At 36.4% G+C, this 144179-nt stretch overlaps 1 protein-coding gene across 1 annotated transcript; it reads right to left on the reverse strand.

Annotated features, from left to right (window-relative positions):
- Positions 1 to 4029: 4029 nt before the first annotated feature.
- On the reverse strand, positions 4030 to 111399 carry SLCO6A1 (solute carrier organic anion transporter family member 6A1). The gene is made up of 13 exons (XM_067730222.1): positions 111072 to 111399; positions 99202 to 99462; positions 94775 to 94960; positions 92784 to 92880; positions 86137 to 86258; positions 85168 to 85280; positions 66783 to 66927; positions 52656 to 52851; positions 34753 to 34906; positions 28377 to 28564; positions 9890 to 9954; positions 7454 to 7591; positions 4030 to 4229 (listed from the first exon to the last, which is right to left on the reverse strand). The coding sequence occupies exons 1-13, from the start codon at positions 111397 to 111399 to the stop codon at positions 4030 to 4032; spliced, it is 2193 nt and encodes a 730-aa protein (XP_067586323.1).
- Positions 111400 to 144179: the final 32780 nt, after the last annotated feature.

Below are 144179 nucleotides of genomic sequence, written 5' to 3' on the forward strand. Positions count from 1 at the left end.
TGGAGAAAAGCAGAAAAGCAGGAAGTTTTCCTCTAAAATCAGGAATAAGACAAGGAAGCTCATTCTCACCACCTCTATTTAACATCATACTGGAAATCCTAGTCACAGCAATCAGACAAGAAAAAGAAATAAAAGGCATCCAAATTGGAAGGGAAAAAGTAAAACTGTCACTACTTGCATATGACATGATGTTATATATAGAAAACCCTAAAGTCTGCATGAGGAAACTATTAGAACTAATAAATGTATTCAGTAAAGTTGCAGGATACAAGATTAATATACAGAAATCTGTTGCTTTACTATACACTAATTATGAACTATCAGAAAGAGAAAGCAAGAAAACAATCCCACTTAAAATGGCATCAAAAAGACTAAAATGCCTAGGAATAAACTTAACCAAAGAGGTGGAAGACCCATACTCTGAAAACTATAAAACACTGATAAGGTAAATTGAAGATAATACAAAGAAATAGAAAAATATCCTGTGTTTCTGGATTGGGAGAATTAATACTGTTAAAATGCCCATACTACCCAAAGGAATCTACAAATTTAATGCAATCCCTAACAAAATATTCATCACATCTTTCACAGAACTAGAACAAATTATCCTAAAATTTATGTGGAACCACGATAGATACAGAATAGCCAAAACAATTTTGAAAAAAAATAACAAAGCTGGAGGTATCATGCTCCCTGACTTCAGGTTAAACCACAGAGATACAGTAGCCAAAACCCCATGGTACTGGTACAAAACAGACACACAGAACAATGGAACAGAATACAGAGCCCAGAAATAAACCCAAACACTTATGATCAATTAATCTATTACAAAGGAGGCATGTATATACAATGGATAAAAGATAGTCTCTTCAATAGATGGTGCTGGGAAAACTTGACAGCTACACATAAAACAATGAAATTAGAACATTTTCTCACACCATATACAAAAGTAAATTCAAATGGGTTGAAGACCTAAAAGTAAGCCTTAAAATCTTAAAACTCCTAGAAGAAAACAGGCAGAACACTCTTTGACATAAATCGTAGCAATATTTTTTTGGATCTGTCTCCTGCGACAAAATAAACAAAAGTAAATAATAAGCTATTCGGTCTTCCCTGGTGGCGCTGTGGTTAAGAATCCACCTGCCAGTGCAGGGGACACGGGTTCTACCCCTGGTCCAGGAAGATCCCACATGCCGTGGAGCAACTAAGCCCGTGCGCCACAACTACTGAAGCCCACACGCTCTAGGGCCTTTGTGCAGCAACTACAGAAGCCTGCGTGCCTAGAGCCTATGTTCCGCAACAAGAGAAGCCACCACAATGAAAAGCCTGTGCACCACAACGAAGAGCAGCCCCCGCTCGCCACAACTAGAGAAAGCCCACGCAGCAAAGAAGACCCAATGTAGCCAAAATAAAAAATAAAAGAGATAAGCTATTCAGACCTAATTAAACATAAAAGGTTTTACACAGCAAAGAAAACCACTGACAACTTACTGAATGGGAAGAAATATTTGCAAATGATATGGCTAATAAGGGGTTAATATCCAAAATATATAATCAGTTCATACAACGCAATATCAAAAAACCAAACAACCTGATTAAAAATTGGGCAGAAGACCTGAATATACATTTTTTCTACAGAAGACATACAGATGGCCAACAGGCACATGAAAAGATGCTCAATATCACTAATCACCAGAGAAATGCAAATCAAAACCACAATGAACTATCACCTCACACCTGTCAGAATGGCTATCATCAAAAAGTCTACAAATAACAAGTATTGGTGAGGATGTGAATAAATGGGAAAACAGTATGGAGGTTTCTCAAAAAAAACTAAAAATAGAACTACCATATAATCCAGTAATTCCACTTCTTGGTATATATCCAAAGAAAACAAAAACATCTTAATAAATCTTAGCACAACTAAATCTCCATAGCATTTTCACCCAGCATCACAGTCACTCAGTCCTTTGTAGGTTTAAATGCTGTACACCTCCTTTGAGATGTAGTTCCTTGAGGGCATGAATTCTCAATAGAGAACAGTTTCATCAAAAATTTAAAATCTGATACTTAAAAGTGTCTTTGCAGATTCTTCATCTGCACTTGCAGCTTCACTAGATACATTAACGTAGAAAGTGTAATGATCCTTGTTAGCATTAAAACATTCAAAACTGACTCCAAAGGAAGGTATTTCAATAGGATTTTTAGCTGTTGTTTTTTTTTTTAAGACTTCTTCTTAAGGTCTTCTCATTAGTAGTGAGAAAGCTTCCTCTGATTGTTTCAAAAGCTGCTAAATTGGTGTTAACCAGTGACTTTGGGTTGTATTTTCTCTATTTATCAATCCTCTATGAACTATAATAGTTTGTGACATAGAAACACATGGTCTATTGTAGCAGAAAGTTATACGCAAATTTAAGTCTTAACACTACTCTCCAAATTATTATAATCTTTATTATACCTTTGCTGGTTTGTTTTCCAAAAAAAACCAAAAAGAAGTATGTAGATATTTACACATACACAGAAATATATTATAAGCACCTTCAAATTGGATCGGAATATTATTGTTTTATCTTATTTCCTAGTTGCATAAATTTTCAAATATTTTTAGATAATAGAATATTAAGGAAGAATATAAATAACCTAAAATTATTAATCTTTAATTCTAGATAAACCTGTATGGAACATTGATGTTTAAAATCCTACATACATTAAAAACATATGAGAAATGCTTTATAAGAATGTATTTTATTATGAAAATACAAATCACCACAGATACATTTCTACTACTTTGGTAAACGTCACATGTGATTCCCCTTTTCTGAAAGTAGGACACAGCAACAGATCTTGTAGAATCTTTTAAAGATTCTGTTTTCACACTCTGATCCTCAGATATTCTGCCATCCTGCTGGTTCAAACAGAGAAGAGTCAAACTGTCAAGTAGAGTTTCACATAAAGACTGGTTTATAGATTTTCATAAATGCATGTTAAAGTTAGGTAAGAAAAACATATAGTAAGATATGAATATTCCCTGCTTCTCACTTCCCTCTGCCAGCCAAGATGAATAGGGCAATGTCTGCCCTTACACATAGGGTCATTGACTAATGTGAATAACAAAGAAGAAATTTTGTCAGTTATGCATTCTCCCAAGAGAACAAAAGAAACACTGCAGAGAAGTTTTTGTTTCAGAACAATTTGATTTTAATTTCAATATTTGGAAGATTGCTATATAATTTGGATAGATGTAGAATCATGTATGAAATAATTATATCAAAATTGTTCTATAGAAACACATTTAAGCTTAAGAAAAATTCCACAAATGGTTGACACATTTTCTGCATTCGAATTTGAACATTTCTTTAAGTGAAATAATTACGATTAATCATGAAATTAAATACAAAAACACAAAAATGGATATCAACTTAGGTACCAGTAGTCTTTATCAATAAAATTCAAGTCAAGGTAAAAATAGAGAGGTATATGATCAAATTGAATTTTATGTCTACAAAAATTAAAGAAGCATGAAAATATGTATTGCAAACTGGCCAATTGACCAGAGAAATTTTCTGAGGAAACCTCTCCATTAACAGAGATAAATGTTAATTTTAAAATGTCTCCTTTTGGAGAATAAATATGACCTTCATATAAATTTTTATTATATGAACTAGACTGGCACATCTAATATTACTTTGAAAAATTATTGAGAAATAAATACCCACAGCCCAAATGAAAAGTAATAAGAATAAACTATATGAAACCTAAGTAAGCCTACATAACCAAAGACCAATAACTAATATATACGATATCATTGCAGTCAGAATTAACTTATGTGTATTTTCCCATTTCCACTTCATGCTTTTCTTTCAAAGTATTACCTTTCTATTGAAAGTATTAAATATGTATCTTATAATATCCTTTAAAAGTGCAAAACACAGAGACTATATTATTATATTTATACTCAAAATATAATAAAGCTTATAAGATCACACGAATCACATTCACTTATTAAACATATAGTTATATTAAATCATTTTAAATTTTATTAATAATATCCCATTGATAGATTGACAATGTGTAATTCTTACATAATGATGATCCAGTTCTTTCCTTTTTTTTAACTTTTAGATTCTTCACAACTGTAGGCCGGATGTCACTGTTTTCCTGTGGTAAATATTTATATAGGCCAAATGCAATAGCAGTGAAGAAGATAGTAACTACTTTGCAAATAAAACCTGAATTCGAAAAAAATACAGCCATCAGATGTGTCAATTTATTTAGAGCAAAAATGTTTGTGGAAAGAGCCATCTACCAAAGAAAAGGTAAGTATATTTCATCTATAAATGTACCAATTTTCAAATTGTAGAATGCAATTAATGTCATAAACTTACGTCAAATTACTTAAAGGAAATTTTAAAAATATGTTTACAAAATCTTTTAGCCGTCTTAAACAAATAGCCCAAGACAAATGCAAAGTGTGTTACTATTTCACAGAATGTATTAATTCTAAAACATAAAAATATATTTCTACTTTCAGAACTTAATTATCAGCAGAAACTGGAAACTTTTTAAACAACTTCATGCAGCTTTACTCCTTGAAATATTCATCATTTTCCAAAGGCCATCAGAAATATTTCAGAAAAATTAATTGACTATGTAAGTTTTTAAATTCATTTTCATTTTTCAAGTTTTGGAAAGTTAATATATTACAGGAATTATATAAAAGTACTTGAACTTTGGGTGCAAATAACCCTGGTCATTAAAGTAAAAAATATTTTACAGCAACAATATCAGTTATCTGACACTATCAATTACAGTGGTTTCAAAGATAAAATAGGAAACATTAATGAGCTATTTGTAATGATACAATACTTCAAACATTTATTTATAACAGCTGAACACTGCAAACAACCCAAATGTCCATTAATAAGAGCATGAATAAGCTATAGCATATTCATAAAGTGAAACAATACTCAGAAATTTTTTAAAAGCACAAACTACTGCTATAGAATAGCATGGATGAATCTCCCAAAAGCATAACATTAAGCAAGACAGGTGAAAAACCCCACCAGCATGTATTATATTCCATTTGCATAATTTGTAGAACAGGCAAAACCAACATATTTTAATAGAAACATGAAAGGGGTTTATCTGTGGGGGAGGGAAATTGACTAGCCAGGGGCATAGGAGAAATTTCTATAGCTTCTTTTGAGTGCTGGTTCCACAGGTGATTGATAGACTGATAAATTTTTTATTAACTTTTTTGAGTTGATAAAACTTTTGAGAATCTGGTGAATGTCACAGCCTTCCTTTATAGAAGACATACAATTGTACAAACAGAATTTTAGGATTCCAAAAATACACTAAAATTTAATGTGGGCTCCTAGGGCTCATGCATCCCTCTTGAATAAGCCTTGCTCTAGAGTAGTGGTATGCATAGAACTTTCTGTGACAATGGCAGTGTTCTACATCTGCACTGTCCCATAGAATAGTCAAATGTGACCATTAAGCAAGTGAAATTTGGCTGTTGATACTGAAGAACTGAATGTTTAATTGCATTAAATTAAATTTAAATAGATATGTGCAGGTAATGTCTACCATATTGGACACTGCAGCTCCAGGATCTCTCACATAGCTCTCTTCAAAGTTTACTGTGATAAAAATCACCTGAGGTGCTTTATTAAAAATATACATTCCTACCACTAATTCTTGGTATTCTAAATAAAGACCTCAGAACTTACATTTTAGCAAACACTCCAAGTGATTCTGATTCAAGTGACTCATGGAATAAAATTTAAATACTGGTTTACACTAAATTGCTGCAAATGTATATTCCTATTTCAGTTTCCTGTATTTGCCCTTTCTGACTGTAATTCCCTATGTTCTGTATTATCATTATCCCTTTTAGTAGCTCCCTAGTAGGATTTCTAATAGTTCATCTATTTTCTCAATTATATGCCACGTTTGAAAATAGCTAAGCACATTACAGTTATATCTAAAATGAAAACTAAAAGGTTCAGCAGACTTTCTTAAGAATAATGCCTAGTTTTGTTGAATTACCTCTGAGAAATTAATTTTGACTTCTTAAATGCCATTTTTGACTTTTTAAAATTTTTAAAAATTTATTTAGTGTTCAGTATTGACTAATAAGCTCACTGGACAATTGACTTCTGATTTAGAAGGCATTGCTGAATACTGTTTATCAAACAGATATTTGTTACTGTTAAATATTAGAGTCTATCATTATGTGGTTCTTTGAATTACTGAACCCACTCAGTAAAATCACAAAACATATAAACACTTTTAAATGTTTAGCACACCAGAAGTATCTATACAATAAAACCACTGAAAGTTAATGCTGATTAAGGCTTCAGAAATTATGTAGTTCAACATCTTCATTTCACAAGAAGATCTAGTGAATTTCCCGAAGTAATACAAGCATATCGAGGCTTTCCCCAACAATTTGACCATATCACTATAGCATCCCAATTTTCTATATCTCTTATTTATTCAACAATACTGAATGTTTGCTATATGTCGGCCCTGTTTTATCACTGAGCAAAAGAGACGATGTGAAATTTACATTGAAGTGGGATAAGAGTATTTTGATACTTTTCAGTGGTGTAAAATTTCTTTTTTAAATTATCCAATCTCTTTTACTGCAGAAATGGAAAGGGCCATAAGGTCAAGCAACTTAGTTGTATATGTATACAGGCAAAATTTTTTCCCAAATTGAAATTCTTCTAATCATCACCCTTTATTCAGGAATAACATAAAACAATTGTGTAGTTAATGCAATGTCTCAAATATTTACATCAGTTCTATAGTAATTAGTTTCTAAAATATTTTGTATATAATAATATATGCTTCTTTAATAATCAAAGTATCCATTTGTTCTTAGTTTATTATGACTATAACTTACTCTAAACCATACGTTTTTAAAAACAATTTGTACCTAGAGTCTGTCATACAGAGTGAAGTACGTCAGAAAGAGAAAAACAAACACCATATGCTAACACATATATATGGAATCTAAAATAAAAGGGTATGAAGAACCTAGGGGCAGGACTGGAATAAAGATGCAGACCTACCAGAGAATGGACTTGAGGACAGGGGAGGGGGAAGGGTAAGCTGGGACAAAGTGAGAGGGTGGCATGGACATAGATAGATACACTACCAAATGTAAAACTGATAGCTAGTGGGAAGCAGCCACACAGCACAGGGAGATCAGCTCCGTGCTTTGTGACCATCTAGAGGTGTGGGATAGGGAGGGTGGGAGGGAGGGAGACGCAAGAGGGAAGAGATATCGGGATATATGTATATGTATAGCTGATTCACTTTGTTATAAAGCAGAAACTAACACACCATTGTAAAGCAATTATACTCCAATAAAGATGTTAAAAAAATTTTAAATAAAAACAATTTTACTTCTCAATATTCTTCAATAGATATCACTTACATACTCCTGTCAACAGGTAGGCCATTTTTGTCTTGTTATAGATCCAACAACTTCCAATGCTTCCACAGCGCTCAGTATCCCGAAGGATGCAAGAAGTTTCTCCTACTATTTTAAAAATTACTGGTCCAGGTATAGTCCCTATGAAAAAAGCAATGATTGTAAATTCACCATGAAAACACTGTAGGTTGGGATCAGAATGATTTTAATCCTAAATGTAAACTTATATATTTAGTCATCATCACTGTAAACATATCATTTAAAGTTATCTAAGAAGTTGCTTATCAATAGGATTGTTAAAAACTGAAAACGTAATTGAGTGTTTTCAAAAATCCCTATCCCTGTAGATATAAAAAAAGCTAGCAGATTTTCATCTTCTTAGAATGATATGCATGTTGTTATTTAGTTGACATCTCAACATTTTGTTAATTTCTAAATGAAAAACTTAGGAGAAAGTATTTAAAACAGAGATACTAAATATTGATTTTGTGAACTCCATATATCTCCTAAGATTTCAAATTGTGAAATTTTCAATGACTGAAAATTTAGTTTTGAAATGCAGTGTATGCCTGTTATGTATCAAGATATTGCAAAAATAACTGAAAATGTAAATGCTTTGGCATGTTTGTAGCAGCCCTAGCTTCAGAAGACCTCATATGCAGAGGAATAGTTGTGTGCTGCCTGAGGGAAATCTCTATATACTCACAGAGACACTTCCTCAGCAACAGTATTGCTTTCAGGTAAAAGTGAATGCAGTCTTAAAAATAAAAATAAATAAATAAATAAATAAATGCCACTCCAAAGGCATTAGAACTGGGTTTTCAGAACTAACATATCTAACGATTGACCATCTTCCTTAAGAAATTATCGGAGTGCTCATGCCTCATGACTTTTTGATTCCTGTCAAAGACCACTGCCCATCACCAGATTTCCCAGTCTCAGTGAGTGCTGGTACTCTGTTTATAATTGTTCAAAGTGAAAAACCTAGGCCTACTACTCATCTTTTTCTATTTCCCACCATATTTTTTCTAATCCATGATAAACCAGTGTAACACTAACTCCAAATACACCTTGGATAAGTTGATTTCTCTTTTTCATTACAACCCCCAGAATCCAATTTAATATAACTCTGACTTAGACTTCAGCAAAAGCCTCCTTTTTCTTTTCCTCCACATTTATCTTTGATAAACATTTCTCACTCCAGCAGCAGAGTTATCTTTTAAATGTAAATCAGATAATATCTACCCTCTGCTTAAATTCTCTGATGGCAAAACCCTGAAAGATGTAGAGACAGTTGTATCTAAAATATCATCACCTTATTCCACCCTCTCCCATTCAAAACTGCCTCAGCCTCACTGGCTTCCTTTCTGAGGTAAGAAACTGTGCACTTGCTGTTTCTTATGCTCCCTCCTCCACTAAGAATCCATCCTTATCCACTGGATCACTTTTGACCGTAAAAATATGCTCTAATTTTTCTCAGTTAAAAAAGCTAATTTAAACCCTGCATATTGATCTAGCTATAGAACAATTTCTCTGATCCCCATTAGAGCCACACTTAAATTTTTCTACTTTCTTGACTCCATTTATCATATGGCTTTCAGTCTTCAATCCAGTCTAATCTTGTTTCCTTACCCCACCAATAATTTTAATCAACTTCTTGAATCAGAGCTCCTAATATAGTCATAATGTGGATTTGAAAGCTATTTTTTGCATAAGAAAGCCTGAAGTACACAGTGCATCACCCTCAGCAAAACCAATTTGTTCTTTGGATATAAATCTTTTAAAACATCAGATTTAGTGTCTTTGGTAATGAGAAATTTTTAAAGCACTAGTCTAGGTTAATGACTTCTCAAACATGCAAGCAATGGAAAATATAGTTTCTATGCTTATATGTGCTTTGTTTCAGCTTACCAAACCACTTGTGCAAGCTTGAAGAATATACTTCTGATCAAAAAGATTCTCTTCTAACTGAATATAATATTAATGCATATTTTATATGACAGGATAGGCTTTACAGTATTATCTTTTTTTTTTTTTTTTTTTTTTTTTTTTTTTTTTTGCGGTACGCGGGCCTCTCACTGTTTTGGCCTCGCCCGTTGCGGAGCACAGGCTCCGGACGCGCAGGCTCAGCGGCCATGGCTTACGGGCTTAGCCGCTCCGCGGCATGTGGGATGTTCCCAGACCGGGGCACGAACCCGTGTCCCCTGCATCGGCAGGTGGACTCTCAACCACTGTGCCACCAGGGAAGCCCCAAGTATTATCTTTTTTACACTAAGTATTGTCTCCTAAATTCTGTAAAGCAGCTCCCCCATTCACTTGTTTTGTGTCAGTTTATCATAATTATTCATTTGAAATTCTAAATATACATGTTGACACATGTATAAATCAAAAAAGAAACCATTCAATTCAATGTAATAATAGATTGCCAAAAGTCCATACCAAATATTCTCAAAATCACAAAGGTCACACCCATGGCCAGAGAACGTTGTTTGTCAGATACAATCCTGCAAGCAAATAGCAATGATATCATGAAAAATCATTATTATTAGCTGTAAAGAATGTTTGCTAGGCTCAGGGGTAATTTTTTTCCCTGTGCATCCATTAGACTAAGGATCTTTGGCCAGTTGACAGAGTTCAATCTGGGTGAATTAACTGCAACTCTTCCCATGTTTCCATATTCTGCCCACTGCCAACCAATTCTAAAGCTACTTGTGCTTCACTAGGAGGAAGCATTTATGGCCCAAACTCTCTGCCCCAGCCTTGGCTGAAAAAAATTTAGCACTACCTTTCATACTTCTCATTCTTCATTCTGTGGTGCACATCCATTGTTTCAGATTTCTTCCTTTTGTCCCTGTGAAACTTACTCTCTACCTTTCTCTACCTTGCTCTCCATTTAGGTAATGCACTACATCAATGGGGTTCTCTTGCCTCTTGCTACTGATTGGGTTATGCCAATAGGGTGCTCCAGAGTGAGAAAGGAAGGTGAAGTTCAGGTCTTCATTCCCAGGCTCCCTCTCTGCAGTTACCCAAGTTGACTGGGTCACTAGGCAAAGCAGTACCCTCTACAGGTCTCTCTTCTTCCTACCCTTGTTTCCCTTTGGGTGTTGGGTGGTAACAGACCTGAAGTACTGCACTATACTTTGGGATTCCTTATACCCTGCCCGCATTTTAAATAGCCACATCATTCAACCTTACTTGAAATGTCCTAATTTGAGGGTGCCATCTCTTTTCGGTTGGACCTCTGACTTTTACCCTCACTATTCAAAAGTTAAAATAAATAAGAAATAACTTTCTCAAATATGAAGAATGAAGATCTCTGTATTTTGTATTCGTCAAGTATTTGTTTTAAAAAGAAAAATAATGTATAAAAATCACATATTAGTATTTTGGAAAATAAACTAAAATACAACAAAAAATAATCAACCCTTGAACATTTTAAAAAGTAAAGAAATAAAAGCTACATTTTAAATGGATATTTTAAATAAATCCTGTGCTTACCCTTTATTTCCTTGTTCTGGAACTTGAATAATAAACAAGTATGACCAATATTGTCATCCAAAATGACTCAATTTATTAAAATGTAGCATATTCAGTACTTTATGACTATTTTGTAAAAAGTGAGATAATTCCACCTGTATCAACCTGGTAAAAATATATGTTCTTTCCTCAAATATTTACTACATATTTACCAATTCTTAAAAGATAGTGATGTTTCTAAATGAAACATAATTTAACTTTTATTATGAGCAGATTCATTAAAGACATATAAAGGAAGTAAAGTGTCACATTTTAGAACCACACTTTAGGATAAAGTTTTTGGTATAAAATAGAAATGTGGGTCATATGCCTAACTAAAATTTAGTATTCTGCTTCATTTAGCATAAGCAGTTTTTTTATATGTAGTATAATAATGGTGTTCTCTGAAGTATATAAAGAGCTAACAATAACTCATAATTATTAACAAATATTTATGTATCTTCAGTTTGATTATAACTTTATTTCTGATATACAAAAAAAGATGAAAAGATGAATGATTTCCCTAATTTTCCAAAATCAGTTAAATGAACAGCAAAACAAGAAATAATATTCATAAAACACAATTTTTTAGTGAAAAACATTACTATGTTTTAAGAATAAAGTGATTTTTTTTGGTATTTTGTCTAAGGAGTAAGGCTATGATGGTATGGTTTAAGAATTTCATGGAATAAACAAACTATTGGTTAGTACTCTTCCAAGATGTAAAAGACAGCTTCCAATTATCTCTTATGACTTCTAAATATATATTTTCAGTCCATATCTTTCTTGAGTTCTAGACTTAAGTTCCTGTCACACACAAAAGTTGCTCTTCCCCTGGTGCTTCCTGTCACAAGAAATGGAATCATCACCCATGCAGTTTTCAAGCCCAAAACCTGGAAAGAGGCATGCTTGAAGGAGTATTCTTTTCCTCATTCACCACAGACAATCAATAATAAAATACTGTGATTTTTATAAATAACTTTTTTTATATCTCTCTCTGATTTTCTTCATTTCTAATTCTACTGGCCTATTCCAAGCGTGTATTTTCTGCCTGAAGAAAATAAAACAATTTCCTAACTTATCTTCCAACAACCATTTTTATCCCTGCAGTCCACTCTCCACATAGAGCCACAAGTGATTTTTTTAAGGTAAAATTCTGATTATTTCACTAACCCACTAGGAACCTTCAATGGCTCATCAGTCTCATTGCATGCCACCTCACAACTTTTGCCTTTACCACCTTCTTTGTTTACGACATTCTGTCATACAACACTCTTATATAGCTATTTCTTGCACTCAGAGTCAGAGTCTTTGCATACATTGTTCCCACTGTGTGAAATTCTCATCCCCCATCTTTTAGGGCTTAGCTTAAATATGATTTCCTTAAGGACACCCTCTCTGAATCCCCAGAGAGGAGATTTAGTTTAGATTGTCCCATAATTCTCTCTTGGCATTCTTCTACATTTTTTTTGCAGTACGTTTTAATATTACAATTGAAAACTTATTAGTGAAACTACTTTTTTTTTTTTTTCTATTGTGCCACCCTCCAAAGTCCATCAGAGAAGCAGGAATCTGGTCACTTCTGTTCCTCTTTTATTTCACCTTTTTCCCTTAAAGTGCTCATCCACCTTCTTGTTTAAATCCATGGTAACTATCACAGGTGAGAATACATACACATATTAAAATAATGATGGATGGGGACTTCCCTGGTGGCGCAGTGGTTAAGAATCTGCCTGCCAATGCAGGGGGCACTGTTTGATCCCTGGTCCGGGAGAATCCCACATGCTGCAGAGCGGCTGGGCCTGTGCGCCACAACTACTGAGCCTGCACTCTAGAGCCCATGTGCCACAAGAAATAAAATAATAATAATAATAATAATTAATTAATTAAATAATGAGGGATGGAAGGGAAAGAAATGAAGAACTAATTTTTCTTAATGATCACCTTGATGGAGTGAGAACTGACAAATCATGATATTGATACTTTTCTGTTTAGACTTAAGCCTCACACAGCTTCGGATTTCATCATAATTCTCCAGAGGAAAAAGAATGGTGTCATTCCTGGCCCCATTTGGTCACCAGAAACTATGTCAGTTTGCTTGCCCCCTAGTGCGACACTCTACCTAGACCTAGTCCATGTTGTCAGCATCTACCCCTCATCAAGAATTGACAAGAATGTCAGGGACAGCTTTAGATCCCTATTTCATCTCTAAAAGCTTCTGCTCTCTCTGGAATTTTAATCCCTCTAGTCCTCTGCCACTTTGTGCCTTTAAATATATGATTGTTAATTTAACCCAGCTTTTCTAGTTATCCTTTGTAGGAGCATTGGCCTGCAATGCTATTCCATCCCACACCACTTCCATGACATTAGCACTTGATAATGATTTCACAATTGATGTATTTGGTTTTGATTTTTATTGTACTTTTTAAAAAATTAAACTCTGTTGAATTTGAAGTTTGATTATATTTTGGAAAGCTATACAAACAGCACATGCTGGAGAGACATGCTTACTTATACCCCTGCTCTCATCTACTCTCATTTCTATCCCATCCCTTTAGGTTATCATTTTCATCACTTTCTTGTTTATACCTTCACAGTATTTCTTTATGAAAATACAAATGATTATAAATGCATACCTCTATACTCTCATTTCTTCAGAGGAAGTAGCAAACTATTGGGTTGGCCAGAAAGTTTGTTCAGGTTTTCTGTAACATCTCATGGAAAAACCTGAATGAACTTTTTGGTGAACCCCATATATTGACTGTTCTGTACCTGATTTTTTCATGTTACAATATATTCTTAAGATCTCCTCCTATATGAACATAGAGCCCCTCCCTATTTGTTTTCACTTTCATTATATTACATTGTGCAAAAATGAAATCATCTACTCAACCTGTCTGTTGCTCTTTCACACTTAGTTTTTTTCCAGTGTTTGTTGTTTCATGTATATAGTACATACACAATATGTGGTTCTATGTAATATAGATAGCCTTATGGATGTAAATCTATTTTTTTGCTGGATATCTGCAAAAAGGATTTCAAGTACAAGTGCTAGTATAAAGGGTAAACATATCTGCAATTTTTTGAAGTATTAAAGATACTCTTTTCATCAGAGTTGCACCATTTTGTGCTCTTTCAAGCAATATATGAAAGTACTTTTTTCTATACAGCCACATAAACAGATCTATTATCAATGTTTTATTCCTGTCAACTAGGTACATAAGAAATACTATCACATAAAATTTTTAAATTCTATGACCTTTACTGTAGATATGGCTGAACATCCTTTCATATTTGTATTTGTATTTTGTTTTCTTTGATGCTTTTCCACTTTTCTATTGGGATGTTAATCTTAGGAGAGCTTTACTTATTAGAGGAATTAATCTTTTATAGAATATGAGTTGCATAAATTCATTGTTCCTTGGCTTTTGACTTTGCTTATTATTTTTAATTTTATGGACTAAAATTTATCAGTCTTTCCCTTATGACTTCCAGATTTTTAGTCATAGTAACAAATACCTTCACCTTTTAAAAATAATAATGAGGGCTTCCCTGGTGGTGCAGTAGTTGAGAATCTGCCTGCTAATGCAGGGGTCACGGGTTCGAGCCCTGGTCTGGGAGGATCCCACATGCCACGGAGCAACTAGGCCCATGAGCCACAACTACTGAGCCTGCACATCTGGAGCCTGTGTTCCGCAACAAGAGAGGCCGCAATAGTCAGAGGCCCGTGCACCACGATGAAGAGTGGCCCCTGCTTGCCACAACTAGAGAAAACCCTCGCACAGAAACGAAGACCCAACACAGCAAAAATAAATAAATAAATTACTAAACTCCTACCCCCAACATCTAAAATAATAATAATAATGAAATTAGCTGATTTTTTTTACCACTTGTATTATTTAATTTTTTTTACATTTAAATCTTTGTCCCATTTGAGTTTTTCTTGTTGTATCATATGGGCTCTGGATATAATTTTTTCCCCAAAGTCTATCCCCATTATACCCAAACCACTTTCTTAAAAGTCCATTTTTGATGCACTTATTTAGAATTTTACTTTCATTATATTAAATTCCTATATGAGTTGAGATCTATTTCTAGACTTAATGTCAGTCTATTCGTAAGTCAATATTATATTGCTTCAGTGTTGAGACTTTATGGTGCATTTTAGCTTATGAGGCTAAGCCTCTGTTACTGTGCTTCTTTGTTTCAGATTCCCAAGCTACTCTTGCTTATTTTTCCATAAAAACTTTAGAATCAGGTTTTATAGTTCAATAATTCCACTAGTATTTTCATTATCACATTAAAATTATGAATTAACTTAAGGAGAACTGATCCATTGGTGGTGTTAGGTCTTCCTATTCAATAATATGAGATATATCTTTTCAAATTGTTCAAGTCAGTTTTTGTGACATTCAAGTGTGTTTCATTTTATTTTGAAACTATTTTTATTTTGAAATTATTATTTATTTTGAAACTCACAGGTAGTTGTAGAAATAGTACAAAGCATCATCGGTACCCTCACCCAGCATCCCTAAATGGTGAAATCTTATAGAACTGTAATATAATATTAAAACAAGGAAACTGACATTGGCTTGCTGCTGTTAACTAGACTACAGACCTTATTTTGTTTTCATTTTTCAGTTAATATACGTTAAATTTTTTTAACTGAATTTGTTTGTGTGTGAGTGTGTGTGTGTATAGCTCAATATATCTGCTATTTTTTATATGCTGTTACCTTACCAAATAGTTAGCTAAATGTACTGGCTATTAGTTCTTTTTTTATAAATTTATTTATTTTTGGCTGCATTTGGTCTTCGTTGCTGTGTGTGGGCTTTCTCTAGCTGCAGAGAGTGGGGGCTACTCTTTGTTGCAGTGCACGGGCTTCTCATTGTGGTGGCTTCTCTTGTTGCGAAACACGGGTTCTAGGCATATGGGCTTCAGTAGTTGTGGCACGGGGCCTCAGTAGTTGTGGCTCATGGGCTTAGTTGCTCTGCGGCATGCGGGATCTTCCCAGATCAGGGCTCAAACCCGTGTCCCCTGCATTGGCAGGCGGATTCTTAACCACTCCACCACCAGGGAAGTCCTATTATTTCTAATGCAATGTAAAAAGAACTGATAATATTGCTCTAGGAAGTTTTACTGTGACTGGGTAGACAAATACTGGAGTTCAAATGTCACCAAAAGTGAAGGATCCTATGTTCAACATACCTTTCAATCAGGACCTCTTGAAAGATGATACTCTAGGATAAAGGACAATCTGAAAATTGATAAGGTCTTTAAAAAACTTAAACCTATCCTTAAATCAGCTAAATTCCTGCTTGGTTTACAGAGAACTGTTCCTATTCTACTTTCCTTAATAAAGCTATTGTAAAATATTTTTGGAGTTATTAATGTTCAGAGTCTCTATTATTTTTGGTACACAAAATCTCACATGATTAAAAATAATTATAGGAGTTATAAGAGACAGAGTCAAGAGAAAAAAATGAAATTTAACTGGTACTACAGAATATTCAGATACTAGATATCTGACAGACATTTTAAATTTAGAGGATTAATATGTCCAAGAAAACAGATGACAAGAAAGAGAATATTATCAGAGAACTAGAATCTATTAAAAAGAAATAAAATTCTATAACAGAAAAGTACACTAATTATAATGAACTCATAGGTGAATTTAACAACTAATTAGACACAGGGGATGGTAGAATTAGTAAACTAGAGTACAGGTAACTGGAAAAGCAGGTGGAAATATTATTAATACATTAGAGATCAGTGAAAAAACTTTAGTCTGAAGCACAGAGCATAAAAACAAATGAAAACAGAAAGTAAAAAAGAATAAAAGATACATGGATATAGTGAAAGGTTTACAATATGTGTAACTGATATCCAAAAGGTGAGTAGATAAGGAATAGAGCAGAAGCAATATTTGAAGAAAGAATAGTTAAATATTTTCCAAAACCAATGAAAGATACTGTGATAGATAATCACTCAACATGGCTATCATTGATTCCTCTTTTCCCCCAATACATGCTTGTTGCTCCTGACATCAAGAGATGGAATCTAATCACCCTCTTTTGAAACATGACTTTTTTGACAAATAGAATGCAGAAGAGTGACATTCTTGGACTTTCAGCCTAGGTCTAATGAAGCCTTGCAGTTTATGCCTTGTACCTTATGCCTGGGTCTCTTAGAACACTAAAACCTGGGATGTTCCCTTTTGGAATTCTTGCACTTTGTTAGCAGACGTTTAAGTTACACAAAGAAGCCTCTATGACCAATCAACAGCTCCACCTAAGCTCCTAGGAAAATTTAGCCTAAATTGTCAGCCATCTAGGAAATCTAACCCAGTCATGCTATCAGGTAACTCAAATGTTATGTGCCATCTGACCACAAGCTCAAGAGAAACCTTAAGCAAGAACTACCCTGTTGAGCCCAGTCAACTCGCAGAACCATGAAAGATAAGGATAAATTGTTGTTGTTAAGTGATTAAACCTGGGATGGTTTGTTACTGTTATGGACTGATTTCTGTTCCCTCCAAAATTAATATGCCAAAAATCCTAACTCCCAGTACTTTGGAATGCCATCATATTGGATACAGGGTTTTACAGAGGTAATTAAGTTAAAATGAGGTCAGTTGGGTAGGCCCTAATCCAATATAACTGGTGTCATTATAAGAAGAGAAAATATGGACATAGACATTCACAGAGTGAAGATAATGTGAAGACTCAGGAAAAGATAGCCATCTACAAGCCATGGATATCTGGAACAGACCCTGCCTTCATAGCCATCAGAAGGAACCAACCTTGCACCAACTGTACACTTCTAAATAACACATGGTTTAAATGAAAAATACATTGAAAGGCATATTTGAATTGAAAGTATGAGTAAAAATATATATCAAGACTTCTGGGATGCAGCTAAATTTATACTTGGATAGAAAAGGCATATATACCAATAGACAGAAGATATAGGTGAATAAAATAAAAATACTAAAAACATAGAAGTAAAATGATAGAAATTATAAAGATAAAAGCAGAAAGATTTGTTAGTCACACACACACACACACACACACACACACAGACATTCAATTTTTAATTTAAAACATTCTCACAAAGAAATTCTAGGCCAGGTACATGACAACTGAGTTCTTCCAAAGATTTAATTAAAAAATAATACCAGGGCTTCCCTGGTGGCACAGTGGCTGAGGGTCCGCCTGCCGATGCAGGGGACGTGGGTTCGTGCCCTGGTCCGGGAAGATCCCACATGCCGCGGAGCGGCTAGGCCCGTGAGCCATGGCCACTGAGCCTGTGCGTCTGGAGCCTGTACTCCGCAACGGGAGAGGCCACAACAGTGAGAGGCCCGCGTACTGCAAAAAAAAAAAAAAAAAAAAAAAGAGAACATATTGCTAAGAGAGCTCTTTAAAATGGAGCTGGAAGGCCATTAAGGAAGCAGGGCTTACGCACATCCTCACCAGCTGGAACCATGAACTTTTGAATTGGGCCAAACCACAAATATTCCAAGGACTCTACAAGAAAACCTGCAACCTGTCACAGTAATGAACTTTTCCCTCCCTCTAGTGGTAGCCTTTTGCTACCAATCACATAAAGATAAGAATAGCTTTGGCTTGCCAGTACCAATTATAATTCTTTTGAAACAACTTTTGCAACCTTGTTGGGTTTTTTGCCTTTATAAACCCCTGTCTTTTATCTCCTCCTTGGAACACATTTTCAACTCTTGCTCAGATCAGTGTCTCCTGAATTGGAATTCTCAGACGCCAAATAAAGCCTTTATTTCTTTGCAGCTTTGATGTGGTGAATTTTGTTCATTATTTTTTTTTTTTTAAACATCTTTATTGGAGTATAATTGCTTTACAATGGTATGTTAGTTTCTGCTTTATAACAAAGTGAATCAGCTATACATATACATATATCCCCATATCTCCTCCCTCTTACGTCTCCCTCCTACCCTCCCTATCCCACCCCTCTAGGTGGTCACAAAGCACCGAGCTGATCTCCCTGTGCTATGCGGCTGCTTCCCACTAGCTATCTATTTTACATTTAGTAGTGTATATATGTCCATGCCACTCTCTCACTTTGTCCCAGCTTACCCTTCCCCCTCCCCATGCCCTCAAGTCCATTCTCTATGTCTGCATCTTTTTTTTTTTTTTAAATTTACGAATATTTCATTGTTGTAAAGTTAAAGCCATAAAAATAATCAAATGGCCTACTATCATACCGTTAGAAGAAAAAAAAAAAGGTGTTCATGAGAGTTCCATATTAGAATACAAGTTTTCCTTAGGCACCTGTTTATGTATGCTATTCTGCTCTTTACAATAAATAATTAAATTTAAAAGACTTAATTCCTCACTTTTAAGACCTTATTAGTTTACAAATTACATATTGACCTATGCTAAATTTTATACCGACCCATGCTAATGAATTCAGTACAGAAAACAAAAAACACTGCACTCAAGCAAACTACATATATATATATATATATATATATATATAACTTATATGAGAATTGCTACTCCAGCTTTCTTTTGGTTTCCATTTGCATGAAATACCTTTTTCCATCCCCTTACTTTCAGTCTGTATGTGTCTCTAGGTCTGAAGTGGGTCTCTTGTAGACAGCAAATATATGGGTCTTGTTTTTGTATCCATTCAGCCAATCTGTGTCTTTTGGTGGGAGCATTTAGTCCATTTACATTTAAGGTAATTATCGATATGTGTGTTCCCATTCCCATTTTCTTAATTGTTTTGGGTTTGTTATTGTAGGTCTTTTCCTTCTTTTGTGTTTCTTGCCTAGAGAAGTTCCTTTAGCAGTTGTTGTAGAGCTGGTTTGGTGGTGCTGAACTCTCTCAGCTTTTGCTTGTCTGTAAAGGTTTTAATTTCTCCATCAAATCTGAATGAGATCCTTGCTGGGTAGAGTAATCTTGGTTGCAGGTTTTTCTCCTTCAACACTTTAAATATGTCCTGCCACTCCCTTCTGGCTTGCAGAGTTTCTGCTGAAAGATCAGCTGTTAACCTTATGGGGATTCCCTTGTGTGTTATTTGTTGTTTTTCCCTTGCTGCTTTTAATATGTTTTCTTTGTATTTAATTTTTGACAGTTTGATTAATATGTGTCTTGGCGTATTTCTCCTTGGATTTATCCTGTATGGGACTCTCTGTGCTTCCTGGACCTGATTAACTATTTCCTTTCCCATATTAGGGAAGTTTTCAACTATAATCTCTTCAAATATTTTCTCAGTCCCTTTCTTTTTCTCTTCTTCTTCTGGAACCCCTATAATTCGAATGTTGGTGCGTTTAATGTTGTCCCAGAGGTCTCTGAGACTGTCCTCAGTTCTTTTCATTCTTTTTTCTTTATTCTGCTCTGCAGTAGTTATTTCCACTATTTTATCTTCCAGGTCACTTATCCGTTCTTCTGCCTCAGTTATTCTGCTATTGATCCCATCTAGAGTACTTTTAATTTCATTTATTGTGTTGTTCATCGTTGCTTGTTTCATCTTTAGTTCTTCTAGGTCCTTGTTAACTGATTCTTGCATTTTGTCCATTCTATTGTCCATTCTATCTCCAAGATTTCGGATCAACCTTACTATCATTATTCTGAATTCTTTTTCCGGTAGACTGCCTATTTCCTCTTCATTTGTTACGTCTGGTGGGTTTTTATCTTGCTCCTTCATCTGCTGTGTGTTTTTCTGTCTTTTCATTTTGCTTATCTTACTGTGTTTGTGGTCTCCTTTTTTGCAGGCTGAAGGTTCGTAGTTCCTGTTGTTTTTTGTGTCTGTCCCCAGTGGCTAAGGTTGGTTCAGTGGGTTGTGTCGGCTTCCTGGTGGAGGGTACTAGTGCCTGTGTTCTGGTGGATGAGGCTGGATCTTGTCTTTCTGGTGGGCAGGTCCACGTCTGGTGGTGTGTTTTGGGGTGTCTGTAGACTTATTATGATTTTGGGCAGCCTCTCTGCTAATGGGTGGGGTTGTGTTCCTGTCTTGCTAGTTGTTTGGCATAGGATGTCCAGCACTGTAGCTTGCTGGTCGTTGAGTGAAGCTGGGTGCTGGCGTTGAGATGGAGATCTCTCGGAGATTTTTGCTGTTTGATATTATGTGCAGCTGGGAGGCCTCTTGTGGACCAGTGTCCTGAAGTTGGCTCTCCCACCTCAGAGGCACAGCACTGACTCCTGGCTGCAGCACCAAGAGCCTTTCATCCACAGGGCTCCTTAATTTGGGATGATTCCTTGACTATTCAGGTATTCCACAGATGCAGGGTATATCAAGTTGATTGTGGAGCTTTAATCCGCTGCTTCTGAGGCTGCTGGGAGAGATTTCCCTTTCTCTTCTTTGTTCTCACAGCTCCCAGGGGCTCAGCTTTGGATTTGGCCCCGCCTGTGCGTGTAGGTCGCCGGAGGGCGTCTGTTCTTTGCTCAGACAGGACGGGGTTAAAGGAGCCGCTGATTCGGAGGCTCTGGCTCACTCAGGCCGGGGGGTAGGGAGGGTCACGGAGTGTGGGGCGGGCCTGCAGCGGCAGAGGCCGGGGTGACGTTGCAGCCTGAGGCGCGCCGTGCGTTCTCCCGGGGGAGTTGTCCCTGGATCCCGGGACCCTGGCAGTGGCGGGCTGCACAGGCTCCCCGGAAGGGCGTGTGGCTAGTGACCTGTGTTCGCACACAGGCCTCCTGGTGGCGGCAGCAGCGGCCTTAGCGTCTCATGTCTGTCTCTGGGCTCCGCACTTTTAGCCGCGGCTCGCGCCTGCCCCTGGAGCTCTCTCAAGCAGCGTTCTTAATCCCCTCTCCTCGTGCACCAGGAAACAAAGAGGGACGTAAAAGTCTCTTGCCTCTTCGGCAGGTCCAGACTTCTCCCCGGACTCTCTCCCGGCTAGCCGCGGTGCACTAACGCCCTGCAGGCCGTGTTCACGCCGCCAACCTCAGTCCTCTCCCGGCGCTCCGACAAAAGCCGGAGCCTCAGCTCCCAGTCCCGCCCGCCCCGGCGGGCGAGCAGACAAGCCTCTCGGCTGGTGAGTTCCGGTCGGCCCGATCCTCTGCGCTGGAATCTGTCCGCTTTGCCCTCCGCACCCCTGTTGCTGTGCTCTCCTCCGCGGCTCCCAAGCTCCCCCACTCCGCCTCCCGAAGTCTCCACCCGCGAAGGGGCTTCCTAGTGTGTGGACACTTTTCCTCCTTCACAGCTCTCTCCTGCTGGTGCAGGACCCGTCCCTATCCTTTTGTCTCTGTTTAGTTTTTTCTTTTGCCCTACCCAGGTACGTGGGGGGTTCCTTGCCTTTTGGGAGGTCTGAGGTCTTCTGCCAGCGTTCAGTAGGTGCTCTCTGTTCATTATTACATAGAAAATCTGAAGTAATCTACCAACTAACTATTAGAAATTAATATGAACACAGTCACAAAATACAAGGTCAAAGCAATAAGAATGAATTGCATTTCCTTCATACCAGTAATAAACAACTATTTTATACTATGCTATACTAAATATCAAAAACATCAGTTACCTAGGAATGAATCTAATGAAGGAGGTTTAAGACCTCAACTCTGAAAAAGAAAATTATGAAACGTTATTGGAGAAATAAATGAAGATTTAAATAACTGAAGGAATCATACTTCATTGATTGATCAAGAGACTCAGTGTGGTAAGTATAGCAATGCTCCCAAATTGATTCAAAGACATTCCAATCCAAATCTCAGCATGTTTTTTATGGACATTAACTAGGTGATTTTAATCACCTAGAAATACAAAGCGCCGAGAATTGCCAAGATAATCTCAAAGATGGACTTACAACAAAGACTGATGTAAATATTCACAAAAAATACACAGCAATTAAGACAGTGTAATGTTGGTACCAGGATGCTCAAATACACCAATGGAACAGAACAGAGTGCAGAAATAGAACCACATATATAGAGTCTGCTGGTGCATGTCTGTGGGGAAAAGACAGCCTTTGAATAAACGGTGGTGAGTCAATTAGTATCCATCCAAAAATGATGAACCTGGGTCCCAACTTTATACAAAAAATATCATTCCCAGTTGAATTACTGATTTTATAATCTCTTATTAAAATAACATAAGAAATGTCCACATGACTTTGATCAGGCAAAGATTTCTTAAACAGGACATTAAAATTAAAAATTTATTTCACTCAAAAGATGCCATTATCAGAGTGAAAAGGCAAGTCATAGAGTTGAAGATATTTGTCATGAATATATATGTCAAATGACTCCCACATTTGGAGTATATAAAGAAATTCTGCAAATCAATAATAAAAAAGACAGACAACCCAATGTAAAAATAGACAAAAGAACAGAAAAGACATTTGACAAAATTGCACATTCCTATGGCTAATGAATAAAGGAAAACATGCTCAATAATATTAATCCTCTGAATAGGGAAATTAAAATTACAATGAAATATCAACACTTATACACCTATCAAAATTGCTTGAGTTTAAGAACAATTAACAATAGACTGCTAGAAGAATGAACTAGTGCAAATACTTTAAAAATTTATTAAAAAGCTTAACATACATATGACTCAGCAATTCTGCTGTTTATATGTGTACTCAATAGAAATATATTCATATGTTTTCCAAAAAACAAGTAAAAGAATGTTCATAGAAACAGCATATTAGCCCTAAAGTGGAAACAACATTAACTACAGAATGAATATATTTTAGTATATTCACACAATGGACTACTATAAAACTATGTTGTACAATATGGTTAACTATTACCCATGTGTGCTTACTTAAATTTATGTCAATTAAAATTAAATAAAATTAAGAGTTCAGTGCCTCATTCCACTGACCACATTTCAAATGCACAATAGGCACATGTGGCTAGAGGCTATATTGGATATCAGAGATACAGAACATTTCCATCATTTTACAAAATCTGATTGGATAGTACTGCTATAGAGCAATGAAAATGAATTTCTGTTATATACAACCATATGAATGACTCTTAAAAGCACGTTGTTGAGTAACGAAATGCAGACACAAATGACTATGTGCTGTATTCTCCTGTGTATGCATAAAGTTCAAACACAGAACAAATTAGCCTATTCACTGCAGAAGTCAGGAGAGTGGTAATCTTTAGGCATTAAGGGTTTAGACAAGAAGGGAGGTGGAGGAGGGGCTTTGGGAATACTTGTATTATCCGTTTCTTGGGCTGGACTCTGGTTACATAGGTGTCTTTGCTGTGTTAAAATCCATCAATTTACATTTGCAATTTGTGCACTCTTCTGAAAACATATTATGCTTCAATAAAATGTCTATAAAAATAATATCCCTTGACTCTCCATTTATTATCTATTAGGCAGCCATCAAGCTTATCCTTCTTTTGATCTCTACCCTGTTTACTTCTCCCATTTTTCTTAGTTGTACAATTTCTACTTTATCAAAGCATATTACATTTCATTCTATTTTGCCACCCTTATGCTTAGCTTAGTATTTGCCTCAGTTCTAGCATAAATTAATTGCACTTAGTTAAATATATTAGCTAAATATAGGTAGTTAAATCTAAGTAGTTTAACATACTTGATGCTTGCCACCCGACCTTCTTTTTTGAAAATATTTAGTTATTTATTTATTTGGCTGCGTTGGGTCTTCGTTGCAGCACGCGGGGTCTTAGTTGCAGCACACGGGATCTTCGTTGAGGCACACAGGATCTTTTGTTGTGGCGTGTGGGCTCTTCGTTGCAGTGTGCAGGCTTCTCTCTATGTGGCGCACAGGCTCGGTAGTTGCGGCACGTGGGATTAGTTGCTCCATGGCATGTGGGATCTTAGTTCCCCAACCAGGGATCAAACCCACGTCCCCTGCATTGCAAGGCAGATTCTTAACCACTGTACCACCAGGGAAGTCCCTCACCAGACCTTTTATCAAAATTTCCCCAATCATATCTTGGTTGGTTACAACTTGCCTTGTTGTCAGTTCTTAAGGAGTATCTGATATCAGCATATCCCGGGTACTTCCATATCCAAACTGTTTATAACTGTAGGGCAGTTTGTTGATGACGAAATAATGAGCTCATGTTTTCCTTCCTTGAGGATCTTTTAAGTGTTTCTCCAGTCTTCTGGAGGTGAATGCTGCTGTTTAGAAACCTGATGCCAAACTTTTGTTTTTCCTTTTTTCTTTTAGATGACAAAAGGATTATTTCTGCATCTTTACATCCAATAATTTTACCACAGTACATCTCAGTGTTGATTGCTCTGGATCAATTTCCCTAGACACTTGATGTGCCATTACAATATGTAGGTTCAAATATTATTTTATTTAATTTTTCATTAATTATCATTATTTATTATTTCAGTAAACTTTAGCTACAGATTTAAATATTTATTTTTTTGGTTTTCTTCTTTGGGGACTGCAGTTATGTGCATTTTGGATCTCCTTTTCCTATCTTCTATATTTGCCTATTTTCTCTAATACTTTTTCTTACTTTTATTTTATATTCTCCATTCTCCCTCTTCTATGCCACATACATGCTTTCTATGTTGTCTTTTCTTCCTTGTGTGCTTTATAATTTAGTCTTCATCTATAAATTTTTTCCCATTTCTTTCTTTCCTGAGTTCTGTCAGTTTTCATTCCATAGCCTCCTCCATCTAGCTATTTTTCTCTTGTTTTGTGGCCAAGATTGTTTAATTTTTTTAACTTAAACTTACATATAGTTACATTTATACTTTTATCTGATTCATGGTAACATTGTTCTAGTGAGTTTTCACTGTCCTTTGTAAAGTAATGCTTAATAATTTTCATTTCTCTCACTATAATTATTTGGTATGTAGGCAGAAGCTTTTCCTTTTCTACTTAATCATTTTGAATGAGATGGGTTTTCTTAAACTAGAGGCAGAAAGTTATGGGAATGGAACATGCACCCAGCTTTCCAAGCTTCAAAACTGAAGAGTTATCTTCTCTGTTTACATAGAGGAGTTAAATATAGTCCCTATGTGTGGTTATACCTTCTCTGCTTCTGCAAACCTGGCCTGCTTCAAAAGAACTTGTACTGCCAGATCTGGGCTTTCGAGATCTCTTCATATTTATTGTTTTCCAAAGTTATGTATTCACTTGTAGATGGTATTTTGCTGGCACTTTTTTAGATCTGCTATGTCTGGACCCCCTTGGCATTTTGCAAAACTTTTTTCCCATTCTTTCCAAAAATACTCTGCTTTGACTTATCTACCTCGGTCCTACTCCCAGAACTTCCATCTTAAGGTACCATCCTCTCTTCTTGAGCAGAAATATATGCTGGAGATATTTGAGATCTGTCAATCCTGAGACCCTCTCCACATTCCCTGTTATTCTTTGTAACATCTTTATGAATCTACAAGCTGGTTCCTTGTTCTACTTCAATTTTGGCAATATTTATATGCAATTACAACTCTGTCATTTTTTGTTGATCTCATAATTGTACTGAAACAGTATATGTGTGCATGTGTGTTTATGTGTGTGTGCATGCATGTTATATTTTATTCTACTTATTGCTCTCTACAGTTACCAGGAGACATGAGAAGATTCAGAACTAGACTTCTGGAGTATTACTATCATCTTTCTCATCTCACTGCTGAGAATATTTGCTCAGAAGTTTCATACAATGTTAAGGCATGCTCAACATTGTACAGATTATGTTCAATCTGAGCTTTCTCTTCTCTTTGAATTTATCTCAGTTAATATATTATAATTCATTTAGTTCCCCAGACTGGACAACTGGACATAATTCTAGATTTTTCCACATTTTATACCAGGAACATCAAATTAATAACCTTGCCCTTTTATCCAAACTAAATATTTCTCTATTATGTTCTATTCTCTCTATCTCTAAATAGAGATAAATTCTAAACTGGTCTCCTATGTACCTTCCTTTGTTTCTTGTTTTCTTCTATCAGCTTCATCATCCACACTATCTTCAAACTAATCTATCTAAAACACATATTTGATAACTTTTACTTCTGAGGTTTACTCTTTTCAATGGCTTCTAGATGCATATAGGATAACATCATTCACGTTAACATGGCAAAGAAAGCCTCCCATGACCAGGCCCTTACCAAGCTCAAATCTCCCTGTCCAATTTACAATCATGCTACTCTTGTCATAACAAACTCCTTGCCAAGATATTTCACACATTTTTGCCTCTACTTTTCCTACTAATTTTTCCTGTTAAGAACTTGCCCCCAGTTTGCTTGCATTGTGAGAAATCACTTATCTTCACAACTCAAGTTCAAGTGCCACACTGTCTATAAGCATTTCCAAATCATCCTAGATAAAAATGACCATTTTCTCCACTTTGTTCCCAGGTCAATCTGTACAAGTCTTAATCATGGCATTTCTAAGAACTCCCTGCACTCTTTTTTTTTTTTTTTACGCTGGCCTCTCACTGTTGTGGCCTCTCCCGTTGCGGAGCACAGGCTCCGGACGCGCAGGCTCAGTGGCCATGGCTCACGGGCCTAGCCGCTCCACGGCATGTGGGATTTTCCCGGACCGGGGCACGAACCCGTGTCCCCTGCATCGGCAGGCGGACTCCCCAACCACTGCGCCACAAGGGAAGCCCTCCCTGCACTCCTTTTTATGTGTTTTTCTCCCCCTAGTAAACTCTAAGCAGCTTAGGCAAGGTCCATATTTTATTAGTTTTTGTAGTTTCAGTGCCAGATCTAGGTGAATAAGTAAAAACCTGCTTCACTGTATTGATATGTTAAAGTTTTGTCTCCCATCTAAACTGCAAGTTCATTGAAGTCAGAGACCATGTGTGCCCAACTCAGATTTCTTTTGCATATATTTATTCATGTTTTTTAGTCTGTTTTCCTAGGGTACAACAAATTGCTCCTCATGACCTAAAGGTTTATGTTAGTCTTTTGAAAAAAATAATCTGAAAATAATGACCAATTATTCTGCTACTATGGTAAAAACAAATATTAAATATATTTCATATATTCACGAAGAACAAATGAATAACAAATGTTGGTTTAATTTAGAATAATAATAAACTTATGTATTGAAATTCCAAAATTCTAGAAGTTATTATGTTCCTTTGTTGATGACACATGTCTTCTCATAGTCAAACTGGCTAATATAGAAGTAAATAGTCAATAAATATCTATAACCAATGAATCAACATTGTAATCACATGTGTTATAATTAAGATTTTTCCTATATTTATGAATTTTCCAGGTATGTTAAATTAAGTAAATAAATTTAGTTTTAAGTTAAACTAAATGTGTTATCTATATACATACTTTATGCAAATAAATTAGTTAAAATAGAGAATTAAGCATATACATGAATTTTGAAAATATAACAATTTTCCCCTCTAGCAGTTGCTACCTTGAAACAAAAGCATAAATCATTTACTACAATATTCTAAAACCTTCCTAAACTTGTCTTTCATATGTATTAAATGAATAATGATTATGAATAACATATACACACCGAAGGATGGTCAGGATGTTTGGTACACCAGCAAAAGCAGAAAATACAATTGTAGAAAAGATAAAAGCAATGAACAAAGGTAATTTATAGCACTTTGGATCACATGTCCCATGTCTAGCGTCAATAAAGTCACCTTGATTATCTGAGGTTGTTAATCCTTCTTTAATGCAAGAACAATTGTAATATGTCTATGAAAATGAAGACAGGAAACAATCTTTTAGAAATATAGTCACAAGACAAAAACTCTTATAATTGTAAAATAAAAATTAAATCAATAACTACAGGGAGACTAGGCAGTTTTATTAGTAAATATCCTTATATTAAATCTGCCATTCATAACTTACAAATGAACCACTAATGATAAATAAGATCAAGGTATTTTACCTAACAAAGAATTGTGTACATGTATATATAATTATAGTTACTTAGGAAAAATTCTATTAATTTAAGAAATTTCACTAAAAATATTTACATTTAATTGTACAAATAATTGTTGGAGAGAGATATAGATTAAGGACAAATAAGGAAAATGTAATGAATAAAGTGGAATTTTAGCTGGAATTTGAAATATGGAGAGTTACCCAATCGTAGACAGTTTTAGAACTATGCTGCAAAGGCAAGACTTTATTTTGTATGTGATGATGACAGGGCTGTTATCTATTAGGCAGAGTAGGCACAGTGTACCTAGGACCCACAATACTTTCAGAACCAAAAAAAAAAGGTTTTAATTTTAGTGTCTTTTAAAATCAGAGAAAAAATAAATATCATAATAATGAATATATTATAATGCATCCAGCCTGGATCATATTTGTCTTTATGCCAAAGTAGTTGTACATTAAATCTCTCTCTCTCTCTCTCTCTCTCTTTCTTTCTTTTTTTAAGTGAAGGAAGGGGTTTAAAAAGGCAAAAGTGCCTAAAGCCAACATAAGTCATAATGTAGTCCCTAATGGGAACGAAGGAAAACTTGGGGCTGTTATATTATTATTGATAACTCAAGGAAGATGAATAGGTGGTATTTTCTAAGAAGAGATAAACAGAGTTGGAGATACAGAGACCAGTTAGCAATTTGTTAATCTGTTGAAAAGATTCTAAATTAAATAATAATAATAATTTTTAAAATTCAGTAGAAATATTAAACTAAGTTACCAGTGAAGGAATAAGAGGAAATAAAGATGGCTTGAACCTGTGTGATTCAGAAAATGATGGTACAAAAACCATGTCCGTTGTTTAGGGAAGCTGCTAAGTGGTTACTGGATATATTAAAGAAAAATAGAAATATCTAAATAGCAAATCATTCATTCTACCATATTTTTTTTATAATGCCTATGTGCCAAACATCATTCTAGGTATTGTGAAAACATAGTAAACAATACAATAGAAATCCCTGCCCTCATGTAGGAAATTTTTTACTAGCATGAGATAGGCAATTTTTTAAAAAAAAGAACCTTTAATGGAGCACATGGTGACGAATACTATGGAGGAAAAAATAAAGTAAGGAAAAAACACAGGGATTATAGGGGTGAGTTTAACATGAACAGGTAATGCTACAATGATACAGTGATATTTGAGCAGAGATTTGAAGAAGGTAAGGGAGTGAGCCATGTGGTTACCTGAAAGAAGTATATTCCAGGTGGGAAAAACAAAACAGAAATTGAAAAGCCTTGGGACTGGAGCTTGCTTGAAAAATTCAAAGAAAAGCAAGGAGAAAAATTTGTTTGAATCAGAGTGAACATGAGGGAAACTAAGAGAAAATGAAATTGGAGTAATGAGGGAAGGATTTATATAGAAACTGGTAGGTAATTGCAAGAGCAATTTAAGAACTTCAGTCTTTATTCTTAGTAATGTGAAACCATTAGAGGGATAGATGTATAAATGACATTTTTTAAAAGATCACTCTAGCTGATATATTGAGGCTACTGAACTGTGAAAGCAAGGGTAAAAGCAGAGAAAACAGTTAAAAAGCTCTTAAAGTAAGATGCAAGTCATTGGTGACTGGGGCCCGGGTATCAGAGAAAATGATGAAGATAGTCAGATCTAGCATGTATTTTGAAAGTAGATTTGAAGGGTCCTAGGGTAAGAATGGTTACCAGAAAGAGAAGGTCATATGGAGAAGGCCTCCCTGAAAGAAGTTAAGACTTGCAGGCAAGGGAGGCAGTCAGTCCATGGCTCAGAGAGGGAACCAAGAAAATAAACACAACGACTTCACTTTTTCCCCCCATCTTTCTGCCTTTCTATCAAGACTCCTTATTATCATAGTCTATATGATAATAGATTATATATGATAATAGAACTCTCATCCTATAGTTTGGTCTCTTGGAACAGTGAGAGGGTAGAGAAGGTGAAAAGTGGATCTGGAGGTCAGAAAAAAGATATCTAGTACAACAAATAATTGCAGACCATAGAACCTAAGATGACTAAGGGGAAAAGTGAAAATGTGAAGAAACTTTAGTGAACAGATGGTAGAATCAAAAGATATTAGGCTCTGGAAGGGCTGAAGAGCTGTAGAGTTATATCCAAAGAGATACAACCAAAATAGGAAAAATTATATTAAAATGAAATAGTAAAATATATTCAATTCAAATAATAAAAGAAGAAGATAGATCTAAGTCTACCATATCAATAATTATAATAAATGTCAGTTGTCTAAAAACTCCAATTGAAAGACAGACATTAACAGAATTGAGGAAAAAGCAAAAGCATATTATACCTTGGCTACAGGAGACATTTTAAACATAAAGACATGAACAGCTGGAAAATAAAATGATAGAAGTAAGATAAACCATGAAAACAGCAAGTAAGCTTACAGTGACTGTTTAATATATAAAACAAACTTCAAGACAAAGAGTATTACCCGAGATAGAAAGGGACATTTTGTAAAGATAAAAGGATCAAGAAGCTGTGACAATTATTAATGTGTATGCACACAATTAGAGGGTCTAAAATACATGAAGTCAAAATAAAGAGAGAAATAGACAACTGTATAATTATATTAAGATACATTTTTCATATATAATGTTCAGAATTTCATATATTATTACAAGGTATGCAAAATGACAAGAATAATTGGCTTAAAATTAGGACAAATATAAGTAGACTACTACAGATAGTAGACTAAATAGCAAGAACTTTAAATAGTTATGATTAATATTTTCCAGAAAATAGAGGGTAAATGGATAAAATATCTTAAATGATGTGGAATTTCACCAGGGACTTGGATTCTACAGAAACATAAATGTTAGAATGGAACAGATAAAAGGAGATGGAAAATAGAGAAAAGAGCAAAAGAGTATGGGATACAGTAGAAAGGTCTATTTGTAGTCTGCTGTTAGGCAGAATACTAAGATGGCACCTAAGATTCCCATCCTGCTATTTTATAAACCTGCATAATCCCTAGATTGATGTGAATTGGTGGATTTTAATCCCTTTACTAAGTTATGTTACATGGCATAGCTGACTTTAAGAGACAGAGGTAAACTTCACCTAATTAGATAATATATAAAAGGAACTGAGCTTTTCCTGAAGTCAGAGATTCAAAACATGTGTCACAAGGGAGATTCTGTTGCTGGCTTTGAAAATGGAAGGAGTCATGTGGCAAAGAATGGGGGTGGCCTCTAAGAGCTAAAATTGGCCCTCAGCAGACAGCTACCAAGGAAATAGGGACTTCATTTTTTACAGCCCAATGGAACTGAATTTGGCCCAAAATCTGAATGACCTTGGAAGTAGATTTTTTGCCAGAGCCTCCAGAAAGGAATGTATTTCAGCCAACACCCTGATTTCAGTTTGTGAGACTCTGAGCAGAGGAACCAGCAATGCCATATCTGGACTTATGACCTGTGAGATAATAAATGGGTATTATTTAAAGACACTAAGGCTGTAGTAATTTGTTATGCAGCAATATTAAATTAATATATGGTGCCTCCTCCACAACCAATAAAAGAGGAGAAAGTGAGGGAGAAATAATAGCTGAGAATTTTCCAACTGATAGACATAAATCCACGGACTAAAGATATTCTGTGAAACCCTAGCAAAATAAATATAATGAAAACCACATCCAGGCATATCAAAGTAAAATTGCTAAAAGTCAAAAACAAAGAGAAAATCTTAAAAGCAGCTAAGCAGCCAGAGACATAAAGACAATATAATGACATCTTTCAAACGCCGGGCCACAGTCAGGGGGTGGGGTGGCAGGTGGGCATCACTGCCAATACAGAATTCCATACCAAGTGAAGACAGTTTTTCTTTTCAGAAATGGGAGTGAAATATGGTTCTTAAGGAAAAAAAAAAAATCTCATATGAAAACATGGAAATGCAAGGAAGTGGGTAAATATAAGTGCATACTGACTGTACAAAAAAATAACAGTATGTGTCCTTTAAAATATATGGAGAAATAAAATATATGACAAAAATAGCACAAAGGTGGGAAATCAGTAAATGAAGTTAAAATATTCTAGGGATGTTTCAACTGGAAGAGATCCTGAAGACTGGCTTCTTGTAATCCTTAATGCTTTGGAGGAGACTGACTTCCCTTCTCTATAGATATGTAGAATGAGGCTCCTGTTGGACTACAGCAGTCTCTGGAAGAAGATCCCTGATACTGCTATTTTATACTGAAAGCCATAACAGCTGCTGAAAAGAGCTAGTCCCAGTGAGAAGATCAGGAAGGAAATCCCAAGATTTCTTTCGTATCTATATAAGGAAATTTGAAGATCTTGATAGCATGGATAAGAATATGTGGGTCTCAATGAGGCAAAACACTTGGAATATTATCAACATGAAGAGCAGATATCTATTTTCAGTTTTGGTAAAGCTGTGATTTTCTATAGAAACTTAGAAATCTTCAAAGGTGTAGTATTTCCTACCACTCCTCTTGTAAACTTTTGCATAAGTGTAATTGAAGAGCACTCAATTCTAATACATTTGACCCTTATATTTTGAATACGAACATTTAATCAGAATTATTTCAAAGTTGACATAGTTTCACTGAAAAAAATTTTCCAGAGGGAATTCCATTAACACAATTTAGACACAATAATTTTTTGTATATGGTATTTCTCTAATTTTCATTTTGTTAAAATTATTTTTACTGGCATCAGTTCTTTCCCATTTGAAATTAATGTATATTTTATCTGTTAATTGGTTTCATCTGTATCAAATTGTACTAATCATAACTTCTGCTATTGTGAGTTTTCCTTCAGAGCCATTATTTCTTTCAAGGCTAATTGTCCTGGGTAATTCGTAACAGATCTAATTTTTCTTAAATATATTTTATTCTTTCAATTTTTATTCAGCATCAAATGTTATCACACAGTTTGAGTCACTATTTTGTGAATTATTTCATTATTCATTATTAATTATTCCTTAGAGAAATGAAAGGAAATTATAAAGATTTTTATGAAATAGAAACAAATCCCTAAAAGGGATTCCCCAGTAAAAGAAAGATGGGTGGAAGCTATATAGTGGCTGGCATTTTTAGCTCTTGAATATCCCACGGATCAAAACACCAAGGTCAAGCAGTTCTGCTTTATTCTGTGGTGACAACATGAGATTTAAAAAATCATTTACTTGTCAAAATAAAATGGAGGAGAGGAAGTAAACAGGAGTGTAAATTAAGATTTTCCATAAGTTAATAAATTGTTGAGGATGGGTAACTAACATATGGGAGTTCATTTTGGTTTTCTATTACATTTAAAGCTTCCCACAGTAATATATTTTAAAGATTTTAAATATCATTTTAAATATATTTTAAAATATATAAATCATTTAAAACATGTAATAGTTTTTAAAATACATAATACATATAAATAACCATTTTAAATTTAAAAATTTTAAAGACTCATTTTAAACATTTAAGAAGAAAGAATTTTTAAAAGGTATATAATCTTTTTAATATTCAATTAAAAACTGAAGATATATTGTTAAATAGTAGGTCAGTGAAAATATGACAACGAGGAACTAAGGTTGGTCAGGCATGCTAATATACTGTGATAAAATGATCTGTGTAACAGGAAAAAGAATATTGTTATGTACATACTAATAAATAAAGTACTAATAAAGTACTTTATTGCCTGCTAAGGAAGATGATATAATGCCCATGGGTCAGGAAATATCCTCTTTGTTGCTCTCTTCCCGTCACACAGACTAGACAAAGAGAGGGGAGAGAGAAACGCAGAATTTTTAAAACCTGGGTCCCTACTTCACTCCCAATTTTCACAAGTCCTATGTATTGTTATCACATGAAGCCATAATTTAAGAAAAACTTAAGAAACGGAAAATAAGAGGGGGAAAGGATTTTATAGACAGCAGGAGTAAAATATAAACATCATCTATAAGTTGCACTTCTTAATGGAGAGGACGAAGCAGAGAAAAAGATAATTACCTTGTGATTCTTTAATGTTTTAGAATATGTACAACCTGCAAAGCAGGGAGAAAAATATCGAATATCATTTCTTCCACATGTAGCAGAATAAAATGAAGATGAGCATTTACAATGAGAATTGCAAGGAGCTGTCAGGTTTCCCAACTGCCCTGTTCTGTAAAAGAAGAGATTGAATGTAATTATAATACAACTGTATTATCCTTATTAATGTATACACAAAGATATCAATGAGATCAATGAAATATGATTATTTAAATAATTTTAACAGATTTAGGTACAACAGATATACAATAAACTGTACATTTTTAAAGCATACAATCTGCATACACTTGTGAAACCATCATTGCAATCATGTTAACAAACATAATCATCACCCCCAATAGTTCCCTCATGCTCCTTTGTAATTCCTCCACCTCCTGGCATCTGCTGATCTACTTTCTGAAACTGTTCATTAGTTGGAATTTCATAGTGCACTAGGTGCACTTTCTTTTTCTGGCTTCTTTCATGCAGCTGGTCTTTACATGGTCTTTGTATGGTCATATGCTTCCATGTCTCTTGGATAAATATTAAGGAGTAGAATGTTTGGATCATATGGTAGGTGTTCATTTAACTTTTTAAGAAACTGTCAAACAGTTTTCCAAAGTGATTGTGCTATTTTGCATTCTCACAAGCAGTGTGTAAGATTTCAATTGCTTCCTATATTCCTTGTCAACACTGGGAATAGTCAGTCTTTTTAATTTTAGACATTCTAACAAGGATACAGTAACTTCATATTGTGGTTTTTAATACGTATTTCCCTAATGACTGATGCTGGACATCTTTCCATGTGCTTATTTTCCATCTGTTTCTATTATTTGGTTAAATATCTGTTTAAATCTTTTGCCCATTTTTGTGGATATTACTAAGCATTCAAAGTTCTTTATATGTTCTAGAAACCAAGTTCTTTGTTAGATATATGATTTTCAAATATCTTCTCAGTCTATGGCTTGTTTCTGCATTACCTTAATTGGATCTTTCAAAGAGCAGATGCTTTTTATTTTAATGAAGACCAATTCATCAATATATTTCTTTATGTATCACATATTTGGTGTCATAACCAAGAAATCTTTGCTGAACCCAAGTTCACATAAATTTTCCTCATATTCCTGGAATTTTATATTTCACAATTACATCTACAATCCATTTTGAATTAATTATTTACATGGTATAAGATATGGATCAAAGTTTGTTTAAATACAGATATCTAATTGTTCCAGCATCATTTGTTAAAATGACTGTATGTTCTCTGCTAAATTGCATATGCACCCTATCAAAAATTAATTATCTATATATGTGTGTCCTTACTTTTGGACTCTCCATTCTGTTCCACTGACTTATTGGTCTATATTTACACCAGTACTACTTTCTTGATTATTGTAGCTTTATAATAAGTCTTGAAATCAAATAGCATTAGTCCTCCACCTTTGTTCTTTAGAATTGTTTGTGGTTTTTCTACATCCTTTGCATAACTATATGAATTTAAAAGTCATTTTTCCAATATCTAAAAAAGAAAGCTTGCTGGGATTTTGATTGTGATTACATCAAATACATACATCAATTTGGGGAGGATTAACATTCTAAAGATCCTGAGTTTTGTAACCCACAAATATGGGATATCTCTTCATTTAAAAATGTAGGTTTTAATTACTGTCAGCAATGTTTTACAGTAATCAGTGCAAAGGGATTTTACATCTTTATCATATTTATCCTTAAGAATTTTTTTTCTTGATACTATTGTTAATGGTATTGTTGTTTAATATCAATTTCAACTTGTTTGTAGGTAGTATATAAAATGCCATAGAATCTTATATATTAATCTTTTCTTCTACAGTATTTCTTTTTGTTTGATAGTATTGTTAACATCATTTTTTAAAGTTTTTTCCAGAATTTATTGAGATATAATTGACACAGCACTGTATAAGTTTAAGATGTACAGTATAATTATTAGACTTACATACATCATGAAATGATTATCACAATAAGTTTAGTGAACCTCCATCATCTCATATCAATACAAAACTAAAGAGAAAAAAATTCTCCCTTGTAATGAAACTCTTAGAGTTTACCCTCTTAACAACTTTCATATATGACATACAGCAGTATTAATTATATTTGTCATGTTGTACATCACTTCCCTAGTACTTATTTACTTTATAACTGGTAGTTTGTGCATTTCAACTGCCTTCATTTAATTCCCGATCCCTTAACCCTTTGCCTTTGTTAACCATAAATCTGATCTCTTTCTCTATGAGTTAGTTAGTTGGTTGGTTGGTTGGTTTTAACATCTTTACTGGTGTATAATTGCTTTACAATGGTGTGTTAGTTTCTGCTTTATAACAAAGTCAACCAGCTATACATATACATATAACCCCGTATCTCCTCACTTTTGTGTCTCCCTCCCAACCTCCCTATCCCACCCCTCTTGGTGGTCACAAAGCACTGAGATAATCTCCCTGTGCTATGTGCCTGCTTCCCATTAGCTATCTATTTTACATTTGGTAGTGTATATATGTCCATGCCACTCTCTCACTTCATCCCAGTTTACCCTTCTCCCTCCCCATGTCCTCAAGTCCACTCTCTACGTCTGTGTCTTTATTCCTGTCCTTCCCCTAGGTTTGTCAGAACCATTTTTATTTTTTAGACTCCATATATATGTGTTAGCATACAGTATTTGTTTTTCTCTTTCTGACTTACTTCACTGTGTATGACAGATTCTAGGTCCGTCCACGTCACGACAAATTACTCAGTTTCATTTCTTTTTATGGCTGAGTAATAATCCATTGCTTATATGTGCCACATCTTCTTTATCCATTCATCTGTCAATGGACACTTAGGTTGCTTCCATGTCCTGGCTATTGTAAATAGTGCTGCAGTGAACATTGCGGTGCATAACTTTTTGAATTATGGATTTCTCAGGGTATATGTCCGAAGTGGGATTGCTGGGTCGTATGGTAGTTCTGTATTTAGTTTTTTAAGGAACCTCCATACTGTTCTCCATAGTGGCTTTATCAATTTACATTTCCACCAACAGTGCAAGAGGGTCCCTTTTCTCCACACCCTCTCCACCATTTATTGTTTGTAGATTTTTTGATGATGCCCATTCTAACTGGTGTGAGGTGATACCTCATTGTAGTTTTGATTTGCATTTCTCTAATGATTAGTGATGTTGAGCATCCTTTCATGTGTTTGTTGGCGATCTGTATGTCTTCTTTGGAGAAATGTCTATTTAGGTCTTTTGCCCATTTTTGGATTGGGTTGTTTGCTTTTCTGATATTGAGCTTCATGAGCTGCTTGTAAATTTTGGAGATTAATCCTTTGTCAGTTGCTTCATTTGCATATATTTACTCCCATTCTGAGGGTTGTCTTTTTGTCTTGTTTATGATTTCCTTTGCTGTGCAAAAGCTTTTAAGTTTCATTATGTCCCATTTGTTTTTGTTTTTATTTCCATTTCTCTAGGAGCTGGGTCAAAAAGGATCTTCCTGTGATTTATGTCATAGAGTGTTCTGCCTATGTTTTCCTCTAAGAGTTTGATAGTGTCTGGCCTTACATTTAGGTCTTTAATCCATTTTGAGTTTATCTTTGTGTATGGTGTTCTAATTTCATACTTTTACATGTACCTGTCCAGTTTTCCCAGCACCACTTATTGAAGAGACTGTCTTTTCTCCAATGTATATTCTTGCCCCCTTTATCAAAAACAAGGTGACCATATGTGTGTGGGTTTACCTCTGGGTTTTCTATCCTGTTCCATTGATCTATATTTCTGTTTTCATGCCAGTACCATACTATCTTGATTACTGTAGCTTTGTAGTGTATTATGAGGTCTGGGAGCCTGATTCTTCCATCTCCGTTTTTCTTTCTCAAGGTTGCTTTGGCTAGTCAGGGTCTTTTGTGTTTCCTTACAAATTGTGAAATTTTTTATTCTAGTTCTGTGAAAAATGCCACTGGTAGTTTGATAGGGATTGCAATGAATCTGTAGATTGGGTAGTATAGATATTTTCACAGTGTTGATTCTTCCAGTCAAGAACTTGGTATATCTCTCCATCTGTTTGTATCATCTTTAATTGGTTTGTTTGTTTTTGAAGTATAATTGACCTACAAGACTGTTAGTTCCTGTTACATAGCATAGTGATTTGGTGTTTCTGTACATTTCAAACTTATCACCACAGTAAGTCTAGTTACAATATATCACCACACAAAGATATTACATAGTTATTTTTATACTCCCCACACTGCACATTTCATATCCATGACTCACTTATTTTGCAACTGAAAGTTTGTATCTCTTAAACTCCCTCACCTATTTAATTCCTCCCCACAACTCCCTCCTTTCCAGCAAGCCCTTGTTTGTTCTCTGTATCTACAGCTCTGTTTCTGTTTTTTTTTTTTTGTGTGTGTGTATTTTTTTTTTTTTTGCGGTACGCGGGCCTCTCACTGTTGTGGCCTCTCCCGTTGCGGAGCAACAGGCTCCGGACGCGCAGGCTCAGCGGCCATGGCTCACTGGCCCAGCCGCTCCGCGGCATGTGGGATCTTCCCGGACCGGGGCACGAACCCGTGTCCCCTGCATCGGCAGGCGGACTCTCAACCACTGCGCCACCAGGGAAGCCCTGTTTCTGTTTTTTATACTTATTCACTTGTTTTTTAGATTCCACATATAAGTGAAATCATACAGTATTTGTCTTTCTCTGTCTGACATATTTAACTTAGCATGATACTCTCTAGTTCCAACCTTGTTGCAAATTGCAAGATTTCATTATTATTTGTGACTGAGTAATATTCCATTGTATGTATATTACATCTTTTTTATCCATTCATCTATTGATGGGCACTTGGGTTATATCTTGGCTATTGTAAATAATGCTGCAATAATTACAGGGGTGCATATATCTTTTCTAATTAGTGCTTTTCTTCTCTTCGGGTAAATACCCAGGAGTGGAATTTGTATGTATTCTTTGTATGTTTTGGATATTAACCCCTTATCAGACATATCCTTTGCAAATATCTTCTCCCATTCAGTAGGCCTTTTTGTTTTGTTGATGCTTTCCTTTACTGAACAAAACCTGTTTAGTCTGATGTAGTCCCATTTATTTTTGTTTTTGTTTCCTTTGCCTGAGGAGACATCTAAAAATATTACTAAAACTGATGTCAAAGAGTGGACTGCCTATGTTTTCTTCCAGTAGTTTTATGGTTTCAGGTCTTACATTTGTCTTTAATACATTTTGAATTTATTTTTCTGCACAGTGTGAGAAAGTAGTCCAGCTTGATTCTTTTGCATGTAGCAGCCCAGTTTTCCCAACACCATTTGTTGAAGAAGCTGTTTTTTGCCCCATTGTATATGTCTCTTTTATTGTAGCTTAATTGCCCATATAAGAGTGGTTTCATTTCCATTGATCTATGTGTCTGTTTTTGTGCCTGTACTATACTGTTTTGATGACTGTAGCTTGGTAGTTTAGTTTGAAATCAGGGGAGCATGATTTCTTCTTTCATAAGATTGTTTGGCTGTTAGGGGTCTTTTCTGTTTCCATACAAATTTTAGCATTAGTTATTCTAGTTCTGTGAAAAATGCCATTGGTATTTTTAGGGATTGCATTGACTCTGAAGCTTGCCTTGGGTAGTATGATCATTTTAACAATATTAATTCTTCCATCCATGAACATGGTTTATCTTTCCATCTGCATGTGTTGTCTTCTATTTCTTTCATCAGTGTCTTATAGTCTTCTGAGTACAAGTCCTTTACCTTCTTACATTTATTTCTAGGTATTTTGTTTTTTGTAATGCATTTGTAAATAGGACTGTTTTCTTAATTACTCTTTCTGATACTATGGTGTTATTGTACTGAAATGCAACAGAGTTCTGTGTATTAATTTTGCATCCTGGAACATTACTGAATTCATTGATAAACTCTAGTAGTTTTTGTATTCTTTCAGTCACTCTATATCTTTTGATTGGAGTATTTAGTGTATTTACATTTAAAGTAATTATTGATAGGTATGTACTTTTTGCCGTTTTGTTACGTTTGGTTTTTTCTTTTTTTTAAACATTTTTATTGGAGTATAATTGCTTTACAATGGTGTTTCAGTTTCTGGTTTATAACAAAGTGAATCAGTTATACATATACATATATCCCCATACCTCCTCCCACTTTCACCTCCCTCCCAACCTACCTATCCCAAATTTCTACCTGGTCACTAAGCCTCGAGTTAATCACCCTGTGCTATGCTACTGCTTCCCACTAGCTATCTATTTTACACTTCGTAGTGTATATATATCCATATATACACTACCACTCACTCACTTTGTCCCAGCTCACCTCTACCTCTACCCATGACCTCAAGTCAATTCTCTAGTTCTGTGTCTTTATTCCCGGCTTGCCTCTAGGTTCATAATGACTTTTTTTTTTTTTATTTTTAGAATCCATATATATGTGTTAGCATATGGCATTTGTTTTTCTCTTTCTGACTTACTTCACTCTGTTATGATAGACTCTAGGTCCATCCACCTCACTACAGATAACTCAATTTCGTTTCTTTTTATGGCTGAGTAATATGCCATTGTATATATGTGCAACATCTCCTTTATCCATTCACCTGTTGATGGACACTTAGGTTGTTTGCATGTCCTGGCTATTGTAAATAGAGCTGCAATGAACATTGTGGTACATGACTTTTTGAATTATGGTTTTCTCAGGGTATATGCCCAGTAATGGGATTGCTGGGTCGTATGGTAGTTCTATTTTTAGTTTTTTAAGGACCCTCCATACTGTTCTCCATAGTGGCTTTATCAATTTACATTCCCACCAACAGTGCAAGAGGGTTCCCTTTTCTCCACACCATCTCCACAATTTAGTGTTTGTAGATTTTTTGATGATGCCCATTCTGACTGGTGTGAGATGATACTGCATTGTAGTTTTGTTCTGCATTTCTCTAATGAATAATGATGTTGAGCATTCTTTCATGTGTTTGTTGGCAGTCTGTATATCTTCTTTGGAGAAATGTCTATTTAGGTCTTCTGCCCATTTTTGTATTGGGTTGTTTGTTTTTTTGTTATTGAGCTGCTTATAAATTTTGGAGATTTATCCTTTGTCAGTTGCTTCATTTGCAAATATTTTCTCCCATTCTGAGGGTTGTCTTTTGGTCTTGTTTATGGTTTCCTTTGCTGTGCAAAAGTTTGAAATTTCATTAGGTCCCATTTGTTTTCTTTTCATTTCCATTTCTCTAGGAGGTGGATCAAAAAGGATCTTGCTGTGATTTATGTCATAGAGTGTTCTGCCTATGTTTTCCTCTAAGAGTTTGATAGTTTCCGGACTTACCTTTAGGTCTTTAATCTATTTTGATTTTATTTTTGTGTATGGTGTTAGGGAGTGTTCTAATTTCATTCTTTTACATGTAGTATCCAGTTTTCCCAGAATTACTTACTGAAGAGGCTGTCTTTCCTCCATTGTATATTCTCGCCTCCTTCATCAAAGATAAGGTGACCATACATGTGTGGGTTTAACTCTGGGCTTTCTATCCTATTCCATTGATCTATATTTCTGTTTTTGTGCCAGTACCATACTGTCTTGATTACTGTAGCTTTGTAGTATAGTCTGAAGTCAGGGAGCCTGATTCCTCCACCTCTGTTTTTCTTTCTCAAGATTGCTTTGGCTATTCGGGGTCTTTTGTGTTTCTATACAAATTGTGAAATGTTTTGTTTTCGTTCTGTGAAAAATGCCAGTGGTAGCTTGATAGGGATTGCATTGAATCTGTAGATTGCTTTGGGTAGTAGAGTCATTTTCACAATGTTGATTCTTCCAATCCAAGAACATGGTATATCTCTCCATCTATTTGTAACACCTTTAATTTCTTTCATCAGAGTCTTATAATTTTCTGCATACAGGTCTATTGTCTCCTTAGGTAGGTTAACCCCTAGATATTTTATTCTATTAATTGCAATGGTAAATGCGAGAGTTTTTTTGATTTCACTTTCAAATTTTTCATCATTAGTGTATAGGAATGCCAGAGATTTCTGTGCATTAATTTTGTACCCTGCAACTTTACCAAATTCACTTGATTAGCTCGAGTAGTTCTCTGGTAGCATCTTTAGGATTCTCTATGTATAGGATCATGTCATCTGCAAACAGTGACAGCTTTACTTCTTCTTTTCCGATTTGGATTCCTTTTATTTCCTTTTTTTCTCCAATTGCTGTGGCTAAAACTTCCAAAAGTATGTTGAATAAGAGTGGTGAGAGTGGGCAACCTTGTCTTGTTCCAGATCTTAGCGGAAATGCTTTCAGTTTTTCACCATTGAGGACGATGTTGGCTGTGGGTTTGTCATATATGGCCTTTATTATGTTGAGGAAAGTTCCCTCTATGCCTACTTTCTGGAGGGTTTTTTATCATAAACGGCTGTTGAATTTTGTCGAAAGATTTCTCTGCACCTATTGAGATGATCATATGGGTTTTCTTCTTTAATTTGTTAATATGGTGTATCACGTTGATTGATTTCCGTATATTGAAGAATCCTTGCATTCCTGGAATAAACCCCACTTGATCATGGTGTATGATCCTTTTAATGTGCTGTTGGATTCTGTTTGCTAGTATTTTGTTGAGGATTTTTGCATCTATGTTCATCAGTGATATTGGCCTGTAGTTTTCTTTCTTTGTGACATCCTTGTCTGGTTTTGGTATCAGGGTGATGGTGGCCTCATAGAATGAGTTTGGGAGTGTTCCTCCCTGTGCTGTATTTTGGAGGAGTTTGAGAAGGATAGGTGTTAGCTCTTCTCTAAATGTTTGATAGAATTCGCCTGTGAAGCCATGTGGTCCTGGGCTTTTCTTTGTTGGAAGATTTTTAATCACAGTTTCAATTTCAGTGCTTGTGATTGGTCTGTTCATATTTTCTATTTCTTCCTGATTCAGTCTTGGCAGGTTGTGCATTTCTAAGAATTTGTCCATTTCTTCCAGATTGTCCATTTTATTGGCATAGAGTTGCTTGTAGTAATCTCTCATGATCTCTTTTATTTCTGCAGTGTCAGTTGTTACCTCTCCTTTTTCATTTCTAATTCTATTGATTTGAGTGTTCTCCCTTTTTTTCTTGATGAGTCTGGCTAATGGTTTATCAATTTTGTTTATCTTTTCAAAGAACCAGCTTTTAGTTTTATTGATCTTTGCCATCGTTTCCTTCATTTCTTTTTCATTTATTTCTGATCTGATTTTTATGATTTCTTTCCTTCTGCTAACTTTGGGGTTTCTTTGTTCTTCTTTCTCTAATTGCTTTAGGTGCAAGGTTAGGTTGTTTATTCGAGATGTTTCCTGTTTCTTAAGGTAGGATTGTATTGCTATAAACTTCCCTCTTAGAACTGCTTTTGCTGCATCACATGGGTTTTCAGTCATCGTCTTTTCATTGTCATTTGTTTCAAGGTATTTTTTGATTTCCTCTTTGATTTCTTCAGTGGTCTCTTGGTTATTAATAGTGTATTGTTTAGCCTCCAGGTGTTCGTATTTTTTTACAGATTTTTTTCCTGTAATTTATATCTAGTCTCACAGCGCTGTGGTCAGAAAAGACACTTGATACAATTTCAATTTTCTCAAATTTACCAAGGCTTGATTTGTGACCCAAGTATTGATCTCTCCTGGAGAATGTTCCATGAGCACTTGAGAAGAAAGTGTATTCTGTTGTTTTTGGATAGAATGTCCTATAAATATCACTTCAGTCCATTTTGTTTAATGTATCATTTAAAGCTTGTGTTTCCTTATTCATTTTCATTTTGGATGATCTGTCCATTGGTGAAAGTGGGGTGTTAAAGTCCCCTATGATTGTGTTACTGTTGATTTCTCCTTTCATGGCTGTTAGAATCTGCCTTATGTATTGAGGTGCTCCTATGTTGGGTGCATAAATGTTTACAGTTGCTCTATCTTCTTCTTGGATTGATCCCTTGATCATTATGTAGTGTCCTTCTTTGTCTCTTGTAATAGTCTTTGTTTTAAACTCCATTTTGTGTGACATGAGAATTGCTACTCCAGCTTTCTTTTGATTTCCATTTGTATGGAATATCTTTTTTCATCCCCTCACTTTCAGTCTGTATGTGTCCCTAGGTCTGAAGTGAGTCTCTTGTAGACAGCATATATACGGGTCTTGTTTTTGTATCCATTCAGCCAGTCTATGTCTTTTGCTTGGAGCATTTCATCCATTTACATTTAAGGTAATTATCGATATGTATGTTCCTATTACCATTTTCTTAATTGTTTTGGGTTTGTTATTGTAGGTCTTTTCCTTCTCTTGTGTTTCCTACCTAGATTAGTTCCTTTACATGTGTTGTAAAGCTGGTGTGGTTGTGCTGAATTCCCTTAGTCTTGTTTGTCTGTAAAAGTTTTAACTTCTCCATTGAATCTTAATGAGATCCCTGCTGGGTAATGTTGGTTGTAGATTTTTCTCCTTCACCACTTTAAATATGTCCTGCCACTCCCTTCTGGCTTGCAGAGTTTCTGCTGAAAGATCAGCTGTTAACCTTATGGGGATTCCCTTGTATGTTATTCGTTGTTTTTCCCTTGCTGCTTTTAATATTTTCTCTTTGTATTTAACTTCTGATAGCTTGATTAGTATGTGTCTTGGTGTGTTTCTCCTTGGATTTATCCTGTATGGGACTCTCTGTGATTCCTGAACTTAACTATTTCCTTTCCCATATTAGGGAAGTTTTCAACTATAATCTCTTCAAATATTTTCACAGTCCCTTTCTTTTTCTCTTCCTCTGGGACCCCTATAATTCGAATGTTGGTGCATTTAATATTGTCCCCGAGGTCTCTGAGACTGTCCTCAATTCTTTTCATTCTTTTTTCTTTATTCTGATCTGCAGTATTTATTTCCACTATTTTATCTTCCATGTCACTTATGCATTCTTTTGCCTCAGTTATTCTGCTGTTGATTCCTTCTAGAGAATTTTTAATATAATTTATTGTGTTGTTCATGATTGTTTGCTCTTTAGTTCTTCTAAGTCCTTGTTAAACGTTTCTTGTGTTTATTCTATTTCCAGAATTGTGAATAATCTTTACTATCATTATTCTGAATCCATTGTTTTTTGTGGCTTTCCCCAGTGGCTAAGGTTGGTTCAGTGGGTTGTGTAGGCTTCCTCGTTGACAGGACTAGTGTGTGTGTTCTGGTGGATGAGGCTAGATCTTGTCTTTCTTGTGGGTAGGTCCACGTTTGGTGGTGTGTTTTGGGGTATCTGTGACCTTATTATGATTTCAGGCAGCCTCTGTGCTAATGGATGGGGTTGCGTTCCTCTCTTGCTAGTTGTTTGACATAGGGTGTCCAGCAGTGAAGCTTGCTGGTCATTGATTAGAGCTGGGCCTTGGCGTTGAGATGGAGATATCTTGGAGATTTTCGCCGTTTGATATTATGTGGAGCTGGGAGGTCTCAGGTCAACCAATGTTTGAACTTGGGTCTCCCACCTCAGAGGCAAAGCCCTGACACCTGGCTGGAGCACCAAGAGTGTGTCATCCACACACAGAATAAAAAGGAGAAGAAAAAGAAAGGAAGAAGATTAAAAAAATTTAAAAGTTATTAAAATAGAAAACAAAAAATAATTATTAAAAAAATTTTTAAGTAAAGTTAAAAAAAGGAAAGAAAGAACATCCAAACCAAAACACAAATCCACCAATGATAACAAGCACTGAAAGCTATACTAAAAAAAATAAAATAAAAGGACAGACAGAACCCTAGGACAAATGGTAAAAGCAAAGCTATACAGGCAAAATCTCACACAGAAGCATATGCATACACCCTCACGAAAAGAGAACAAGGGAAAAAAATCTATCTATCTATCTATCTATCTATATATCGTTGCTCCCAAAGTCCGCCTCCTCAATTTGGGATGCTTCGTTGTCTATTCAGGTATTCCACAGATGCAGGGTAAATCAAGTTGACTGTGGAGATTAAATCCGCTGCTCCCGAGGCTGCTGGGAGAGATTTCCCTTTCTCTTCTTTGTTCGCATAGCTCCTGGGATTCAGCTTTGGGTTTGGCCCTGCCTCTGCGTGTAGGTCGCCTGAAGGCATCTGTTCTTTGCTCAGACAGGACAGGGTTAAAGGAGAAGCTGATTAGGGGACTCTGGCTCACTCAGGCTGGGGTGAGGGATGTGTAGGGAATGCAGGGCGAGCCTGCGGTGGCAGAGGCCAGCATGACCTTGCACCAGCCTGAGGCGCGCCGTCTGTTCACCCGGGGAAGTTGTCCCTGGAGCACAGGACCCTGGCAGTGGCAGGCTGCACAGACTCCCAGGATGGGAAGTGTGGATAGTGACCTGTGCTTGCACACAGGCTTCTTGGTGGCTGCAGCAGCAGCCTTAGTGTCTCATGCCCGTCTCTGGGGTCCGTGCTGATACCCACAGCTCACGCCCGTCTCTGGAGCTCCTTTTATCAGCACTCTTAATGTCCTCTCCTCACACACCAGGAAACAAAGAGGCAAGAAAAAGTCTCTTGCCTCTTCGCCAGTTCCAGACCTTTTCCTGGACTCCCTCCTGGGTAGCTGGGGTGCACTAGCCCCCTTCAGGCCGTGTTCACGCAGCCAAGCCCAATCCTCTCCCTGCGATCCGACTGAAGCCCGAGCCTCAGCTCCCAGTCCCGGCCCGCACCAGCGGGTGAGCAGACAAACCTCTCAGGCTGGTGAATGCTGGTTGGCACTGATCCTCTGTGCTGGAATCTCTCTGCTTTGCCCTCCGCACCCCTGCTGCTGCTCTCTCCTCTGCGGCTCTGAAGCTTCCCCCCTCCACCAACCGCAGTCTCCGCCCGTGAAGGGGCTTCCTAGTGTGTGGAAACCTTTCCTCCTTCACAGCTCCCTTCCACTGGTGCAGGTCCCGTCCGTATTCTTTTGTCTCTGTTTTTTCTTTTTTCTTTTGTCCTACCCAGGTACATGGGGAGTTTCTTGCCTTTTGGGAGGTCTGAGATCTTCTCCCAGCATTCAGTAGGTGTTCTGTAGGAGTTGTTCCACATGTAGATGTATTTCTGATGTTTTTGTGGGGAGGAAGGTGATCTCCACATCTTCTTCTTCTGCCATCTTGAAGCTCCTCCCTGGGGGTTGTTTTTATAGGTGTTTTCTTTTTCCTTTCTCTTCCTTTGTTCTCTTCCCTTATGATTTGATGACTATCTTTAATGTTATGTCTCGATTCCTTTTTTTACTCAGTGTGTAATAGATTTTTTATTTGTAGTTACCGTGATGTAGGTACACACACACACACACACATCATTTTAAGTTAGTTATCTAAGTTCAAACACATTTTAACAATCCTGCATTTTTGCTCCACCCACGTCTCCTGTTTTTGACCTAGTTTACATCTTTTTGTGTGTCCTTTAACTACTTATTGTAGATAGATATAATTTTACTACTTCTGTCTTTTAGTCCTCATACTAACTTTATATGTGGTTGATTTACTGTCTTTCCTTCATATTGCTGTTACCAATGAGCTTTTTCCTTCTATAATTTTCATGTTTGTAGTAATGGCCTTTTCTTTTTCAGTCAGAGAAGTCCTTTTAATATTTCTTGTAAAGCTGGTTTGGTTGTGCTGAAGAATTTTAGCTTTTGCTTATCTTTTTTTGCGGTATGCGGGCCTCTCACTGTTGTGGCCTCTCTCGTTGCAGAGCACAGGCTCCGGACGTGCAGGTTCAGCAGCCATGGCTCACGGGCCCAGCCACTCCGCGGCATGTGGGATCTTTCCCGGACTGGGGCACGAACCCGCGTCCCCTGCATTGGCAGGCGGACTCTCAACCACTGCGCCACCAGGGAAGCCCTTATCTAACTTTTTATCTCTCCATCAAATCTGAATAAAAGGCTTGCTTGGTAGAGTATTCTTGTTTATAAGTTTTTTCCCTTTCATCACTTTAAATACATTATGACACTCCCTTCTGGACTACAGAGTTTCTGCTGAAAAGTCAGTTGATAGCCTTATGGGAATTAACAATATTATTTTTAATATTGATTTCTGCATTTGTAGTTAGCATATAGAAATACCATAGATTATTGTAGGTTGATTTGATCTTACAAACTTGCTAAACTCATTTTATTAGTTAGAGTGTTTTTTGGATTTTCTATATAGACAATGGTGTTTACTTCAAATAAACACAGTTTTGCTTCTACTTTTGCTATTGTAATGTCTTTTGTTTATTTTTCTTACATTATTGGATGGCTAGAACCTTTAGAACAATGTTAATATAGAAATAGTAAAAACAGATATCCTTGTATTCCTGGTTAGTCAATGTTTCATCGTCTTAGTCTGCTCAAGCCACTATAATAAAATATCATAGATTGTGTGGCTTAAACAACAGACATTTATCTCTCACTGTTCTGGAAGCTATGTCCAGGTCAAGGTGCAGGCAGCTTTGGTGTCTGGTGTGGGCTGTCTTCCTGGATTGCAGAACATCACCTTCCTCATTGTTATCCTCACACAGTCAATAGAGGGAAAGCTTTGGCCTCTTCCTCTTCTTAGAAGGACATTAATCCCATCATGGGGTGTCCACCCTCATGATCTTACCTAACCCTAATTATCTCTTAAAGGTTCCATCTCATAATACTATCATATTGGGGATTAGGGCTTCAACATATGAATCTGGAAGGAGGGGGAAACACAAACATTCAGTCTATAATCATCACTAAGTATGATGTTAGCTGTACATTTTCATAGAATCCCTTCCATTATTAGTTTTGTACTTGATCAGGAATAGATGTTGCACTTTATCAAGCATTTTTGACATCTATTGAGATTATAAATTTTTTTCATTTTTAGTTTATTTATATGGTAGATTATGTATCAATTGATTTTTAAACTATTAAACTATCCTTGCATCTCTATATGAATCTTGTTTGATCATAATTTAGTTTCCTTTTAATATACTATTTGATTCCATTTATTAAAGTTCTGTTAAGAATTTTTGCATCTATACTCATGAGTGATATAGGTCTATAGTTTTCCTTTCTTACAATGTCTTGGTCTGGTTTTGAGATCAGGACAATGCAGGTCTCACAGAATGAGTTAGGGAGTATCCATTCCTTTTCAATTTTCTAGAAGAATTTGTATAAGAACAGATTTTTTAAAATGTTTGGTAGAATTCCCCAATGAAAACATTTGGGCCTGGAGTTTTCTTTGTGGGAAAGTGTTTAACTACAAATTTGATTTATTTGCTAGATACAAAAATTAGCTATTTCTTCTTAAGTGAGTTTTTGTCTTTCAAAGGTTTTACCCATTTCATGGTAGTTGTTAAATTTATGGGCATAAAGTTGTTCATAATATTAACCTATTACCTTTTTATATGAGTAGAACCTATACTAAAAACAGATCTCTAACTTCTGATTTTGGTAATTTTCTCTCTGTAGTGGTTTAGCAATTTCATCAATTTTCTCAAAATAACACCTGCGATTTTACTGATTTTCTCCATTGTTTTTCTCATTTCTACTCCACTGATTTCTGTTCTGATCTCAACTGCATGCTTTGTTCTACTTAATTTACAATCAGTCTGCTTTGATGTTTATAGTTTTTTAAGGTAGAAACAAATGTCACTGGTTTGAGACGTTTTTCTTTTCTAATACAGACTTTTAATGCTATACATTTTGCCCTACATACTGCTTTAACAGCCTCCCACAAATTTTTTAATGTGTGTTTACATTTTCATTCACTTGAAAATATTTTACAATTTCCCTTTAGGAGAAATTATTTGACCCAAAGTTTATATAGAAGGTTTTTTCAGTTTCCAGATATCTGGGGCTTTTTCAGAAATCTTTTTTTATTATTTCTAATTTAATCCCATCATGGTCAGAAATTTTACTTCCATTTTATTATTTGATCCTTTAAATTTACTGAGTTTTGTTTCATAGAATATGGTCTATTTTGGTAAGTATTTTATGCATTCTTTTTTTTGTTTGTCTCTTTGCCGTACACAGGCCTCCCACTGTTGTGGCCTCTCCTGTTGCGGAGCACAGGCTCTGGACACGCAGGCTCAGCGGCCATGACTCACGGGCCCAGCCACTCTGCGGCATGTGGGATCTTCCCGGACTGGGGCACGAACCCGTGTCCCCTGCATTGGCAGGCGGACTCTCAACCACTGCGCCACCAGGGAAGCCCCTATTTTAGGCACTCTTGAAAAGAAAGCATATTTTGCTTTGTTACATGACATGTTCTACAAATGTCAATTAGGTCAAGTTGGTTGACAGTGTTATTCAAATCTTTTTTATCATCACTGTTTTTTTTTTTTCCCTACTTCTACTAAGAGAGGAATACTGAAATAGCTGACTACACTTGTGAATTTCTACATTTCTCCTTGCAGTGTATAAGTTTTTGCTCCACATATTTTAAAGCTCTTTCATTAGGTTCAGAATCATTTAGGATTGTTATTAATTTTTGATGAATTGGCCAATTTATAGTACATAATGACATTATTTTTTCCTGCTAATATTGTTTGCTCTCAAATCTGCTTGGTCACTGATATGAGCTTTCTTTTGACTACTGTTAACATGTTATATCTTTTCCCATCCTTTTACACATAATCTACTTGTGTCTGTATTTGAAGTGTATTTCTTTCATGCAGCATATAGTCTTGCTTTTTTGAAATTAAACTGAAGATTATCTTCCTTTTAACTGAGATACTACAACCATTTGCATTTAATGTGATTACTAATGTGGTCAGGTTTGAATATATCCTCTTTCTATTTGTTTTCTATTTATTCTATCTCTTCTTTGTTCTCTTTTTCTACTTTTCTGCCTACTTTGAGATCAAACAGTTTTGGAAAATTCTATTTTAACTCCTGTGTTGGCTTATTAGCTATATTTATTGTTTTTTAGTGGTTGCTTCAGGGTTTACACTATACATTTTGACTTAATACAGGCTACCAACATATGACAGCACTTCATGTAAACCCATATTGCATGTTAATCTGTTTTAAACAATTGTTTTTAAAGAGATTTAAATAAGAAAAAATGATTTACCTAGTTACAATTTCCTTTGCTCTTCTTTGTGTAGTTTATATTTTCATCTGGTATTCTTTTTAATGTCCTAATTTTTGTCTCTTTAGGCTCAAAGGTCAGTCAAAAATCTGTGCCAGTTTTTTGTCATCTTATTAGATGCGTTTTGCCCACTTTGCTGGAATTGCCAGCTTCTTGCCAATGTCCAGAAATAGTAAATATACTCAGGGTAAAATGCAACTGCAGAAGATTGCTTCTCCTCACAAGGTTTGCCTTTCTCCAGGATTTTGGTCTTTAAATTCCTAGTTGCCTAAACAACTGTCTGATGCCTTTAAACACATTTTTAAAATGTTATTCAGCTTTTCTAGGTGTTCTCAGTGGGAGCATTTGTCTGCCATAAGCCACTTCATTGTAGCTCAAGTGTAAGTCTTGTTTTCTATACTTATTTTACTTGCTTAGTCCTTTGGTTTCCAATTCCAGTTCTGTTTCTCTTCTTTAACATCAATCTCTGCCCAGTTCTTTGAATTTTTGCATGTTTAACCTAAAGGAGACATTACTCATGCATACTTTCAGATGTCTTCAGTTCCATTCTTTGATAAGAAGGCAGACACACCAATTCAAAAACAAAGGTAAGACTGGCTTTGTACAGACAGTATGGTCTCCTAGTTGCTACTCACTTTAATACAGATTTCTACTTCTGGGTGCTGATTAATTTCAATATGTTTTTTTTTCTTTAGAATGAATGCATAAGCAGTCATACTACAAGCTATCATTATGATATTTCTGCCTTTAAAGTGAAAGGTGAAACTATGCCTTATGTTTCTTTTACATGTTCAATAATGCCAAGAATGATATGAGCATATTAGGCTTACTGGATAAATAATTATTAATCGACAAACAAATATATTGTTGGGATTAGATGTAAAAATCTCATATACATAAAATTATATTTACCCGCCATAATCTTCAGTGATCCCAGCAAATGGTATTGAATCACAGTGTACAAAAATTACAAATGCAAGGAGTACAAGTGTTACAGCAGATGTAACCATCACAAATCTCATAAGGCCTTTACAAGACATTTGTAACTTGGAAATAATGATACCTCCCAGAATCTGGCCAAGAGCACGTCCTGGAATTAAAACAAGTCCTAAAAGAAAGGAGGAAGAGAAAACACAGTTAAAAATAGCTAAAGATAGTACAGAAATTCATACTTTGAGGTAATCCCCTCTGCTCTAAACATAGAGCAAACATAGATTTAACTAAGAGACCGAGACAAAACTTAAAGGCATGATATTAATAAATACCTGAACAAACCCTGATCCCTAAGAGAAATACAAATTTGTGAGTGGGGCTGAAGCTATAGGCCTAAAGGACCTAGAATAAGAGGCTCCACAAAATGTTTTACAGCAGTTGTGAGAAGAAATACAATAAAAGGCATACCAGAGGAACAACATTTGAAAATTTGTAGCTAAGAATGAGAAATTTCAATAATTAAAGAAATATGGGCTTCCCTGGTGGCGCAGTGGTTGAGAGTCTGCCTGCCGATGCAGGGGACACGGGTTCGTGCCCCGGTCTGGGAAGATCCCACATGCCACGGAGCGGCTGGGCCCGTGAGCCATGGCTGCTGGGCCTGTGCATCCGGAGCCTGTGCTCCACAATGGGAGAGGCCACAACAGTGAGAGGCAAGCGTACCGCAAAAAAAAAAAAAAAAAAAAAAAGAAAGAAATATTAGTCCTGGGAATAAAAGTACACTCCAATTACTGAGAAAGAGTAAAAATAAATAAATATTAAATCACATAAGGTAAGGAAACTTCATAACATCAAGATTAAAGTGTAAATTGTAAAAGCTGCCAGAGAGCCTGTAACTTGCAAAAGAATTATAATTATAGCTAATTTTTTAAAAAGATAAAATTAATAACCTAGACCAAACACACATACACAATCCTGAGGAGTGGGGTTAGTAAACTGAAAGTGAGTAGTGAAAATTTCCTAAACCAACCGAGGGGGATAAAATGAATAAAAAATGAGTCCTTTGAGAGAGGACAGAATAGTGGGGGGGAAAAAGAAGCAAAAGAGAAGTGTAATAAACAAAATGTACAATTAAAAAGTTTAAAACTACTTAAATATGTCAGAATTTACAATAATGATAAATGGACAAAACAACTATTAAAAAGATAGAGTATCAAATTTGATATTTTTAAAAAAGGAAAGCTTGAAAATAAAGCAGTGAAAATATATGTACCATGAAAATGTAGATCATGAACATGTATATACCTAATGACAATGCATAAAACAAATTATGTAAACACTGCCTAGATTTCAAGAAAATTAAAAATCTATAAACAAAGTGTTCTAACTCAGCTTTCTCAGAGACAGAGACTTAGCTTACAACACTATTAAAGATATGGAAAGTATTAATTGATTTGAACAAGCAGTTATTTCAAAAGAGAAGAGCCTATTTCTACAAACTAAAAATCTCTTTTCAATAATTCATGGCTTAAGTAAAAATACGCTGATGAGAATTAAAAATGCTTAGAACTGAACAATAATACAAATTAAATACATCTAAATGTATGAGATGCTACTAAAAATCTATAACTAACGATACCTCCATTATAACTTGTTAGGAGAACTAAATGAGTTAATATTTAAGTGCTTAGAACAGTGTATAATCACATAGTAAACATTATATGAGTATTTGTTAAAAGGTAGAATTTACAGACAAATTCATTTATTAAAAAGCAAAGAAGTACAAATAGTGTAGTGGTAATGTTTATTAAGAAAATTATGGGAATTGGAAGAGAATCAGAGGGTGAGCAACAAGGCTGCAGTTAAGAAGTCAAGAAGAAGTAAACCACATTTTACCTCATAATCTCAGAAATTAAGGGCAGTAGGTATGACTGAAAGCAAGAGTGAGGTAGACTTAAAAAACAAGAGGATTGGATGGCCGTCTATATAAAATGTTTGATCCCCAATTCCTATCCCTACCCACAATGCCAGAGAACCCTAGGTTTATTCAGTTTGAACCCAACAACTATAGAGTTAAGAAAACCAATTACATCTGTGAGCAGAAAACTGAGAACACAACTCAGCTGAGAAAGTATTGGCTGTCAGGCTTATTGCCTTAGGCAATAAGAAAATACTGGACACTGGGAGTTCAAAAATTAAATAGCTGGGTCCATGAAAGACTACCCTGAAAGGACATAAAACAGTTGAAAATTCAACTGCAAAGCACAGAACTTCCAATAAACTTCTTATGTAAATACTTTATTGGTGTACAGAAAAATATACAAATCAATATTACACATTTGATGAATTTTCAAAGTGAACATAACTACGTAACCACACCCAGGTAAAAAAATCAAACATTACCAGAAGGCCAGAGGCTCTTTCGTGCACCTATAGGATTTTATAAAATATGAATCATAAAGTATGCATACATTATGACTTCTTTTATTGGACATGATGTTTGAAAAATCCACCCATGTTTTTGTATGTAACAATAGTTCATGCCTTCTCATTGCTGAATAGCATTCTAGTATATGCATACAATACAACTTATTTATTCACTGTGATGTTGCAAATTGTGCTGCTACTTTAAAAATTCATGTATATGTCATTTTGTAAATGTTTGCATTCTGTTGGGTATATTCTTAAGAGAAGAACTTATGTTGGGTATATAACTAGGAGTTGAATTCCTGGGTGAGGGAATATGTATAGGTTCAGATTTTTATGATACTGCCAAACAGATTTATAAAATGATAAACCAATTTACATTCTCACCAGTAGTGGATAAAATGTCAATTGCTCCACATCCATGCCAACATATATCTTTCTTTTTCATTTTAGCAATTCTGGTGAATGGGTAATAGTATTGCATTGTGATTTTAATATGCATTTCCCTGAAAAACCACTGAAGGTGAGCACATTTTCACATGAATATTGGCCAATTGATATCATCTTTTATATAATGTCTGTTCAAGTCTTTTGTCCATCTTTATTGGATTATCTGCCTTTTTATTATTGTCAGATTTTTTACATATTCTGGACACAAACACTTTGTAGAATATTTCTATTGAAAAGGTTGTTTTGCATGCATTTTCACTCTTCATGCTGACATTTGATGAACAGAAGTTCTTAATTTTAATGTAACAGCACATTTTTTTTCTTTATGACTATGTAATTTGTGTCCTGTTTAATAAATCTTTGTCCTCTCCAAGCCATGAAGATATTTTCCTATGCCTTATTCTAAAAAGTTTTATTGTTTTACCATACACATTGAGATCTGCAATCCATCTAGAATTGGTATCTATGTATGTAGTGAGGTAGAGGTCAAGATTTGTCTTTATTTAAATGTACTATAACTACTACTCTATTTATTGGGCAACAATTCTCCACTACCCTCTGATGCTGTATATCCTACAAGTAGAAGTACTGACTGCTTTTTGTTTCATATTTTCTAGGGTATTTCTATAGTGAACATGCTTGGGTAAACCAGATAGATCCCCTTTTAGAGCACTTTTGTTGTGGCTTCACTATACTAATGCTGTGGCTCCAATTTCAAAATATAAAATAGGTAATTATTTTTTACCTATTTTAGGCTTGTACTGTATATGCTCTAAACTCCAAAAGTGATACTGGAACACATAAATTGTTACCCTTGCTCCTCAAGTATGGTCCAACAGGAACAACATAGAATCTCAGGAGGACAAAGTAAAGACCCAACTCTCATTATGGACTCACATGAAGCAGAAGTAGTAAGAATTGCAGTATCTCAATTCAACAGACCTTATGTTCAGTGAAAAAAATTACCAGGGGCTTGAGGTTTACAGTGGATTAACCACCAATTGAATTCCATTGTTCCTATAGCCCTGGACGTTCCATACACTGTGATGTAACTAAATTTTTGGCACAGACCGATGGCACTGGATACACTGTCCGGGACATTGCCAAAGTCTTCTTTTGCATCCCTCTAGCACCCAAAGAAAAAGACTAATTCTCATTCATGCTACCAGGCCACAAATATACATTTGCAGTATTCCCTCAGGAGTACCTAAATTCCTCTTCTATTTACTACAAGGGGGCAGGTCAGAATTTATTGTGACTACCACTACACTATGATGCCCAAAGCTTTCAGTGACAGACGTTATTCAGTTGGCTGTAGGGTCAGAAGCCTGACTCAATGGCTCTGACTCTGGTATTAGCACACCATCACCAGCAAGGGTGACTGATCAAGCCTAACAAAATCCAGAAGTCTGCTCGTCGAGTTTTGGGGGGATTCTGCAGACAAAATCACAATGCTCTATCACTCTGGAGGTTAAGGAAAAATTGTCTCCCTTCCCCCAACCAAAAGCCAGCCTAGCATCACTTTGGATTCTTGAGTATTAGAGACAGTAGCCAATTCACTTGGGCATTCTCTTTGGTCTTGTATAACAGCTAACCCACAGGCCTACACTGGATGCTAATCCGCAAGCTGTGGTATGCTCCCTACTTTGAGGTACCACAAACCTAATAACCTATTTGAGCTACAAGGCTCCATGACTGATGATTTTGTTTGCTGGAGCCTATAGAGAAGGGAGGAAGTCCCCACTCAGAAGCATCGTTGGTTGTATAGGACTCACCGACTCCCTGAAACAGGTACATTTAAAAGCAACTCAGCTTACTACTGACCCCTTGTCACAACCAAAGCTCTGACCCACAGAGACTTTGTGATTCTGTGGACTGATATTCTCATTTTGAGATGAACCAAAACAGACTCACCACTAACCATTTGACAAGCCTTACTTGTCAACTGGAATTGGTGTGTTCAAGCCATGGGGGTGGGTCACAAGAGATCTTCACATGATTAAAGAAACACCACCAGTATCACAGAGCCCTCAGAAGACAGTGGAAATCTCTTAAATGTACTTACTTTTGGTTACTCAGGGAAGATTTCCAGAGGGACTACTGATACATTATTTATATGTACCCTGAGGGCAGTTATCTTTATTACTCTAAGAGTAATCCAACTAGAAAAGGTGGTACAAAATTTGTCCCTAATTTTAGTTAAAATAATCAATGACACCTCATCCCCAGAAAGCACTCTGGTCAGCCTCAGTCACTGATCATCATTGTTATGGATGACAGAATTGACCAAAACTTCATCCTTGCAGGCCAGGGTAGAATATATGCAATTGCTAATGCATTCTTCTATGCCTGGATTAATACCTCAGGCTAAGTGGAAAGGTCAATATGGAAACTTTAGGAGAAAGCCATCTTGCTTTCTAAGGTAGACCCTGAGGGTCAAGAAATTTGTTCAGCTGGCTTGGTCCAGGAATTTGCCAGCATGATTGAGGCCAATACTGCAAGTGGCTTTATCCTGTTCTTTGGAGTCCTGTTGATATGAGCCTTAATTAAATACTCTATGAAACAAATTGAATGGGTTTAGTCCCTATCTCTATTAATTAATCAGAGTGTCAAACAATGTGGTATACCTGTGGAAAAATCTGTCATGGCCCCTGAAACTGTGTCATGTTTGGCTTTTGGACTATGTGCAGTCTGACAGTGGCATGCCCTTTATCACAAAATCTACTCAATAATAGGCTGATAGTCAATGTTTTTGCACACCTTAACATTTGTTTTTTATTTGGCCCACATGTTTTATGTTCCTTCTTTTTTTCCTTTCTTATTTTTTTAAATTATTAGTAAAAATTTTCAAATAAATATACTCATTTACTATTCTTCTTACTATCCTTTTGCTGGTTACCTGCAAGTTACAGTATGCATCTCTGACTTTTTATAGCATAAATTAAATGATCACATTTACCATCTTTCCATTAATGCTGGAACTGTAAAACATTTAATTCCATCTGCAACCTCTTTTGGACAGCCAATTCTCAATATCTAGTAAAACTGATGTACACAATAGCAATGCCTCTTGAACGTCTAAATATAGATCAACTTTTACAAATGTGCACAAGGAGACGTGTACAAGTCTATTTGTTACTGCACTGTTTGGAAAAGTGAAAAAGTTGGGGGCAACTTCATATCCTTTTATATGATATGGATAAATAAACAGTATTCATAAAATAGAATCCCACAGCACTGTTAAAATGCACTAAATAGAGATCAACATGAATCGAGGAACATAATTTCAGATGAAAGTAACAGAAGAGTACATACAAAATGATATATGAATTTTAGAAACAGATTGTATGCACATAGGTACATCAGAGGTAAAAATATTTAAATGTGAGAGAAGGATGAATTCTAACTTTAGAAGAGTTGTTACCTATGGTGGGGGGGAGGGAGAGAAATGGGATAAAGAAGAGGTACAGAAGTCTTACAAAGTTTTATGTGTGGGGGGACCTTGAAGATGGCGGAAGAGTAAGACGCGGAGATCACCTTCCTCCCCACAGATACACCAGAAATACATCTACACGTGGAACAACTCCTACAGAACACCTACTGAACGCTTGCAGAAGACCTCAGACCTCCCAAAAGGCAAGAAACTCCCCACGTACCTGGGTAGGGAAAAGAAAAAAGAAAAAACAGAGACAAAAGAATAGGGACGGCACCTGCACCAGTGGGAGGGAGCTGTGAAGGAGGAAAAGTCCACACACTAGGAAGCCCCTTCGCGGGCGGAGACTGCAGGGGGCGGAGGGGGGAGCTTCGCAGCCGCGGAGAAGTGCACAGCAACGGGTGCGGAGGGCAAAGCGGGGAGATTCCCGCACAGAGGATCGGTGCCGACCGGCACTCACCAGCCCGAGAGGCTTGTCTGCTCACCCACCGCGGCGGGCGGGGCTGCGAGCTGAGGCCGGAGCGCAGGGAGAGGACGGGGGTTGGCGGCTTGAACATAGCCTGAAGGGGTTAGTGCACCACGGCTAGCTGGGAGGGAGTCCGGGGAAAAGTCTGCACCTGCCGAAGAGGCAAGAGACTTTTTCTTCCCTCTTTGTTTCCTGGTGCGTGAGGAGAGGGGTTTAAGAGCACTGCTTAAAGGAGCTCCAGAGACGGGCGCGAGCCGCGGCTAAAAGCGCGAACCCCAGAGACGGGCGCGAGCCGCGGCTGAAAGCGCGGACCCCAGAGACGGGCGGGAGACGATAAGGCTGCTGCTGCCGCCACCGAGGGGCCTGTGTGCGAGCACAGGTCACTCTCCACACCCCTCTTCCGCGGAGCCTGTGCAGCCCACCACTGCCAGGTTCCCGGGATCCAGGGACAACTTCCCCGGGAGAACGCACAGCGGGCCTCAGGCTTGTGCAAAGTCAAACCGGCCTTTGCCGCCGCAGGCCCGCCCCGCACGCCGTGCCCCTCCCGCCCCGCCGGCCTGAGTGCGCCAGAGACCCCGAATCAGCGGCTCCTTTAACCCCGCCCTGTCTGAGCAAAAAACAGACGCCCTCCAGCGACCTACACGCAGTGGCAGGGCCAAATCCAAAGCTGAGCCCCTGGAAGCTGTGAGAACAAAGAAGAGAAAGGGAAATCTCTCCCAGCAGCCTCAGAAGCAGCGGATTAAAGCTCCACAATCAACTTGATATACCCTGCATCTGTGGAATACCTGAATAGACAACCAATCATCCCAAATTAAGGAAGTGGACTTTAGGAGCAAGATCTATGATTTTTTTCCCTTTTCCTCTTTTTGTGAATGTATATGTGTATACTTCTGTGTGAGATCTTGTCTGTTTAGTCTTGCTTCCACCATTTGTCCTAGGGTTCTATCCGTCCATGGTTTTTTTTAAAAAATTTTTTTCTTAATAATCAATTTTAATTTTAATAACGTTATTATACTTTACCTTCGTTCTTTCTTTCTTTCTTTCTTTCTTTCCTTCCTTCCTTCCCTCCTTTAGACAACGAATCATCCCAAATTGAGGAGGTGGTCTCTGACAGCAAGATTTATGATTTTTCCCCCTTTACCTCTTTTAGTGAGGGTGTATGTGTATGCTTCTGTGTAAGATTTTGTCTGTATAGCTTTGCTTCCAACATTTGTCCTAAGGTTCTATCCGTCCCTTTTTGTTTTCTAAATAAGAATTTTTTAATTCAATAACTTTATTATACTTTATTTTATTTTTACTGTATCTTCTCTTTTTTCCTTCTTTCCCTCCTTCCTTCCTTCCTCCCTCCCTCCCTCCTTCCTTTCCTTCTTTGCTTCTTTCTTTCTTTCTTCCTTCCTTCCTTCCCTCCTTTCCTTCTTTCTTTCCTCATACTTCTACTAATTCCCTCTACTTTTTCTCCCTTTTATTCTGAGCCGTGTGGATGAAAAGCTCTTGGTGCTCCAGCCAGGAGTCAGGGCTCTGCCTCTGAGGTAGGAGAGCCAACTTCAGGACACTGGTCAACAAGAGACCTCCCAGCTCCACATAATATCAAACGGCGAAAATCTCCCAGAGACCTCCATCTTAACACCAGCACCCAGCTTCACTCAACGACCAGCAAGCCACAGTGCTGGACAACCTATGCCAAACAACTAGCAAGAGAGGAACACAACCCCACCCATTAGCAGAGAGGCTGCCTAAAATAATAATAAGGCCACAGACACCCCAAACACACCACCAGACGTGAACCTGCCCACTAGAGACACAAGATCCAGCCTCATCCACCACAACACAGGCACTAGTCCCCTCCACCAGGAAACCTACACAACCCACTGAACCAACCTTAGCCACTGGGGACAGACATCAAAAACAGCGGGAACTACGAACCTGCAGCCTGCAAAAAGGAGACCCCAAACACAGTAAGATAAGCAAAATGAGAAGACAGAAAAACACACAGCAGATAAAGGAGCAAGATAAAAATGCACCAGACCTAACAAATGAAGAGGAAATAGGCAGCTTACCTGAAAAAGAATTCAGAATAATGATAGTAAGGATGATCTGAAATCTTGGAGATAGAATGGACAACAGAATGGACAAAATGCAAGAATCAGTTAACAAGGACCTAGAAGAACTAAAGATGAAACAAGCAACGATGAACAACACAATAAATGAAATTAAAAGTACTCTAGATGGGATCAATAGCAGAATAACTGAGGCAGAAGAACGGATAAGTGACCTGGAAGATAAAATAGTGGAAATAACTACTGCAGAGCAGAATAAAGAAAAAAGAATGAAAAGAACTGAGGACAGTCTCAGAGACCTCTGGGACAACATTAAACGCACCAACATTCGAATTATAGGGGTTCCAGAAGAAGAAGAGAAAAAGAAAGGGACTGAGAAGATATTTGAAGAGATTATAGTTGAAAACTTCCCTAATATGGGAAAGGAAATAGTTAATCAAGTCCAGGAAGCACAGAGAGTCCCATACAGGATAAATCCAAGGAGAAATACGCCAAGACACATATTAATCAAACTGTCAAAAATTAAATACAAAGAAAGCATATTAAAAGCAGCAAGGGAAAAACAACAAATAACACATAAGGGAATCCCCATAAGGTTAACAGCTGATCTCTCAGCAGAAACCCTACAAGACAGAAGGGAGTGGCAGGACATACTGAAAGTGATGAAGGAGAAAAACCTGCAGCCAAGACTACTCTACCCAGCAAGGATCTCATTCAGATTTGATGGAGAAATTAAAACCTTTACAGACAAGCAAAAGCTGAGAGAGTTCAGCACCACCAAACCAGCTTTACAACAAATGCTAAAGGATCTTCTCTAGGCAAGAAACACAAGAGAAGGAAAAGACCTATAATAATGAACCCAAAACAATTTAGAAAATGGGAATAGGAACATACATATCGATAATTACCTTAAATGTAAATGGACTAAATGCTCCCACCAAAAGACACAGATTAGCTGAATGGATACAAAAACAAGACCCATATATATGCTGTCTACAAGAGACCCACTTCAGACCTAGAGACACATACAGACTGAAAGTAAGGGGATGGAAAAAGATATTCCATGCAAATGGAAACCAAAAGAAAGCTGGAGTAGCAATTCTCATATCAGACAAAATAGACTTTAAAATAAGGACTATTAAAAGAGACAAAGAAGGACAGTACATAATGATCAAGGGATCGATCCAAGAAGAAGATATAACAATTGTAAATATTTATGCACCCAACATAGGAGCACCTCAATACGTAAGGCAAATACTAACAGCCATAAAAGGGGAAATCGACAGTAACACATTCATAGTAGGGGACTTAAACACTCCACTTTCAGCTATGGACAGATCATCCAAAATGAAAATAAATAAGGAAACACAAACTTTAAATGATACATTAAACAAGATGGACTTAATTGATATTTATAGGACACTCCATCCAAAAACAACAGAATACACATTCTTCTCAAGTGCTCATGGAACATTCTCCAGGATAGATCATATCTTGGGTCACAAATCAAGCCTTGGTAAATTTAAGAAAATTGAAATTGTATCAAGTATCTTTTCTGACCACAATGCCATGAGACTAGATATCAATTACAGGAAAAGATCTGTAAAAAATACAAACACATGGAGGCTAAACAATACACTACTTAATAATGAAGTGATCACTGAAGAAATCAAAGAGGACATCAAAAAATACCTAGAAACAAATGACAATGGAGACACAACGACCCAAAACTTGTGGGATGCAGCAAAAGCAGTTCTAAGGGGGAAGTTTATAGCAATACAAGCCCACCTTAAGAAGCAGGAAACATCTCGAATAAACAACCTAACCTTGCACCTCAAGCAATTAGAGAAAGAAGAACAAAAAAACCCCAAAGCTAGCAGAAGGAAAGAAATCATAAAAATCAGATCAGAAATAAATGAAAAAGAAATGAAGGAAACAATAGCAAAGATCAATAAAACTAAAAGCTGGTTCTTTGAGAAGATAAACAAAATAGATAAACCACTAGCCAGATTCATCAAGAAAAAAAGGGAGAACACTCAAATCAATAGAATTAGAAATGAAAAAGGAGAGGTAACAACTGACACTGCAGAAATAAAAGAGATCATGAGAGATTACTACAAGCAACTCTATGCCAATAAAATGGACAATCTGGAAGAAATGGACAAATTCTTAGAAATGCACAACCTGCCAAGACTGAATCAGGAAGAAATAGAAAATATGAACAGACCAATCACAAGCACTGAAATTGAAACTGTGATTAAAAATCTTCCAACAAAGAAAAGCCCAGGACCAGATGGCTTCACAGGCGAATTCTATCAAACATTTAGAGAAGAGCTAACACCTATCCTTCTCAAACTCTTCCAAAATATAGCAGAGGGAGGAACACTCCCAAACTCCTTCTACGAGGCCACCATCACCTTGATACCAAAACCAGACAAGGATGTCACAAAGAAAGAAAACTACAGGCCAATATCACTGATGAACATAGATGCAAAAATCCTCAACAAAATACTAGCAAACAGAATCCAACAGCACATTAAAAGGATCATACACCATGATCAAGTGGGGTTTATTCCAGGAATGCAAGGATTCTTCAATATACGCAAATCTATCAATGTGATAAACCATATTAACAAATTGAAGAAGAAAAACCACATGATCATCTCAATAGATGCAGAGAAAGCTTTTGACAAAATTCAACACCCATTTATGATAAAAACCCTGCAGAAAGTAGGCATAGAGGGAACTTTCCTCAACATAATAAAGGCCATATATGACAAGCCCATAGCAAACATCATCCTCAATGGTGAAAAACTGAAAGCATTTCCACTAAGATCAGGAACAAGACAAGGTTGCCCACTCTCACCACTCTTATTCAACATAGTTTTGGAAGTTTTAGCCACAGCAATCAGAGAAGAAAAGGAAATAAAAGGAATCCAAATCGGAAAAGAAGAAGTAAAGCTGTCACTGTTTGCAGATGACATGATCCTATACATAGAGAATCCTAAAGATGCTACCAGAAAACTACTAGAGCTAATCAATGAATTTGGTAAAGTTGCAGGATACAAAATTAATGCACAGAAATCTCTGGCATTCCTATATACTAATGATGAAAAATCTAAAGGCGAAATCAAGAAAACACTCCCATTTACCATTGCAACAAAAAGAATAAAATATCTAGGAATAAACCTACCTAAGGAGACAAAAGACCTGTATGCAGAAAATTATAAGACACTGATGAAAGAAATTAAAGGTGATACAAATAGATGGAGAGATATACCATGTTCTTGGATTGGAAGAATCAACATTGTGAAAATGACTCTGCTACCCAAAGCAATCTACAGATTCAATGCAATCCCTATCAAACTACCACTGGCATTTTTCACAGAACTAGAACAAAAAATTTCACAATTTGTATGGAAACACAAAAGACCCCGAATAGCCAAAGCAATCTTGAGAACGAAAAAAGGAACTGGAGGAGTCAGGCTCCCTGACTTCAGACTATACTACAAAGCTACAGTTATCAAGACGGTATGGTACTGGCACAAAAACAGAAAGATAGATCAATGGAACAGGATAGAAAGCCCAGAGATAAACCCATGCACATATGGACACCTTATCTTTGATAAAGGTGGCAGGAATGTACAGTGGAGAAAGGACAGCCTCTTCAATAAGTGGTGCTGGGAAAACTGGACAGGTACATGTAAAAGTATGAGATTAGATCACTCCCTAACACCATACACAAAAATAAGCTCAAAATGGATTAAAGACCTAAATGTAAGGCCAGAAACTATCAAACTCTTAGAGGAAAACATAGGCAGAACACTCTATGACATAAATCACAGCAAGATCCTTTCTGACCCACCTCCTAGAGTAATGGAAATAAAAACAAAAATAAACAAATGGGACCTAATGAAACTTCAAAGCTTTTGCACAGCAAAGGAAACCATAAACAAGACCAAAAGACAACCCTCAGAATGGGAGAAAATATTTGCAAATGAAGTAGCCGACAAAGGATTAATCTCCAAAATTTACAAGCAGCTCATGCAGCTCAATATCAAAAAAACAAACAACCCAATCCAAAAATGGGCAGAAGACCTAAATAGACATTTCTCCAAAGAAGATATACAGACTGCCAACAAACACATGAAAGAATGCTCAACATCATTAATCATTAGAGAAATGCAAATCAAAACTACAATGAGATATCATCTCACACCAGTCAGAATGGCCATCATCAAAAAATCTACAAACAATAAATGGTGGAGAGGGTGTGGAGAAAAGGGAACACTCTTGCACTGCTGGTGGGAATGTGAATTGGTTCAGCCACTATGGAGAACAGTATGGAGGTTCCTTAAAAAGCTACAAATAGAACTACCATATGACCCAGCAATCCCACTACTTGGCATATACCCTGAGAAAACCGAAATTCAAAAAGAGTCATGTACCAAAATGTTCATTGCAGCTCTATTTACAATAGCCTGGAGATGGAAACAACCTAAGTGCCCATCATCGGATGAATGGATAAAGAAGATGTGGCACATATATACAATGGAATATTACTCAGCCATAAAAAGAAACGAAATTGAGCTCTTTGTAATGAGGTGGATAGACCTAGAGTCTGTCATACAGAGTGAAGTAAGTCAGAAAGAAAAAGACAAATACCGTATGCTAACACATATATATGGAATTTAAGAAAAAAAAAATGTCATGAAGAACCTAGGCGTAAGGCAGGAATAAAGACACAGACCTCCTAGAGAACGGACTTGAGGTTATGGGGAGGGGGAAGGGTGAGCTGTGACAGGGCGAGAGAAAGTCATGGACATATACACACTAACAAACGTAGTAAGGTAGATAGCTAGTTGGAAGCAGCTGCATGGCTCAGGGATATTGGCTTGGTGCTTTGTGACAGCCTGGAGGGGTGGGATAGGGAGGGTGGGAGGGAGGGAGACGCAAGAGGGAAGAGATATGGGAACATATGTATATGTATAACTGATTTACTTTGTTATAAAGCAGAAACTAACATACCATTGTAAAGCAATTATACCCCAATAAAGATGTTAAAAAAAAAAAAAGTTTTATGTGTTAAAAACTAATGATGCAATGATGGCAAAGTGCTCATATTTTAAAAATTTCAGCAAGCAGACCTTAGATATTTAAAGTTTAAGCAAATGCTACTACTCCTTCTACTTTCTGCTTATTTGAAATAGTTCATAAATGCATATAAGAAAACTTTACATAAAAATTTCATAATGAGTACAAATGGAAATGTCTACCTGCAAGTGCAGTTGCTTCACTGGGTGTTAATATAAACTGATTTTCTACGTATAGAGGCAAAAATTCAGATGCTCCAATGATAATTAAATATTCTGAAGCTCTGGACAGGGATAGGTACACAAACACTGGATTCTTGATCAGAATCTGAAATAGAAATAAGTTACATGTGAATTATTTTATTTTGTTAGGTAAAGAGGAATAGATATACCCACTCGTATGTTAATGACCAATCCACAAAAAGTTTAGCTTTCTCAACCTTAACTGAAAATACATATATATGTATATAAAACTTGAAATATAAATTTAAAATTCACCAATATACACATACCATAAAAGACATGTAGTGTTTTAACCATTTTTATTTGTTATTTGATCTCCATACCACCTATAATTTTTATTTGGGGATCTGGCAGTTTGCTAGAACTGCTAGAACTAAAACATTAACCTTCAAACTAATTTCTGTATTTCCTAGATATGTATATATCTTTGAAACTATTTAGTGGTGTTTTGTATTTGTATATATTTTTTTAACAAACTTAAAATTTCTTTTTCTAGCCCTAAACACAATTTCTAAAATCTAATCATTTTCTGCATATTCATTGAATTCATCTTCTGAGTGCTATTTAACATTACATAGTGTAATTCCACAATATTTATCCACTCCCATAGGGTTAAATGCTTAGGCTGACTTCAACTTCCTACTGGCACAAACAAGGCTACATTAAACATCCCTGTGCAACCCTTAAGGAAATAGGATAGAGTGTCTTTGGAAGTATATATCCTAGAAGGGGATTGCTAGGGGATTGGAATTTGGTATACTTCATTCCATTATTTCTCCAAATCTTTTCTCCAGAATTATCAGTTTATAGTCCCACCATAATACAAGATAGTTCCATTTTCTTCATGTAGCAACTCATACTTTCTAAAATTCATCAGATCAATATTTCTGACTTCACATCCCCTTCCAGAACTTTGCTATTCTCCAAGAAAGAGGCACTGAACTTCGAAAGGGCTTTACGACTGCCTCAGCAAAGCAAGTAATGTTGCAAGACTTCTGAGGTTGGGTCATAAAAGGATAATATGACTTCTGCTGGGAACTCTCACTCTCTCAGGACTCTGGCCTTGGAACTTGGTTACCATGTTATGAGAAAGCCCAGGCCAGATGGAGAGGCGATGTGTGGGCATTTCAGCAAACAGCCAGGATCAAAAGCTAATATCTGAGTGAACAAGTCTTCAGATGACTCCATCCCCCAGACTTAGTTCACTACAACTGACCACAAGTAGAGCTGAGAAGAGTAAGCTCTGCACAAATCACAGAATCATGGGCAATACCGATGCTCTAGTATTTTAAGCCACTAAGTTTTGGGGAGGTTTGTCATGTAGCAATAGATAACTGGCACACCCCCACATAATCACAAACACTTTAATATTGGCTGGCTTTCAAAATTTTTCCATGCTGATGAATGTACATTATTACAATGCTATATTTTGTATTTCTCTAATTTCAAATATAACTGAGCATTTCTTGATATAATTCTTAGCTATTTAGGACTGTTTTGTGTGTATGAACTGGCTATTTGTATGTTTACTAGGCTTCCTGAAATTCTTGTGTAGATTTTCCAAGAATTCCTTGTTTATTCTAAATATTAATCTCTTGTTGGATTTAGATATCTGTCGCCCACCTTTTAGCACTGTCTATAGCTTCCTTCATTGAACAGAAATCTTTGACTTAATGCAATCTAATTCATAAATTATAAGCCAATATTTGACGCTATTGGGAATCTTGTCTAACCTTTTCCTACCTCTGTGTCACAAGGTATTTCTTTCATTTTAAACATTAACTTTTTTCTAGTCACATTCCATTAACCTAGAAATCACCTTTTTGCATAATGTGAAGTAGAGAGCCAACTTCATTTTACCAAATAGAGAACGAAGTTAGTCATCACACCTATTGAACAATTATCCTTGAAGTGCCTCTTCCATCATATGACAAGTTCTTAGATACATTAATCTGTAGCTGTGTTCTTTATTCTGTTCCACTGGCCTATTTATCTGTACTGAGAAAATGCTACCTTTTTTTTTTTTTTCCACTACTAAGGCTTTATAGCCTGTCTTAATGTGTACTAGGATCAACACTCTTTGTTTTACCTATTCATGCCCTTATTCTGCCATAATAATTTTAGAATCAATTTGTCATTTACTAAAAAAATAAAATTCTTGCCATAGTACTGATTACATCACATTGAATTCATAGATTATTTGAGAAAGAAATCACATATATGAAAGTTGTCATTTTATTCATTAAATTGTATATCTCTCAACTTATCCTAGTCTCCTCTAATACTGTCACATAGAGTTTTAAATTTTTTCATGAAGTTCTTGAGTAGTTCTGAATTATTTATAGTTTTGTGATTACTTTTTACTTTATTATCTAATTTTAAAAATAGATACTTATGAAGTCTAATTTGAATATTTTATTTTTTTAATTTTACATTTCTTATGTTGCACATTCAGATACTGCTCAGTTAGTGGATTACACCTCTTTTAGAGGTCCTTCTAGTTCACAAATGTTGATTTATTCATAATAATTATTGAGAATTGAATATTAAGCACAGTCCTTATTCTAATGAAAGTTATAGCAATATTCCATGATGTTGTATGAAATGGAAGTCTGTATTAGATATAACAAGCAAAACAAGAAACAGAAAATCTGGTTTTTTGTCTTGGCTCTGCAACTGATTTTTGGAGCAACAATAAGCAAATCACAATCTCTACATATCTCATTTTCAGCAAGTATTATGTAATAGTAGAAAGAGCAATGGCCTGAGAGTAAAATACATGAGGTATTCTTATATTCTTAACCTCAATTCGGCCAGCTGTATATGTGTATGTGTGTGTGTGTGTGTGTGTGTGTGTGTGTGTGTGTGTATGTAAGTGTGTGTCCAAAGATATACATGTCTTTGGAAAAGTTACTCATCCTCTTTAAATTACTGGTTCATCATCTGTAAAGTAGAATGATAATATCTATATTTATGGTGATTATGAGAATTGCATATATGCAATAATTTATATAATTTCTGGCACACAGTAGGTGCCCAGTAAAGAATATGCATCAGTTTGATAATTTATAAGAGTAATCACATGAGATTACTAAATTTGTTGTTTGTAAACTTTAGTTAGCCTTAAATCATTTGGAGGGCGGTTATAAAACATGTATTGCAAGGTCCTACTTCCAGAGTTTCTGATTCAGTAGGTCTGGAATGGGGCCTAAGAATTTACATTTTTAACAAATTCCCAAATGATGATGATGATGTTAATCTGAGAACCAATGCATGAGATAATTTTTGTGTTTATGCTGTTTAGGATTAAAATGAACAGACTCAGTGGCTAATTCAGTTGATGCAACTTATCATAATGTTACACAGAAAGTAAGAAAGCCCAAACACTCTCTCAGTAGCTAAACAATTCAGATCTCGTAAAGAAATAGAACCATCATTCAGAATAAGATGGCAGCCTATCTTGTCTGCTCAGTAGTGGGAGTTCCATTGCTTTATCTTGATTGCTTCAAAGGCCCAAATATTGTTTCTTTCTATCAGCTTATTGTATCTATGTCTGCTTCTATTTTGGCTACTATTCTCTCTCCATTTTCTTCTTTATCTCAATGGCCTTTGCTCATTCATTTTCTCTATGTAAATTTACCAAAGCTATGTTGCTTGAGTTCCTTCTCCTATGTATATCCTCCCCAAGAGAGAGGAACTGACTAGATTAGTTAGTTTACAGCAAGGTGTCTCTGTTGGTCATTGTTCTCAAGATATGATATTTAATAGGTTTTGGGGAAATCTAAAGATTACTGTCTTGGACTCAAGTGCTGATCCCAGATCTACTTTTGACTAGGACATTTGGAATATATCATACAGAGCAAGGCAACTAATGCACAAGGAAACACTTCTGGGCACTTTATTCAGAAAGGGACTGTGAGCATAGCAAATACTCAGAATACCATGGATTCTCTTCCAGGTGTTCCTGCTTAAAAAAAATCAACCCATTTCTTTTCTTAGATATAAAATACAGGAGGCAAAGAAGAAGGCCAGATATACAAATCGGTATCCAAGTGGTTTCATGTAGCAAAATTAGGCTTAATTCTGGTAGTTGTTGATACACAAAGGGAGAAACTGAATTAGTTCCGCACAGTAGGAGACAGTTGTGTGATCTTGCAGTACTGTGGATCTTAGCCCTAGTCCATCACGGAGTTTGTCAACAACTAGGGTCTTTACTACACCAGAGGAGGTTCATGCTGGTCTGGAACTTCAAACTAGGTTAGGTACTCCGATATGTGCTTACTTAGTTGGAGTCTGAAACAAGAGCAGGACCAACAAAATATAAAGTATTAGGTATAGAGGCCTCAGAAAAGTAGGCTGAGGTTCAGGAGAGGGATCAAGTAGCAGTGGGATACAAATGTTAATGAAGAAATCACTGTAGAGGAATGTTGCAAAGAGGAAACAGTTCCTGAAGATGGGTCATATGATGTTGCAATTAATTCTGGAAGTTTTTTCTTTCATGTGGTAGAAGCATTAATCTACTTCCTACCCTAATCCAGGTTGCATGATGGGAGACACTGATCCTGCCAGTAAAAAGGCCTTGGTGTCTATGGACAAATAGAAGGAAAACGTAAGTTGAGGAGGACACTAATAAATTTTTAACTTCTCAAGTGTCTTACCTGATTATTTAACTTCTCACCTGCTCTGGTCTTGATTCTTTATGGTACACAGCTATAATTTGCCATAGAAAATAAGTAATGGTTATCTTTTTGCTTATAGCATGTTTAAAAATGTTTCAGCTTCCCATGCTGGAATCTTACCTACTCTGCTTCTATGAACACCAATTTATTTTAAGTAAAACCTAGCAGACAACTCAGAGATTAAAACCAGTATATAATGTCCTGACATAAATACAAGTGATATATTTGATTACGTCTTCTACAATAGTAATTAATTTGCCTTCAAAGGAAAGTCAATATTTTGACTACCAATATTTGACTACCAAAATATCTAAATAATTTGGACATTATCTTCTTTGATATATTCTGTCATCTATCAGCAGTCACACAAGCAATGAAGAATAGCTCATATTCATTTGGTCCTTTATAGTCACAAAGTTCTTCCATATTATAATACTCATTGACACTTCTCTGTTCATTGGAGTCCTAGTATGTAAAAGTCTTCCTGGGTAATAAGGGATGAGACAAGCATGAGATGAAGAAAAGGACGGTGAAAGTGTTGATCTCTCTGCTCCACACATTTAAAAGGAGCTTTTCCCTTATGAAATCTTATTCCTTACATGCTTGCAGCCAGTGTTAATTTCATTATTTTTTTCTTTTCCATGATTTATTTCCCTCACTTCCAAGTATTATGTTTTTGTTGTTTTAAAATATGTTTCTAGTCCATTATATTTTTATAGCTATAGCTAAATAGATATTAAATTTATTCACTGTTCTACTTTCTTTTCTTCAAGCTTAATCCCATTTACTTTTACAGTTACAACTTTTCACCTCATGTACATTATAACTTTATAAAAATGTTAAATATTTTGTCTCTTTTCTAGCTTTTTATCTTTTATTTTACTTATGTCTATTTTATGTATTTTAAAAGTATAAAAACTGGGGAAGAGATCAAGATAGCAGAGCAGGAGGACACTGGGTTCACATCCCCCCCACAAACACATCAAAAAATACATCTACATGTGGAACACTTCTCACTGAAAACAACTGAAGACTGGCAGAAAGACTCTTCTACAACCAAGGCTGGAAAGAACTATCCACACACAATCAAGTAGGAAGGGAGGAGAATGATCAGGTCGGGACTTACACTCCTAGGAGGGGACAGAGAAGAGGAGAGAGATTATTACGGGCTCAGACAGCCTCCCTGGAGAGTGAGGAATTTGAACCAAATATTGAGTATCCCAGCCCTGGTATTTGATAGTGGGAAGACAAGTCCCCATAGCTGGTTAGAAAACCAGTGGAACTTACATGAGAGCTGTAAGAAACTGAGACTCTACTCGTAAAGAGTGTGCACATGCTTGTTCACTCCCCAGAAAAGATGGTGGAAGCAGATTGAAACTACCTGGGGCTCTGGCTGGTTTCCTGTCACCACCCCAGTGAGTACCCCAGCCCATTTAGCTCCAGCGCAGTTCCCCACTAGGGTGAAGGTTGCCACTGTCTTGGACAGTGCACACTTGGTGAGGACATAGCCGACTTGGACCTGGCACTGCATCTGAACGGGGTGAGGGTAGCCATGGCTGATACTCATGAAAGTTGGTAGATCGGGAGCTGTCTGGAACACTGACTGATGTGCAGAGACCACCTTAGCACATGCCCTGTCCCACAATGGGCACCTTCACTGGCCCCTCTTGCTTCAGTACTGCCCTCTAGGGTGAAGGTGCCATTGCAGGGAAGGGGGAGAGCACACACCTGCAGGGAACAGAACCAGCTCAGACCCAATTCTCAGGGCTTCTCCTCCAGCACCTCAGGACCCAACCTCACCCCAGATAGGGTGAGGATGGCCACTGAGCATAGGAGAAGCCCTGGCTCACCCCTGACTGGCTCTAGCCATGCTATCTCCAGCCCCACCTCCCACCAAGGTGATGCACCCTGGCGGAATACATGACCCATGCACACTTTAGATCCAGCTCTCCCACCAAAGGCACTGGGAACACACAGACTGAACAGGGATGCTCCCACACAAGGACACCCTTTCAAGACTGGGAGAGTTAAGTGTTTTACCTAATTTCATAGACATTTAAGAGAAAGTTAAACAAAATGAGAAGACAAAAGAATTTGTTTCAAATGAAATAACAAGAAAAAACTCTGAAAAAATAATTAATGAAACAGAAAGAAATAATTTACCAGATAAAGATTTCAAAGCATTAGTAATAAGAATGCTAACTGAATTTGAGAAAAGAACAGATGAACACAGTGAGAATTTTGACAAGGAAATTGAAAGTATAAAAAGAATCAGTCAGAGCTGAATATGAGAACTGAAATGAAAAACACACTACAAGGAGTTAACAGCAGACTAGGGGATACAAAAGAATGCATAAATGATCTACAAGATAGAATGATGGAAATCACCCATTCAGAACAGTAAAAAGAAAAACAAATTTTAAACATGAGGACAGTTTAAGGGACCTCTGAGATTTCATCAAGCATACTATCATTTGCATTATAGGAGTCCTAGAAGGAAAAGAGAGAGAGAAAGGGGTTGAAAATGTATTTGATGAAATTATGGCTGGAAACATCCTGAACCTGAAGAAGGAAACAGATATCCAGGTACAGGAAACACAGAGAGCCTCAAAAGAGATGAACCCAAAGATATCTACACCAAGACACACAATAATTAAAATGGCAAAAGTTAAAGATAAAGAGAGAATTCTAAAGACCAGCAAGAGAAAACTAAAGAGTCACGTACAAGGAAACCCCCATAGATCTATCAGTGATTTTTCTGCAGAAACTTTGCAGGCCATAAGGGAGTGGCATGATATATTTAAACTTCTAAAAGGGAAAATCCTACAACCTAGGATACTCTACCCAGCAGGGTTATCATTCAGATTTGGGGAGAGTTAAAGAACTTTTTAGACAGAAAAAAACAAAAAGAAATCATTAATACTAAACTGACCCTAAACAAAGTGTTAAAGGGTATTCTCTAAGTGGAAAAGAAAAGATTATAACAATAAGTGAGAATTTATGAAAAAGGAAAAATCCCACTAGGAAAGGCAAATATATAGTAAAGGCTATGGATCAACCATTTAAATAAGCTAGTATAAAGATTAAAAGGCAAAAATTGTAAAATCAACTATAATATAATAAAGAGTTATGGGATAAATATGGAAATGTAAATATGGCATCAACAACACAAAACATGTATGGGGGAGTAAAAATGTAGATCTTTTAGAATGTGTTTGAATGTAAATGGAGAACAGCTTAATACAAGTAGATAGTGTTATAGGTCAACACATATGAAGCCTGTGGTAACCACAAATCAAAAACCTACAACAGATGCACAAAAACTAGAGAGGAAGAAATACAAGTATACTGCTAAAGAAAATCATAAAACCACAAGGGAGAAAACTAAGATAAGAAGAACAGAGAAGAATTATAAAAACAACCAGAACAAGTAATGAAATGGCAATGAGTATATACCTATCAATAATCACTTTAAATGTCATTGGGAAAATGCTCCAATCAAAAGATAAAGGTTACCTGATTGGATAGAAAAAAACAAGATCCATCTATATACTGCTTAGAAGAAACTCACTTCAGACCTAAATACACACATGGACTGAAAGTGAGGGGATGGAAAAAGATAGTTCATGCAAATGGAAATGAAAAGAAAGCTGGGGTTACAATACTCATATCAGACAAAATAGATGTTAAAACAAAGTCCAGGGCTTCCCTGGTGGCGCAGTGGTTGAGAGTCCGCCTGCCGATGCAGGGGACACGGGTTCGTGCCCCGGTCCGGGAAGATCCCACATGCCGTGGAGTGGCTGGGCCCGTGAGCCATGGCCGCTGAGCCTGTGCATCCAGAGCCTGTGCTCCACAATGGGAGAGGCCACAACAGTGAGAGGCCCGCGTACCGCAAAAAAAAAAAAAGTCCATAATAAAAGACAAAGAAGGTCATTGTATAATAACAAAGGGATCAATATAAGAAGAGGATGTAACATTCATTAACATATATGCACGTAATAGACGAGCACCTAAAAATACAAAGCAAACACTAACAGATGTAAAGGGAGAAATTAAAAATAACACAATAATAGTAGGGGATGTTAATACTCCACTTACATCAATGGACACATCATCCACACACAAAATCAATATGGAAATGGTGGTCTTACATTACACATTAGTCCAGTTGGCTTAATAGACATCCATAGGACATTCCATCCCAAAACAGCAGATACACATTCTTTTCAAGTGCAAATGGAGTGTTCTCCAGGTCAGATCAGATGTACACTACAAAGCAAGTCTCAACAAGTTTAAGAGGACAGAAATTATATTGAGTATTTTTTCTAACCACAGTGGTATGAAACTAGAAAACAATTACAGGAAAAAACATAAACTTGTGCAGACAACAAAATACTACTACAAAACCAATGGGCCAATGAAGAAATCCAAGAGGAAATCAGAAAATACCTTGAGAAAAATGAAAATAAAAAGACAAATTTCCAAAGTCTGTGGGATGTGACAAAAGCAGTTCTAAGAGGGAAGTTTATAGCAATACAGTCCTACCTGAAGAAACAAGAAAAATCTCGATAACAAACAACCTAAACTACCACCTAAAGGAATTAGAAGAGCAAACAAAGCCTAAAGTCAGCAGAAGGAAGGAAATAATAATGACCAGAGAGGAAATAAATAAAATAGAAACCAAAAAATAATAGAAAAGATCAACAAAACCAAGCGCTGTTTTGTTTTTTTGAAAAGATAAACAAAATTGATAAGCCTTAAGCCAGGCTCATTAAGGAAAAAAGAGAGAGGATCTAAATAAACAAAATAAGATATGAAAGAGGAAAAATTATAACCAATATCACAGAGATACAAAAAATCATAAGGGAATACAACAAATTTGACAGCCTAGAAGAAATGGATAAATTTATAGAAACATACAATTTTCAAAACTGAATCAAAAAGAAACAGACAATCTGAACAGACTGATTACTAGTAGTGACATTGAATTTGTAAGAAAAAAAACTCCCAGCAAACAAGTCTAGGACCAGACGGCTTCACAGGGGAATTCTACCGAACATATAAAGAAGATATAATACTTATCCTTCTCAGACTATTTCAAAAAATTTAAGAGGAGGGAACACTCCCAAATTCATTCTACAAGGCCACCACTACCCTCATACAAAAACCAGATAAAGACACACAAAAAAAGAAAATTACAGGCCAAAATATCTGATGAATACAGATGCAAAAATCCTCAACAAAATATTAGCAAATTGAATTCAACACTATATAAAAAGGATCATACACCATGATCAAGTGAGATTTATTCTAGGGATGCAAGAATGGTTCAATGTCCACTAATCAATCAATGTGATATATCACATTAGCAAAACAGCATAAAAATTGTGTGATCATTTCAATAGATGCAGAAAAATCATTTAACAAAATTCAACACCCATTCATGAGAAAGTTTCATCAAGGTGGGTATAGAGGGAACATATCTCAACATAATAAAGGCCACTTAGGACAAACCCACAGCTAACATCATACTCAATAATGAAAAGCTGAAAGCTTTTCTTCCAAAGTCAGGAAAAAGACAAGGATACTCACTCTCTCCACTTCCATTTATCACAGAATTGGAAATCCTAGCCACAGCAGTCAGACAAGAAAAAGAAATAAAAGGCATCCAAATCAGAAGGGAAGAAATAAAACTGTCCCTATTTTCAGATGACATGATGCTACATATATAAAACCCTAAAGTCTTCATCACAAAACTGTTAGTTCTAATAAATGCATTCAGTAAAGTTACAGGATATAAGATTAATTGATGAAGAAAATTGAAAATGATGCAAAAAAATGGAAAGATATCCTATGTTCATGGATTGGAAGAATTGATATTGTTAAAATGTCCATACTACCCAAAGCAATCTACAGAATTTAATGCAATCCCTACAAAAATACCCAGGACATTTTTCATAGAACTAGAACAAATAATCCTAAAATTTATATAAAACCACAAAAGACCCTGAATAGCTAAAGCAATCATGAGAAAAAACACTCTGACATAAATTACAGTAATATTTTTTTGATCTGCCTCCTAAGGCAAAGGAAACAAAAGCAAAAATAAAAAAATGGTATCTAATTAAATTTAAAAGTTTTTGCACAGAAAAGAAAACCATGGACAAAATGAAGAGACAACCTACTGAATGGGAGAAAATATCTGCAAATGATCTGGATGATAAGGGGTTAATATCCAAGCTATATAAATACCTCAGAAAACTCAATATTAAAAAAACCCCAAATAACCCAATTAAAAATTGGGCAGAAGACCTGAATAAACATTTCTCCAAAGAAGACACACAGATGGCCAATTGGCAAATGAAAAGATGCTCAACATTGCTAATCATCAGTGAAATGCAAATCAAAACCACACCACAGAAAGGCTATTAACAAAAAGACCACAAATAATAAATGTTGGCGAGGATGGGTAGAAAAGGGAACCTTAGTACACTGTTATTAGGAATGTAAATTGGTGCAGGCACTATGGAAAACAGTATGGAGGTTCCTCAAAAAACTAAAAATAGAACTACCATATGATCCAGCAATTCCACTCCTGGGTATATATCCAAAAAAATCCAAAAACACTAATTCAGAATGATAATGCACCTCAATGTTCATCACAGCATTATTTACAGTAGCCAAGACATGGAGGCAACCTAAGTGTCCATCAACAGGTGAATGGATAAAGAAGATGTGGTATATATATATATATATATATATATATATATATACTTAGAATGGAATATTACTCAGCCATAAATTGAACAAAGTTTTGCCTTCTGCAACAACATGGATGGGCCTGGGGGATATTATGCTTAGTAAAATAAGTCAGACAGAAAAGGACAAACACTGTATGGTATCACTTACCTATGCAATATAAAAACTAAAACAAACAAATGAATATAACATAACAGAAACAGGCTTACAGATAGAACAAATTAGTGATTACCAGTGGGGAGGAGAAAGGGGGACGTGCAAGAGGGGGTAGCAAATAAAGAGGTACAAATTACTATGTATATAATAAGTTACAAGAATATATTATATAGCACAGGAAATATAGCCAATATTTTATAACTTCAAATAGCATATAATCTATAAAGGTATTAGATCACTATGTTGTACACTTGAAACCATACAATATTGTAAATCAACTACATTTCAATAAAAATAATAAGCTATAAAAATTATCTTTACTGACATTTTAATAAAACTCTTTTCTTTCCTTACTTGAATTTTCTAAAATATATCACGCCAAGCAAGAAATACAGTAATAGTAGGGAGCCATTTAAAAATACCCATTTCTCTGGCTCCCTTTATTAAAAACTCATGACAAGAAGACCTTAAAAAAAAAAAACTGTAGAAAATCAGGAAGTGTGTATTTCAACCAACTTTAGTAAGTCTTATAATGACGGTGATACATTTTACTGGCTGGAATGATCTGTTTGCTGGAATGATTTTCCATTAGTCCTTATATCAGGAGCCTCTAGTCACTGAACTTCAGGCAAACAATACCAACTAAGTGTCATGAACCAGGAGGTACTGAACTACAGGATTAATACAGGAGAAAGACAATAGGCCTTTAGTAAATGAAGTTCCTCACAGCAGTCTTTTTAATCTTCTTATTTTATAGTTGATAACCCACACTTATCAAGATAAAGGAAAATCTTGTCCTGACATTTTCCCCTAATTTTTTTGTGCATTTTCCTTCCTTAATCTAAAATCAGAAATATCTCAATATCTCAATTCATATTATTTATGCATTTATTGAGTTTTTACTATGGGCTATGCACTGATCTGTACACTTTACATTCCTATGAGGAAGGTACCATTATTGTACCAATTTCTTGGCTGAAGAAAGTGAGGCTCAGAAAGGTTGAAATACCATATTTCATTGAATCTAAAATGCCAACACCATCTACTGTAAGAGACACCATTATTTTATGTACTTCTAAGTAAAAAAAATCACTACCACTCACATTATGGTACAATTCCTTACGGAAAGTCCTACGTTACTCAGATTTCAGTCTCACCAGCTTTTGAAATACATTATATCTATTAAGAAGATAAAATGTCAACTTTTCTGAGTTTTCTGAGGTATTTATATATTTTAGATATTAACCCATTATCATCCAGGTCATTTGCAGATAATGCCAAGTTTTCCTGGCTCAGCTACACAACTTGGCATGTGGGAGGCAATCCTTTTGCAGATTATCTCAATAAAAGAACAATAAAGCTATCTCTACTTGTGGGAATTCTTTACTTTAGTCCCATAAAACATTTGACTATTTCTTTGCAAGAAAATGTGAACTAGTGATCATTCCTACAACAGCAAGTATTTGCTTTACTAGTATCAAAAATTATATCCTGTTGCTGTTTCTGTCTTTCTACATATATATTAACTTTACAATTCAATGCTTAAATATTGCATTAGCTTTTTGAAGAGTTAAAGAGCAGTTTCTTTCAATATGGACAGCACCACTAATGTATATAACTCAAAGTAATAATAATATGAATAGTCATGACCAAGTTTGCTATATCAGGCAATATCTACTATGTCACAATTACATTCTGACTTACAGCTATTTCAAGATTCCATCAGTTTAAGATCTTACCCAATTTCAAAGATGTTAAAATGTCAAGGGGAAAAAGTGTATCTCAGAATCAAAGAAGTACTTGTATCAATATAAGGTCTCAACAGCAGTAAATGCTATATACTGTCTCCACTGAGTGGTCGCACTAGTAGGTAGGCCTGCTAACAGATCAGAACCTATGGATAAGGGGAGACCTGATTCACCATTAGCCTTGTTAACTCTTGAATATATATGTGGGACACAAAGAGAAGGCTATAGCTGGCTCTCTCTTAAGGCTTTTCACCAAAGAAAATAGGATGCTACTCTCTGGTGGTCAGTCTCTAGTGTGCAACCTGACTTTTGGGCTTAGGTGAAAATAACAGACCCTAACAAGGAAAATCTCTCTGCCTATTAGATCTACCACAGAGAAGCATAAACTCACAGTTAGTTGTACCTTCTACTCGTTACCAGAAAGTCATAGAATCTCTAGCCCTTACCTGAGGAGAGATTATAACCATTACCCACTGCACAAATCTGCTCTTGCTTACTTGAATTCCTTTATAATCTTCATTGCTTGACTGACTCACAAGTAAACACCAACCCACCAGAGAACACTGGCTAACCCTTTATCATCAGGGAAGACATGCTTTACTTTAATTTTACCAACATGGCTTAAAAGATATGCCCTACTAAGAAACTCATCTTTGGCAGGTGCTAAACTATGAAAGAAAGCAAACACTGCAAATTTTTAAAATCTTGTAGGCCCGTTATCTCTCTGTTTTCTTTCTGAAACTCAAGCCTGCTATATAACGTTAAAGGCAAGAGCCTAGATGTATGGGCTTTTCTATTGAATCTTAACATTACATGTCTATAAGGTACCTGGATTTTAGAACATTTGCTTCCCCATATTTTAGGCTTTTTATTTTTCTTTCTTTGTAATGGCTCCAGAAGCTCAGATCATGTTGCTTCCTAGAACGTCTACTTTTTTCTTCCTACATAAATTATTATCAGTAGCCCTGAACTTTATGAAGGCCAAGTGATTCTTTAATTGGCTCCTGAAATTGAGTCCTCATATGCTACAACTGAATAAAAAATTCAACTTTTTATGGCACATACGGAAAACTTCCTGAAACAACACTCAAATTGTACTGATTTTTCAATTCTTAATCCACTCTATTCCATTTTTTACACAAAGTTTAAAAGTTCCTAAAACAAAATTTATATTATGTTCATATTATTCCCCTACTTAAAATAAACTAGTGACTTCCTACTGCATTAAAAATAAAATCTAAATTTTTTACCCTGTCCCACAAAGACATGAGTCTGAATGTCTCCCCAACCTATCATTCTATCACTCTCCCCACCAAGTAACTATGCTCCAACACAGAGGTCTTCTCTAAACTGAACATACCCAAATCTTTCCTTCCTCAAGGTCTTTCCACATGTGTACCTTGTGCTTGGAATTTTCTTAACGACCATTCTTCACATGGTTAACTCCTTCTCATGCTTTAGGTTCCTCCATTTAAATGCTCCCTGTTCAGTGAAGCCTTCTTTACCCCTCATCTAAAACAGGTTTCACACAATTTTCTCTACTCAGTTGTTAATCAGTTGTTTTTAATCTGTGGGGTTTTGTTTGTTTGTTTGTTTGTTTTTTTAATCTGAGACCCGGGCTTCCCTGGTGGCGCAGTGGTTGAGAGTCCCCCTGCCGATGCAGGGGACACGGGTTCGTGCCCTGGTCCGGGAGGATCCCACATGCCACAGAGCGGCTGGGCCCATGAGCCTGCGCGTCCGGGAGAGCCCACAGCAGTGAGAGGCCCGCGTACCACAAAAAAAAAAAAAAACAACTGAGACCCGTAAGTTCCATAAAGACATGGGTATTAGTTACTAGTTTACCTTTAATACTGTTGGGCTGCACCCCACAAGCCTATAAGGCCAGTGCCTGCCCAGCTTTAAGACTGAAGAAAGAGCCTGGAGTCAGTGACAGAGACATCAATGGTTTAATGGATGGGGGAGCTTACATGTCTGAGGCAAGGTCCTGGAGCGACATCTCATCGTGTGCAGCAGTCCAGCAGACAAGACATGGCAGCAGGCTTTGCTGGGGGTGCGGGGGTGGGGAGGAGGGGCAGGGACTGCCAGTTATAGGGGGAGTCAGGTTGGCTCACCAGGTTACCATGGAAACTAGCAGAGCGGCACACCTCTCACTGCCCCTTTGATAAGAATAATCACTAGCTGGGCCTGGGGCAAGTGTGTAGAAAGGTCAGTCAGGTGAGTAGGGTTTAGGTGAAGCAGGCACTGGTGGAGCAGAGGAATGTACAGAGAGCCAGAGAACAGCCACCTTAAGTGGCCTGATCATACAAATACCAAACACAGTGACACTACACAATTAAAAAGAGATGAATAAGAAAAACTAAAATAACAATCCGTTATATTGTACTACTATGCGCCAGGCACTGTTCTAAGCACCTTACATCTATTAATACGTTTAATTCTAAGTATGTATATAAGATATGCACTACTATTACCATTATTTTATAGAAGAGAAACTAAGGCACATAAACGTCCCCAAAACTATTTAAGAATCATTTTAAATGGTGGGCTTCAACAACAGTTAACTTGTAATCATTTAAAAATTAAATGGGTATGGTTCTATCAGGTTGTAACAAAAAAAATAGTTTAACTTTTTAAAAGAGTAACAAGTTATTCCATTTAAATTACACACCAATTTGTACTTGATAAATGAAAATGAGAATTTCTCAAATTATTATTTATATGAAGTCCAGGTGGGCTCAAAGCAAGGAAACTTCATTTTGACTACTGTTTTGCTCTTGGCCACTTTGTGGCAGTGTGTTAGGAATATCACAAGGTGCTTTTCGGTTTTTGTAACCTTCCTTCTTCCTAGAACAGGCACCTATCAGAAACTAAGTTTACAAGCCAACGACATGTGCAGAACCTGCTCTGTAACTGTGCTTTCAGAATTAGGGTAAGTAGAAAAATCTTTGATAAATCAGTGATTTTCAAAGTGTAATCCTAATTTCCAGAGTTTTGAAATGGTTGTTGACAATTTTGCCAGTTTCAATTACTGCTTTTTGGAGCTTAAGAATTTCTAAGCTCCTCACTCTGACATTCTGGAAGTCCTTTCTAATAAACTTTTAAAAAGATTAAGATATCTTCTAGTTACCCACCCAGACAGGTGTTAGAAGTCTAAGACTGTTAACTGGACATTATATTATTTTGTATCCTAACACTAGCAATCAAAGCACTCTATTTCCAAGAAAGAAATATTGGAATTGGCTTGTTTTTGTTTCTTGCCTGGCAATAATTTAAAAAAAAAAAATCATGTTTAAATTTTCTGAAAAGTATATTTTAACAACTGTATTTTAATTTTTAACAATGTGAAAAAGTTATACCCAACTTATTTCAGTACTGTTAAAATATACACATGAAATATTTTGTAAAAATTAAAATTAAATAAAAATCTGAATGAAATATAATCCATTACTGGGAAGAGTTCATGATTTGATAAAAAATAAACACTTTTGTGTTTGAATGAAAACAAGTAAACAAAATTTCTGATTTTATACAACAAATCTATTCATTTTAAGAAGAATTAAACTATTATAATAAAAAGTACTATCTGTACACATCCAATATATACATTTATATATGATATTTTGAACAAACATCTATGAAAGCATTAAGGAGAGAGGAACTCATTTTGCCTAGGAATGTAAGGTAAGATTTGACAAAGAGCTTTTCTCAAATGGAGAAGAGAGAGAAGAACATTTGAAGTAGAGAGATTTACATCTACAAAGGTAGAGAATTATAAAAGTACCCAATATATCCAGGAAAGAAGTGGGGGAGATAGGGATAAATTTCTGAGATGAGGTAGGAAAATTCAGTTGATGGTATTGTGAAGGGTCTTCAAAGTCCCAGTGAAAGAGTGTGAAATTCACCTGCCAAGTACTGTGGAAAATGACTTGATAAAACCTACATGTGAGAAACACAGTTCTTCAGACAACATAAAGGATGAAGTTATGAATAGGAAAAGAAAAACCAAATTGAATAAAGAATCACTAGAAGTTGCTTTTTTTTAACCCCACTATGTCTGTACTGTAGGCTGTGTTTCTCACCCAGAAAACGAAGAGTTCTTCTCCATTTGATACTCAGATGAGATTATTTTCTATAAAATAAGATGTTCATTAGTTTTGCTGCTTTGACTGGTGGGTCCATAGAAGCAAAACGCAGTCATAACCTGTGAGAAGGGCTGACAGGACCTTTATCTGGGTAAGGTCCTTCCTATACGTCATTCTGAAATAAAGATAAACATTTCTAAATGAAAAAAAAAAGATGTTTGTGAGAAGATTTGTTAACTTCTAAAGTTCTTTTCTAAGTTATTTAAATATAGTAAAAAGATAACGTTAATACCTCTGTCGTTTTTTAAAAATTTATTTATTTAATTTATTTATTTTTGGCTGTGTTGGGTCTTCATTGAGGTGCGCAGGCTTCTCATTGCAGTGGCTTCTCTTGTTGCAGAGCACAGGCTCTAAGCCCAAGGGCTTCAGTAGTTGTGGCTCGCGGGCTCTAAAGTGCAGGCTCAGTAGTTGTGGTGCATGGGCTTAGTTGCCCCACGGCATGTAGGATCTTCCCAGACCAGGGATCGAACCCATGTCCTCCGCATTGGCAGGGGGATTCTTAACCACTGCACCACCAGGGAAGCCCCCTTTGTCATCTTATTAAATGGCTTATTTATTTATGCAGGGAGAAAATAAACTCAATATAATATAAAAGTCAAATTAAAAGCAATAGAAGAAAGAAAAATACTTGGTACCAGTCTTTGACACTAGTCAAGTTCTTGGTGATGCCACTTAGGTGAAATGGGTTCTATTTTCCATTACCTATAAAATGAGTAGGTTAAGACTTCAAAAGTTCCACTCAGATTTAAGCTGAATACTTTATAGTTGTTTTCTTAAATCCACTACAAAAGAATTGTACATGTCAATTTAATTTGCTTGTTTATGTAAAATTTTACTTTACCCCAAAAGTAGCAAATAAATCCTTGATACTAGCTCCAAACTCCTGATCTTTTGTTTGCTCTCTGTCCAACAAATGAGGCTGTTTACGTTCTCCGGCTTTTATCCTCACTGTGCCTATATGTTAACAAGTAAAAGAATCTTATGACATGTTCAAATAACTAAAACACATATTATAAACATACATACACATCCCAATACACCCAGTTTGTCTTGAAATGGCAAGTGAGCTGTTTTTGAACATGCTAAAGTCAATCTAACTAAAAGGCACATTCTTCTAAAACAGTGCTGTACTAAAGAAAATTCTATGATAAGGAAAATTTCCCATATCTGTACTCTTCTGTACTCTCCAGTACTGTAGCCATTAGCTGTACTGTGGTTGTTAAATACTTGAAATGTAGCTCCTACTACTGAGTAAATGGATTTTTAATTTAATTTAAAACTTAAATAGCCACATATGGTGACTACAGTATTTGACAGCATAGACCTAAAATATAAAAGCACAAACTTTGATATTACTAAAAATATTTTGTGCCAATGAAATGTACTACCATTAGGAAAGTATTCGATTTCTCTAACGTTACATGTATATTTTAGTGTTTCCAGAAGAATTTTAATAGTTATTACTCTATCTTACAACAATTCTATGGGGTAATACATGCCTTAAATCATGATAGGTAAATAGGTTTAAATATGCTTCTTTCTTTAAGAAAACTTCTGAATTTTAGATATAAAGCATTTTTAAAGAGGAATGACAAGAAGCAAGAACATGTACTAATGAAAGCCTGGTACATAAATAATACTTGGCTACATGCGGCTTTATTTGTTCAAATAATACTAGCACATGTCACTGTATGTCCATGACAGAACGAAATGTACACAGAAAGAAATGCAGTTCAGCCATATTCTGAGAATTGGTAGGGATGAAGAATATACTGTCCTTTAATTTAATGAATTATATTTTTATAGTCACCTCGAATACCATGTGGAAAGCATGAAAATGGTATTAATGTAGACCATGCAATAACTGCAATAATAACAAAATGAATCCACCAACTCTGCTGCCAGCATTCATTATCATCACTGTCTTCAACACTTTAATAGAGAAAATGAAAATTTTCAACTTTGTATATTTTAATACAAACAAAGCCATGATTAAACAGAGCAAGAAAGAGCATTTTCTGTTAATTTGTTATTGTTTTGCTGAAATTGAGTGGTTGTGAGTTCTCCAATTATGTGGTTCTCTTTTGTCCTGCAGGATACTAAATTTTTTCCTTTCCCCACTTTTCCCCTGTCCATACACGTGGCGAAGAGTAATTCTCTGTTCCTTTTAAACTTGTTTCTCCAACAGAAGCTATGAATTTAGAAGACATCACTCTAAATCTCATCTCTTTTTTGAAATCATTCCTACCCCTTTAAATCATGTGCCCAATTCTTTAGGATAAGCCTGGCCCTTTAAGTTGCACAACTAACACTGTATCTGGGTACGTGACCCTTTAAATCACATATACTTGGTAATCTTTTTCTTATAGTCCCTTCTCTGAACTCTCATATTGAGTGTGTATTACCCTTCTAGTGATCATACCTAATCATGCTTTGATAGAACTTTGTCTTCTTTCTTCCTTGTGGTTTTTCTTGGTTGGCCTTTGCAAACTACAAAGCCTTGCAGTGGGCAGGGTGAGATGGAAATGTGAAGGATCCTCTGCTGGGATTTGTTGATTTTTCCCTTTTTACTCACAGTTCTTTTGCAGTTTCAACATCCTTTGTCTCCAGTAATGCTCAGGCCATAATTTTGTGGGGGATTTTCTCAGCTGTGACATTATTTTGTATCAATGTAATGGTATTAGGAAGTGGGGCCTTTAGGAGGTGATTAGGTCATGAGGGTAGAGTCTGCATGAATGTGATTAATGACCCCAGATAGACTTCTTGCCCCTTCATCCATGTAAGGACACAGGGAGAAGCAAGGACACCAGGAAGCAAGATCTCACCAGACACTGAATTTGCCAGCACCTTGATCTTGGACTTCCCAGCATACAGAACTGCAAGAAGTAAATTTCTGTTTTTGTAAGCCCAGTGTATAATATTTCTGTTACAGCTGCCCAAATGGACTAAGACAGTACAGAAGAAAAATTCCTGCCTAGAATAAGTATCTTTCCCTATAAAGACAAATCTCTATGTTAAAAGAGGGCCAACCTAAGAACAAAGTAATCAACCTGATGACAGCTTGTCTCCCAATGAATGTGTCATATCGGGAACTCAGGGTTGACCTCTACTACTGATGAATTGGATACTCAGCAGTAGGAATACTCATATCCTAGTAAATATTCTTGTTGAGAGACTGTCCTTAGTGTGAAGAAGTCCATGTTACTGCACTCATGCAAACTCACCATTACTGTCACCATGGCCACTTTTCACATGAGCTTATTGAGGAAGAATTAGGGTGGTTAGAAAAAAAAGAGAGAGGCTGGCTAACATTAACAGGATGGGATATCTTGTCCAGCTGATTAAAGAGCCTCTTCCAAAGTACATACCCTTTTCATGTGCCAGTTCTAAGAGTTTCATCCACATATCCTCCTGGTTACCTTTTTTTTTAAATCTTTTTCTAAGTCCTTGGCTACCCAACCATAAATTAGTATAAACTTATACCTCAGGCCATCCCTCCTTCTATGCTAAGTGGACAACCAGCCTGAAGTTCTACTCACTAGAATGATCTCCTGATTTCAAGGCCACTGTTGAGTGGAGTTGTAATATAGTGGCCATCCCCTTTCTCATCTCAATGAGAGAACTTAATATTCACACAATTAAATGTTTCCTTTTCCCTGCGAATATTTTCTAGTATTGTTAAAAGAAGCCGTATGACCCAGAACTCTTAAAATAACTTCTGTCCCTCCAGTGATTAAATGATACAACTATTTAATTTCCTAGTCTTGCCCTCCCTGAACTTAATCCCATCTTACAACCTATGATCATTTTAGTAACTATCTTCAATGTACTCCCAGCAAGGAGGTTATCTGTGCATACAAATATGCAACCTAGTTCTGGAATCCTAAAGCTACTTCTGATACTATTTTTAGTATCAGTCAGGATACTGATAGGAAACAGATGGTGTACTCATCTGAGATAATTTGAAGAGAGAGGGACAAGAAGACCATTTCCAGTGATGTGGGCAGAGTTTAGGGAAATGAACAGGGTACAGCACAAAATTATGGAGTCAGCAGTACAGTAGCAAACTGTTATGACAAGCCTTAATGTCAAGTGGAAGACTGCTTAATAAATGGAAAAGGAAGCCTCAAAGGAGGCGTCATCTTTAGAATAGGAATACAGCCAATCTGGATACAACTCCTGCAGAAACTGGAAGGATAATACCCTAGCCTTAATTTGCTCCTGCCCTCTCATTTGCCAGTGCCTCTCATTGGCCAAATCCAACTGAAATCCAGAGTTCAAGGGATTATGCTGAGGCTCTCAATATAGCCTCCTGGGGAAGAAAAGAGACTAGAGAAGGTTTTAGAAAGGTGGAAGTGAATTTAGAGAGTCAAAAAAAATACATCCAACACATATTCTCTGGTACTTTATCTGCCCACCTACCCTGCCCCTTCCAGCTACCAAAACTTCACTATGGCTAGGTAAGAACCCAGATGAGCTGGCAGGGGAGCTAGGAGGAGAGCTTCCACATACTATCTGTAGCAATAAATAACTATGGAAATAGTTGGCAATTTGGCAATAAATAAGAGGAGCTAGTTGGCTTCTGTACCTCAGTTTTAATTAGTTCTACGTTTATATAAAACCAGAGTTTCAGAAATGGAGGGCGGACCTTTCTGTTTTCTTGTAGTGGTAGATTTTTATCTCCTTCATTAACTCCGTCATCTTAATGAGAGAAATAAAAAAGGCAATAAGTCACTTATAGTACCATTTCCCAATACATAATTAAATATAACTTTAAAAATACATATTTAGGGACTTCCCTGGTAGCACAGTGATTAAGAATCCACCCGCCAATGCAGGGGATACAGGTTCAAGCCCTGGTCCGGGAACATCCCACATGCCTTGGTGCAACTAAGCCCGTGCGCCACAACTACTGACCCTGCGCTCTAGAGCTCGTGAGCCACAACTACCTAGAGCCTGTGCTCCGCAACAAGAGAAGCCAGCGCAATGAGAAGCTTGCGCACCACAACAAAGAGTAGCCCCCGCTCGCTGCAACTAGAGAAAGCCTGCGTGCAGCAACGAAGACCCAATGCAGCCAAAAATAAATTATTAATTAATTAATTTTTTAAAATACATATTTATATAGCAAAAAGAAGGAAATAGTAAAGACTAGAGAAGAAATAAATGAAACATAGAATGGAAAAACAATAGGGAAAATCAATTAAATTAAGAGTTGATTTTTTTTTAAAAATCAACAAAATTGACAAACCTTTAGACCAAGAAAAAGACTCAAATAACAAAAATCAGAAATGAAAGAGAAGATATTACAACTGATGTTACAGAAATAAGAAAGGATCATAAGAAAATACTATGAACAATTTTATGCCAACAAGTTGGATAACCTAGAATAAATGGAAAAATTTCTAGAGACATATAACCTATGAAGACTGAATCATGAAAAAATAAAATATCTAAACAGACACAGAACCAATAAGGAGAGCAAATCAGTAATCAAAAACCTCCCAACAGGGCTTCCCTGGTGGCGCAGTGGTTGAGAGTCCGCCTGCCGATGCAGGGAACACGAGTTCGTGCCCTGGTCTGGGAAGATCCCATATGCCACAGAGCGGCTGGGCCTGTGAGCCATGGCCGCTGAGCCTGCGCGTCCGGAGCCTGTGCTCCGCAATGGAAGAGGCCACAACAGTGAGAGGCCAGCGTACCGCAAAAAAAAAAAAAAAAAAAAAAAACAACCTCCCAACAAAGAAAATCCCAGGACCAAATGGCTTCACTGGAGAGTACCACCAAACACTTAAAGAAGAATTAATACCAATCCTTCTCAAACTTTCCCAAAAAAATTAAGAGGTAAGAATACTTCCAAACTCATTCCATGAGGTCAGCATTACCCTGAAAACAAAATCAGACAAAGATACTACAAGGAAACTACACACTAATATCCCTGATGAATAATGATGCAAAATTCATCAACAAAATACTAGCAAACCAAATTCAACAACATATTAAGAGAATCACACATCATAACCAAGTGAGATTTATTCTGGAATACAAGAATGGTTCAACATATGAAAATCAGTTAATGTGATTTACCCCATTAACAGAATGAAGGACAAAAGCACATGATTATCTCGATGCAGAAAAAGCAGTCAACAAAATTTAGCACCCTTTCATTGTAAAAACTCTCAACAAACTGATAATAGAAGGAAATTACCCAACATAATAACAGCCATATATGAAAAGCCCACTGCTAACACTGCACTCAATGGTGAAAAACTGAAAGCTCTCCCTCTAATATCTGGAACAAGGCAAAGACACCTACCTATTTTTAACACTTCTATTCAACATAGTACTGGATATTCTAGCCAGAACAATCAGGCAAGAGAAAGAAATAAAAGGCATCCATATTGGAAAGGAAGAGGTAAAATTACCTCTGTTTGCAGATGACATGATCTTCTATTTAGAAAATGCTAAAGACTCCAAACAAAAAAACTGTTAGAACTAATAAATGAATTCAGCAAAGTTCCAGGATACAAAGTCAACACAAAAATCAAGTGTGTTTCTATACACTAACAATGAGCAGCATGCAAGGCAAAGACTTGTACACTGAAAACTTCAAAACATTGCTGAAGGAATTAAGGAAGATACAAATAAATGGAAAGACATACATGCTCATGGATTTGAAGACTCAATATTGTTAAAATGCCCTTAATACCCAAAGTGGTCTACAGATTCAATGCAATCCCTATCAAAACCTCAACAGAATTTTTTGCAGAAATAGAAAAAAAAAATCCTAAAATTTCATATGGAATATCAAAAGATCCCAAATAGTCAAAACAATCCCAAGAAAGAAAAATAAAGACAAAGGCTTCACACTTCCTGGTTTCAAAATATATTACAAAGCTATAGTGATCAGAACAGTATGGTACTGATATAAAGACAGATATATAGAACAGTGGAAGAGAATAAAGATCCCAGAAATATATTCTCGTAAATATGGACAAATAATCTTTTACAAGGATGAAAAGAATACACAACAGGGAAAGGATAATCTTTTCAATAAATGGTGCTGGAAAAACTGGATATTCATGTGCAAAAGAATGAAGTTGGGCCCTTTCCTTATAATATATACAAAAATAACTCAAAATGGATTAAAGATCTAAACATAAAACCTGCAACAATAAAGCTCCCAGAAAACAACATACAAAGAAAGCTCCATGACATTGGATTTGGCAATTATTTTTTGATATGACATCAAAAGCACAGGCAACAAAAAAAATTAGAGAAATGGGACTACGTCAAACTTAAAAACTGCACAGCAAATGAAACAATCAACAGAGTGAACAGAAAAACTATAGACTGGGAGAAAATATTGGCAAACCATGTATCTGGAGTAGGGCTAATATCCAGAATATAGAAAGAACTGCCTCAACTCAACAAAAATAAAAATCTGATTTTAAAAATATGCAATGGACTTGAATAGATATTTCTTCAAAGAAGATATATGAATGGCCCACAAGTATGTGATAGGATGCTCAACATCACTAATCATCAGGGAAATGAAAATCAAAACCACAATGAGATATCACCTCATACATACCTATTAGGATGGCTGTTAAAAAAAAACCAATATGGAAGTTCCTCAAAAAAATTAAAAACAGAAATACCATACCATCTAACAATTCTGGGTATATATCCCAAAAATATTGAAAATAGAGTCTCAAAGAGATATTTGCACACCTATGTTAATTGTAGCATTATTCACAATAGCCAAGAGGAGGTTGAAGTAACCTAAAGGTCAACTGACAGATGAATAGATAAAGAAAATGTGGTTTATACATACAATGAAATATTACTTAGCCTTAAAACAGAAGGAAATACTGTTATATGTTACAACATGGATGAGCGTTGAAGACATTATGTTAAGTGAAATAAGCCAGTCATAAAAAGACAATTACTTCATGATTCCACTTATATGAGGTGTCTAAAATAGTCAAACTCTTAGAAACAAAAAGTAGAAGAATCACTGCCAGGGCTTGGGGGTAAGGGGGAAATGGCAAGTTGTTGTATAATGGATATAGAGTTTCAGTTTTGCAAGACGAAAAAATTCTAGAGATACGTTACACAACAATATGCATATAGTTAACATTACTATATTATACACTTAAAAATGGTTAGGATGGTAAATTTTACACTATGTGTTTTATACCTCAATTAAAAAAAAAACTATATGTGGAAATAGTAGTATGGTTGTCATTATAAGTTGTTTTTTGAATTATATTTCAAACAGCAAAGATAAAATGTGTATTTTAGATATATTTATATGTATACATATGTGCATATCAGTCACATTTACATATTTTTAAAATAGTAATTACAAATTATATATTTATAAGCTACAGTATCTATCCAATAAATATTTTATACAATGTAAAACAGAAAAAAAAGAGAAAAAAAAACCCAGCCTACCTTGTCTCAAAAGTACTGTTCACAGAGGCCTTAATTAAGGGTGCTCCTATTGCATATCCCAAAGCATATCCGAGTATTCCTGCAGCTTCCACAAGGCCTATAAAATGGATACTGAACATCAAACTACATAACCCAACTTTGTTGTAAAATGATAAAAATGATCTCACTGCAATGAATTATTTCTGAAAGCTTCATGGAATATTCTATTAGTCTCCAAAGAAACAGAACCAATAGGATATTGAGAGAGAAACAGAGAGACAGAAACAGAGAGAGACAGAGAGTCAGAGAGCGAGGCAGAGACTTTAAGGAAGTGGTTCATGAAATTGTAGGGCTGGCAAATCCAAATTTGTAGGGCAGGCTGGCAGGCTGGAAATCCAGATAAGAGCTAATGTTATAGTCTTGAGTCCATAATTAAGTCTTAAATCTACAGGGCACGCCAGCAGCATGGGAAAACTCAGGCAGAGTTTCTACACTGTAGTCTGGAGACAGAATTGCTTCTTTGGGAAACCTCAGTCTGTTCTGAAAGGCTTTAACTGTTTAGAAGAGGCTCACGCATATTATGAAGGGTAATCTGCTTGACTCAAAGTCTACTGATTGTAAATATTAGTCACATCTAAAAATTATCACAGAAACATCTAGACTGGTGTTTGACCAAACAACTGGTTGCCATAACCTAGCCAAGGTGACACATAAAATTTATCATCATACATATTATTCAATGCACATATTAGAAAAACTCAGATAATTTTGTAATTCACTGTACCTTATTTAATCTATATATTAATGTAATATAAATAAATACACATATATTTAATACAAATTCAACGGGTCTTATTTCAATTTAATTTGTGGTACTAAAGCAAGATAATACTTTAACATAAACATCACCTTTGCATCCTTCACTTTAGCTGCCAGGGTGGCAGGAGGTAGCAATAAAGTAAGCTACTCTCTGTAGTGTATACATGTGTTTTAACTGCTATTCAATAGAATCAAAAGTAAAACAAACAGATTTGTTGCCACCATCAGCCAACGGTAATGAATGGCTACAATTTTTTTTCTAAAAACAAACATAAATATGAATATTATCTATTTTAGTTCATTGATATGACTTTCCTTACCTCTGGTGGAAAAATTATTATTTTGGTGAAAAATGTTATTTTCTGTTAAGTCACCTTCACAATAAGTATGTAAAAACAACTTTAAATTTTTTTCCAAAAATGATAGTTAGATAACCCTGTATAAGTAGATGATCTACCAGGACCAGAAGCTATTACAATATAAAGAGGTACAGATTACTGTACCCCAGGGCTACTTATTGTGCAATACACTAGCATGAAATATTATAAATAGAGGATACTACACTGTAGCTAATTAAATAGCACATCACTCCTCTCCTTGATAGGATGAATGAGATTATGTTTTCATTAACTTCAAAATATCAAAGCTGGGCTTCCCTGGTGGCACAGTGGTTGAGAGTCCGCCTGCCGATGCAGTGGACACGGGTTCGTGTGCCGGTCCAGGAGGATCCCACATGCTGCTGAGCGGCTGGGCCCGTGAGCCATGGCCGCTGAGCCTGCGCATCCAGAGCCTGTGCTCCGCAACGGGAGAGGCCACAGCAGTGAGAGGCCCGCATACCACAAAAAAAAAAAAAAAAAAAAAATCAAAGCTCCCCAAAACGATTGTGTTAATGTACGTAAAGAGCTTAGTAATGATTATTTCAGCACCACACTGAATCTTGCTCTAAGCAAGCATAAACAATATTTCTACTCCCTTATGGATATTATGGCAGCAACATCCCACTATATCCTTGATATTAGCCAAAAGGCCGAGAAGTGATACCCCACTGTATCCTTAAAGTTAAAACATACAACTACTCAAGCAATTTAATCTGGTAATTTGAGATTTTTTTTCCCAGCGAAATGAACTGCAGCCTAAATAGGTTGATAGGATGAAAATATATAAAAATCATATTAGAAGGGGAAATAACTTGCCTAGATAAATACCAGCTGAGTGTGTGGCAACGCTGTTATAAATAAAGGTTACTCCAAGGACATAAAGAGGTATAGCTGCTATTCCCTGCACACTCTGCCCAAGGATGAAGAACGTCATATATTTTGATTGGAATGATAATGAAGCTTTCTTGCAAGCCTTGACCATCTTCATTTCTTGGCAAGTATCTTTTGAAAAGATAATTATATTTTTGTTAAATGAGTCAAAAGTTAAACATACAACAAATACGCAGTATCTTCTATGAAATGTTTTACCTTTTATAAGCTATTTCCACCATTATGCTTTTATTTTAGTTAACACTCATGTATATTGAATGTAGTAGTTCTATAATCAATCATCATGTTCTCAGAAAAAAAGCAATGATAAAAGAAAATTTGTGGGAATACTGGAAAATATGCACATATTATAAACCAAATATAAATGTGTATGCATAATTATATGTATATATATACTTATGTGTGCATAAGTATATACATACATATATGTATATACACACACATACACACATATTCCTCTTAAATTTGGCATCTGGTACCCCTGAGTTTTGACCCCAGGGTAAAAGTATTTCTAACATCCTAAATTATCTGAATTACTAAAGATTACCTTCTGAGTTTAGTTCTAGATCCACTTCTTCAGCAATCTTCAAATTAACTTCGTGTTACTAAATAGTTTCCCATTTTAGACCCACTAACTTCTAGAATACAGGTGCATAAAGACAAGGCATTATACAATAAAATTTTCTCTCTGTTGGTCATTATATGGTAATGTACTAGATTTTAAACTCCTTTAGGTGACAGTGTATTTCTTATGCTTTTTCAAATTCACATGGTTGTAAATCAATAGTAAATAAATGTTTGTTGGAATTACATTTGTCATTAGATTGGTAGATCCAGGTAATGCTAATTAGATCATTCTGACTGTGTCTATTTTGATTGGAATTTAACAAATGCTCTTAAAATATTAGTGGAAAACTGGTAATAGTATAGACTGCAAAATAGTACACAAATGGAAATTTTCAGGTGGTTCAGTATCCACAGAGAATGAAACTTGATCCCACGTCAAATGCGAGGAGGTCTCTAGAATTGTGATCCAAAATACTGATTCAATTTTATATAGACATGTTAACTTGTGGTGATATCAGTATCAATCTGATATTTCCAACATCCTAGCTTCTTAGTTCCTTGAACTCCTCTCCGTTCATGTACTTGTATTCCACTTACCCTAGCTACTCATTTTAAACTTTCAGAAACAATAACTACAAGCCTTCCTTAATTGTAAGCATCCTACACTCAAACTCTATTTTTCCAGATCACTCCTTCTAGCAACCCAGCTGCTACAATCCTTAAAATTCACCAAGACCTATAATCAGTCCATTGATCCTGCTCCTTTTCACGATCTCAATGTCCCCTTTATCTCCTTACTTCTCTCATTATCATCTTAACACTTTTAAATCCTTTGTTCTCTTTCATATCATGCAATCCCTTAGTAAAACTTCAGCCCTGGTCAAATTAAACTCTTCTCCCTACTCTATACCTACGTTTTCAAAGTTGAATGAGGCTGGAGGGAAACACACAACAATGCAAATCTCACTTTGAATGCATGATTATTAAACTCAGGTAGGTCCTTCACCCTCCTGATAATCAAGTATGTCCCTAATCTACTACTCTTGTCTCCTTCTAGAAAAAAAAACATTCAACTTGTTTCCCTTCTCCTAAGGATCATGGTCCTGAGATTCCTGCTGCCCAACATTTGAAAACAAATGTCTTCTACCAGTAGGATAAAACTAATCTTTTAGTGCCCTTCTTGAAATTATAGTCCAAACAAGGGATTTTTTAAAGTGAAGAAGGGCACTTGGATCTTGGACTCTCAGCCTTCAGAGCGGTGAGAAATAAATTTCTGTTTTTTAAACCAACCAGTCTATGATATTTTTGTTATAGCAGCCCACACTAACTAAGACACGAGGAAAATCAAAAATCTTTGTTGTGAATTATAGAAGGGAACTGAAAAAAAAATCAGGGGAATGGATCCATTTGAAAGTATAATTGAGGTTGAAAGTAACAAATTCATTGTGGGACTAAGCTGTCCTCTTGTGTGATTTTTCTCTAAAACACTCATCAGCAGCCCAGATATAGATATAAAAGAAAGGTATATGGTTGGATCAAAAGTTTTCCAGACGAGGAACAAGAAAGGACAATGGGACAGAGAGCTTAGTATAATGATTAGAGTATGTCTGAAATATTCTAACATGTCATATTAAGGAACATAAAATAAGCTACAAATGAAAGAAAGTAACAACAAGGAGAATCTGATAAAGGGAGAAAGTAGATGTCAATACACTAAAGGTTCTAATGAAAGGAAAGAACTGATGTTTCTGTTATATGAGTGAGTTAGAAGAATTAGTGGATATAATCAGACAGTGAGATAACAGATATTTAGTAAGTTCTTAGTAATGTGACAGTGCACTGCAACCATGGATATGTTGGGTGTTCAATTATATGCAGAGATCTAGAAACTAAAGATCAGAGTGTGATACAACTGTTTGCATGAACTAGAGGAGAAAATTAGTTTTAACTTCTCAAGGATTTGGTTTACTATGATTTCTACATGTTAGTTGACACATAGGGACTGAAGACCAATTTGTCATTAGTACAGAAAACTGAGATGGGGTAGAGGGGGCAGAGAAAGGGAGTGTAAGGTGGTGATAAATGGACTGCTCCAAGGTTCAGGCCAGTCATACAGGAAGATGGGTATGGCAGGTAACTGGGGAAAATAGAGAATAGAATAGGAGGGATATTCAGAAAAGAATAAGAGAAGGACCCCCCCCCAAAAAAAGGATGAAAGAAGAAAATACAGAAATTAAATATATATACATACATAAACTGAAGTATGTACATAGAGTAGAAAATTAGTTATGTAAGAACTAAACTTTTCAACAAAATGAGTGAAATATCTGCATAGATGTGTGTATGAAATAAGCACTTCTACCTGCAAAGACCATTTATTTACTCTATTTCTGCTTCTCTAACAACAAGCAGAGGGTTACCCAGTAAATACACTGAATGGTTGTTGTTAGATAAATTACACGTTCTTAATCACAAGCAGAAAATAAAATATCTAGAATCTAGATACTATAAAGAAAACACAAAGGAAGAAAGACTGTACTAGTTCTACTGTCATTACTCCTGAGTACTCATCAAGCAGCATTTTTAATGTCTCAAGCAGTGCTTCCTAACTTTTCACCTTTTCTCACCAGAAAAGGATTAAGGGAAGGATAGGAGTAAAGTGTTATCCATTCCCTTCTTCCCATAAGTCATCTTCTAATTCAATTAGCTGTCCATTATACAAATATAATAAATATATTACAAATATATTCTATAAATTAATAAATGTATTTATTCTACATATAGTCTACAAATATAATAAACATAAATATATGTGAATATTAGATTTCATAAATTATATGATATATATCATATACATATCAGTATATTATTTATAATATGAATTATATAGTATATATAGCTAAATATCTTATATAAATTATATTTAATATGAACTATTTTTATTTCCATTGTAAACACACAGCATAAACACACATCACAAACATACTTTTAAACATCATAAAAATGTATATACACACATACACACATATAGAGACATCCTCATGCCTTTTCCATCATTTCCTGCTAAAGCCCAGTTTAAAGTTTCCAAAACTGGTAAATGCATTCCAACACTTTTATAAGCCTATGCATAACAAGAAAGTCCCTGACACAAAAGTGTCAGAAATAGTGCTACGGACTTCAAATAGCCTTTTTATCTACTGGGAGTAGCAAAAAATTGTGGAATAAATCAAAAAAACAATGAAGAAAGCAAAGAAGCCTCCAATCTTTCCAGATTCGAAGTCCTGTGTCAAAGGGCAGCACCCATTTTGAAATGGCAGAAGTAGCTAGAAAAGTTCTGACTTTTTGTGTGTGTCTGTGTAAGTTTGGTTATCTTTGCCTTTGTACTTGTGTATATGTGTGCTGAGGTCAAAATAAAGGGATCAATTTAAGTATACTGTGGAAGATATAAATCAAAAGATTTATAATATATATGAAAATTGATAAAAGAAAACCAATTTCACAAAATAATTATCCCAAATATTATCCCAAATATCATCCAAAATATTCTTTCATGTTACTAGGCCCATCTCTTAGATGAAAGGGTATATGATCATGAGAAGATGGGAGAATGACATACATGTTACCAGGGAGCTACCATTAATTAGCTTAATAAACTTGATCATATAAGTAGATACAGATGAATGAATGTACAGACACATAAATATCACAGTCTATTTTAAGTTCCTAGAGCCAATGGCTTAAATGAATAATGATTTGATGTATGATAGTATCTTTTAAAATCTTACCTTCAGTTTCTACCGTCATTTTATAATTTCCACCACTAAAGTATGGAAAAGCAAATAAAAGTGATCCAGATCCTACTAAAAAGGAGGAAACTGTAATCCATCCTAGTATGTTTCCTTTCCCTCCATAATATGCTATGAACACTACTACCAGGCAAGATGAAATATCATAGGTCAATGACAGCACTAAATTCTCAGTGGTTTTCAGATGATTCTCCTTCTGAAAATTGCCAGTGCCCAGATCTACAAGACCAAACACAATACCTAAAATGTAAAAAGAAAAAAAGAAAGCAATAATATGCATTAAATTATCTTTATAAAGACAAAATAGATCATCATTATAATCACTGAAAAACAAAACAATTTGCAATGACTTAAGTTTATTTTACATTACTCTGAATGTTTAAGATCTATAAATACATAATAGTTCCTTTTCTAAAACACTAATATGTCTTAACCTCTATGAAATATTTGCTAATTGAATTTTTGTAACTATTTTTAAACTATATTTATGAGTAATATACTGAAGAATATGCTCTTTTTAATCATCTCAGTACTGATCTTTATTTTAATGTATTATGTTTCAATTATTAAAAAATGAATAAATAACAATCTAATGAATATTTGCTTATCTCCCATCTAGAATAGGAAATAAAACGTTAACAAAATAGTTGAAACCCAACATGCACTCCCTAAACACATTCTTCTCTCTCACTCTATAACCCATATCCAATATTTGGAGTTTACCATTTCTGAGCCGTTTTAACACTTTTTTGACAATGTATATATACATCCTTTAACAATATAGAGTATCATTTGTCATGTTCTTGAACAGTAAGTAAATGGTATCATATATGTGTATTTCTATAACTCAGCATCCAACTGGGAAAAATAAACATACTAAGTATTTGAAACAGAAAGAAATTGATATCGGTGTTGGTTACAAAAGTAATACATTTGTTGGAGTGAAAAGAAAAAATAGTTACTAATCAAAACTCATGATAGGGCTTCCCTGGTGGCGCAGTGGGTGAGGGTCCGCCTGCCGACGCAGGGGACGCGGGTTCGTGCCCCAGTCCGGGAGGATCCCACATGCCGCGGAGTGGCTGGGCCCGTGAGCCATGGCCGCTGAGCCTGCGCGTCCGGAGCCTGTGCTCCGCAGCGGGAGAGGCCACAGCGGTGAGAGGCCCGCGTACCGAAAAAAAAAAAAAACAAAAAACCCCAAAACTCATGATATAAATGCCACTAAAGTTGCTGGAGTAGTGACAGCTACTGCTGCTGCTACTGCTGTTGGAACTGCAATCACTACCTCTTTGTAGGAAGCCAGGACCCACACACCTATTAATGCTATGAAATTTAGCTACCTCATAGTCACCTGCTGTTTCTGCTGCTCTTGCAGTTGCTTGAGCCAGTGCCCATGAACACTGTACTGCTGCATCATCCACTGTTGTTGCTGATGGAGTTTTATTTATTCCTGACTATAAATCCAGGAGCCTTCGCTTACCCAGTATTGCTGCTGCTGCCAAAATCATCACCAGCGTAGAGATAGAAAAGAGAGGCTTCCCATTGCCCCTTTTTCAAATGTACTGCCACAGCCTCTTACTGGCAACACCTAAGTGGAAGCCAGCTGGCAAGGAAGTCTGGTAACTGTAGTTTACAGGCTGCCAGTCCCCTTGGAAATAGGGGTGAGTCCAGAATGGCAACAATGGAGTGCATGGCCAACAAATAACTTGAAGAGTTCACCCTCTGGACTACTTAGGACACATTTTCACCCTTCTTCCCATATTTAAACTTCCATACCAAATTAATAGCAACATAATCATGCTTCTGCCAAACATGTTGCGATTATCATTCTTACAAACAAAGATGTTCTCACTTTTTCCCCCAAAATGGAGACACATAGTCCAATCAGTCACCATATCCATTTCAAGGTAATTTTAACCCTTCTTCTAGTTGAATCACAAACCTGAATGGGTTTTCTTTAACATAAAAATTAAATTGTAAGGTATAAATGGTATAAGTAAATAAATAATTAAGCAAAGATGTAGGCCTAACTAAATCTGTGAGGGAACTGTATTGCAGAAGAAACCATAATCAGACCCAGAACCACAGCAGTTTAACAGACCAAAACCAGCAAGAAACAAGATACAGAAACTTTGCTGCACCTAAAAGCATTTTCTTCAACTCTCATTTTTTTTTTTAACATCTTTGTTGGAGTATAATTGCTTTACAATGGTGTGTTAGTTTCCGCTTTATAACAAAGTGAATCACTTACACATATACATATGTTCCCATATCTCTTCCCTCTTGCGTCTCCCTCCCTCCCACCCTCCCTATCCCACCCCTCTAGGTGGTCACAAAGCAGCAAGCTGATCTCCCTGTGCTATGCGGCTGCTTCCCACTAGCTATCTATTTTACATTTGGTAGTATATATATATGTCCATGCCACTCCCTCACTTTGTCAACTCTCATTTTAAATGTGGCAAAGGAGGATACTGGCCAAGGCAAAGAATGTCCTGTCAGTAACTGTGTCCGTCTCTGGGTTGGGGTATTAATTCCTCTTCCAATTTAGGAATATTCTGTAGAGACAAATTTGTAAAGTTATCTTCCACAATACTCTTCTATAAAATAGTAAGGGAAAGAGGAAGAGAAAAAAATTAAAAATTGAAATACATACACACACAAATGTATATATGTTTGTGTGTGCGTACATTTAAAACGAGAAAAATGCATAGTTGCTACAGCGTTTATGTCTCTAAATGGTTATTAGACTACAGTTGATATTTATAACTTCCTCCTTCCAAATTTCACCCGCTCTTCTTCCTCTTGATTTCAGATAACATATATAGATTACTAACATAAAGCATATGCCTCACTCTACAGGACAGTACCCAAACTTTTGATTCCTGTCTCCTAGCTGATGCCTTATCTGAGTCTTCAATAGGACATTAAAATTATCTATAACGCCAAGAGTTTCTGGTTATTGAACTCTGTAGTAAGACCAGTGAATTCCATGAACATGAACTTCCTGATGTACTTCTTTTGCTGTAAAACGAGTTCCTTCCTTAAAAGTAATGTGATACTACATAAGATGATTATGATGGTGTATGAGGCATTCATTAAGTCCAATTATAGTTGTTCTGGCAGAACTGTGGTGATGAAAGAAGAACCCAGATCTAAAATAAATATCTATTTCAGTGATGAGAAGTTATTGCCCACTCTATAATAGAAGCAGATAACATAATCAACCTGTTTCCAGATAGCTGGTTGGTTTCACTAGGGAATGGAGTTATTTCCTGGATTGTGTTGAATTTTCCTGGTGGCAATTCAGGCACTCCGAAATGCAATAGCCAGATCAGCTCTGGTGAAGATAAAGCCTTGCATTCAGCTCTCATATAAACTCTTATCTTTGATATGATTGTCACTATAAATATGAGCCCACTGAACAAGACATACAATGGCAGAGGAAAGAGGCTGATTAATATTCACAGGATAGCTGTCTATCTACTTCATTACTGAGAGCTTCCTCTGCAATGGATTTCTTTTGGTGAACATTCACATAGGATAACTTTGCCCATTCAGAGACATATCACTTACACAACCCTTTCCTAATCACCAAATGGTCAAACCATTAGTCAAAGGCAGCCTGGTATCTAGGCAATACAGACAATCAGATGTACTCTCCAATGTTTTGCCCACTGGAAGGACTTCCTTTTTTCTCTGTTTTTCAGGGCTATGATGCTTCCTATAGCATTATACTACAGCAGACTTTCGTCTTCAGAAAACCACAGGTTCACCAAAGGTTATGTTTTTTCTTAGTAGTGGGTGGTAGAAATGAAAAACTTGTCCTTCGTTTGAGAAGAGGTAGCCCTGCACACTCCATACCAATTGGTCCCTAGAGACATCACTGAAGTGGCAGGCAAATTTTGGGTATATAAGGTATTATCTCCCAGGACAGATTTTATGTTAGTCATTCTGGGAAGGCTGGAATCTGATTCTAGCTATGAGTCTAGTAGCAATAAGGGATGGTAGGGTGGGTCATGAGGGCAATCAGCATTCCCTTAACTCAGGTGAAGTAAATTCAGGGTCTCCAAGCAAGGAATTGTTTCTTTTTGAGACATAGCAGGAATAGTTGGTCCTACTGGGAAAGGAGGTTCAGGATTTCAGAGTTTACAGTTGTCGGATTCACAGAATTCCACCCAAATGCCTTTGTCCCAATTCTCAGGGTTCCACTCTTCTCCAATCAATGCCCCAATTCTCACATAAGTGATCTCATAAATTTATGAATTCAACTTATGTTGTAATTCTGAAAGTGTGAATATGGGTTGGTACTGTTCCAAATATGCAGTATGTGCCTAAAAGTGATAAGATTCTCACAGAAAATTCACCATCAGAAAAGCTCACGCATTTCTAATCATGCCCTAAACTTCTCATTTTCTTTCTGTGAATTTTTCAGTGCAGTGAGAAGCAATCAACCCCAAAATCTCTGTAGTCAAAACTTCCACCATAGGACTCAATTGCAGAAGCTCTTAGTCTCCCAAAGTCTTCCCTCTAGTAAGAACTTTATCCCAGGCAACATTTTAAATAACTCTTTTAAGTCACTACATGCCACTGACTTCCAGTGTACCATTTTCCACAGGCACAAATATTGCTTTTTTCATTGCTTTCAAGCCCAATCAGGTGAGATAACCAATTCCAGATTCCCATCTTTAAGGGTTGTTTTGTTTGTATTTTTCCTGGTTCAATGCCTGGTATGGAGTACTACATAAAAAATCACATAATTTTTGTAATTTATAAACCAACTAGTTTTATTACATTAGTGAAGGTAAAAATTTGGTCAAAAACTTTTTAAATATCTTTATACTATGTATCATGATATTTACAAAATAAAGGAATATTATTCTCGTTACACACTCAGATACTTTAACCAATTTCTTAGCCATACTTACCTCTAATAAAATGTTAATTCATATTTTTTCTGAAGAATATATTTTAATATGATCTTATCTCTAATTGTTCTTATAAAATTAATTGTAGGGGCTTCCTTGGTGGCGCAGTGGTTGGGAGTCCGCCTGCCGATGGAGGGGACACGGGTTCATGCCCCAGTCTGGGAGGATCCCACATGCCACAGAGTGGCTGGGCCCGTGAGCCATGGCCGCTGAGCCTGCGCGTCCAGAGCCTGTGCTCCGCAATGGGAGAGGCCACAAAAGTGAGAGGCCCGTGTACCGCAAAAAAAAAAAAAAATTAATTGTAATTCAGAATTGCTTTTTATAGTTTTGCAGTAAAGAGTTAACTCAAGCCTGGGTTGCTCAAAAAGAGGCCTGTCTTCAAGACTGGTCTTTGGTTGGCTCCTGGGAGATGACTCTGAGCCCTTGGAATATTCTACCATATAAGCGTGCTTTTATATGCTGGAGGCCTTGAGCCACACAGTTCCATTTTGGTCAGACAGTTTATGTTAACAACATGCTTTATGGTGAATACCTTTTTTGTTGGGTGTGAGCGATGGAGTAATAGAATCTGAGTAGCTGAGGTCAGTCACACAGATGCTGCATGCCTAGAGGACTGACACCCCCTCAAAAACAAAAACAAAAGCAAAAACCCTGGACACCAAGGCTCACATGCTCTTCCTTGGCTGGCAATTCTTTGCATATGTGTTATCACACGTTGTTGCTGAGAGTATAAAGCATATCCCTACTATTAATTCCACTGGAAAAGGACACATGGAAGCCTAGCCTGGTTTTTTCTGGACTTTGTCTCGTGTGCCTTTTCCCTTTGTTAATTTCAATCTGTATCCTTTCACTATAATAAATCATAACCATGAGTATAACATCTTTCTCTGAGTCCTTCTAGTGAATCATTTAGCCTGACTGAGGTCTTAGACATCTCCAATATAATAGTTAATAAATTTGAAGTTGATAAAGCCTCCAAATGACTCTTTACTACAGATCATAATATTTTCATTGAAAAAGCACTCTTTATAAGTGTGCAAGTATCCCATAAGCTCAAAGAAAACACTACTAAATAATGCCTTCAGTTATATTTTTGTACTGAAATATTTCAGACAAAATACTCAATTCAGAGAATCTTTCTTTGACAAATACTTTACAAGACAAACCTCTTTAGATAGGTTGTCTCTATGATTATTTTGAATGTTTCACCAAATTTAAGTGCCCAAAGCCACAGGCCTCCTTAATTTCAATTCAATATATGAAAATGAATCATTGTAATTCACTAAATTAATATAATAAAAAATAAAAGCTACATGAACATCAAAATGCAGAAAAAGCATTTGACAAAATCTAACCCCCTTTCATAATAAAAACACTCAATGAACTAGGAATAAAAGGCAACTTCTTCAAATCGTTGAAGTACATACATGGAAAACATAGAGCACACTTAAAAATTAAACTGTAGAGGCATCGTATGACTGAGCAATTTCACTCCTAGGTATAAATCCAGAGAAATGAAAATATATGTCCACACAAATACTTACACACAGTTCAGTTCCACATGTAAAGAGCTTAGAAGTTACCACTATGTCCTAGTAAGTAACAAACTGAACAGACTGAAAAATTAACACTCTTCTTGAATACATAAGAGAGGGGAAGACACAGGGCAAATTTGACAAGATTTTGAATTCAACTGTCATTATAATTCATCAATCCATACATTTACATTTTGCGTTTGATTTCCAGAAACATCTGTTCTGTGGTTAAAAGAAATGAGAGCTTACTTCAGGGCTTTGATGGGAGCCCTTGAATTCTCAGACTATAACATGAGCTGAGAGTTAACAAACCTAAGTTTGTCATTTTCTCTTCATAAGTGCTTAAGGGCATTCAAAAGATTCCATCCATCACCAGAGTCCTTATAGTCATCATTACTACCATAAGGTAAATTAAGCATCCACTCAGCTTTCAAGGTACATGCTTCATTTGGCATTTCATCCCAATCAAGCCTAGGTGATAGCTTGATTAGTTATGATACCACTACATGCCAAGAACTACTACCCGTCTTCCACTGGCAAAGAGCTCAGCACTTCACTCAAGATTAAAGGCATAACAAAACCAATCCTAAAATTACAACTTTATGAGTATATCTTCTGGGACTACTCCTGATACCAATTCCATAACAGTCTGAATCCAATCAGAAGAGAGAAACCACACAGTAATTTGAACAAGAAAAGTTTAGTATAAAGAATTATTAACTATAACAGGAGATTCGTGTAACAAGGCATTAGCTAGTTAGATGTAAAGAGAATGCTAAAGAATATAGAAATAGCCCATATAAGGAACAACCACTCCCCCAGGGCTGAAAGGGAGCACTGAAGGGCTAAAATTCACACCTTGCTGAAGAGAGCATAGCCATGGCTTATTGAACGACCAAGAAGTCACTGTGGTGCCATGCTAACAAAACTGGCAGGAAATCTATACTCTAAAACTTTGTGGTAGTTCTCCTTCTATGTGCTGGGGAAAGCTCAGGAATGCCAAAGGAAGCTGCCAGCCACTGAGTGCTTCTGGACACCATGCACTACAGCAGAGTGATACTGGAGAAGATGCAAGCACTGCAACAGCTTGATGATAGAGAAATCTGTATACACTGCAGGAGCTTGTCAAGCAAACACACTGGAACCAAGAAGTAAAATTTCCTGTGTAATGGCTCTCCAGTACCTTCTACTGATAAAATTTAACATTGTGACAGCTCACAAAGAAAAATATTTAAAGGGCCCAGGTCTATTTTCACAGAGCAGGCAAAAAGGATGAGTTTGGAGCTGAGAGGCAAAAAGCTGATACTAATATTGATATAGAGAGGCAATAAATCGACAAACTAATTCTGAAAGAGTTTGTGTAGGCACCCAATCATACATAAACTCTTTCAGAAAAAAGAAGAGAAAGGAATGCATCCAAATTAATTTAATAAGGCCAGTATAACCTGATACTAAAGACAGACAAAAACATTCCAAGAAAACTACAAACCAATACTCTCATTAAAAAAAATTCTTAGCAAAATTTTTGCAAATTGAATCCAGCAATCTATAAAAAAAGATAATAGGCCAGCAATAAGGGTTTATCCCAGGAATGCAAGGTTGGTTAAAAATCCAAAAATCAAAAAACACAATATATAATGTTAATAGAATAAATAAGAAAAACCATATCATGGTCTCAGTAGATACAGGAAAAGAAACACTTGATAAAATTCAACACCATTGATGACAAAAATTCCCAACCAACTAAGAATAAAAGGGAACATCTACAAACTGGTGAAGAGTATCCACAAAAACCCTGCAGTTAACATACTTAATTGTGAAAGGCTAAATGATTTCTACCTAAAATCAGGAAAAATAAATGAATATCTCTTTGCAGAACTTCTATTCAACATTGTACTGGAGGTCCTAGTCAGTACAAGAAAGCAAAAAAAAGAAATAAAAAGCATACAGACTGGGAAGAAAGAAGTAAAACCATCCTGATTCACAGCTGACATGATCACGTAGTTAAAAATCCTAAGGAATCTGCCAAAAGCCTCCTAAAACTAATAAATTAATACAGCAAACTTGCAGGAGAGAAGACCTAAATAGATACACCATGGTCAGGCATCAGAACACTCAGTATTGTTAAGATGTCAATTTTCTGTAGAGGATCGACTTGAGGACACAGGGAGGGGAAAGGGTAAGCTGGGACGAAGTGAGAGAGTGGCATGGACATATACACACTCCCAAATGTAAAACAGATAGTTAGGGGGAAGCAGCCGCACAGCACAGGGAGATCAGCTCGGTGCTTTGTGACCACCTAGAGGGGTGGGATAGGGAGGGTGGGAGGGAGATGCAAGAGGGAGGAGATATGGGGTTATATGTATACATACAGCTGATTCACTTTGTTATACAGCAGAAACTAACACAACATTGTAAAGCAATTATACTCCAATAAAGATGTTAAAAAATATATATATAGGCTTAAGCTGATTGCAAAATGAATCTTTCATTGGGGTCTGGAAAATCTACTCTCCTAGCAACTATCTTTCAAAAAAAGAAAATTTTATATATATATATATATATATATATATATATATATATATATATATATATATATATATATATTCTAATTTGCTATTTGAGGTTTCCCGTAGAATGACTGTTTTGAGCAATAGTAATTTCTGTATTCTTTCTTATAATAAATCAAAAGAAAAAAAGATGTGAATTTTCTCCAAACCTATACAATCAAAGCATATCCAACTAAAATCCCAGTAAGTTTTTTTACAGAATTAAACAAACTGATTCTACAATTAATGTGGAGAGGCAAAGTAACTAGGATAGCCAAAACAACTTTTAAAAAGAACAAAGTCATAAAAATACCTGATTTCAAAACATATAAGAAAACCAGAGTAAACAATGCAATACAGCATTTGCATAAGTTAGACATATTAGTTCAATAAAACAGAATAGAGAGGCTAGAAAAAGACTCTAGAGATTAGAATTTCAACAACAGTGTCAAGGTAATGCAATGGGTCAAAAGACAGTCTGTTTAATAAATCATGCTGGAATAAAGTATCCATATGGAGAAAAATTATTTTTGACTCTTTCCATACACACACAAAAAAATCATTCAAAATGGATCAGAGATCTAAACATAAGGGCTAAACCATAAAAATTCTAGAAAACAACAAAGCAGAAAATCTTCATGACATTGAGTTAGGCAATACATTCTTAGATAGAAACCAAAAAGAATGAACCATAAAAAATTAAGAAACTGGACTTCAACAAAAGTGAACACCTTTTTCATCAAAAAGGCACAAGAAAATGAAAAGGCAAATCACAGATTTGCGGGGAGAGAGGGAGAGGGTGGCAGGCAGGCAGGTATGGCCTGAGTCTGGTCATAAGGAATGATCAAAAAAAACCATGTCAAAGTTCAACATAGAGAATGAAAGACCCATATACTTTAAGACTGGCATGGACATAAGAAACAGGGAAAGAATGAGGAACTGTTGAAGACTAAAGAGGAAGTCTAAAGTATGACAACTAAATGCAACATGTGTTCCTGGATGGAATTTTGGACCAAAAAGGGAAAGGAGAAAATATTGAGAGAGTTGGCAATATGTAAGTGGGGGTACGAATTCATAACATGATGGTGGTGTCACACTGATATTCCTGACTGGGAGGGGTGTAAGGTGGTTATGCAGCAGCATGTCCTCACTTTGGGAAGATGCACACTGGAGTATTTAGCAGTGATGGGGCACCATGTCTGAAAAAGTCTATAAGTATAGGAAAGAAAAGGTGAAGGAACAAATGTGGTAAAATGTAAACAACTGGAGAATCTAGGTGAAGGGGAGGTAGGAATGCTTTGTATTGCCTTTGCACCCTTTCTGTATGTTTGAAATTGTTTAAAATGTAACAGTAAATAAATGAATTGATAAATGGAAAATGAAGAATTCATTTAAATAAATTCATAAATTCATTTATGAATGAAAGACTCAGTATTTATACCCAAACTGTGCTAATGATCCGTATGAAGTCAGTTAATAAGCAGTAGAGCTAAAAACCATTCACTGCAACCACTTGTTAAAAACGTTCACTGGCTCCACATTACCCACCGAATAGGGAGATTATATTGAGATGATGCTTGTAAAGCACCTGACTTATTAACCCAGTACATTAATGGGAAGTAATCAACTTTTAGTATCCTTTCAGAATTCTCAGTCTGATATTTAAAGACCTTCATAATGTGGCCACAATTTGTCTTTTTCTTCTTTTTTAATTTACTTATGTATTCAATACATATTTATTGTCTTTTCTGCCTCAGTCACTATATTAGGTCCTGGGGAGACACGATGAATAAAATAAATATAATTACCGGTTTGGGTGGTTAGGTGAAACCATCATCCAGCCAAACTTGTCACTCACCATTCTAAAACAAGGCTTTCCTGTAACTGAGTGTTTACTTACCAAAACACTCTTTCATTCATTTCCTTATTCAATAAATATTCTACATCCCCAGCTATCACTATACCTATTTGTCAAGGCATAATTCAAATGCTTCTTTCTCAAAGAAACTTCTTTAATGATTTCTCAAGACAAACTGATGACTATTTATTTGTTCCTCTCATATGGTACTTATCACATATAGTCTTTTTATTGAAGTTATTTAGTCACAGCATTTTAGAGCAAAAACAGATCATGTTTGGCAAACTCCAATATCATCAGTGTAAACAGGATAGTAAAGAATCTAGGTGTAATGGGAGCGGTGAGGGCTGTGGCCAAGTAGAAAATATATGCCTTCTCTAAAGGCATTCAAATTCACACTCTTCTGCAAACTGTGTGGGCAAAGATAAACACCTTTGAGTTTGGTTTCTCTGATATAGTTTGAGGTCCCACTCCACCTCTTCAATCCACACATAAGGAAACAAGATCCAGGAGACAAGTGGCTTGGCCAATGTGTCTCAAAATTGTGGGTAGAAGCAGAAACAACGTGGTGATCACAGATACTGTTTTCGACTTTATTTTAATCTCCCAAGTGATTCAGCCCTGAATGACAGAGCTTCTCAGGGCTGGTGACCAAACAACGGTTCAACGACTCAACGCCACCCTCCCTCCATCAGGCTCTCTGGAGGCCAGGCCCCCTTCACACACGGAGGGGGGATTATGTCCATCAGGTGCCTGATGAGGTGAAGTAAACCAGGCAGTGGCCCGTTTAACCAGCTTTGATTCCAGACGTACCTTGAGGACGCTGGAGAGTCCCGCCACACGAAGCGGGGCCACCACACCACACGTAGCTCTCCCCACGCACCTCGTCCCTCTTCCGCCTCCCCAACGTAGGCAACCCTCTGACGCCCCGCATTGGCCCGCACCAGAACCACCTCTCCTCTACCCAGCCCCCCGTCAGGCTTACATTGAGAGATGACCAGGATGCAGAAGAAAATCAGGAAGCAACGGATGTTGTTAAAACGCTGACAGCGGGGAAAAGTCATACAGCCCAAGCCGCAGGGCCCCTCCAAACTCTCTTTCTGTTTTTCCCGTACCTTCTTGATACTGGAAGGCGTGGACCCAGCCTGGTCTCTTTCTCTGAACCTTCCGAACTTGATTAGGTTAGCTGGAAAGATCCTGAAGAGCGGGTTTTTTCCCCTGGCTTTCCCGGCCTCGGCCTCCGAGGGCACAGTGTTCTCGGCAGGTTGGGCCAGCGCAGCCCGGGGCTCCACTTCCACTAGGGCTTCTTGCATGGCTCCGCCGCGGCCCGCTGAGGCAGGGGTCGTGGCTGACGCTGGGCGGCGCAGGCGGGGCGGGCCGTGGGCTGCGGTTCCCACAGGCTCGGTGCGGCCTGCTCTCCTTGCTTCAGCGGAAAAGCCTGCTGGGCCCGGACGTCGGGGAACTGGTGGCCACCCAAACCTCCAGAGGGAACGTTTCTCCTTGGGCAGGAGGCAAACGTCCCGCGGGGAGGCTGACAGTTGCCCTGGGAGAGCTTACAGGGCTGTTTCCTTCTTTGCTTCCACGTGGGGAGGGGGAGGGGGGTGGAGCGAAAGCTAGTACGACTAGATTTTGATAACTGCTCACACAGACAGGGGCCGCCAGAGGAACTCTAATGCAAAGGATCCATTAGATATTTTGATCCACTAGCATCAAAGGATGCTACTACTTATTTAATACTTTCTCATTAGGAAGCAAGGAAAGAGAAATGTTCAATAATGGGACAGTAGAACTGTCTCCCAGTTTACCCAGACTTATTTTATCGTGGTGTTTTTTGAACTGGATGATCTCGCTAGAAACAACCTGAAAATTGTTAAATGACCAGGAGAAATCAGAAGACATGAAAAAGAAACTTCCTTTCCATTAGAGTAGGGTTGTTTTTGTACCTGGGAAAGTAAATCATTTTCCCATTCCTCTATTTAGGGAGGAAAATAATAATCCTTTCTGTTTTTAACTAGGGATAGAGTTTCCAGGAGAATAATTTCTATGTGTAAAACACTTCACTTAGCAGCAAATGGATGAAAACCAGCAAGATGAAAAAACAATGTACTTTCCCAGGCACAAAAATCCTTCTGAAAAGAAAGAATGTAAGAGAATATTACCAGGATATGAAACGTGTGTTTTTATGTAAAAATGCAATTTATTATCGGTTTTCTTTTCTTAGGCAGAAATACAAGTTATTCAGGACATATGTATGGGGAGGATGACTTTCCAGGAGAAATGAAACTATCTTTCCTCCCCTGGATTAGACGTTGTGTTATCAAAAACAATCCAGCTCTTCAACAAGTTTTTGTGCTGCTAAAATGGTACTGGGGCTGGTAGACCAGGGGAAAAAAAATCACCGAGAAGAACTGGGAAGGAAGGTACCAGAGACACCACCATTGACCTGAGGCTGGGCTTTCTTCAGCAGAGCTATATGCCCATTGGTGAATGGAAATGTTATTTTGCCTATACTAAGAAACTTAATTTGTCAAATATACGTAAATACATATACAATGATCACCCTCTCAGTCTGAAGTCTTGGTAGTCATCTGTAATTTATTTTTCTTCCTAACTCTTGGGAACTCTTCAGACCCAGCGTTAGAAGAGGATTTCCAGTACTGCAATCTATTTACCTGTCTTACCCTCTGAGACTCCATGTAATATTTTATTTGAATAAAGGATTCCATAGTTCAAAAACTATTTGGAAACCTGTGATTTTTCAGGATGAAATTTGCAAGGCTCTTCATGCTTTGACTACTGCCTTCTGACTGACTTTATTATGACTTTGGTCTTCATGTTCCAGTTCTACTCAGTTCATTGTGACTTCCCAAAGACTTCATGCTACAATTTCACTTTGACCATATAAATCTCCATTAAAACAAGCATCTCATGTTATTTGTATATATATTTCTCCACCAAACTGAACACATCTTGAGGGAACAGTGCTTAGCACTTTAAAGAATTTTATTAAGATTTGATTAGTAATTAATTAACTAATTAAAAATTGGCTGTTACAGGAAGACAATGACTACAACCAATGGAAACTATTAGTAATACTTAGGGAAATCTTTAAAGGAGCATGGAGCATATTACTAGGGTAAAGATAAAACCAGAGAAATATTGTCCTTGGATTGATTTACCCTGGGAAACCTATGCAGAAAACAAAGAACATTCATTCCATGAACAGAAGATTTTATAAGAAGCATTTTTAGCTAGAAGTATTAAACTTCCAGCTATGATTCTATAAATAACATTTTACCCTTTAATATCTGCATATTTCTAGATTCTCAACTGCATTACTTACTTGGGTAGCACTAGTACCTTATCAAGGAAACTGACAGAGATGATCTCCCCTCCCGATTCTGATTTATTGATCTTTGACTTGCTTCCAAGGTCATCTGAGTAATCCTTTATGCAAGGATACAACTGTATGATCGTGTAGCCATATTTTAAATACCCACTGATGTTTAAAGTATCCATGGAGAAAAAAAAAGATTTAGCCCCTTACGAATGTTAAGTCTGGAAATCACTACTGAAAGCAGTAGGTGACAGTCATAAAGTGATATGTCCTTTCACTGTACGAGACAGCATATGTTAGAAGGTCATTGCAATGACACCTTATTAGCACAACTGCATCCTGAGGGATAGATGAAGTCCTCGGGGAAGTTCTGCCCGTGGCTTTTTTGTGGTTGTTATTCTGATCACAATTTTTTTTTTAAGTCCAAAGGAGCATCAAAAAGAAGTAATAAATGATTCCTTACTAACTTCTTTTTACTTTTGGCCAGAACTGAGACCTTTGAAGTTTCCAAGTCTCTAAGAAATAAAAGTTTTAGAGCAGTGCTGTCCAATAGATATAAAATGTCAGCACATGTGTAATTAAAATTTTTCTAGTGCCCACCATAAAAAATAAAAACAGGTCAAATTAATTTGAATTATATATTTTCTTTAACCAAATATGTTCAAAATATTGTCATTTCAGCATGTAATCAATATTTTAAAACCATTAACTATAATAAGATATTTTATATTCTTTCATTCCTACTAAATCTTCAGTATTTAGTGTGTATTTTACACTGAGAGCATATCTCAGTTTGTACTGGCCACATTTCAAGTGCTCAATAAGCTACATGCGGCTGATAACTACTGTAATGGACAGTGCAATGACAGAGGTTCCTTTTAGTTTTAAAAAGTTAAGTCTGTAAGTAATTTTAGGACTAGAATTTATTTAAATCACAGAATTAACAATAATTCTTTTAGTTATTAATTATTTAACTGATGCTTTGGCATTCTATATCTGTTATATTTTACTATAAAATGAGGCTTTTTCCATTTGTATAAATAAATTTGTTTTTTAAAGCCAAGCTAAATTATTTAGTTGTGTCTTTTTTAATCGTAGTGCTTATTCAAGTGGAGAAGTGTCTAATCACAAGGTTTTTATTACCTAATGGGGCACTGCCATTCAGTTACAAGAATTGTAGCCTAAGTTTTTAAGAAGAAATAGTAGCTCTTTCTTGCCTTGCACATTTAACCTCAGTAAACATCACACTCAACAATCCACGTTGATTCTCTTTATATGGTGGTACAATGTCTACACAGAATTCCATCGTATGAATTTAATATAATTTATTTAAGCACTCCCATATTGATGAAATTGGCTTGTTTCCAATTTTTGCTCTGACAATTCTGAAATGAACATCTTCATATGTAGACTATTTTCCTAAAAGACAGATCACTGATTTAAAACAGCTTTTTATAGAAAATGTAAATAAGACTTATAAAACATATCCCAATTTTGGAAATACTAAATGTGAAAAAACTGTCTTTGAATCTATAAAAGTATGGATATTAAAATCCTTTTGCATATTTTCTAGAAGTTAACAAGTGACTATTGCATAAAATTTCAATATAGGCGTTGAAATATAGATGTCAAGTAAAGCAGTCCCTGATAAATTCAGCAATCCAACAGCTTAACATATTTCGAGACCAGCTTGAATTAAACAATGAATGTTTATGAGGTGCTGCTAAATATACACCATATAATATTTATTTCAGCTAAAACCTCTAAACTTGTATATAGGAAGAACTACTCACTAAAGTAACCTGTTAAGAGTAATTCATAAAACTCTTTTTGCCAAATGAGTCAATAAAGCAGATATACATGATGGTACAAATTACTGTAAAGTGGTTTAATACAGAAATGACCTTAGTTATTAAGGGATATAGAACTGTTTGCTCCTTCAGTAAATTGCCGTCATTTGCTTAGGTTAGCCTTGGTAAATGATTCTTGCTTCCTCTCTGCTTAAGAGTAGTGACTTTTTGCTACAGTTTCTAATATGTTGCCTCCCATAATTATGTAATCAAACTTATTACATATTCTACACAAAATTTAAGATCTGCAGTTTCTGCACTGAAAATAAATGCAACGTACCACTAAAAATATTAAAAATGTAGGTGCTGGGCTTCCCTGGTGGCGCAGTGGTTGAGAGTCCGCCTGCCGATGCAGGGGACACGGGTTCGTGCCCCGGTCCTGGAAGATCCCACATGCCGCGGAGTGGCTGGGCCCGTGAGCCACGGCCGCTGGTCCTGCGCGTCCAGAGCTTGTGCTCCGCAGCGGGAGAGGCCACAACAGTCAGAGGCCCACATACCACAAAAAAACAAAACAAACAAACAAAAAAATGTAGGTGCTATAAGTACTGCTTTTCTCAATGATTACAGGTTTTTAAATTTTACTGTTTTTTTTGGCTTCCCATGAATCTCTTTAGTTTTCTGAGATTAGAAGTCTGACTGTGACTGCTGGATAAATGAAGCACTAAATAATTTTTTAAACCCAAAGGAAAACAATGGTAGGTGGCATGAAAGAAGCATTATGTATAGTGAATGAAACATAGACTTTGGATCTAGCTCTTCTGCTTAGTTATTACGTATGGGGTAAGTCTTTTAAACATTCTGACCCTTAGTTCCTCAATTGTAAAGGAAGGATAGTATACTATTTAATATATTATTGTGAATATTAAAAGCAACATACTAAAAGTGTTTAGCACAGTTCTTCGCATATTGTAGATATTCAAACAAATATAATTACTTATCAAGTTACTAGAATCATGAACATTTATATTAAAAAGTACCTACTATGTGTAGCCCTCTGTAAGTTAGACCTCAATCAATGGATAGAAGTTGACTTAATTGAGGGGGGAATCTATGAGCAGATGTTCTCACAAAAGGCTACAGTGAGAGGGCAACACTTGAGCTTATCCTTAAAGAAGTGGCAGAATAAGTAATAATGTTCTCAAGAAGCAGAATAGCCTAAACTGACGTTTTCTGTGAGAGACATTACAGATGAGGTTTAAGACATTTAGAAAGAAACTTAAAAGTTGTAACAGTGAGGGCTTCCCTGGTGGCGCAGTGGTTGAGAGTCCGCCTGCCGATGCAGGGGACACGGGTTCGTGCCCCGGTCCAGGAAGATCCCACATGCCGCGGAGCGGCTGGGCCCATGAGCCATGGCCGCTGAGCCTGCACATCTGGAGCCTGTGCTCCGTAACGGGAGAGGCCACGGCAGTGAGAGGCCCATGTACCGAAAAAAAAAAAAAGTTGTAACAATGAGTTTTAAGGTTTCCTGAAGCAGATTTTTTTTTTAAAAACAGACTGGATGACTTTTATTTATTATTTTTACTTTTAAAAATTTTATTTATTTATTTTTGGCTGTGTTGGGTCTTTGTTGCTATGCACCGGCTTTCTCTAGTTGCGGCGAGTGGGGGTCTACTCTCTTTGTTGCGGTGCGCGGGCTACTCATTGTGGTGGCTTCTACTGTTGAGGAGCATGGGCTCTAGACGTGTGGGCTTCAGTAGTTGTGGCATGTGGGCTCAGTAGCTGTGGCTCATGGGCTCTAGAGCGCAGGTTCAGTAGTTGTGGTGCATGGGCTTAGTTGCTCTGCAGCATGTGGGATCTTCCCGGACCAGGGATCGAACCCACATCCCCTGCATTGGCAGGCAGATTCTTAACCACTGTGCCACCAGGGAAGTCCCCTGAAGCAGCTTTAAGAACAGCAAACTACTCTGACAGGGAAGGACCTGGAAAAAAAGAATATGTAGATACCTGGGAATGACTCCCTGACTGACACTTTTGTGGAAATAGAGGTGCTCAGAAGTATCTGGGAGAGCGGAGACCCTTCGATTAAGAATGTGTTATGTTAAAGTGAATATAATTTTTTATTAATTAGCTAGTGAAGCCTAGGAATTCAAGATGATTGAGTGGATTGGAGTTGAAGATACTAGAAGATCATTTAAGAGGTCAATGAGTGAAGTAATATACAGCTGAATGAGAAGAGAGATGGTGAAGAAAAAGAAATGTATGCCTGTGAGAAATAAAGCACTTTAAAAATAACTTAGGTTTAAAGCCATTCAGAATAATTGCTAGACTGCAATTTTTGAAAACAAGTAAAACATTAAAAAATTAAAATGTACTATTAAATTATTGTCACAATTGTTAAAATAGTAAGGAAGACTATTCAAGACTACTGTAATAGGGGTAAGAAATTGAGCTCAACTCCAAATACGACAAAGACAAATGGGAATTTATATCCAAAGAGTAGATTAAGGGTTTCAGTGGTTGGAAAATTACCAAGGAGGCATCAAGGGTATCTTGTTAACAAGATTCTTGCTAAAGGAAGGCCAAGGATTTATACATCAAAGGTGCAGATGAGGAACTTGATGAGATACCAAAAGTGATCAAATATCAAGGGTGGAGGATGATGACTTAGCAGATTCTTTACTAAGAGTGGCTTAGACTAGTTGAAAAGAGTGCTACAAAGGAACTTGTGTAAAGTTTGGTCAAGGAGAGAGTCTTCGTCAGAATGTATATTTAATGGTTTGCTTCTTCCCTATTGACAACATTTGACTTACATTACTGAAATAAATCTATTTCAATATTATAGCAACTTTGAAAATAATTCCTTAGTAAGTTTGATAATAGCATGTCTCATTGATACATGAGCTTTAAGCTCATCAGCCAGTATGACCAGGAACACCTCTATAAGTCTAACTGAAGCAAGAGGGAATGAATACCAAAAGGAGGGAGGTAGGGAAGTGTACAGAAAGGGTTTGGGGTGCAAGAGTTAGTCATGGGTGATCTTGGCAAACATTATGTAGAATCTGTAAATTGGGCCAGTCTCTGTCACAGTCAATGACTGTATTTTCAGAACTCAGAAGACTGTGGGGAGTTGGATCAGTTTGTTCTGTGCTATTTTCTTAGAACATATGTGTTCAAAGGAATTGGGGTTAAAAAGATTTAACCTTAGGAGACCAATATAGATAGTCTGTAATCACAATTTGGTTGATAGAATTTATCTGACTTGCCAGTGCATTTTACAAGTCATGGTTTCTGTCTAAATTCCTACTTCTTCCCTAACAACTTGACTGCCAGCAGGGACTTCCTTTCCCCTCTACTTTAACAGAAGTGCCGATTTAAAAGATTTAATTTGCCGCCATCTAGTGGGCAGATACTTTCATTTTTATATTAAGTTTAAAAGAAAGTATTTAGACATTTAAAATAGACTTCAACATGCTGTTACATTTTTTACTTACCTTTCTTTCAGGAAAATATTTTCAACCACAAAATGATTTAATGTTCCTAATTATGTCTCCAGTACTCTGTGAGAGCTGAATTGGACTTACTGATTATACTCAGGGTACAACAGTATATTTTTGTTTATACCATGCTAACTTTTATAACAGTGCATAATATATTCGTAAAACTTGAGTTTTAAAGCAAAACATTTTTAAAGAAAAAATTTTAATCGGTATTTTAAAATTCTTTTAATCAGGAATACCTGATGTGCACAATTTTAAGGCAAGGATTGATTACATACAAATTGGTAACCAATGGGGCTAAACTGGCCCACAATTAGCTTTTAACTGATTGACTGACATTTTATGTAGGTGGTAATTTGACTGGGGGAAACATCTATTACTCTTCTTCTTTCATTTCTACAAAAAGAGAAGTCTCCTATATTCCTCAGAAAGAAACATTGAAGATTACTTCTGGTCACTCCCATCACCACATTATTTGATTATCCCCCAAGAAGGAGGATTAATTTATCAAACTGGTGAAAATAGGGGAAGGACACTGAACCTGCAGGACACTGGGCTGCAGTTATCTGTTCTCTCTACCTATGATGACATGGTAAGCTCAATTCAGTGGAAAGAACAAGTATATTTCACTTTCAAGTTCCAATTATGCTCTTCAATATAGCTTTTCCAGTAGTACAGCTGGTATTTTACTTTGCGTTGCACTTCTGTATCTTTTTTAATGTATTCAGAACTCAAAGGCAAAGGGGGGTGGAATTAGTACCACCACAAAGCCCAGTGTTTTCTGTATGTATGTGTGAACAGGACAACAATTGAATTAGAGGAAGAGGAATCAACGGTAAAAGTTCTCTTTTTCTTGGGGATGAGTCATAAATAGAGAAAGAAGATCTTTGGGAGGCCAAGCAAGAGAGAGAGTTACTGAAAAAGTATTGAAGTAAATGCAGGATCTGAGAGAGTGACCATTTATTTAGCTTAACCAAGCTGACTGTCCTCAAATACAGATATTTTCAAGAAATTCAGCGCAGGACAGACCTTTGTACTCTTAGAAAGTTTTTGACCTGATTCAAGATCCTGGAATATGTTATAAAAGCACTTTTCTTTACAGCTTCTAGTAGTGAGATAAAGAACCTAAAGGCCAATGAAACAAAATTGGAAGGAACAGAAATATAACATTTGTTGGCCTATTATGTGTCCGACCACACAATGCACTGGTATTGGCCCATTTCCTCTCTCCTTCTTCCTCTGCCTGCTATTCTCTTCTCGCAAGGGCGCTGGCCCTGCAGGCTACAAGTCTCAGGCTTTGTAATCCACTGCTCCCCGTTAGGTTTGGCCAGTGGGAAGGTGGGAGGAAGGAAGAAACCACGATATTTTTCTCCTTCTCTCTCTGCCTTGGCAGTTCTCTGGCAACAGCTGCATCTTCCCCATCGATCCAGTTTCTGCCATTTAACTCCAGCCCCTGGGCTTCAGGAACACTGCCTTCTCCTTGTCTCCCTCCAGGGGTGGAGCAGCTTCCTTCTGTTGCTAATTTCTGAAGTGCCTCACTGTCCCCTGTTTGGTTTCCATAACCTATTTGACCAATTCCTGGTATTAACTTCTTTAAAAAAAACTGTAGAGTGGTCTCTGGGTTATGTTTTCCTCTTATGATCCTGACAACATATACAATATACGCATACACATATAGGTGAGTGTATATAGTTTGCTTCTGATTCTGATTCCATCGCCAACTTCCTGCTAGGAAAGCATCTTTGGTGAGACTGAGGAAAGTAACAGAGACTCTTTGGGGATCATAATGTGGTATAAATAAGCATTAAGAAGAGGTCCATCTTGGTAAGAGAAAGGTTTGACTGGAAGATATTTTGATTTGAATGTTCTGAAGAATCTGCACCATCCCTCACCCCACCATATTAAATAGAATCCACTGACTAAGAGGAGGGACTCTGCAGATAGGGGAGATGGAAGAAGGCTGGGGGGACTGACAGTGAAGATGGAGGGACAGAAGGCTTCTTCACTGTAGGAACACCCCATCTCTTCATCATATTCATTGTCTCCCCAACCCTGGGAGGCAGAAAGGATGTAGTAAACCCAGACTTTTACAGGTTCACTCCCTCCAAGAATTTCTAGGATTTTTTTTTTTTTTTTTTTTTTTTTAGCGGTACGTGGGCCTCTCACTGTTGGGGCCTCTCCCATTCCCATTGCGGAGCACAGGCTCCGGACGCGCAGGCTCAGCGGCCATGGCTCACGGGCCCAGTCACTCCGCAGCACGTGGGATCTTCCCGGACCGGGGCATGAACCCGTGTCCCCTGCATCGGCAGGCGGACTCTCAACCATTGTGCCACAAGGGAAGCCCCATCTAGGATATTTTTTTTAAAAAAGATTTTTTTTTGATGTGGACCATTTTTAAAGCCTTTATTGAATTTGTTACAATATTGCTTTTATGTTTTTTGGTTTTTTGCCTGCAAGGCATGTGGGATCTTAGCTCTCCAAGCAGGGATCGAACCCACACCCCCTGCATTGAAAGGTGAAGTCTTAACCACTGGACAGCCAAGGAAGTCCCTTCTAGGATATTTTTAAGGAATATTAACACATTCTACAAATCTCTAATATCCAAATATGATTTTCAAAAAAATAAAAGCATCACTCACCCAAATAAAGTCAAGTATTTTTTACCTCATTAATGAGGGAACCGGCAAGATGGTGAGGCTGGTTGAAAAAGAATTGGAAAAAATCAGAGTATTTATAGTGGTTTATAGAAAAGATAGTAAAATAAGAACGCTAATTTAAATACAAAACTAGTTAATACCTACAGGGCAATAAAAGTACAACTTCTGAGGTTCATCTTTTTTACAAGCCAGAAATCATTTCATCCCTTAAACAAAATTCATTTGTATTGCTATCAGAAAATAATCATGTGCGTCAGCTTCTACAAGTTAATAATTTCTACAGAGATATAAAATATCCTAATCAATATTAAAATAGCAAGAAAGACAAAGTTATTCACTCCTAGAGACTCAGATAATACCTCTGTGGAACAGCTAGACAATAATTAGCATGACACTGAAAAGATACCTAGTAATCTCTTTTACCTAGTTCTAAGATTTGGATACTTTTTCTTAACGTTTACTAGATACCTAAATTGCTGCCTGATTCAAGCAAAGAAGATATGGCATACCTCTTTGAAGGTTACCACTAACTGACCTGTAACCAGCTTTCTCTAAGCTATTACCCTTCACTCCCAACAAGTAATTTCAAGTGCAGACTCCAGCTAGAGGGACCAACCATCCTTATTTGCCTGGATCTGAGGAGTTTCCTGGGACATGGGACTTCAGTATTAAACCAGAAAATCCTGGGGAAATCAGGACAAGCTGTTTATCCTAACACAAACCCATCCCCTTAATTCTACAAAGGAAAAAAAAAACAATATAATGTAACATAAACCAAAATTTTACTGAAGTTTTGGGATATCAGAAGACAGAATTATCAAAGAACACAAAACCAGACATTACATATAACTACTACTTAGAATCCCCTGGTCAAACCATTCCAATGCAAGTGCTTATGGACATCTCTCTTTTAGTCCCCAGCCCCCTGCCACATTAGATTTAGCTCTTGACCTATGTGTCCTTCAGCATGACCCTCCTGCCCAGAATTTAAGACTAGGACTCCCCAAGGACTACAGAAAAGGAGAAAACAGGGAGTTTTTCATTCTGAAAGGACTTCAGAGATGTGACTCCATTTTTAAGTAAAAAAAAAAGAAACTTTTATTTATAATGCAGAGCAATTTCACTGCTCACTGTATTATATCTCTTCGCTTCAAAATGGGATATTGGATTCCCATAGGAAAAGCCCTATTAAACTGTTTAGATTTCTTGTCTAAAATAAAGGTTGCTGACTTCAAAGGTAAATTCAAACTTCTCCATTTACAGAAAAAAAAAAAAAACTGCTTGCAACTTTAAAATTGTAGAATTTCCCCCTTCATAATATGAGGTATTTTTCAATGATGATTGCAAAAATACATCCAACCCAACAAGCTCCATCACAATGTGATATTCACAGCTCTCCACCAAGAGTTGGAATCTATGTATCTTCCCCTTGAATATGGGTGGGCTATGACTACAATAGAGGGACGCCGTCTGCCTTCTGAGGCTAGGTCATAAAGCAATTTGATACCTACCACACCCAATTCAATAGATACATATTCATGTGTGTGTACACAAATAATATGTTTATTTATTTAAAATAATTTTTAAAATTGTGACCAACGACACATAAGCTAAGAAACTTGTTCACAGACGGAGGTAGATAGGAATGGAAGAATCCTCTGTTCTTATTATCCTTAATTATTTCTAACGATCTATCGGCTGAAAACTCTATTAGGTCTTCCTTCAGTTTTGTTGAAGTTTTGTTGAAGACAGAGAACTGGAAATCAGTTTTGTTGAAGACAGAGAACTGGAAATCACCAGACTTTCAAAAAAACATAATTTTACTCATTGGTGCCACTCACTATCTGAACTAACACTATTTCTTGTAGTCACTTTATTTAGCACTGGAGGATTTATACTTTAAGTGAAAGCAGCACAGTAAGACTCTGGAAGGGTAAGAAATGTACTTATTTCGGAATGTGGTAAAGAAGAGTTGTGAAAAAAGACAAGAAAACAGGCATGATGCTCTAACATGACCACTTTTCCAGCCACAAGTTCTCAGGCACAACCCTGTTGAGTTCAGGATCTGGAAAGTGATTCCTGTAAAACTGCCCACACTCTTTGAAGTGTTCATGCACCTGGTTTAGGCCACCATATTAACTTATTTTTTCCTTAGAACAACACCATGAAGTAGCTGCTGTTATGAATCCATTTTACTCATGAGACCATTTGGACAAAAAAATGTAGCATCACTTGTCCAAGGTCACAAACTTACCAAATGGCACAGCCAGGATTCACATCCAAGTTGTCTCTAAAGCCCACATTCTTAGGCACTATCTTGAATACCTCTTACACATATCACAAATACAAATAAATACATATATACAACATCTTGTTTTAAAGCCACATAGAAAAAATTAGTAAGGAAAAATTAATGTTAAGTCAGAGTAAAGGAAATTTTTAATGATCTCAAAGATTATTTGTTCTAAATATCTAATACTATGTATTTAATATTTATTTAATTCATAGAAACTTGTAACCAGGAGTATTATGTCATTTGGTTTACTTTTCTCTGTTTTTCTAGTACTACCCTTTGGTAATAATTTTTAGAGCCTACAGTTTTTCTATTTGCTAAAATACATCTTTTACACTTCCTCCCTGTTGGCACCAGGAAAAGCTGTCAGGAAGGAAAACACAAACACAAATCAGCATCTCTCTTTTCCAGTTCTTGTTTCACATTTGTTCCACTGTCTCAAGAGCAAAAATAAAGAAAAGGTGCAATTAGTGTCTTTGGGAGATATGAATCCCTGAATCGATATTATTGCAATTCTTGGAAGATTTTTTTTTCTTTTACTCACAAGAAAAGAAGTAGATCAGCTCCTTGCTATTTTTCCTTCTCAAATAAGAAATGACCATTTTACTTACATTTGTATCATATCTAATTTATTGATTTTTCTTAATAATCTCCCAACAAATTTTTTATGAACTACTTTAGAAAGAATCCATTTAAAGAGTCATTAATCCTTAGAATTGAATACTTGAGCAGTAAATTAAACTAAATTCCCACTGAGAGTAATTTATTTTTTTCTGAATGACAAGAAAAGACAAGCTGGCTTTTGGAATTGTGATCTTTAGGTTCATGTTTCCATTAATTTCTGAATTTGTGTTTTGATTCATAAAGTTATAAGAGGGTGTCTGTAGAAAGAATTCAAAACCTAGATTGGAACTGTGCCATAAATCTAGTGTATTCCATAGAAAAACACCATCTCTGGGAAAATCATCTTACTGCAAGTAATATTAACCTTATGAGCTTTAGGAAACTCCATTTCCCACAGTCTCAAAGACAGTAGATTTAGCCACAGTCTGTTGCATTTCAATAGTAATTCAACAGGCTACTGTACATTTTTTGGTAGAAATCAGCTCTCATTTAGAGTTCCAGTAAAGACTCACTTGTCAGAGATAATGAAAAAAAGAAAAAGGACAGTAACGGTATGAGCCACATACTGGTAAGTACTGCTTATACATTCTGTCTGCCCTTGTCATGGCATTTCAGGCCATGACCATGCCCATGCTTGGGGATAGAAAGAGGGAATAAACACAACATTTTGAGCCTGAAGTGGAGAAACTGTGTCATTAAAAGTTTAGCATGTTATATACAGAGAGAATCAAGCTCATTCTTCTATTACTTTCAGATTTGAGATAGTATTGATCACTAGTGTGTCCAATAGGGCAATAAATCCCTTTGACTATAAACAATGTAAGTAGAGACTTCTATGGCCCATTAAATTTCCTTTTTGAGGGGGAGGGGGTAGTCTTTTCATGTTTATAACTTTGTCCTAGATTGTCAGAGCATTAATCTTGTCAGTCAAAATTCCCACTTTGCCACTGTAAATATTTTACATCTCTGAACTTGTTTCCTTATCTGTAAAATGTGGAGAATAATGCCTGGCTGACTTTGTACTGGGTATGAATTAAAACTAAGTGTAATAAAACCTACTACAGGGCTTCCCTGGTGGCGCAGTGGTTGAGAGTCCGCCTGCCGATGCAGGGGACACGGGTTCGTGCCCTGGTCCGGGAAGATTCCACATGCCGCGGAGCGGCTAGGCCCGTGAGCCATGGCCGCTGAGCCTGTGCGTCCGGAGCCTGTGCTCCGCAACAGGAGAGGCCACAACAGTGAGAGGCCCACGTACCGCAAAAAAAAACCTACTACAGTGTAAACACACTGTAGGTACTCAGTAAATGACGACAATGGTGGACATTACTAGGATCAACTAGAAATCCATAGGCAAAGTACCTGGTGCAGTACATGACACAAAAAGTTGGAACTCAATGTACATAAGGTGCTGTTATTATTCTAGAGACAGGGAACTTCTTGTTCAAGTTATTTAAGTTGGACACACAGGGTCTGTCACACATGAACCCATGTATTAGTAATCCTTGTTCTTTTGTGAAGGGAAAAATGGTAGCCCAGCTCTTCCACCTTGTCATTTTTCTACTGTGCACATCCTTGTTCATGTGCAGATCACTAGAACCAGGGCTACCTATCTTACTATATAATGATGACAGTATGACTAAGGCAAGGTTTAGGAACAGTCCAGTAGATAAAATGCAGGAAAGGAAGGCAGTGGGAAGAATTGTGACAGAGTTTTACAAGAGCTGAGAGCAAAGGAAACTTAGTCAGCAGTTCAGGAGAGGCACATAAATAATATTAATAGTTCAGGTCTGAGGAGTTGCTTCAGCATTAAACTCCTAACATTAAAAATGCCATTTGAGATTAGTGATATACTTTCTTGCTGTTAGGTTGTAGGTACAGGCTCTGCTGAGTTTGGGAGATTCACCGAATGGTAACACTGTGAGTCCAGGGGGCAAGGGGCAGCAGTGGGGAGGTAATATGAGCTCAGGTTGGAGAACGGCTTTAAGATTCCCATCAAGTGTCAGTTCTCTTAAGATCAGGTCTTCTAAAAGTCTGTGTGGGTCTGTCTGTATTAGTTTTCTAGGGCTTCTGCAATGAAGCACCATAAACTAGGTGACTTAAGCAACAGAAATGTACTTTCTCACAGTTCTGGAGACTAGAAATCTGAGATCAAGGTGTCAGCAGAGTAGGTTTCTTCTGAGGCTGTGAGAAGATCTATTCCATGGCTCTCCATTAGCATCTAATTGTTCATAATCTTTGGCATTTGCTGGCTTGTAAAAGCCTCACCCCAATCTCTGCCTTCATTTTCACATGATGTTCTCTCTTTGTGCATGTCTGTGTCCAAATTATCCATGTTTATAAGGGCTCCAATCACACTGGATTAGGGGTTTACCCTATTGCAGTATGACCTCATCTTAATTAATTACATCTGCAATGACTCTATTTCCAAATAAGGTAATATTCTGAGGTACTGCGGGTTAGGACTTCAACATATGAATTTGGTGACGGGTGAGATAAAATTCAACCCTTAACAGGATCCTTGGAATTGTCACAAACCCATGATGCTATAGGGAAAGGAGTGTGAGTGCACTGAAACAGGAATATATGTGTGAGTATAGTGCAGACAACCAGTACTAGTATATCTTTGCAGTGGGGTGAATTAGCCAAATAATGAGGGATTCATTGGAGAACTTAGTGGAAAAAGAGCCCTGAGTGTTGGGCGACAATTTTCCATGGGTCTCTCTCATATCTGCTTCTCTTATGTGAAGTGAACAGATCGAGGAGACCTTAAATGTTGAGTTTCAACAAGTTAAGCGTTTAGAACCATGATTCTAAGGACTTGATATTAAGTATTTGATGAAGATGATGAAAAAAGCACCTAAGTAAAATTATTCTTCTTTAATTACTTATTTGCAATTTATCTCAAAAAATATAATATGAAGAGTCAAAAATAGACAGTGATTTATTTAAAGAATAAAGAAAAAGCAATGAAGTTCTTGGTAGTGAATAATACATTTGAAATGACAGTGAAAGATTCATAAGGTAATTGGCAAAGTTCAGATAAAAATAGGAATATCCAGCATTAACTATGGAAGAGCCAACAAATCAAGATGAATAATGATCTTTTAAATGAGATTACATTTGGAATTTCATGAAGATAATTGTTAAATGAACACAGGAAAAAGTTATCCTGGATATGGTATATGCTGACAATTCTGCTATTTGGAGTCTAAACCTTATTGACTTTTGGACAAAAATCCTCCTCCTACAGAGGCTTGCTTTTAAGGGTGATATGGGTTTGGTTTTGTTTTTTGCATGAACCCATCATCTCTTTTTTACTTCCATTCTTTACAATCTTTTTTTTTAACATCTTTATTGGAGTATAATTGCTTTACAATGGTGTGTTAGGTTCTGCTTTAGACTCCTTATCATCTTAATTATTATCCAATCCATTTCAAGTGTTTGCTTTGAAAGTTAGTGTTATTTGGCAAAAGTAACCACATGCCAGTTTTCAGACAGCTGTGTGTCACACCTCACTACACACAGTTGAATTTCCAGCCAAAGCAGACACAGATTCAGCAGCACTGTCAGAAGATCTTATTCCTAAAATGTCAGAGAACAAACATTAAGTGACACTTTGTGCAAGAAAAAATAAATGCATGTAGGTTACCATGAATTTGTTGCCTCAAGGAAAAAATTAAATATTAAATGTATATATTGAATTCATAGGACATACTGGAAAGGTGATTGTGTGTATATGTGTGTGTGTGTGTGTGTTTAAATCAAATGCTATGACTCTAATAGATGGAAATTTTTTTCCAGAAACATATATCTTGCTCTACAAAACTATCCTCATGTTACTCTGAAGGCTTTGACCAAAGACATTACATCAATGAAATGTGAAAGTGTTGCCTACTCCGTCTTCTTTTTGAGTGAAACCATTTTGATTTCTTTGTTTTTAAATTGGAGTATAGCTGCTTTACAATATTGTGTTAGTTTATACTGTACAGCAAAGTGAATCAGCTATACGTATACATATATCCCCACTTTTTTGGATTTCCTTCCTCATTTAGGTCACCATAGAGCACTGAGTAGAGTTCCCTGTGCTATACAGTAGGTTCTCATTAGTTATCTACTTTATACATAGTATCAATAGTGTATATACGTCATTCCCAATCTCCCAATTCATCCCACTCCCCCTTTCCCCCTTGGTATCTGTAGGTTTGTCTTCTAAGTCTGTGTCTCTATTTCTGCTTTGTAAATAAGATCGTCTATACAAATGTTTTCAGATTCCACACATATGTGTTAATATACAATATTTGTTTTTCTCTGACTTACTTCACTCTGTATGACAGTCTCTAGGTCCATCCATGTCTCTAAAAATGACACAATTTCGTTCCTTTTATGGCTGAGTAATATTCCATTGTATATATGTACCACATCTTTATCCATTCCTCTGTTAATGGACATTTAGGTTGTTTCCAAGTCCTGGCTATTGTAAATAGTGCTACAGTGAACACTGGGGTGCATGTGTCTTTTTGAATTATGGTTTTCTCTGTTGATTTCTTTTTAATTTTAACTCTTTTTTTCCAGTCAGTCATGGCATAGTATTCAGGCTGGTTCTCAATAATCATTTATCCATTCATTCAATAAGCATCATTAAATAAGAGTTAATATAATATAATGATTAAAAACATAGTTTGGACATTAATCAGCCTGAATCTTGACTACGTCATATACCAGCTCCATGTAATGTTTCAGTGCCTTGGTTTCCTCAAATGTAATTTAAGGATAACATTCATGCCTCTCTCACAGAGAGGTTGCCATATTAATTGAGACACACATCCTTCCTAGTCTAAAAAGCTATTTTGGAGCGGTGGGGGAGGGAATAGGAATAGGAGTTAGGTCAGTGCAAGGCTCTAAGGGCTGTGGACTGGGTAGATTTCCTTAGATCAAGAGTGTGTGTGGCAGACAAAGATTGATATGGCAGGAAGAGAGAGCAACACACAAAAGCATGCTAATGTATAAAAGGTGGAACACATTTGGGGAATTTCCAATACTTTTCTATGACTAGAATAAAGTGAGTCTAAAGCAACAGTAAAAAATGGGACTAGAGAAGAAGAGGTGAGTTCACACATATCATTAGGCATGTTTTATATACAGGATTATATGTGCTGCAAAGAGTTATTATAGTATTTTAATTTTAAATTAAATGGCGTACTTTCATAGATCACCACAAGCAATTTAGGATCCACCATAAATAATAAAAAACATGTTATTCTGACCCTTTAATGGAGATGGTAAATAAGGAAGTGTCTCTATGATTCATCCTAAGTATCTTGCTCTCTGGGGAAATAAGAACACAGGGCCAGCCATGTCTATTATAATTGCCATTGTCATGAAGTATCGGAAGGGACCTGAAGATTTTGTAATCTCAAGCAGCCATGACTTACCAGTGACACAGATTGCTTTTCCTTTTCTGGTAACTGAATCCTCTTTTTCTTTTGGGAATTGCTTTTCACCTATTTGATGTGATTCTAACAATGTATCAGTCCCAACCAGCCCAGGTTGGCCACATGCCTCTGGAATTAATGACTAGTCCAGTAGCAGACACTTGACCCAAGCAGGGCTAATCAGTTCTTTTCTGACAATAAATATAAACTCTAGATGAAAGGAGCTCTCCTTCTGATATCGGGAGCTCTAAAGATTATTAACTCTGGTGTTTCCAGGGTCAATATTGATGCCACATACAGAAAGCCTGACTGAAGCCAATATAGAGGAAAGCAGAGCCAAAAGATGGAAAGAGAAAAAGAAAAAATGTCCTGGATAGAGTCAGTCTTAAACCAGCACTATCCATTAAGATTGTCAGTTATATTTGCCAGTAAATTTCATTCTCTTGTTAAACCAATTTAGTTGAACTTCTGCCTCTAGCAACCAAAATATAATACAGATGATCTAGAACACGAAAATTATGATCAAGACAACTGAATAGACAAAATAACACAAGCATCTCTGAACATTTTATCTGTAGTAGTCATTTCATATATCTTGTTAAACATTTCAATAGAAAGTTCTATATATACTTACTTAATAGGGTCTTGGGAGAAGCAAAAATTCCTGTCCCTAATTAGCATTACCTGTGCTTGGTAAACTCATTATAAATTCTTTTTTTCTTTTAGGAATCATGTGAGGAAATACGCAAGGTGATTAGGTGATAGATTTCAGAGCCATATCACAAGGATTTGAACAAGGTTTTGCCACTTACCAGCTATGTGACCTTGAGCAAGTCACCTAACCTCTTTATGCCTCAGTTTCCTCTTCTATAAAATGGGTATAGTAACTGCTCTTATCTTGTAAGGGTATTATGAAGGTTAAATGTGTTAGTATATGTAAGAAGCTTAGAGCAGTGCTGGGAGTATAATAAACACTATACAAATGTTTAAGAGAGAATATGATGCTATTTTTAAGCTGTGGTATAGAGCAACAGTATACTTTTCATTAAATAAACAAATGCAAAGAATAATCTTTATAAAGTTATTGTGGTCACTAACAACATTTCTGTTAAATGGTAAATTTTGGATTAATGAAGTTTATATAACTCTGTCGCTGATTCTTTGAATTATAAGCTATTTTTATATACTTTTTTCAGTTACTTAGGTATTTTTATTTATTTATTTATTTTTGCGTTACACAGGCCTTTCACTGTTGTGGCCTCTTCCGTTGCAGAGCACAGGCTCCGGACACACAGGCTCAGCGGCCGTGGCTCACGGGCCCAGCCGCTTTGCGGCATGTGGGATCCTCCCGGACCGGGGCACGAACCCACGTCCCCTGCATCAGCAGGCGGACTCTCAACCACTGCGCCACGAGGGAAGCCCCTACTTAGGTATTTTTTAAAATAACATCTAAATGTGAACACTTAGGGACTTCCCTGGTGGCGCAGTGGTTAAGAATCCGCCTGCCAATGCAGGGGACATGAGTTTCGAGCCCTGGTCCAGGAAGATCCCACATGCCTCGGAGCAACTAAGCCCGTGTGCCGCAACTACTGAGCCTGCACTCTAAAGCCCATGAGCCATAACTACTGAGCCCTCATGCCACAACTACTGAAGCCCACGTGCCTAGAGCCCGTGCTCCACAACAAGAGAAGCCACTGCAATGAGAAGCCCATGCATCGCAACGAAGAGTAAGCTGGTGCGCAGCAACAAAGACCCAACGCAGCCAAAAATAAAAATATGAATAAATAAATAAATTTATATTAAAAAATATGAACACTTAATCTGAATCATTTGACAACTAAATTGCTTACTAAGAACTTTATTTAAGGACGACTACAGGAATCAGTAATTTACTTAAGAGCTAGAAGTCAGTGGAGAAAATTAAACTGGCCCTTTCACAGTGAACTCTGACATGGGAAAATGACATGGCAAAGCCTTGCCCAGTTTTCAACGGTAAAATCAATGATAGGAAATGAGCTACTTACCAAGTTCAGTAAGTAAACAGATATTAGTCCACTGCAATTAAGCCTTGACCCATAAATTGTATTTGTAAGTAAATTATAATTTGCAAACTGAAGACCAACTTAGCTGTTTCAATATTTGCTAAAAATTAATGAAAGAAATTAAACACTTAGAAGTAGAGGCAGAAAACTAGCATTGTCCCTTAGCAGGTAAGAGATGTTAGTTAAAACATATAATTTCTCTGTGTATCAAGGTCCTTACTCATGAAATAAATACAATGTTTGCCCTATTTAATGTAAAGATTGCTGTATGGTTTAACAGAAATAATTTTGATCTGTCTTTTTTAAAGTTATGTGATGTGATTGCAAAACACCTCTTCTATATGCCTTAGTATCTTCCAGGCAATTTGCACCAAACACTTTTCCTATAGTAGTGCTAATTATCAGAGCCTTGCTCTGAAGCACGTACTTTTTTCATTTTGCAAGGAGTATATTGAAACATAGTAATGATAAATAACTGGTTCAGAATGACTCACAGAGCAAGTGATGGAGTCCAGATTCAAATCCAGGTTGGTCTGTCACAAAAATGTTTCAGTTTGCCTTAACTCAGATGCCCAACCTCACTTTCCTCAGGCCTTACCTCTGAGTCCATGCTTGGCACTAGCGATCAGCGAAGGGCTTGCTTTGACTCACTTGGTACTGACAGTGTCTTGTGTCAAGTTGACAGCCCCAGGCCTTTCCAATTCTGTGCCCTGAAAGTTCTGCAGGATCCCATCTCACACACACACACACACACACACACACATACACACACATATATACACACACAAACACACACAAGGGCAACTAGGGAGTAATAACACGGGGTAAGCCTCACTCAATGCGGGACGAGAGCTAACGGCAAGTGCTTCCTCAGGCACACCCTCAGGACAGCTCTGAGGTATTCTATACCCTCCTCAGAAGGATGGAGCCCTGTTACCTACAGCACTGACCATCTCAGTAACTTACCTTCATCTTGGTTTCTCCTGCCTCCTTGTCTGACCTTCGTCTCAAGTCTGCCTTCTAAATAACCACGGCACACAAACCCTTTTTTTCTGGCTCTGCTTTCTAGAATGTCTCAGATGAAGATATGGACTAACTGAAGAATTATATGAGATCAAATTTCAACTAAATTAAGAAGCTTTAATATCAAGTACTAGCACTAGTAAAGAAAAGAGACTCATTATTTAGGTGTTGTGGATAAAACAAAAAGATAGAAATGGCAGAAAGTATTCACGGTTGTAGTCACAGGAGAATGAATTTCACCATCTGGATATTCTTCCTCAGGATAGATGGGATAGTGATGAGTACTATGTTTATGAGCCTCTTAGGCAAAAACCAGTCTACACTGGACTTCCATAGTAATGATTTATCTTGTTTTTACAGAGAATAATCTACTAGCATAAAAGTAGGGCCTCAAAGCATAATTAGATCAAGTAAAATATTCTCCATACCACCCCACTTCTAGACACATGTTGTGCTTCCCCTGCACATACTGTCTCCTAGCTCCTATTACTTAAAATAAGCCTGCTTGTGATGGATATTCTCTTTTAAGGCAGACAAAGTAGAAAGAGAAAAAAGGAGCTGGAGCACAAAGGGACTGTTATTTCTCTTTGCTCATTTAAGATACAGTTAAAAGAGCAAGCAGGGTCTTCCCTGGTGGCGCAGTGGTTGAGAGTCTGCCTGCCGATGCAGGGGACACGGGTTCGTGCCCTGGTCCAGGAGGATCCCACGTGCCGCGGAGCGGCTAGGCCCGTGAGCCATGGCCGCTGAGCCTGCGCGTCCGGAGCCTGTGCTCCGCAACGGGAGAGGCCACAACAGTGAGAGGCCCGCGTACCGCAAAAAAAAAAAGAGCAAGCAGGTCTAATTATTATTGGTCCGTTTGAACTATTTTTCTTAGGAAAAAAGAATACTAAAATTAGAAATCAAACTATTTCTCTGATTAGGTCATTCTGGCCAGTACAGGGTTTCCTGGGTCTATTGTATATATGGTGCCCCTTTTCTGAATTCTAAACATTTCCACATCCCTTTCTCTTCTGTTTCCCAAAGGGGGAAAAAATAACACCTAATGGTACTCATAGAGATATTCCCATACTTGCTGGACTTTTCTTGTCCTGGGTTCCAAGTTTAAATATCACAAAGAGAACTACAAAAAGAAAAAATAATAATCCACAACATACAATGACCACAATATACAATGACCGTTTTCTACTATTTAAATTAATATAAGAGCAAGGGGTTTGGGGGACTCATTATTAAGGTGGTTGCTAAATAAATGTGCTCACTGGAATAAAATTAGTATAAATTGTTAAACTTCCTTGCCATCAGAGTTCCCATTTGTAAAACTGGGATAATAAGATCTACTTCACACAAAGAGGATGAAATGAGAAATCTATACAAGCCTTCTGGCCCAAAGTTGGATATATTCTAGCTACTCAAAATACGTAATAAATACCCATTCCTTTCTTTGATATATAGAAATGAGAACCTTACTTACTCCTGATTATCCCAATGTGCATAATATTATTAAAATTAAATAATAGCTATTACTTAGTGCTTACTATTTATCAGGCACCATGCAAAGCACTTCTCATGTGCTTTGTCATTTAATCCTATAATCTATGAATAAGTCACGCATATTATCCTGATTTCACAGATATAAAGGAAAGGAGGTGTTGACCTAAAACAAATAAGCTGCCAGATATTTCTCCAGCAAAGATGGGTTTATTCAGTAGCAGCAGAGAATTACCACTTAGGGTCTACAACCATGGCAAGCCGCATACAAGTCCCCACATGCACTAGGGAAAAAAGGAAGTTGGGAGGGCTATAGCAAACAAAAAATCTATGGCTTTTCGTTGGCTGAGTCCTTGCCAGGAAAGAAGAGGAGTCTTTCTTCTTTCTTTTGGGCTCTGCTATCAACAGAGGGCATGAGCGCTCCCCCTTCTGGTCTCCCAGCTCTATTTAATTGAGGTTTCTATTTGTTAATTTTTTTACATGGGCAAAAGAAGTACCTAAACAAGTCCAACACAAAAGCCCAAGCTTAACCAAATGGATACTTATAAATATCATTAAATTATTAATTGATTAAAGACAACACAAGTTCTAATGAAAAATAACCCAGTGATAATTACTAGAAGTGCATTCTAATATTACAAGCTGAAAATCCTGTCAAATTAATAAAAAACTCTGTTCTTTAACAATACTGATTATTCAATATGCTTAATCAATGTAGATGTTTCATGAGTCAGAAATATCACAAAACTTGAAGCTCAAAATTACCTATTTCTGGCAGAAAAACAAGGGCAAATGTAGAACTGGCAAGGCATTAAATGTAATATTGACTACTAAGATGGTTTCAAATGTGTTAGTGTAACCTTTACCACCACCACACAGAAACAGCCTCTTTAACAAAAAAGTCTAAGACATGATATTTACCTATTTCTTTGGTTGGGGGGTTGTTTGTTTTACACATTCTGGAATACTATATTGTTTTTCTAAGTGACATACTACTGCAGGCAACTCAGTTTATTCCTGAAGGAGTGGTTCTCAGTTATGACCAGTGTAATCATCTAGAGAGCTTTAAAAAAATACAGATGCATGGGTTGCATCTTCAGAGATTCTGATTTAATAGGTGTGGGGTGTAATCTGGGCATCAGGGATTTTAAAAGCTCCCCAGATATTTCTAATGTGCAGCCAGGGCTAAGAACCACTGTCCTAAAACCTGAACTATACATTTCACATAGCTTTGTATTGCTTCTCTATAAAAAATAACATTCTGTTTGACTCATCTAGACACACATGAAAAGATGCTCAACATCACAGTTATTAGAGAAATGCAAATCAAAACCACAATGAGGTATCACCTCACACAGGTCAGAATGGCCATCATCAAAAAGTCTACAAATAATAAATGCTGGAGAGGGTGTGGTAGGACGCTGTTGGTAGGAATATAAATTGGTAAAGCCACTATGGAGAACAGTATGGAAGTTCCTTAAAAAACTAAAAATTGAGCTACCCTATGATTCAGCAATCCCATTCCTGTGGGTATATATCCACAGAAAACCATAGTTCAAAAAGATACATGCACCCCAATGTCCGTTGCAGTGCTGTTTACAATAGCCAAGACATGGAAGCAACCTTAAAGTCCATCAGCAGATGAATGGATAAAGATGTGGTACATATATACAATGGAATATTGCTCAGCCATTAAAAATAATTAAATAATGCTATTTGCAGCAACATGGATGGACCTGGAGATTATCATACTAAGTGAAGTCAGAGAAAGACAAATATCATGTGATATCGCTTATATGTGGAATCTAAAAAACAAAATACAAATGAACTTATTTACCAAACAGAAACAGACTTACAGACTTAGAAAACAAACTTACGGTTACCAAAGGGGAAAGGTACCAGGGCATGGTAAACTGGGAGTTTGGAATTGACATATACACACTACTATATTTAAAATAGATAACCAACGAGGACCTACTGTATAGCACAGGGAACTCTACTCAATATTCTGTAATAACCTAAACGGGAAAAGAATTTGAAAAAGAATAGATATATGTATACGTGTAACTGAATCACTTTGCTGTACACCTGAAACTAACACAACATTTGTAAACCAACTATACTCCAATATAAAATAAAATTTTTTTAAAAAGTAACCAGTTGCTATCTTACTGTTTGCTTTTGTTATACTGAAGCCTCTGCTACAATTTCTTCAACATTAAGTTTTGTCCACGTTTCTGTATCTGGGACAAATACTGGATTCTTAAAAACTTCCTTCTTCCACTTAGACCCTTTCAAGTATAATTTCCAGTACTTTATCTTGATCTTCTCATCTCCATGGAATCCTTAAACCAAGTTTGAAAGAATCATCACACTAAGGAAAAAAGGGGAACAGGGAATCAGTGACTCTTGGTCACTGGCAGGGGAGGATTTAAACTCCCTAAAGCCCAATCTGAGGAAGGATCAAAAGAGGGTTCCTAGTTTGTTGCCCCTCATGTGTTCCCAAGTAGAAACAAATGTTTGCAGCCAGAATGACACACTGGAGCCTCCCAACCTGATTGTAGTTGGTATGCCTTACTGCATTGGTAAGTGCTGTGGAGAAATGTGAATTATCTCCCAGAAGAAAGGACAAAGGGCTGAACAAACCTCCTGATTAGCTGCCCTGAGTCTGCCAGGCTATACCTCCTGGGCAAGGAAAACAACAGGCCAACAGGGGCTGCGCAACTCTTATTTTCAAAACAAGCTCATTAAAAATGTTTACTGAGTAGCCACTCTGTGATATTTTAGATAGTCTATATATCATACCCTAAACCAAATAATATTGTGCCTTTTAACAAATTATTTGGGCAAACTGTGGAACTTAAAGATTAGCACATTTCCTCTTTAACCTGACGTAAGGATGCTGATAGAAGCAAAGTGAATTTATGGAACAGTTACTGTTCCTCACTAGGACTGAGAAGAGCATTATATGAGATTTTACCAAGTCTTCTTGCATTTCATAATTTTTATCATCTTGCAAATAGAGCTTCAAGGAAATAAATTTTGATATAGGTTATTTTTACTTATGTCTTACTGTTTTGTTTTGTTTTTTGCAAAGCAAAAGACTGTAGCACAGGAGCTAAGAAGACTTGTAAGAAATTACAATAAGATATACAGACTATATCTTATGAATTTAATGACATGTTCAATTTGGCCTGACTTATTGGGATAAAAATAAGAGATAAAGCTAAAATAGGTATCATGGATCATGAACTAGAAAGAAAAAGAGAAAAACCTGCCCAGAATATCACACAAGAAACAAAAATAAAACCACAACAAATGTATACTTTTAATATTCCTTAAATTAAAATATACTTTGGAGAATTTTACCCAGATGTTTCTGAAATTATAGTATAACTTTAATATCTTCTGTTTGTCACTGTATTTAGTATGGCATTTACCACCTAGAACCTGAGTTCTCCAAACAGGTACATGGTCTGTAAACTTAGATAACAGTTGCTAAGCCATTGAAAAACTAAAATCCACAGACCATGTAGGAAAGAAAAGCAACAGCTGATCGAGAGAACATAAAGGAAAAGAGAAAACTATCAATGCCTCTACGTGCCTGGTTCAACTGAGAATAAGAGTTCTGACAACTGAGGTTGTGCTTACACATAAGGCCCAATTTAGTTACTTACCTAAAAATAACCCGTCAATTCAGTCAGCCAAATAATTCATTTTTAAAAGAAAGAGAGAGACTTCCTGATTGTAAGGTTGAACTAATCGATTGTTTGCACTGATTGACTATTTTGGTTAAAAATAATCACATCAGAAGTACATGTATCTGGAGAAATTTATTCAAATTGCTTAATAATCTTAGCACTTCACCCCTGCTCTCAGGACAATGGCTTAAATGAGTTGGTGCCCCATAAATGTTTGTTGAATTTTGGCACAAAGACTTCATGTTATAACAAACAGTACCTGGTCAGTACCAAGATCCATTCTGAATAAGAGCTAGGAAAAAAATCAAGTGTTTTAAGTTTTGGAATATAAAAGACCAAAAATAATCCCAGTGTCATATTTACAATATTTAAATAGTTTTAAAATAGTAATTACTCAGTTGTTCATTATAATCAAATCTTTAAAAATGAGAGAAAAATTAATGAAGGGAACTTTCAGTAACTAGGACAAGAGCCCCTATAAAATGACTCCCTAAGTGTTAATTCTAAAAGGAATTGCTCATGAAATGATTCCTTTCATGATGAGATAGATTACTGCACGCTGGTGCTTGGGAAAATGCTGTACAGCCTTTATTGCCTAGTCTACCTGGTTTAGACTAAGTAAGTTATGTTTTCTAGTACTTTCATGCATGACTTTTGGAAACAACAACAAAGGACTGATATTTGTAACAAGAAAACAATATCATAAATTTGTTTATTAAAGCACCCCAATGCTTTAATAAACTTGAAGTAAATTACAGCAGTATAATTTATAGTTTGGTATTAATTTTCAAAGTTTCCTTCCTAGAAAAAAGCCTCAGTCAATAAAGGCCAGAAAATTGACCTATACCTTATCTATACCTTATCTTGGTATAGATTTAGATTCTTTTATCCTCTGATTCTATTCTTGGAAGTTGGTGCCCTTTTCTGGAGAACCATAACTGGATCATACTTGGCTGAGTCATTTTCTTCCTATCAACACAGAGAATTTCCAGTTTCTCTGTCAGCTACCAATCAGAATTTGGGTTACGTGCTTCAACCACAAAGAGTTTACCAACTGTTCATGAACTTCTTTATCTGTTCCTGTCACTATTGCACAAATCTGTGCAATTAAGAACTCTTCTTCAGATAAAATTATCCTACTCAACCCATTTAGGATGATGTCCTTCCTCTGTTACTAGCAGGAAAAAGCAGATGATAATTTTGATGACAAAGCAGACACAAATAAAAGGAAAAGTCATATTTAGCAAGACAAATTTAAACATACAGCTTTAGTAAAATGCTGATTATCTCCAAAACACTGCACTATAAAACAGGTGCAGAAAACTCAGTCTCTTCATCAGCATCATCTTTATTGCACATTGACTTGTAGAATTTAAGTAATCAGAAACTCTGGGGCTAAGAAAGCGAAATAAGAGATTGCTATGGATCTATAATGTGTGAAGAACATGGTTTAAGTGAGTGGAAAAGAAATGCAGGAAGAGAGTCAGACCTGCACCTCTGGGTGACTTCTGTTAAACCACTTAACTTCAACATACATCAGTTTCCTCATTTGTAAGTTGTGAAAAGCAGGTATTGACTCTTTCATCACCAGAATGTTGAAAGCATGTTGTAATGAAACGTACATTGACTTCTTTTGAAGGAAGAAAGTTGTAAAACATAAATTCATTAGGTTACAAACTCCTTTCCATTAGAAGAGTTGGAACAGGATATAGTCCTCATTAAGTTGTACTTCTTAAGAGCAGAGATCACCAATGTAGCCACACAGGAAGTATAAGTCTGTAGCCTATGAGAAATCATTTATAGCTTTTACACAGAAATTTTACCACAAAAAGGACACAAATTATTATATACAACAGGGTAAAGGTTTATGGTTAAAATCTCCCACAATTCATAACTAACCATGCTTGATGCACACAGAGTTTCTCCTATTAATAGGTTATAGAAATCATTCTCCAAAAAGCCTGGAATTGCATCTTTTTAATTAGCTATTTTAAGAGTTGAAACAAAATGGCACTGAGTGGTTTATTATATAAATTGACATGCCATAGAAAAGAAGTATTCTGTAAATTAATAAACAAGTTAAAATGTTAATATGCTCTACATACTTGATATAGTTATGTAAAATTAAACCTAGGCAATATATTCCATAGTTCTAAACAATATATATATATTTTAACATCTTTATTGGAGTATAATTGCTTTACAATGGTGTGTTAGTTTCTGCTTTATAACAAAGTCAATCAGCTATACATATACATATATCTCCATATCTCCTCCCTCTTGCGTCTCCCTCCCACTCTCCTTATCCCACCCATCTCCGTGGTCACAAAGCACTGAGCTGATCTCCCTGTGCTATGCGGCTGCTTCCCACTAGCTATGTATTTTACATTTGGTAGTGTATATATGTCCATGCCACTCTCTCACTTCATCCCAGCTTACCCTTCCCGCTCCCGCATCCTCAAGTCCATTCTCTACGTCTGTGTCTTTATTCCTGTCCTGCCCCTAGGTTCTTCAGAACCATTTTTTTTTTAGATTCCATATATATCTATTAGCATAGGGTATTTATTTTTCCCTTTTTGACTTACTTCACTCTGTATGACAGACTGTAGGTCCATCCACCTCACTACAAATAACTCAATTTCATTTCTTTTTATGGCTGAGTAATATTCCATTGTACTCAGTAATACATTGTACTCATTCCATCTTCTTTATCCATTCATCTGTCGATGGACATTTAAGTTGCTTCCATTTCCTGGCTATTGTAAATAGAGCTACAATGAACATTGTGGTATGTGACTCTTTTTGAATTATGGTTTTCTCTGGGTATATGCCCAGTAGTGGGATTGCTGGGTCATATGGTAGTTCTATTTTTAGTTTAAGGAAGCTTCACACTGTTCTCCATAGTGGCTGTTATCAATTTACATTCCCACCAACAACACAAGAGGGTTCCCTTTTCTCCACACCCTCTCCAGCATTTATTGTTTGTAGATTTTTTGATGATGGCCATTCTGACCGGTGTGAGGTGATACCTCATTGTAGTTGTGATTTGCATTTCTCTAATGATTAGTGATGTTGAGCATCCATTCATCTGTTTGTTGGTGATCTCTATATCTTCTATGGAGAAATGTCTATTTAGGTCTTCTGCCCATTTTTGGATTGCGTTGTTTGTTTTTTTTGATATTGAGCTGCATGAGCTGCTTGTAAATTTTGGAGATTAATCCTTTCTCAATTGCTTCATTTGTAAACATTTTCTCCCATTCTGAGGGTTGTCTTTTCATCTTGTTTATGGTTTCCTTTGCTGTGCAAAAGTTTCATTAGGTCCCATTTATTTATTTTTGTTTGACCACGGGGCCGGGGGGAGGAGGGAGTAGGGAGTTAATATTTAATGGGTACAGGTTTCAATTGATGATGAAAAGTTCTGGAGATGGATAGTGATGATGGTTGCACATCAATATGAAGGTACTTAGTGCCACTAAACTGTACACTTAAAAATGGCTAAAATGGTGAATTTTATATTTTACTACAATAAAAATATATGTGTATAATTTTTTAAAAAGAAAATATGTGGAAATATTTTATTTTATTCACTTGATTATCTTTGGGATTTTCTTACCTTGAGCTCATAAACTACCACATAGAAATGATTCAGAATAAAATAAGAATGTCTAAATAGGGACTTCCCTGGTGGTGCACTGGTTAAGAATCCACCTGCCAATGCAAGGGACACGGGTTCGAGCTCTGGTCCAGAAAGATCTCACATGCCGCGGAGCAACTAAGCCCATGATCCACAACTACTGAGCCCACGTGCCACAACTACTGAAGCCCACGCACCTAGAGCCCATGCTCCACTACAAGAGAAGCCACCACAATGAGAAGCTCGCACACTGCAATGAAGAGTAGCCCCCGCTCGCCGCAACTAGAGAAAAGCTCTCCCGAAGCAAAGAAGACCCAATGCAGCCAAAAAATTAATTAATTTTTTAAAAAAGAATGTCTAAATTAAAAAACAGAATAAAATTGATATGCTGCAATTCTTCTAAATCAAATGTAAATTTAGATTTTATAAGCATTTATTTCCACTAGGTGGAGCCATTTGCTTAAACTAGTTGTAGGAAAATTGACTGGAATAGTGTATGTTTAATTTTATAAGAAACTGCAAAAGTGTTTTCCAAAGTAGCTATACCATTATGCATTCCCTCCAGCAACATATGAAAGTTCCAGTTGCTCCAAAGTCTTATTAGCACTTGGCCACTCCTTTGCAGGACATTGGTCCTGGATATTTTGGACAGGACCAAAGGTCTACTAACCCTATATGATTCCATTCATATGACATTCTTGAAATGGAAAAACTCCAGAAACAGAAATTGAATTAGTAGTTGTCAGGGACTGGGAGTGGGGAGAGGGAACTGAATGCAAGGGACACTGGTAAACCATTAAAAGAGACTAAATTATGCTATACCTTGTTTGTATTAGCGGTTATATGATTATGGACATTTGTAAAAAGTCATTGAATATACACCTAAAAATGGTGACTTTTACTGTTCAAAAATGGTGACTTTTACTGACTTTTGTCCAATTATTATTGGGTTTTGTTTTCTTAATATTGAATATTTTAATACTTGATTAATGGGACATACAAAAAATTGCTTATGAAAAAGCAATTAAGATTAAAAACACGCTGAAGAATTCTGGCAGGTTTTATAAAAGTCTCTGTTAACATAAAAATCTTAACTTTTTTTCTCTGTCTTACCATAGTTTAAGGATGTGCATTGATGCCTTCTAATAAAAATGTATTTGTTTAAGAGACTTAAAGACACTAAAGTGATAACGATTATGTTTGTTTTATAATGAAAATTCCAAACTGGGAAATAAAAACATCTTGGTTATCTATATAAATCAAGTATCACCACATATTGTTCTTTTATAATTGGATACTGTCTTTCATATATATGTGAAAAGAATCTTACTCTTAAGGATGAGAAATCAAATAAGTATTTTAGATAGAAGAGCATTCTGAGATATATACCTACCTATAAACATATATAAGTTATATATTTCTCTTGTCATATAAAAGTATCATCATCAACTTGGAAGTTACATAATAAATATATTTAGTTCTAGCTTTACCATTATAACCTAATATTTATAGAGTAAATCTCATCTTTAAATATATTTTTTAGAAATCTCCATCTGTATTTCATTTGGAGTAATGGGATTTGGGTTTCCTAGAGGGAAGACATCCAGTACATCTGAATAAAATCATGCTTTGTTGGCACATTTTAAAATATATTCAGTGAAATCACATATTTAATTCATGTGTGAGAAAACTCAAAATTTTGTAGCCTATGAGGTGGCCAAGAAAAGAGGTTGGCAGGAAAGCTTCAACAGTGTGACAGCATATGAAAATATTTTTGAACGAATTGGGCCTTGGGAATTGTAATAGAATTGTAGTCTTTAGCGCCATAGAGGAATGAAACTGGATTATAAACAGCTACAAAGTAACAGAAAACTAGCCTGTCTATGAGTTCTTCTGGTCATTTTCTAATAAGAGTGCTTTGTCTTCTTGGCTCTATACCTTTCAAAGAATACCTAGAGCATCAAAGATATCAGACTTCACATAAAAGACTTCAAAGCAGCCATTAGAAATATGATCACAGAACTAATGGGAAGCTTGATTAAAGAAGTAAAGGAAGGCATGATGACAACGTTCAATCAAATAGAGAATATAAATAAGGAGGTAAAAATGATAATAAAAAAGAACAAAATGGAAATTTGGGGACTGAAAAGTATATATGAAATCTGATATTTGGTCAGTCTCAAACTCTGGGTACTGATTACCCCCATTCCGGGGCTTGTTACTGTCATTTGGTTTTTTAAATTTGTTTAGTAACTGGTTAGATTATTTTAATATAGTCTAGTCCCCATGCATACCCCACCACCACCACCACCATACACATACACATACTCAATGTTAAAATTCTGTTGCTGCTTTTTAGGAAGGCACAGCTTTAGGTATGCCCACAGTCACTCTGCGATAACAGTATTTGTATGGCTTTCTTCCTCTCTTTCACTGACCACACCCAGCTGTTAAATGCCATTAATTGCCAGCTGATTACTCTATTGTTCTACAAACTAATCCAATTAAATGGTGCTTCCTTTAAAGAGATAGAGTCTGTGGTCAGTATCTGATGTTTGTTCTAACCCCAGAAGGCTTC

Source organism: Pseudorca crassidens, chromosome 3, assembly GCF_039906515.1.
Source record: "Pseudorca crassidens isolate mPseCra1 chromosome 3, mPseCra1.hap1, whole genome shotgun sequence".
In the NCBI taxonomy this organism is placed as follows: Eukaryota; Metazoa; Chordata; class Mammalia; order Artiodactyla; family Delphinidae; genus Pseudorca; species Pseudorca crassidens.

What these genes read in the sequence shown, in the direction of transcription:
- SLCO6A1 (XM_067730222.1), bottom strand. Translation starts at nt 111,399, where the DNA reads ATGCAAGAAGCCCTAGTGGAAGTGGAGCCCCGGGCTGCGCTGGCCCAA. An exon ending in CATCCTGGTCATCTCTCAAT is followed by an intron (nt 99,463 to 111,071) that starts GTAAGCCTGACG and finishes TTTACATTTTAG; the next exon opens with GTATTGTGTTTGGTCTTGTA. An exon ending in AAACATTAAAGAATCACAAG is followed by an intron (nt 28,565 to 34,752) that starts GTAATTATCTTT and finishes TCATTTTCATAG; the next exon opens with ACATATTACAATTGTTCTTG.